The sequence below is a fragment of the Palaemon carinicauda genome, chromosome 17, assembly GCF_036898095.1.
Source record: "Palaemon carinicauda isolate YSFRI2023 chromosome 17, ASM3689809v2, whole genome shotgun sequence".
Taxonomy (NCBI): Eukaryota; Metazoa; Arthropoda; class Malacostraca; order Decapoda; family Palaemonidae; genus Palaemon; species Palaemon carinicauda.
Window position 1 is genome coordinate 51,178,330 of NC_090741.1, and position 136,593 is coordinate 51,314,922.

Below are 136,593 nucleotides of genomic sequence, written 5' to 3' on the forward strand. Positions count from 1 at the left end.
ATAATAATAATAATAATAAAGGTGAATGGTGGTCTAAATTGCCTTTAGCCATTCCAAAGTTCTGCCTGAGAGATTTCTTAGTGATGAAGTGTCCTGAAAAGTAAATTCACCTGTCATAGAAACTTATCTTAAATGTTTTGGATCGTCTGGTGATTTTTTTTTCTTTCTTTTTTTTTGACAACCACGGCCTTATCATACATCCAAAAGTATAGTATTGGGTTGCAAACTCAAAATAGATTCTCTATTTGACGGAATGAATAAGAGTGAGGTTGTTATCACAGTTTAATCTGTGAATTGTTGGATCGGGATCAAAATGAAGTAGTTTAATTTTGTTTCGAGGACTTGATATATCTACTTTAAGATTATAATACTTATTTCGATAAAATCTATTTTATCATGGTAGAGATTCTATTATTCTTACCTTATCATAATTTACTAACACTATGTATCACCTAGGTCCGCATATGTAACATATTCTTGGGCAATTTGAAATATAGCAGTTTATTTCTATTGGTTTAGTATCCCCTTTATTTTGTTCCGTTTTCTCTATATCATCTATACGTTTTCTTTATTAGTTGGATTAGTAACTATGGCAAATCCCTGCGCCCAACACCTGAACTTGAACTTCACACACGGTTGTTTCAGACTTTTAGGTATTAATTTTTGTACATTTGAAAGTTTAAAATAATAGATAAAAAAGATTGGTCAAAATAACCTGTTTATTAAAAAAAATCTTTTTAACGCTTTTTGAATTATCGACATTGGTTTGAAATGAAAGAAGTGTTTCATCTTTGAAGTTACCCTTAAAATGTTTTAATGGGGAGGTCTGCTTAAATATGCAGCTTCACAATTTTTTACGGGCTGCTTTAACGCAAGAGCCCGTGCCCTGTACCTTCAGTGCAGGACGTTCTAATGACTGACTGCCTGCCTTACAACTAACCAAGTAGGTAGGCTCATGTTTTTTCCAAATAAGGAGTCTTTCAATCCTTTAGCAAGTCAAGAATAGTGGTGCAGAAGGAAATATTTAAACGTATCCTACACAATTATGATTAAGAAAATAGCTGTCTTTAGAATCACTAAGGGCATTGGATGAAATGCTGCCCGCCATCTTGAAAATAATAATAATAATAATAATAATAATAATAATAATAATCTTTATTTCAGCAGAAGCCATATACAGAGTTACAATAAGGGTACAGCGATCTTACACTTTTGACATCGGTAAAAAAAAGATGAGATATGCAATAAAATCAGTGATATGTTATAAACATCAATTAGCAGGTTGACCACAGAGATCTAAGGTCTGGGTAACAAAGTCACAATAGAATTAACGCTTAACAATGATGATACCATACATATTAGCAAAGAAAAAGAGAGGGAGAAAGAAAAAAAAAGAAAAAAAAATGGAAAGGACAATGATAAATATGTTGGAACAGAAATTGCTTAAATAATGAAAGAACACTGGGGAGGGAAAAAAATCTAGTCACCGAGCAGGTGGTGTGAAGGAAATACAGGACATAATTCATATTGACTTTATTATTTTAAATGGATATATTGCTAATCTAAGACACATGATTTTTATATATGTAGGCTTGTCTGTCTTTCTTTTACTATCTTAGATTATTAGAGGCGCCGTTGCAAAGACTATGCCTAAACCCTTGTTTTGTTTTTTACTTTTGTTTGTTTACTATTTATACGGTGATTGCAGAGTCCCTTATGTGATCCAGGTAAATTTGAAGCCATTACGGTGTTATTTTACTACCGTAAGTAATCACACCCTCCTGAATTATATTATGTTATAATGAAAGGACTTTTACACATTAAGTAGGCTGGTTTTGATCGTAGGTTACATTGCCCTGTAATACAGTACAATAATACCCAAAAAAAAACACGTTTTCATAGAGTATAATATTTATTTCCGTCGCAAATAGTTAGTTAATAAAATATATCCTAAAATATATGATACACGGAGAAAGCTTTACTTATTAATAAATGCCAGAAAATCTTCCTTTTCCTTCGAAAATATTTATTTACGTCGTTTGTAGTTAGTTAAAATGAAGGTCAAATTCTATTAAATCACGGTATTTACGACAGGAAAACATAATTTCTCCAATTTTTTTTAATCCATAGGCCTACAGTAGTTCGTAATTCTATATTAATATAGTTATTGTTGAAAGTTATCTTTTTATATATAAAATTGGACGAAAATAATGTGTAATTAGAGTTTTTTTCTCGTATATTGACAGTTTAGACCAAACTCCCCACAGTGGGAGAACTGGGTTGGGTTAGGCTAAACTTTCTCATTACGCATCCTTTCAGTTTCCTTTATGGGGAAAATTTTGTTAGTTTTAAGATATATGATTAATATTACCTTGCCTGGAGTGATACTCACTCTAGGGTAAACTGAGGATACGACAGTGTGAGGGCGGTAGGCGAGTATATTAAGATACGCCTCCTAGGTTATGTTAGGTGGTGTACTTGTGGGTTTTATTATAGTTATGGACGGGACAAGCACTGTGCTAACGTCAGTTGGGATTGTTAGGCCAAGCCCATACCGGTGTATCATTCGGAGACTCCTCGAGCCTTCGAGGCCCACAATGTGCTAAATGAGAAGCTTCCAGTAGGCTAATGCTAAAGCCTGGGTAACGAAATTCTTGTTTGTAGAGTTGGTATATCTCGGTTTCGTGCCGTCTGTCTGAAAATATTTGGAAGAGAAGCGCCTCCCTCAGAAATGTCTGCTGGTGTAGGACAAATCCCCTGCTCATCCTCCTGGCCTCGAGGAAGATATCCTTCTCAATTATTCCTTCATCAAGGTACTCTTTATCTTCTGCCTAACACCACTGTTCTCCTCCAGCCCATGGACCAGCAAGTGATTTTGAACTTTAAGAAAGTTTATACGAAATATCTCATCAGGAAATGTTTTGAAATCACCGACAGCACGAACCTCACCCTGCGTGAATTTTGGAAGAAGCGTTTCGACATTGTCACATGTCTCCGACTCATCGATCAAGCTTGGCAGGAGGTTTCGAGGCGCACCTTGAACTCTTCGTGGAAGAATTTGTTGCCTGATGCCGTCTCCGCACAAGTCTCCGAGGGATTCGACGTAGGCCTCGCTTAAGCCGAAGCCGAAAAAGTTGACGATGTTGAGCCTGTTCTGCAATATGAGGCTGAGGTCCACAGGGCTGGCCGTCAATGAGAACGACATTAATAAGCTTCTTGAGGAGCACCAAGAGGAGCTTACGATGGACAGCCTGAAGGAGTTGGAGGTCATGCAAGTGAACGTCGTTCAAGAACAGTTCTCTAGTGGCGATAAGAAGGAGGATCCTATGACAATTGCAGAAATTAAGGAGGCTCTATCTTGTTTTTATAAAAAGTTAGCTTTTGTAGAAAAGAGACACCCCTGAAAAGCTTAAATAGGTTGTGTTTTTGTGCAGTGAAATGATATTTGCCAGGTTCATTTCAGGAATATTTCCAAAGCAAGTGAAAACAAGCTTCTTGGATCGTTATTTTTCAAAGAGGCTTTTGGAAGCCAAGAGGAAGTTCAAAGTGGTCGGAATAAACAGAAAAGTGGAAGTGATGAAGAAATTGATGATATTTAGAAAGTACAAAACGTAAAGTAAAAAAAGAAAATTAGAAATTAGAAAAAGAAAAATAAAAGAAATTTAATTTCAAGTTTTTCGTAAAGTTGTGTTAGTGTTTTCTAACGTTTGTTAATGTTTCGTAAAGTTGAGTGTTCCTGTTTTCTGCCATTTGTCCTTAGCCACGACTTTTAGCTTTTGGGCATTGCCTCAATCGAGAGGTAAGATTCCGCATTTATGTTATTTTCCATTTATTATTACATTAGGTTGTAATAATTACAGTACTGTACTTCATTTACAGGTATTACCAGTTGGGTTAAAGTATTGAATGATTCAACAGTATTGGGGTTGTATTTCATTGTGGTTAGCACAGTTTATCTTTATTATAACATTCAATGTGGGTTTTTGTAGGAATGGAAACGTATTAGGTGATTTACATATAAAACGTGACTCATGATACGAAAGCTACTCCGTAACTAATTAATAATGTATTTAAAGGTATTATATATATATATATATATATATATATATATATATATATATATATATATATATATATATATATATATATATATATATATATATATACAGTATGTATATATATATATATATATATATATATATATATATATATATATATATATATATATATATATATACAATTATATATATATATATATATATATATATATATATATATATATATATATATATATATATATATATATATATATATATATATTTATATATATATAATTAATTAATTATTATTTGCTAAGCTACAACCCTAGTTGGAAAAGCAGGATGCAGTAAGCCCATGAATACAAACCCTTCACTCTTTTATTGTGAATACATGTTTTCGTCACAGCTGGAACTAGCCATAAACTTTTAATGCGAGGCATCAATGACCTTCCACTAATTAGGGGGTGCATAGACTAGCCACCCTACTCTCACACTTACTAAGTGTCTATGTCCCTTTTGGTTTCTGGCTCCCGTTAACCTTAATTCTTTCTGGGCCATAAACTAATCAGTTTTTCCTATCACCCATAAGTCTTGCCTGCTATAAGAAGTGAGGGATCTCATTGCTGGGTGAGCGTGTGGGCGTGTTGATCTGTGTACCACCCCCATTAAGTAGCGGAGGGTCGTTGACACCTATAGTCCATTTCTTTTATCGATGCAGATTTGCACCGACTCGCAGCGGTGCCCTTTTAGCTCGGAGAATTTTCCTGATCGCTGATTGGTTAGAATTATCGCGTCCAACCAATCAGCGATCAAGAAAATTTTCCGAGCTAAAAGGGCACCGCTGCGAGTCGGTGCAAATCTGCATCGCTAAAAGAAATTGATTATAGTGCAAAAACTTATGGCTAGATTTCAGCTGAAAACATATGCATGGTAAAAAACTCAGGTTTGTGTAATTAAGACAAATATGAATGACTTCCAAATTTGTTCTATTACTTTAGGATTTGTGAATTTGCTTTTTATTCTGAAGGAAAGGGAATCATGAATTGTTCCCGGTTTTTTCCGAGGATAAAATTCAGAAAGGTGAATGACAGTAATTGTGTGCGAGTCTTAGACTAATAATAATGATGATGAAGAAAATAAAAATAGTTCAGTAGTAGCATATTGATAATTTTGCTGATGAATTTTACATTTTTCTCCCGTCCAAGTGGTAGCAACATGGCAGAAGTTCAACAGGAGCTGGTTACTTTTGACAAAGAATTAGCTGAACTCTTAAGAAAATATGAGGAGGAAGAGTATGTCGCAAGATACAAGGTAAGTTTATGAGAGAGATTGTAAATTATCCCATAAATATACTGAAACCAGAAAAATCTTTTAAAACTTTTTGAATTTTATCCATCTCTCTGTTATCTCTTTTAGCAATGGTTATTTTTGGGCTCAGGCCATGTCGTCGTGATGGAAGTTCCTTCGATGGTAGCTTCCTAGGTATAAAAGCTACCATCGAAGGAACTTCCATCAGGACGACATGGCTACCTCACCCAAAAATAGATTTTTTGCTTCGCTCAAAATCCGTTTTATCGTCTGTAGTATTATTATTATTATTATTATTATTATTATTAGCCAAGTTATAACCCGAGTTGGAAAAGTAAAGCCTAAGGAATCCTTAGTAGCAGCAGGTAATTTTTCACATTTACAACATGTTTTTGTTTCCACATGGGTACAAACTATCGTCCTTTATCGGGAGTATGCCGTCGGTGGAGCTTCAACGGACGTTAAAAATTCAACGAGGTACAGCCCTCCATCATCGCTTTGATTAGGTAACAGAGACACCTGTGAAAAGTGAGGAACTGAGTAATATTGTTGCCCTAGGGTGAGCCAACTCATAACCTTCCCGCTTATGCACAGTCGACTAAACGATATCCTGGAGGGAAACCTTTAGGGTACTCGCACCAGAAGTTAGAATTCTGTGATACCCTTTAGTTTAATTCTCTGGGAATATCCACTGTAGTTAAATATACCCTAGGAAGCTACTGAAGGAACCTTCCATCAGGACGACATGGCTTTAGCCCAAAAACACAGTACCTTGATAGCTCACTGTGTTGTACTTCATAGTTTTCACATGGTTTCTATCACATTATTGTAGTCTTTTGGGCTCGATCCATGTCGTCCTGATGGAAGTTCCTCAATGCCAGTTTTTACTTGGGATGTTTCAGCGAGTGATATACCAGAGAATTTTACCTAAGAAGTATCACAGGGTTCTAACCCCTGGAGCGAATATCCCAAGAGATGTCGTGTATGAAACAGGGATGTGTTTAAAACAAGCCACGGCTATTCTTCCCCTGATAGAGTTAACCTTGTCTCAAAGGATATGGGATAGGATTGGAAACGTGGGCAAGAGAGCCGTTACAACTCCGATCCCAGTGTGCTGAAAACATGTTGGCTGGTTCGCCATTACTTGTAGGTCGTAGGTTGGCCAGGGAACCAGCCACCCATTGAGATACTACCGCTAGAGAGTTATTAGGTCTTTTGCCAGGCCAGACAGTATTACATGGGATCCTTCTCTCTAGTTACGGTTCACTTTCCCTTTGCCTACACATACACCGAATAGTCTGGCCTAATCTTTACAGATTCTCCTCTGTCCTCTTACACCTGACAACACTGAGATTACAAACAATTCTTCTTCACCCAAGGGGTTAACTACTGCACTGTAATTATTCAGTGGCTACTTTCCTCTTAGTAAAGGTAGAAGAGACTCTTTAGCTATGGTAAGCAGCTCGTCTAGGAGAAGGACACTCCAAAATCAAACCATGGTTCTCTAGTCTTGGGTAGTGCCATAGCCTCTGTACCATGGCCTTCCACTGTCTTGGTTAGAGTTCTCTTGCTTGAGGGTACACTCGGGCACACTATTCTATCATTTCTCTTTCTCTTGTTTTGTTAAAGTTTTCATAGTTTACATAGGAAATATTTAAATGTTACTGTTCTTAAAATATTTTATTTTTCCTTGTTTCCTCTCCTCACTGGGCTATTTTCCCTGTTGGGGCCCCTGGGCTTATAGCATCTTGCCTTTCCAACTGGGGTTGTAGCTTATCAAGTAATAATAATAATAATAAGGGTTGCCTTATCCAGATCCATTTCTCTGATATAAGGCTGTAGACGATTTCCTATTATGAATCTTAATTTTTTCATCACATTCTTCTTTTCTTCAATAGTTTCTTCCATCTTTTCCATAATTTTTTTTCTCTTTCTTTTTAAGGGTCCTTTTCCCCCAACTTCTTATTTCTTTAATTTCCATCCCATATTTACAACAGTTCTTCAATGCTGTTACTCCAACACTTTCTTCGACTGATCCTCAATTATCTCTCTTACTAGTCTTAGAATTTTTCGTCTTTGAAATTTGGGGTTGTGGTTGTCCCGTAAAGAAGAAGGAACAGTGATATACATTAGTCAGTATGGAAATAATTTTAATCTTAAAATTATATTTTTACAGTGTTAACCCTTTTACCCCCGAAGGATGTAATGGTACGTTTCACAAAACTCATCCTTTTACCCCCTCATGGACGTACCGGTACGTCCTTGCAAAAAACTGCTATTTAAATCTTTTTTTTGCATATTTTTGATAATTTTTTGAGAAACTTCAGGCATTTTCCAAGAGAATGAGACCAACCTGACCTCTCTATGTCGAAAATTAAGGCTGTTAGAGTAATTTAAAAAAAATATACTTCAAAATGTGCTTGAAAAAAAATAACCCCTGGTGGTTAAGGGTTGGAAATTTCCAAATAGCCGGGGGGTAAAAAGGGTTAATAACCATTGTAACTGATTTATATTTTGTATTTTTCAATATTAATCTTACCCGATAATCATGTAGCTGTCAACTCCGTTGCCCGACAGAATTCTACGGACGGGATACGCCAGCGATCGCTATACAAGAGGGGGGTGTACTCACCAGCGCCACCTGTGGCCAGGTACTGCAGTACTTCTTGTTGACACCACCTCAATTTTTCCTCTGTCGTGCTTCCGGCAAGACCTACATGGATACGCTTATAATTTTGGAGTCTTTGTTCACGGTTTTGGTGAAGTATTGCTCTGAGATTTCAGCTTTCGCTATACAGGAAGCTTTTCCCTTAGCTTAGATAGCTTTTGGATTAATTTTGATTTATGGTTTAATGATCTTTAGCTTTAATTTGGAATCCCCCTTGACTGTTCTCTGATTCAAGATGTCCGACCATTCTCAAGCTCCTCCCCAAAGACGATGTAGGACTTGTATTAGGCGGCTTCCGAAGGCCTCGGTTGATCCTCACACCGTTTGTTCCGACTGTAGGGGAAAATCCTGTCAGTTGGAAGATCGATGTGAGGAATGTGCCGGACTTTCGGAACTTGATTTTATTCGATTCCTCAAGTATACCACTAAGTTAGAGAGAGAGAGAGTTAGGAGGAGTTCGGCTCGCTCTTTACTTTATTCCTCCCCCCATGATCCTCAACCTTTTCCTCCCCCTGTAGTGGCTACCCCCGAACCTACTATTAGTGCTCAGCCTGATATGTCAGATGTTTTACGTGCCATTCAGGCTTTAGGTGATAAAGTGGAGTCGGTAGTGAGTGACCACAAGTTCCTTTTGGCAGACGTCAAGGAACTTAAAGTGAAAAGTGCAGTGGGAAGTGGTAGTGCCAGTGCTGTGCCTAGTGCTAGTGTCAGTGTCAGTGTTGCGCGTGAGGATACTTCTGTGCGTGCCAGTCGTCCTCCCAGTCCGGGACCTCTTGCAAGCTCCCAAGCCCAGGGGAGAAGCAATGTCGAAGGGCAAAAGGGTTCGGCAGGCCTTGATCGGCGCACAGTAGTATCCTCAGTGGTTGCGGGCGTATCTTATAGAGATCGTCACTTCCACTCTCAGACGATTGAGCCCTTAATATCCTTGTCTGCAGAAGATTTTTCGGGGAGAAAACGCTGGACTCAGGCCTCAAGACCTCTTAAGCGTAAAGTCCAGACCGCGCGAGTCCAACAGCCAGGGTGTAGCCATTGGGCTAGCTCGGACTCGCCGCAGTCATCAGGTGACTGCACGCCTCCTAAGAGAGGTAAGGCGCTGCCTCAACAGACCTCAACTTCTGTTAAAGCTATGCCTCAACAGACCTCAACTTCTGTTGATCCTAAGATGGCTATGCTGCAGACTATGCAGTCGCAGCTTGCGGTGTTGATGCGGGAGTTTCAGGCAGAGAAGGTTAATACACCTCCTCCTGCGAGCGCTCCTCCTCCTCTGCGCAGTACAATCTGCCAGACGTATGAGGTTGAGGTTCCTCAAGCTACCTCCATGCGTGAGCTGCCGCGTTGGGAGTTGCCAGATACCAGCGCTGTGCAGCAACCTCCACTTTCTTTGAGGCAGGAGCCTCTTACCACGCAGCAACCTCCTCAACAATGGGGGCAGGAGCCTTATGCTTTACAACCTCCTCTACCCTTGAGGCAGGAGTATCTTGCATTACAACCATCCTCGAGGCAGCAACCTCTTGAGGTACGACAACCTCAACCATCCTTGAGGCAGCCACCTCAACTCTCGCAGCAGCCACCTCCACTTTCCTCGAGGCGAGAACCTCAACTCTCGAGGCAAGCACCTCAAGAACCTCAACTCGTGAGACAAGAGCCTCTCTCTGCGCAGCCACCTCAACCCTTGAAGCAAGCGCAACTCTTGAGGCAGGAACCTCATGCTATGAGTCAGCCACCTCAACGCATGCATCTACCACTTTCTCCTCAGCTTGAGCCTCTTCCCATTCAACTTGAACCGCAGTCTATGCAGCATGAGCCTCATGCTTTACTACAGTCGCCTCTCACCACGCTTGCTCCTCAGACCTCCGCAGAACCTCCTTCATCCCAGCCTCAGGACTTTGTCATTACCAGCCCTCATCCTCTTCAACAGAGACTTGAGGATGAATCCGCAAGTGCGCATGCACCCGCTCTTCAGGATTCAGCCATTCAGCAGACCGCTTTAACTTTACCTCTCGCTTCTCAACCCTCAGGTGATGAGGTTTCTGAGGATGAAGCTGCTCACCTGGATGATCCTTCATCTGACGTGGAGGAACCCAAGTCATTGCCACCCTCCATCGACTTTCGCAAGGTTCTGGCTCTGTTCAGAGAACTTTACCCGGATCACTTTGTTTCTGCTACCCCTCGCTCTCCTCCATCCGAGTTCTCTCTAGGCATGCAACCTGTTAAGTCTGCCTACACTAAGCTCGTCTTCGCTAGATCTTCAAAGAGAGCTTTGAGAATGTTAGGGGATTGGTTGCAGTCCAAGCAGCAACTGGGAAAGACGTCTTTTATGTTTCCACCTCCTAAGCTGACGTCTAAGGCGGGCGTCTGGTATGCCACAGGAGAGGAACCAGGCTTGGGGGTCCCTGCCTCTGCCCAGGCTTACTTCTCAAGTTTGGTTGACTCTCCACGAAGGTCGGCTATGAGACGCTCTAAGGTCTGCTGGACCTTTTCTGACCTGGACCACTTCTTGAAGGGAGTCTTTCGCGCCTTTGAAATTTTTAATTTTCTCGACTGGTGCCTGGGGGCCTTGAGCAAGAAGACTGCCCCATCTGACAAAGACTCGGCCATGCTGATCATGTCCTGTATGGACAAAGCAATTCGCGATGGTTCCGGCGAACTTGCCTCTATGTTTGTATCGGGAGTCCTCAAGAAAAGGGAACAGCTTTGCTCCTTCCTTTCCACTGGTATCACCTCTTGCCAAAGGTCACAGTTACTTTTTGCTCCTCTTTCTAAGTTCCTGTTTCCTGAGGATCTTATCAAGGAATTGTCTGCGGCTCTCATTCAGAAGGACACGCATGATCTTGTGGCCTCTTCAGCACGGAAGGCTAAGGTTGCTCCTTCAGTTCCTAGAACTTACCGCACCCCAGTGGCTGATACTCCTGCTACTAGATTTATTCCGCCCTTTCGTGGCAGAGCCCTCAGCCGAGGAGGTACCCGCCCAGACGGTCACAGGGGCAGGTCCAAGAAAGGTATCAAGTCTTCGAAAGGCAAACACTGACTCTCCTCCTCTCCAGACAGCTGTAGGAGCCAGACTCAAGATCTTCTGGCAAGCTTGGGAAAGAAGAGGTGCAGACGCCCAGTCTGTCAAGTGGCTAAGGGAGGGTTACAAGATACCATTCTGCCGCAATCCCCCTCTGACCACTTCTCCCATCAACCTCTCTCCCAACTACAAGGAAAAGGACAAGAGGCTAGCGTTACATCAAGAGGTGTCGCTCCTGTTACAGAAGGAGGCAGTGGTGATAGTCCGGGATCATCAATCCCCGGGCTTCTACAACCGTCTCTTTCTGGTGGCCAAGAAGACAGGAGGTTGGAGACCGGTGCTGGACGTCAGTGCGCTCAATGCTTATGTCACCAAGCAGACGTTCACTATGGAGACGACGAAGTCGGTCCTAGCAGCGGTCAGGCAGGAGGACTGGATGGTCTCGTTGGATCTGAAAGACGCTTACTTTCACGTCCCCATTCATCCAGACTCCCAACCTTTTCTGAGATTCGTTTTTGGAAAGGTTGTGTACCAATTCCAAGCCCTGTGTTTTGGCCTAAGCACGGCACCTATGGTGTTTACGCGACTGATGAGGAATCTTGCGAAATTCCTCCACTTGGCGGACATCAGAGCCTCCCTTTATTTAGACGACTGGCTGTCAAGAGCCCCCACAAGTCGTCGCTGTCTGGAGAGTCTCAATTGGACTTTGGACTTGACCAAGGAACTGGGTCTTTTGGTCAACTTAGAAAAGTCCCAGCTTATTCCTTCCCAAACCATCGTTTACCTGGGAATGGAGATTCGGAGTCAAGCTTTTCGGGCTTTTCCGTCGGCCCCAAGAATCAACCAAGCCCTAGAGTGCATTCTGAGCATGCTGAAGAGGAACAGATGCTCGGTGAGACAGTGGATGAGTCTAACAGGGACCCTGTCATCGTTAGCCCTGTTCACCGAGTTAGGGAGACTCCACCTCCGCCCCCTTCAATTCCATCTAGCAGCTCACTGGGACAAGAATATGACGCTCGAAGCGGTCTCTATTCCTGTTACCAAAGAGATGAAGACTACTCTCATGTGGTGGAAGAGCAACATCCTTCTCAAGAAGGGTCTCTCGTTAGCTGTTCAGACCCCCAATCTTCATCTCTATTCGGACGCATCAGACTCGGGCTGGGGCGCGACCTTGGACGGACAGGAATGCTCGGGGACATGGAACAAGGAACAGGAAACGCTTCACATCAATTGCAAGGAGTTGTTGGCAGTACATCTGGCCTTAATGAACTTCAAGTCCCTCCTGCTAAACAAGGTGGTGGAGGTGAACTCCGACAACACCACAGCCTTGGCATACATCTCCAAGCAGGGAGGGACTCATTCGAGGAAGCTATACGAGATCGCAAGGGACCTCCTCATTTGGTCAAGAAGTCTAAACCTCAAGCTGGTAACGAGATTCATTCAGGGCAATATGAATGTCTCGGCAGATCGCCTCAGCAGGAAGGGTCAAGTCATCCCCACAGAATGGACCCTTCACAAGGACGTGTGCAACAGACTTTGGACCTTGTGGGGTCAGCCAACGATAGATCTGTTCGCCACCTCCATGACCAAGAGGCTCCCATTGTACTGTTCCCCAATTCCAGACCCGGCAGCAGTTCACGTGGATGCTTTTCTGCTGGATTGGTCCCATCTCGATCTTTATGCATTCCCGCCGTTCAAGATCATCAACAGAGTTATTCAGAAGTTCGTCTCCCACGAAGGGACACGGCTGACGTTGGTTGCTCCCCTTTGGCCTGCAAGAGAATGGTTCACAGAGGTACTGCAATGGCTGGTCGACGTTCCCAGGACTCTCCCTCTAAGAGTGGACCTTCTACGTCAACCTCACGTAAAGAAGGTACACCCAAGCCTCCACGCTCTTCGTCTGACTGCTTTCAGATTATCGAAAGACTCTCTAGAGCTAGAGGCTTTTCGAAGGAGGCAGCCAGAGCGATTGCCAGAGCAAGGAGGATTTCCACTCGTAGAGTCTATCAATCCAAGTGGGAAGTCTTCCGAAGCTGGTGCAGAGCCAATGCAGTTTCCTCTACCAATACCTCTGTAACCCAAGTTGCTGACTTCCTGTTACATCTTAGGAATGTTAGATCCCTTTCGGCTCCTACGATCAAAGGGTACAGAAGTATGTTGGCATCAGTTTTCCGCCACAGAGGCTTGGATCTTTCTTCCAACAAGGATCTACAGGACATCCTTAAGTCTTTCGAGACCTCTAAAGAACGTCGCTTGTCCACTCCAGGCTGGAATCTAGACGTAGTCTTAAGGTTCCTGATGTCTCCTAGATTTGAACCTCTCCAGTCAGCCTCTTTCAAAGACCTTACTCTCAAAACTCTTTTCCTCGTCTGCCTTGCAACAGCCAAAAGAGTTAGTGAGGTTCACGCCTTCAGCAGGAACATAGGATTCACATCCGAAACAGCAACATGTTCCTTACAGCTCGGGTTTTTGGCAAAAAATGAACTTCCTTCACGTCCTTGGCCTAGATCGTTCGAAATTCCTAGCCTCTCCAACATGGTGGGTAACGAGCTAGAGAGAGTTCTTTGCCCTGTCAGAGCTCTTAAGTATTATCTTAAAAGGTCAAAACCTATACGAGGACAATCAGAAGCCTTATGGTGTGCCATCAAGAAACCTTCGATGACTATGTCCAAAAACGCAGTTTCGTATTACATAAGGCTTCTGATTAGAGAAGCTCATTCTCACATGAAGGATGAAGACCTTGCTTTGCTGAAGGTAAGGACCCACGAAGTGAGAGCCGTAGCTACTTCGATGGCCTTCAAACAGAACCATTCTCTGCAGAGTATTATGGATGCAACCTATTGGAGGAGCAAGTCAGTGTTTGCATCATTTTATCTCAAAGATGTCCAGTCTCTTTACGAGAACTGCTACACCCTGGGACCATTCGTAGCAGCGAGTGCAGTAGTAGGTGAGGGCTCAGCCACTACATTCCCTTAATCCCATAACCTTTTTTAACCTTTCTCTTGAATGCTTTTATTGTTGTTTTTGGGTTGTTACGGTAGGCTAAGAAGCCTTCCGCATCCTAGTTGATTTGGCGGGTGGTCAATTCGTTCTTGAGAAGCGCCTAGGTTAGAGGTTGTGTAGAGGTCCTTTAGTATGGGTTGCAGCCCTTTATACTTCAGCACCTTAGAGTTGTTCAGCCTCCTAAGAGGAACGCTGCGCTCAGTAAGGAAGACGAACTTATTAAAGGCAGAGTAATGGTTCAAGTCGACTTCCTTACCAGGTACTTATAATTTCATTGTTATTTTGAATAACTGATAATATGAAATACGGGATACTTAGCTTCTTGATATTCATGTACACTGGTTTTCACCCACCTCCCTGGGTGTGAATCAGCTACATGATTATCGGGTAAGATTAATATTGAAAAATGTTATTTTCATTTGTAAAATAAATTTTTGAATATACTTACCCGATAATCATGATTTAATTGACCCACCCTTCCTCCCCATAGAGAACCAGTGGACCGAGGAAAAATTGAGGTGGTGTCAACAAGAAGTACTGCAGTACCTGGCCACAGGTGGCGCTGGTGAGTACACCCCCCTCTTGTATAGCGATCGCTGGCGTATCCCGTCCGTAGAATTCTGTCGGGCAACGGAGTTGACAGCTACATGATTATCGGGTAAGTATATTCAAAAATTTATTTTACTAATGAAAATAACATTTCCCTATGTCAATGTCTCACAGGATGTAGATACAGGAGAGGAGGTTCCTAGCCCCCTCGTCCCGTCCTTTTTAGTCGCCTCTTACGACACGCAGGGATAACGTTGGCGCTATTCTTGTTTTTATGCCCCCGCGGTTACCCCCCAAAATTGGGGGAAGTGCCTTGGTATATGTATGTATGTATTTCCCTATGTTATTACTTTTAAGATGGTTTGATTTGCAGGCTCGCAAAGAAGAAATAGAGTGTGATAGGCTATGCAATGAGATAGTCGAGAGAACTTTGAACCTTCACCAGAAGGTGAAGCTGAGCAACCCCACCGCTATTTTTGCAGAGAAGACACGAAATAAAGAACTTCTTCAGTTGGAGCTGCGGCAGAAGAGTCTTATGTGTGGTTAGTAGTTTCTTTTTTTTATATATAGGACTACTATGGTTTTAATATTTTGGCTCAGATGTAGAAATATACTACTTTAACCCTTTTACCCCCAGGCTATTTGGAAATTTCCAACCCTTAACCCTCAGGGGGTTATTTTTTCCCCAGCACATTTTGCAGTATATTTTTTTTTTAAATTGCTCTAAAAGTCTTAATTTTTGTCATAGAGAGGTCAGGTTGGTCTCATTCTCTTGGAAAATGCCTGAATTTTCTCAAAAAATTATCAAAAATATGAAAAAAAAAAATTTTATAGCATTTTTTTGCAAGGACGTACCGGTACGTCCATGGGGGTAAAGGGATGGCTTTTGTGAAACGTACCAGTACGTCCTTTTGGGGTAAAAGGGTTAATGACCAAACGAAAACAAAACAAAATTTATAGATACGTAGATTTTCTATATCTCAAATATTAGTAGAGAAAAAACTTTTGTGATTATGCAAGTAATTGTGATTATACTGGTTGGCGAAGGTAAGTTCACGAAGACCTTAAGGTACGTTTTGTTAATCGGGTTACTACTTTGCAGAAATCACGCTATTGAAAGAGAATAACAACTTGGAATATTTAGAAGCTGAAAAGCAGTTACTTCTTGAGGAGATTTCAGAATTAGAGTCAAGTAGGTCACAAATTGAGCCCATTCCAGAGGATTTCACATCAGCTGAAGACATCGAGAAGGAGATTAACTCGTAAGTTTCATTTTGCTTGAATTCTATTTATTAGAATCATGATTTTTGTTAGAGTTAAGTCAGCCTCTGTTATGTGAGAATTGGACGCCGGATGCAGTATGTTCCTATGCTATGTTTTTGGAGTTATCCTATTAACTCTTGGGACCTCATCTTAGCGAACTCGAAATTATTAGTACCCAGTACATAATATTGTTTGTCAATGGAAAGAAATTTTGATTAGCTGTGTGATAATGAAAGTTCTATCATATAAAGTTTTTGTGTTAAGACTAGTTAAGTAAAATATAAGAAAAGGGCTTCATTACCAAATTGTTTGGTTAGGGGTTGCTACTCAAAGATTAAAGGATAAAATATTTCCTCACACAAGAAAACTGAAAGAAATTGAAAGTTGATAAGGTACTGTAAAACTGTGACAGTCATCTCTTTGAGCCATTGTACCTACGTTTCAACCACCTTCCACCTCACAAAGCATTGGAAGATTTTAGATACTTTTCCTAGGGTTTGAATATCTTGGAAAAATATAAATTAATTCTAAAATTTATTTATGAAGAAAAAAGATATTAAAATTATTTTTTAAAAAGTTTTATTTTTTCTACTATTACACAGAAAGAAAGAACAACTTCAAAAAGCCAAGGATGACTTAATTACCTATCAAGGAAGTTTTATGTCCCTGAAGGAGAAAATAAGTAAAAGAAGAGAAGCTATGTGAGTACTTCATAGATTGTTTAAACATATTTGCTTGGCTCTTCAGTTGTGTTTGAACTTCTACATTTTATTTTTGCACAGTATTGTTCTATATCGCTAACTCCTTTACATCGCAGATTTTTGAGGGCTTAGGAATTTTATATTTGTTCCAGTGCAAAATACAAACCTTCACCTCTTTATACTATGGAATATTTATTTCGGCAAAGCTGAAACTAGACGATAAAGCTTTTCTCAATGTGTAACTACCCACCGCTAGTTAGCGGGGGTAGGAGCGGGTTAGGCTAACGCCTCGCTCACACCAGCACTAGCAACTAACCATCACTTTTTAATTCGGCTCGGTGGAGTGCAGACTTGTCTCACTCCTCCGTTAACCCTTTTACCCCCAGGCTCTTTGGAAATTTCCAACCCTTAAACCCCAGGGGTTATTTTTATTCAAGCACATTTTGAAATATAATTTATTCAAATTGCTCTAACAGCCTTAATTTTTGTCATAGAGAGATCAGGTTGGTCTTATTCTCTTGGAAATGCCTGAATTTTCTCGAAAAAATATCAAAAATATAAACGAAAAAAATTTTTATAGCATTTTTTTGCAAGGACGTACCGGTACGTCCATGGGGGTAAAGGGATGGCTTTTGTGAAATGTACCAGTACGTCCTTTGGGGGTAAAAGGGTTAACAAACCAAATAAAATTTCCCCAACTGGTTTAAAGCCAAAACTTTCTGTAACTTTTTCTCATACATATGTGAGTGCCCCCTGAGGATCCCAATCACGTGGGTTTGTCCAGCCACGGAAGGGCGATGTTCATGTCGGCGAAGGAAACCGATCCTCGCGGTCTCTGTCCTGCGTGCCGAGGTATATATTCTTCTGAGGGCTTTGTTCTGAAATTCACTAAATCTGTTGGAGATTGTTTCATTGTCATGCCACAACACATGTCCATACTTGTGATTACTGAATCATGGATGCATTTCTTGTACATTGCCACATTCACACATACATACATACATACATACATGCATACATACATACATACATTCATATAAGCCATATATTATACATCTCTTAATATCTGTTTTCTTTCTACCTTGGGATCAGAGACCCAAGAGGGAATCAACTTTAAGATAATAGCTTCCGGTCGGCCAGGGAATCGAACTTGGGCTATGTAATTATTAGGAACATGCATGTACCTAGATTTTTTTCCTTTCAGTTTCACTGATCTCACTAAACTAACATATAGCCGGATTTTCATATGTAATCTCAGGTGATTTGATTTCCAAATTTTACTTGAGCATGTCATTGTCTGATTTTTTTTTTTTTTTTCAATCTTCAGCTAAACTCCAATCCTAATGACCCTGTACTGTATGGATCATAGTTCCTAAATACTTGAATGATTCTACCTCATTAATCTTTTCTCCTTCCAATGATATTTTATCTTTCATTGCATATTCCATTCTCATCATCTCTGTCTTTCTTCTATCTATCTTGAGCCTACCCTGTGATATATCATTTATTCTGTGATGGTTCGCTAATAAGCATAGCATCATCAGCATACTCTAGGTCAGCTAATTTCCTATTACCAATCCATTCCAATCCTAATCCACCATCCTCAAAAGTTCTATGCATTACAAAATCCATGAGGAGGATAAACAACATAGGTGACAACACATTCCCTTGGGAATACTAAGCTTTTCACTGGAAATTAATTTGATAGGACACTCCTAAAATTAAACGTGCACTTGCTATGCTCAAGAACAGATTTAATCAAATTATATGAAAACAGTAGAATAATAAAAATAACTTACTTGATGCTGTGTTTAATAAGGTATTAAAGTAATAACAGATTGGCAGTGGCCGTTTTGGTCCTTCTCCTCACACCCAACTTTCAACCCACTCCCAAAATATAAACAATAATAAATTGGTTGTGATTTGCCCTAAAAGGGATTTTGACGTAGGAAAAACCTATTTTTGGGTGAGATAGCCATGTCGTCCTGATGGAAGTTTCTTCTGGCAACTTTCTGCAGTATAATATTTCTGCGATTGATATTACAAGAGAATTACCGTCAGGTATCACGGGGTTCCAACCCCCGGAAACGACTATCCGAAGATATCGTGTATAATCAGGAACGTATCCTAAGATAACCATAGATATCTGTACCCCCAAACAGACCTTACCCAGTCTAATCCTCTAAGGGGAAGGATAAGTAAGGATCCATTACATATCCTATCACCTTTCGGTGCTCCTATACGACTCCATCTCTTCATTCCTTTGTATGCAGCTGGTGGCTACAGTGCGATTGGTTTTTGTGGGCGCTCTTTCACCTTTTTTAGAAGATTTGCTTTGTGTTATGGCCTCCTCTTCTTCGTCAAAGTTGAGTACCTACCTCTCTTTGTCTTTTGCTTGTGCTAATATTGCTTTAGCTCCCTTCGGGGACTTATATTTTAGCATTTGTGTTAGAGGAAGCCTGAGCGCTTCGAGTCCAGCTAGCAATGGCGTTGGGTTTCGTTCCTGATTGTCCTTTTTTCGTGTTTACTAGTTTTTTGGTTAAGTTTCATGTTAGCTAGCAAATGTTTAGCATTACGATGCTTTGGACTCCATTTTAACTAGATTTACATAGTATTTTTTATTTTTTAAATCCTTTTGAGTTCGTATCAGTTTCGGGTAGCCTAGCCTAGAGTCGGTAAGTTTTTTGTTGGAGACGGACTCGCAGTTTTAGTTTTTGGTTTTGAGTTCCGGTTTCGTTGACATTGGTCACTTCCCTTGGGAAGGTTTTTACTCAGTCACACTAGTTTCTGAGTCTTTTGTCCCACTTGTTGGCATTTCTCGGTTCTCCGACCGTTTAGGCTCTTTGATCAGCAGCCTTTAAATCTTTAATTATCGCGTGCATCAGCAACAGTGATAAAACACCTCTAAATTTCGATGTGTTATTAAAATCAATGGCAAGTACAATATGAAAAGTATTTTTCAGGAAAAACTACACACTTTTATGTGGTAAATTACAAATTATAATTCAACTAATGATTGTCTCAATTAGCTAGAGAAAAAATTCATTCTGTAGTTTTCCATATTCCGCTGATTTGGAAAGTGTAGATGGTATTTTCAAAAAGCTTACAAACATAAGCAATGGAAAAGAGCTATTACTTTGCGGGCAAGTCCAAAACAGAAGGATGACCTAGAAGGCGTTCGTGTGGGTGACGGTGGCGTGGTCCAAGTGTAGTTTCTGGGGTCTTTGTTACGGCCCTTCCCTTTGATGAAGGAGTTATGTAATTGGAAGACAGCCTGTGAATAGTGGTTTTCACACGCCCCTGATGTATACACGACACTCACAAGGTGCTCGCGCCAGGGTAGTAACCTCTGCATCCCATGCTTTTATTATTCTCTGGTATATTTGGAAGATTTATATCAGAAAAAGTAGAAAGAAGGACTTTTTCACCAGGCGTCACAGGTCTCTCCCCAGAAATAGATTTTTCCTTCGTCAAAATCCCTTTTATTTTTCAAAAAACTACTTTTTCGCCCCTTTATATGGGCATGTAGTTCGCTCAACGGCGAGCAGTACATACATTACCGAGTGTTCAGATTTAGATATTTTCATTTAACCCTTTTATCCCCAAAGGACGTACTGGTACGTTTCACAAAACTCGTCCCTTTACCCCCATGGACGTACCGGTACGACTTTGCAAAAAACTGCTATTTAAATTTTTTTTGCATATTTTTTATAATTTTTTGAGAAACCTCAGGCATTTTCCAAGAGAATGAAACCAACCTGACCTCTCTATGATGAAAATTAAGGCTGTTGGACCAATTAAAAAAAATATACTGCAAAATGTGCTTGATAAAAAATAACCCCTTGGGGTTAAGGGTTGGAAAGTTCCAAATAGCCTGGGGGTAAAAGGGTTAACAGTATACAGTATGTAAGGATGCATCTACAGTAAAAAATAAGTTTTGGCTTAAAACGATTTTTAAGTGTATAACCGTTTTATAAAAGCTTAATTTTCAATATTAAACTTAGCCGGTGATCATATAAGCTGCAACTCTGTTGCTCGACAGAAAAATCTACGGTCAAAATACGCCAGCGATCGCTATGCAGGTGGGGGTGTACATCAACAGCGCCATCTGTCGAGCAGGTACTTAGTACTCCAAGTAAACAAAGAACCAATTTTCTCTCTGTCGGGCTACCGGCAAGACCTACTAATACGCTGTTACTAACTGGATTTGTTTTCACAACTATTTGGTGAAGTACACTACAGGTATTCTAGTTTTGAGCTTTCGCTAGCAGGTGTTTTTATCTTCATCTCAAAACTTGAACTCGTTTTGGATAGATTTAATTATGGTGACAAAGAGAGTATGGACTCTCTTTCACTTTTAAATGGCCGACCCTTCCCTTAGACGGAAGTGTGTTTAGGTTTTTAGTAATTTTGCTTAACACGTTATAGATCTATATGTTTTATATCTCTCCGCCTTTATTAGGCCTCTTCGATTAACTTTCCATTTATTATAAACATATAAAAATAAATTTTTATGTTTTGTTTATATGCGACCTTTCCTGATAGTAGGCGGTCCTAACTTGGAACCGAAGTTAATCAACGTTGAGCCCTTTATATCGTATTTAGCCTTTAAAGAATTTAAAACTTTTTAGATTTAATGTTTTATGAAAGAATTTCTTTGAAAGTCTTCGTACTATTTTCAAAGATGAACTAACGTTTAGTTTTTTAGACTACGCAGTTGTTGACGTTCAGGACGTTCAACGTGCGCTCTATCGTTACGATAGAGAGAGAGTGTATCACGGTTTCACTTTGCAGTAAGAGTAAATCGATTCTGACATTTCGTTCATTCTTTCTTAGCTTAAATGTTTTAAATTCTAAATTAAAGGAACTTTTTATTTGGAAAACCTTTCAGTTTTTTCCTTTAGTCAAATAACATGTTTTTTTGACGATATATAATTGGGCTCTTCTCTTAGGTGCGAAATCAAGAGAGAAAGAAAGAGAGAGATAGAGACGGAGGGAGAGAGAGGAGAGAAAACGTTCCGTTCAAGCGGGTAACGTTGTTCTCGTGTTAATCTCCTCCCTAGTCGCTGTACGGGGAAGAATTTAAAACGTTTCTAGGGTTTTATTCTTGTCCCCAGGCTATGTGCGGTGAGAGATTGTAAACGTAGTTTATTTGAACTAGTGTTTAGTCTCTTTCCCAGCCACTGAATTTTTTATCTTTATATATGTTTTCTGTTTTTTGCTAGTATTAATGAGCTGCATTATACGACTGATTTCGCAATTACTACCTTTTAATGAAGGGTAGAATTGCGTGTTTCAGGTAGAAATCAATAAAAGTTTCGATTTCAGTGAAATAAGTGCAAAACAGAAAATCGAAGTGATAAAGTGATATGCGCAAAGTGTTACAGTGTTGCGTCCGAGGGTTCGTCTGTTCGTGCCTGTCGTTCACCTAGTCCGTGACCTCTTGCAAGCTCCCAAGCCCAGGGGAGAAGTAATGTCGAACGACTTATGGGTTCGTCAGGCCTTGATCAACGAACAGACGTTTCCCTCCGTGGTTTCGGGCGTATCTACCCAAGATCGCCCCACCCACACAAAGACGAGAGAGCCCATTTATTTCTCGTGTGCGGAAGAGGTTTCTCGTAAGAAACCATGGACCAAGGTCTCGCAGCTTATTAAGCGCAAGTCGGTCCCTTCCGCGCAAGTCCAACGGCCCAGTTGTAGCCACTGGGTCAGTTCGGACTCGCTGCAGTCTTCCGACGACTGCTCACCTCCTAAGAGAGGCAAAGCGGTACCGCAGCAGGCAGTCACACCGTCTGTTGCCGCACCTGCTCCTGTAGACCCTAAGTGGTCTTTGCTGCAGACCATGCAGTCTCAGTTAACGTCATTGATGCGGGACTTTCGTGCGGAGAAGGTTGACACTGCACCAACCTCTAGCCTACAACCAACCACGGTTGTGCGTCCTCTGGACGCTGGGGCAACCTTCTGCCGCACTCCAGCTGAGAGAGTCCCGCCACCCATGCGTTCCAGTGTACCCTGCCAACCGCATGTTGACGTTCAGTAACGCACGGAACCTTCCGTTGACGTTCGCGAGGTACAACAACAGTCTAAGTTGTGTTGTTTTGACGCGGTGCGTCAACCTCCGCATTCTAGAGTTGTTTTGACTGCTCAGTATAGACAGTCAAAGCAGTCTCGAGTGAACACTGTATGTCCTCACGCACCTGTTGTGGTTGACAGTTCAGTTGTTGACAGTTCACAGACTGTCAAGCAGTTACATGACGTTGCCTTCTGGTCTGCTACTAATGCACCAGTGCTGTATGTCCTCACGCACCTGTTGTGGTTGACAGTTCAGTTGTTGACAGTTCACAGACTGTCAAGCAGTTACATGACGTTGCCTTCTGGTCTGCTACTAATGCACCAGTGAGAGACTCACTGAGATAACCTAGCTTTTATCGGACAAGGTTCCTGTAGATGAGAAAGTGCTTTTCTCCCTCCTACTGATATTCCCTTGAGGACTCTGTCATTTGGAGAGGAGCCTTAAGCTGCTTAGTCTCCTATGGACTTTAATTAAATCATGATGATTTTTTAAGGATCTTCGTCCGGATCTTGTAACTACTGCTCCTCGTTCGCCTAAACGTCAGAACTTACACTAGGCCTAGCTACTTCGAAGCCGTTGTTTTTAAGCTAGTGCTCTCTCGCTCTCCTAGAGAGCGTTACGTTGGCTAGGCGACTGGTTTTTGCACCAGGAGGAGTTTTAGGGATACAGCCTTTGATTTCCCTTCTTTTAAACTGGCTTATAGAGCGAGAGTCTGATAGGACACGAGAGAAGTTCTCGGCTTGGGAGTTCATGCCTCTGCCCAGATAGACTTCTCAATTCTGGGAGACTCGCCCTGGCGCCTAGCCAGGAGACGCTCCAAGTTGTTTACAGGTCAACTTCTCAACTTTTGTCGAGCCTTTGAAGTTTTGCTGTACTATTATGTCACACATAACAAGGCTTTCAGGGATGGTAAATGGTTCCGCCTCAGTCGCTAACCCAGTCTGTTGCCACACCTGCTCCCGTAGACCCTAATGGGCTTTGCTGCAAGACTTGCAGTCCAAGCTTGCGTCCTTGATAGAGGACTTAAATGCGGAGAAGAACCTTCTGGCCAACAACCTTCCAACCGGTTGGTTGTGCGCCCTGTTGACGCAGAGGTAACCTACTCGCGTCTGCCAGTTGAGGTGGTTCCTCCTTCTGGCCAACAACCTTCCAACCGGTTGTGCGCCCTGTTGACGCTGAGGTAACCTACTCGCGTCTCCCAGTTGAGGTGGTTCCTCCACCGATGCGACCCAGTGTGGGTTGCCAGTCGCACGTTGACGTTAAGCGACGCTCGGAGGTGGTTGTTGACGTTCAGGACGTTCAACAACCAGCAGAGGTGACTTGTTGTGACGCAGTGCGTCAACCTCAGCAACCCGGTAGGGTGTTGACTGCACAACCCAGACAGTCTAGACAGTTTCGGGTTGACGCTGTACTTCCTCGCGCACCCATGGTTGTTGACAGTTCACAGACTGTGCAGCAGTGCCATGATATTGCGTCCGGCTCCGTCACGCATCCACCAGTGCGACCGGATTCAGCGAGTCAGACGTTGCCGTTTCCTCATCAGTTTCAGATGAGGAACCCTCTGATGAGGACGTTGCTGAACAAGACGATCAGCCCCCAGCCCTGCTATCCATTCAGAAGATGCTGAAGAAGGAACGCTGCCCAGTCAGGCTGTGGATGAGTCTGGTAGGGACACTGTCATCCGTGGATCAATTTGTGTCACTAGGAAGACTACACCTCCGTCCTCTTCTATACCATCTAGCTTTTCACTGGAAAAAGGACAAGACGCTAGAAGCGGTCTCGATCCCGGTTTCCGGAAAGATAAAGTCTTGTCTGACTTGGTGAAAGGACTATATCAACCTTAGAGAGGGTCTTCCCCTGACTGTTCAGACTCCCAACCACGTTCTCTTCTCGAACGCATCGGACGTAGGCTGGGGTGCGACATTAGACGGTAGGGAATGCTCGGGATTATGGAACTCGAGTCAAAGGACAATGCATTTCAACTGCAAGGAGCTACTGGCAGTACGTCTGACCTGGAAAAGCTTCAGGTCTCTCCTTCAAGGCATAGTGGTGGAGGTGAACTCGGACAACACCACGGCTTTGGCGTACATCTCCAAGCAAGGAGGGACCTACTCTCTGACATTGTACGAGATCGCAAGGGACCTCCTCACCTGGTCAAAAGGTCTAGACATATCACTAGTAAACGAGGTTCATCCAAGGCAACTTGAATGTCATGGCAGATTGTCTCAGTCGGAAGGGACAAATAATTCCAACAGAATGGACCCTCCACAAGGATGTATGCAAGAGACTTTGGGCCACCTGGGGCCAGCCAACCATAGATCTCTTCGCAACCTCGATGACCAAGAGGCTCCCAATATTTTGCTCACCAATCCCGGACCCAGCACCAGTTCATATAGATGCCTTTCTACTAGATTGGTCACATCTAGATCTATATGCATTCCCTCCGTTCAAGATTGTCAACAAGGTACTGCAGAAGTTCGCCTCTCACGAAGGGACAAGGTTGACGCTAGTTGCTTCCCTCTGGCCCGCGAGAGAATGGCTCACCGAGTTACTTCGATGGCTAGTAGACGTTCCCAGAACACTTCCCCTAAGGGTGGACCTTCTACGTCAGCCACGCGTAAAGAAGGTACACCAAGGCCTCCACGCTCTTCGTCTGACTGCCTTCAGACTATCGAAAGACCCTCGAGAGCTAGAGGCTTTTCGAAGGAGGCAGCCAGAGCGATTGCTAGAGCAAGGAGAACATCCACCCTTAGAGTCTACCAATCGAAGTGGGAAATCTTCCGAAACTGGTACAAGTCAGTATTCGTATCCTCGACCAGTACCTCTGTAACTCAAATAGCTGACTTTCTCTTATATCTGAGGAAAGAACGATCTCTTTCAGCTCCCACTATCAAGGGTTACAGAAGCATGTTGGCATCAGTCTTCCGTCACAGAGGCTTAGATCTTTCCAACAATAAAGATCTACAGGACCTCCTTAAGTCTTTTGAGACCACGAAGGAGCGTCGTTTGGTTACACCTGGTTGGAATTTAGACGTGGTACTAAGAATCCTTATGTCAGACAGGTTCGAACCGCTACAATCAGCCTCCCTGAAAGATCTCACCTTAAAGACTTTTTTCCTGATATGCTTAGCCACAGCTAAAAGAGTCAGTGAGATTCATGCCTTCAGCAAGAACATCGGATTTTCATCCGAAACGGCTACATGTTCTACAACTTGGTTTTCTAGCCAAACACGAGCTGCCTTCTCGGCCTTGACCAATATCGTTCGATATTCCAAACTTATCGTATGGTTGGAAATGAACTAGAAAGAGTCTTATGTCCTGTAAGAGCTCTTAAGTTCTATTTAAAAACCTTTACGAGGCCCGTCTGAAGCTTTATGGTGTTCAGTTAAGAATCCATCTTTGCTTATGTCAAAGAATGCTTTACCCTATTTTATCAGACTGTTAATACGAGAAGCTCATTCCCTTCTGAATGAGGAAGACCAAGCTTTGCTGAAAGTAAGGACACACGAAGTTAGAGCTGTCACAACTTCCGTGGCCTTTAAACAAAATAGATCTCTGCAAAGTATAATCGACGCAACCTATTGGAAAAGCAAATCAGTGTTCGCGTCTTTTTATCTTAAAAATGTCCAGTCTCTTTACGAGAACTGCTACACTCTGGGACCATTCGTAGCAACGAGTGCAGTAGTGGGTGAGGGCTCAACCACTACAATTCCCTAATTCCATAACCTTTTTAATCTTTCTCTTGAAATGTTTTATTATTGTTTTTGGGTTGTCCGGAAGGCTAAGAAGCCTTTCGCATCCTACTTGATTTGGCGGGTGGTCAAAGTCATTTCTTGAGAAGCGCCTAGATTAGAGGTTTTGATGAGGTCCTGTTGTATGGGTTGCAACCCTTGATAGGGGTCGCTCAGCATCCTAAGAGGATCGCGAGGCTCCGTAAGGAAGACGTACTTAAAAAGGCAGAGTAATTGTTCAAGTCGACTTCCTTACCAGGTACTTATTTATTTTATGTTTGTTATTTTGAATAACTGCTAAAATGAAATAGAAAATACTTAGGTCACGATAATGTAAACATGTAATGCTGGTCTCTACCCACCCCCCTGGGTGTGAATCAGCTTATATGATCACCGGCTAAGTTTAATATTGAAAAATGTTATTTTTATTAATAAAATAAATTTTTGAATATACTTACCCGGTGATCATATATTAAAGGACCCTCCCTTCCTCCCCAATAGAGACCCAGTGGACCGAGGAGAAAATTGGTTCTTTGTTTACTTGGAGTACTAAGTACCTGCTCGACAGATGGCGCTGTTGATGTACACCCCCACCTGCATAGCGATCGCTGGCGTATTTTGACCGTAGGTTTTTCTGTCGAGCAACAGAGTTGCAGCTTATATGATCACCGGGTAAGTATATTCAAAAATTTATTTTATTAATAAAAATAACATTTATACATAAATACATATACCAAGGCACTTCCCCCAATTTTGGGGGGTATCCGACATCAAACAAATAAAAAAATGGACCTTTCCTCTCTACGTACCGCTCAGCTTGAAGAGGGACTCATCCGAGTTTGGCTGGTACTGCTAGGGTGCCACAGCACACCCTCTCCTGTTATCTACGACAGATGAAGCTTCATAACGTTGAATCCCCTACTGCTGCTACCTCCGCGGTCATCCAAGGCGACCGGAGGAAACAGCACAGCCTACTGGAACTGCGTCACAATCGCTCGCCATTCGTTCCTATTTCTAGCAAGCTCTCTAGCCTCTCTAGAAATAGGAATGAATAATTAAAATAATATAGTTCTGTAGTTTTCTCTACAGTATCTACTTCATGGTTTTTCAGCTATTACAGGGTAACCTGTAATGGAAGACCGCAATAGCCGAACGATTACTGTACTGAAATATGTTGTTATTACAGTACAGATTGCAGCCTACTAAGTTCCTCGTCCCTGGTCTTCACTTAATTCCTTGTACATTTTAAATTGTACCATCCAGTATATAATACTATAATAGTTTTTGTTTTTATTTTCAACAATCTTGCCTTCTGCGTCAGAAGGCTGAATACAGAGTACTACCTACATAATGTTCTGGAAGTTTTATTCGTGCTGTGATCAGATTGTGGAATGATCTTTCCAATCTGGTAGTTGAATCGATGGAACTTCAGAAGTTCAAACTTGCTGCAAATGCTTTTCCATTAAACGGGTTAACATAAGTCTCGTTTCAAAATTTGTAAATAGCTTATGAACTGGATTTAACATTGTTACTAATTTTTATATAGTTTATTTTGTTTTCTCTCATTTACAAGCTGTTAGTTACTAATCTATAGTATTTCCTTTCTACACAAGCCTTCTTTTCTTATTGGGGCCCTTGGGCTTATAGCAGTCTGTTTCCTAATTGTGGTTGTTTCTTAGCTATGATTACTATAGTCCATTTCTTTTAGCGAGGCAAATTTGCACCGACTCGCAATGGCACCCTTTTAGCTCGGAAAAGTTTCCTGATCTCTGATTGGTTAGAATTATCTTGTCCAACCAATCAACGATCAGGAAACTTTTCCGAGCTAAAAGGGCACCAATGCGAGTCAGTGCAAATATGCCTTGCTAAAAGAAATGGACTATAGTAATAATGATAATAGGATTGAGGTCAAGTTCAGTTGTATTTGTGCTTTTCCTAGAAATATTAACTTTCAGCATTGAAATGACTCGTGCTTCTTTGTTAAGTTTTCAGTACTGTAACTCAATTTTCCACATTTTATTATGATTCATAATTTCCTTCACTATTCAAATCCATAATGAAGAGCTAAAACATTCAGTTTTACAACTTAAACCTTTTACCCCCGGGATATTTGGAAATTTCCAACCCTTGACCCCCAGGGGTTATTTTTTTTTCCAGCACACTTTGCAGTATATTTTTTGTTTTAAATTGCTCTAACAGCCTTAATTTTTGTCATAGAGAGGTCAGGTTGGTCTCATTCTCTTGGAAAATGCCTGAATTTTCTCAAAAAAAATATCAAAAATATGCAAAAAAAAATTTTAAATTGCAATTTTTTGCAAGGACGTACTGGTACGTCCATGGGGGTAAAGGGGTGAGTTTTGTGAAACATACCTGTACGTCATTTTGGTGGTAAAAGGCTTAATAATCATGGAAAATATTTTTAATGTGTCAAATTTTTTTTAGGAGCAAAGCAGGGGTCCAGTCAAGCCAGAACAGGACTTACAGTCAGTTTCAGCCACCCTCATTTGAAAGGGTACATGCTTCAGGGAATCTTAAGCAGGTGCTTCAACATTGGAAGACATTTCCCACACCAGCAAAGGTATTTGAAGCAGAACAAAGATTTGCCAAAAAGCCAGAGGAGGAGGAGGAAAGGAGAGGCTTTACGAGGGTAGATAATCGTAGGCCCTATGCCTCAGGTGGAGGAGGTCTCTCCACTCCCCGTACTTTTAAGAGAAATCCAGCCCCTCCAACACCTAAGGAGGTGAGTGTCAAAACTTTTATTTGTTTCTTTGTTAAAAGTTTTATTTGTTTCTGTGTTAAAATTTTTATATGTTTCTTAATCCTGTCACGTTTAAATTTGTCTTATCAATATCGCTAAGGTTAAAAAAACAACTTTTTTTTAAAGAAATTTCATATTAGTGTTACGACTTATACTATGCCTTGTGTAGGAATGTAAATTTTATTTAAAATTTTGCAGTTTCCTTTTGATCCAAATATATTGATTTTTGACCATTTACTTTGTATATGTTTCTTACGGTGGCGGGAGATTTGCATCCCAGATATTTGCGTCCCGTTCATTTGGATCCCGGACAATTACGTCCCTGGACATTTGCGCCCATAAACTCAGTCACCATCCTCCCGTGCTCCCATTGGTTATCTTCTTACTCAGATTCTAGTTACTGCTATAAGATCCTCCTCTCCTATTGGTGAGAATCTACTCTACTGTATCCCATCAGGCATCTACGCGTTAGCGTTTATTTTCCATTTAGTTTCGACAGCGATATTTTATGCATTATCTTTGTGTTTGTTATTTCGCTTACATGACTACTATATCGCGTTGCGATATTTCTTAATTTATCAACCATGGGTCCCAAGAAAGTTGCTAATATACAGGGAAAGAAGAAGAGGATGCTTCCTATGGAGACAAAGATGGAAATTCTGTAATCAAGAAATATGAGGCTGGTATTCCGTTAAGTGTGATCGCCGAGGAATATGGCTGAAATTGGTCTACAATAGGAACGATCCTAAAACAGCAAGAGGAGCCACATCCATGATGAGATGGAGAGAGACTGCTGCTTGTTTGGATTAAGGACAACAAAATCGCCGGAGACATGATCGCCGAAACGATGATCTGCCAGGAGGTCAGCGCCATTTTTAGTGATCTCATGCTAGAAGAATGTTTGGAAGATTGAAAGACGTGCACGTGTTTAGGGGTATGGCTAACGGTATGTCTGATCATTTTTTGGTGGAAGGAAAATTAGTTGTAGCAAAAGAGTGGGGGAATAGAGTAGGTGGATGTAAAAGGGAGGTAGTGAGGATTGAAGAGCTAATAAAACCGGGGGTAAAAAGTAAATATCAGGAAAGGTTGAAAACGGCATATGATGAGGTGAGAGTAAGAGAAACTGGTAATTTAGAGGAGGAATGGAAGTTAGTAAAAGAAAATTTTGTCGGGATTGCAAGTGATGTATGTGGCAAGAAGGTTGTTGGAGGCAGCATGAGGAAGGGCAGTGAATGGTGGAATGAAGGAGTGAAGGTGAAAGTGGAAGAGAAGAAGAGGGCTTTTGAAGAATGGCTGCAGAGTAATAGTATAGAGAAGTATGAAAAATATAGAGAGAAAAAGGTGGAAGTAAAGCGCAAGGTACGTGAGGCAAAGAGGGCAGCTGACCTGAGGTGGGGTCAGGGATTGGGTCAGTCATATGAAGAGAATAAGAAGAAGTTTTGGAAAGAAGTGAAGAGAGTAAGGAAGGCTGGCGCAAGAATTGAAGAGACAGTGAAAGATGGAAATGGAAGGTTGTTAAAAGGAGAGGAGGCAAGGAAAAGGTGGGCGGAATATTTTGAAAGTTTGCTGAATGTTGAGGATAATAGGGAGGCAAATATAACTGCTGTTCCAGGTGTTGAGGTGCCAGTGATGGGAGATGAGAATGAGAGAGAGATAACAATAGAGGAAGTGAGGAGAGCACTAGATGAAACGAGAGTAGGAAAAGCATCTGGTATGGACGGTGTGAAAGCTGAGATGTTGAAGGAAGGGGGTGTGACTGTACTTGAATGGTTGGTGAGATTGTTTAATATGTGTTTTGTGTTGTCAATGGTACCAGTAGATTGGGTTTGTGCATGTATTGTACCACTATATAAGGGTAAGGGAGATGTGCATGAGTGTTGTAATTCAAGAGGTATTAGTTTGTTGAGTGTAGTTGGAAAAGTGTATGGTAGAGTACTGATTAATAGGATTAAGGATAAAACAGAGAATGCAATCTTGGAAGTACAGGGTGGTTTTAGAAGAGGTAGGGGTTGTATGAATCAGATTTTTACAGTTAGGCAGATATGCGAGAAATATTTAGCAAAAGGTAAGGAGGTGTATGTTGCGTTTATGGATCTGGAGAAAGCATATGATAGAGTTGATAGGGAAGCAATGTGGGATGTGATGAGGTTATATGGAGTTGGTGGAAGGTTGTTGCAAGCAGTGAAAAGTTTATACAAAGGTAGTAAAGCATGTGTTAGAATAGGAAATGAAGTGAGTGATTGGTTTCCGGTGAGAGTGGGGCTGAGACAGGGATGTGTGATGTCGCCGTGGTTGTTTAACTTGTATGTTGATGGAGTGGTGAGAGAGGTGAATGCTCGAGTGCTTGGACGAGGATTAAAACTGGTAGGCGAGAATGACCATGAATGGGAGGTAAATCAGTTGCTGTTTGCGGATGATACTGTACTGGTAGCAGACACAGAAGAGAAGCTTGACCGACTAGTGACAGAATTTGGAAGGGTGTGTGAGAGAAGGAAGTTGAGAGTTAATGTGGGTAAGAGTAAGGTTATGAGATGTACGAGAAGGGAAGGTGGTGCAAGGTTGAATGTCATGTTGAATGGAGAGTTACTTGAGGAGGTGGATCAGTTTAAGTACTTGGGGTCTATTGTTGCAGCAAATGGTGGAGTGGAAGCAGATGTACGTCAGAGAGTGAATGAAGGTTGCAAAGTTTTGGGGGCAGTTAAGGGAGTAGTAAAAAATAGAGGGTTGGGCATGAATGTAAAGAGAGTTCTATATGAGAAAGTGATTGTACCAACTGTGATGTATGGATCGGAGTCGTGGGGAATGAAAGTGATGGAGAGACAGAAATTGAATGTGTTTGAGATGAAGTGTCTGAGAAGTATGGCTGGTGTATCTCGAGTAGATAGGGTTAGGAACGAAGTGGTGAGAGAGAGAACGGGTGTAAGAAATGAGTTAGCGGCTAGAGTGGATATGAATGTGTTGAGGTGGTTTGGCCATGTTGAGAGAATGGAAAATGGTTGTCTGCTAAAGAAGGTGATGAATGCAAGAGTTGAGGGGAGAAGTACAAGAGGAAGGCCGAGGTTTGGGTGGATGGATGGTGTGAAGAAAGCTCTGGGTGATAGGAGGATAGATGTGAGAGAGGCAAGAGAGCGTGCTAGAAATAGGAATGAATGGCGAGCGATTGTGACGCAGTTCCAGTAGGCCCTGCTGCTTCCTCCGGGGCCTTAGATGACCGCGGAGGTAGCAGCAGTAGGGGAGTCAGCATTATGAAGCTTCATCTGTGGTGGAAATGTGGGAGGTTGGGCTGTGGCACCCTAGCAGTACCAGCTGAACTCGGTTGAGTCCCTGATTAGGCTGAAGGAACATAGAGAGTAGAGGTCCCCTTTTTGTTTTGTTTCATTGTTGGTGTCGGCTACCCCCCAAAATTGGGGGAAGTGCTTTGGTATATAGATAGATATAGATAGATGCGCGCTCAGGCTGAAATCGACGCAGAAGAGACATCGAAGCAGGCACCCTTAGAGTTCAAGGTTTCTCTGGGCCAGTTTGAAAAATTAAGAGACAGTCTGGCGTTCGTTCGGTGGTGCATCATGAAAAGGCTGCAAACTCTGACACGAAAGCGGCCGAAGCCTTTGTTGAGATGTTCGACGAGTTGACTGTCCATGAAGGCTACAGTCTCCACCAAGTCTTCAACTGGGACAAAACTGAAGAAAATGCCTCGTTGGGCATACATCACTGCATGAGAAAAGAAGCTACCCGGGCATAAGCCTATGAAAGACAGGCTTACCCTTACACTCTGTGCAAACGCAAGTGGAGATTGTAAGGTGAAACCCCTGCTGGTGTATCATTCAGAGGCTCCTCAAACCTTCAAGTCCCACAAAGTGATTAAGGAAAAGCCTTCGTTGATGTGGAGGTCTAACGCCAAAGCCTGGGTAACAAGAACCTTGTTCACTGAGTGGGTAAATCTTTTCATTCATCAAGGTTCTCTATCATCTGCCTAACACCCACACCTCCAGCGCATGGACCAGCAAGTGATTTCAAACTTTGAGAAACAACACAAAATATCTCTTCAAGAGATTTTTCGAAATCATAGAACACAAACCTCAGCCTTCATGAATCTTGGAAGGAGCATTTCGATGTTGTGATATGCCTCTGAACCGTCGATACAACTTGGTGGGAGGTTTCGAGGGGCACCCTGAACTCTGCGTGGAGGAAAGTGTGGCCTGATACCGTCTCCGCATGAGACTTTGAGGGCTTCCACATAGGCCAAGCTGAAGCTGAAGCCGATGCCAATGCCGAAAAGGTTGACGATCCTGAACCTGATGTTCAATCTGAGGTTGCCGCAATCGTTACACTCGGGGCGTCAATGGGTCTGGAAGTCGATGAGGACGACAATAAGGAGCTCATCGAGGAGTACCAAGAGGAACAGTTCTCATGTGGCGAGGAGGAGGAGGGAACCAACTGACAATGGCAGAAATTAAGGAGGATCTAGCTGGCTACCATAAAATGGTGGCTCTTGTAGAAAAGAGACACCAAGAAAAAGTTTTCACAGGTTGTCTTCTTAACCAGGCTAATGACATTTGTCAGAGTCATTTTAGGAACATTTTAAGAAGCAAGCAAAAACAAACTTCCTTTGGATTCTTTTCTTTTTTTTTTTTTTTTTTTTTTTTTTTTTTTTTTTTTTTTTTTTTTTTTTTTTAAGAGGCTTTCTATTCTAGTAGGCCCAGATGAAGCTGAAAGTGATCCAAAATGAAAGAAAAGTTCCAGTGACGAAAAAAATACATTATTAAATTTAGAAAGTACAAAATGTAAAGTAAAAAAAAAATTACAAAATTGATAAAAGGTCAAAACAAAAATAATTTCAAGTTTATTGTAAAGTTCGCTCACAAGGATGGTGAGGTTGCAGTCACTACAAGAAACTCTCAAGCTTGAGTGTTTCTCGAACCCCCATCAAACAGATACCCACTTTGAAGGAATAGCAATGAATATCGGAAAAATCTTGAAATAATATGATCCGGATAGCAAGGTTGGTAGCGTCACGGATTTCTACTGCAGAGGTCCCGAGTTTGGTTCCCGCCAGGGACGCGAATACCGTGAGACCTTCTACCGGGGGGTACTCCCAGGGTGGCGCCTGGGGGTGAGGTTAGAGGGGACTAGTGATAACTGCTGGCTAATGGTCGCCCGAGGAGAACGATGTAAATCGTCTCAGTGGAGACCTAAAACCCGCAACTTTAACTTTTTTTTTTAACTTTTAGTATATATATACCGGATTATTACAAGTGAAATTTTCCTTTCAGGTTATAGATTCTGGAATTCCCTTACATAAGTTGGGTGGCTTCATAGGTATGAATCGGAATGAATCCAGTGATGACAGTGATAGTGATTCAGTCACGGCAATGGAAGAAGCAGAAGAAGAGGTCACTCGTGAACACTCGTCTGGTAGAGGTCCTTCAAGAGTAATGCATTCCTTTAGTGCAACCCAGCATAATGCTAGCTCAAGATCAGTAGATTGCAATAGAGAAAGGTCAACCAACCAGTTTATGGGACGTCATCACAGCTCTTTAGCAAAGGAAATTACTGTATTGAAACGTACTCTTGTTGTTTGCAAAGAGACTGAGGTATCGCCTAGTAAATTGCCTAAAGTCGATAGAAATGCAGAATGCTACTATTGAATATGAATGTTTTTTTTATTTTGTTATATAAGGAAATGTTTTTTATAAGTGTTTTTTTTCTGTTATATGGAATATTTCATGAATAACTATCTTTTTATTTCAGTACTACATAGTGGTATCCATTTCTTATTGCATGAAAAATTTTATTTTCCTTTTATTTTGCCTTTGGAAAGATTAAAGGAAATGACATGTATTTTAGGTATGGAGCATTTTGAATGTGCTTGATAGCCATTCAGGCCTTGATTTTATTTTCCTTGTATTTTGCCTTAGAAAGATTAAAGGAAATGACATGTATTTTAGGTATGGAGCATTTTGAATGTGTTTGATAGCCATTCAAGCCTTGATTTTATTTTCCTTGTATTTTGCCTTTAGAAAGATTAAAGGAAATGACATGTATTTTAGGTATGGAGCATTTTGAATGTGTTTGATAGCCACTCAAGCATTGATTTTATTTTTTTAAGTATACCGCAGTTACTGCGGTACTCAAACGCATGCTCCTGAAGTATTTTTCTATTGCTTTCGATAATTGGTTTCTGTGTTTTGATCATATTACAACCACCTTCTGATGTATGTATGTTGATACAGTACTTTTTCTTTTCAAATCCTAAGAAATTATTATCTAATGTTATTAGATGATGATCATTAAAACCTGACACCTAAAGTAATTTCTAGAAGTGGAACTTTACGTCTCATCTTTGTAAATTTTATTTTGTATATTTCAAGAGGTATCTTTAAGGTTTTTAAGTTTTTTTTATTTTTAGAAAGATCTTTTAAGTTAATTTGGTATGTGTCATGGAAAGATCTGTAGTGTTCAAATTTTATTTTATTACTTTTTATTAATGGGATTTTTTTATAATTAGTTTATAAGAGATTTAAAGTTAGGTTGTTATTATTATTATTATTATTATTATTATTTCTGGGTCGACCTGTGACGGCCGGCGAAAAAGTCCTTCTTTGTACTTTTTCTGATATAAATCTTCCAAATATACCAGAGAAAATTAAAAGCATGGAATGCAGAGGTTACAACCCTCGCGCGAGCACCTTGTTGGTGTCGTATATCTAACAAGGGCGTTTGTAAAACACTATTCACAGGCTGTCTTCCATTTAGATAATCCCTTCATCAAAGGGGGAGGGCCGTGACAGGCCCTAGAGAATACAGTTGGGTTACCCTACCGACACCTACCACTCGCGCTCACCAGGTCATCCTTCTGTTTTGGACTTGCCCGCTAAGTTGATAAGTGTTTTGCCCAGTGTTTTTCGAAGTGATTGTCGTTAATTCAACATGACTGACGTTGATACTTCACCCTTACCAATGTTAAGTACCATAGTTTGTTTTGGCAGCTTTTGTCAGTACCGGGCATTTGTTCTGTTTCCAATATGGTGGTTTTTAGTTTTGGAAGCGATTGTCCTGCCGAGATATCGGCAGCCATTTTGGGTTATGTTCGCTTCGGTAAATATTCTAGTTAATTTTGCCCATCTGGTACTCTGTCATCTAGGTTATATCACTTACGTTTTATGGCCTTTTAGTGTTATCATTAATTTTTACTATGGTATTTATTTGCTTGCAAGTCCAATTTGGACCTACGAAGAATAGCGATTTAAAGAATAGCGAATTAAAGTTTAGCGATTTAGTCTGTTAGTTTGTACTCGCCTCAGAGGCTTCGATTTAGACTATATCCTCTCTTATTTGTTACGTTGTCGTTTTTCTTCGTTCTTGGTTATTACAATTACTAAGAAAAGCAATCAATTTTATTAATGTTCTTGTTTTATTGTGTGATGTTAGTTTTTTATTATGTAACCTTGAGAGCGAAACAGAGACTGCTCGTTCCCTGTTCTACAGATATGAGTTATCCCTTCTCTCGTTTTCTTTGTTAGCTCGAGTAAGAGAGGTGAATTTCCCGTTCTCCGTTTTTATACGATCACGAGTTATTCAGGCCTCCTCTTAGTATCAGAGTTGATGATAGTACGTTTAATATTATAAACGTTTTTATTGATGTGGTTACTGTTAATATAGCTAACACTATTAATAGGTACGTTAGTGTATGAGTCATTAATTGGGGTCGTTTTATACCGACACCCTTAGCTCTGCCTTGAGTTATGCTTAGCTCCGCCTTGAGTTATGCTCCGCTATATGGATACTCATTGGGTGAGAACTAGTTAACGTTCAAGAGCAGATTTTTGGAGTGCAACGGTGAAATCCGGCACTCGGACTCCGGCTGAAGCCTTTTACACACGAACCTTTGTCATGTTTGATCATAATTACACCGTTACGGCCGGCTTCACGGGAGATAACACAATCATTCATTGAGGTTAATGTTATCGTACCGGGAACGGTCACGATATCACGGTGACGGGCCTTTGCTACCGGATCTCCGGTACAAACAGAGATCAAGCAGATGACCAGAACCGGAGTTAACAATGTGATACCGATGAAGACTTCACAGTTTCATTATTACGGTCCCTTTTTCATCGAATCTCCGGCTTCACTGGAGATAACACAAACATTCAGTATTAGAGAATGTTATCGTACCGATGAGGATCACGTTTTCACGGTGACGGACCTTTGTCACTAGTTCTCCGTTACAAACAGAGATCAATCAGACGATCAGAATCAGGGTATGAACCCTTTTTCATAAATAATCACAATATCGTTATTACGATCCTTTTCATCGAATCTCCGGCTTAACCGGATATCGTACAGGCGATCAGCATTGAGGTTAACATTAGTTTTCCTCTGGTGTTCACGTTGTCACTATGACGGACCTTTGTACCGGGGATTGTTACCGGAGCTCCGGTACAGACAGAGATCTCTCAGACCACGGGTGGCCAATCTCTTGTTTTTGCTGTAAAGGAAAGGATTTAACATGAATACAAAGTAAACTGTACTTACTTTAATGACACTTTGAATTTGCGTTGGTAATATTCATTAGTTATTCTTGAAAGTCCAAATAAAAATATATGAACATAACTATGCCTATATTTATGCAGATATTTAATTCTAACTATGTATAAATATGGATAAATATCCATACAACATCGTGTTCAAATAGAAATAAATTGATTATGCCTATATTTATGCATTTTCAATTCTAACTATGCCTAAATATGAATAAATATCCATACAACATAGTGTTCAAATAGAAATAAATTGATTGTGCCTATATTTGTGCATATTCAATTCTAACTATGCCTAAATATGAATAAATATCCATACAACATAGTGTTCAAATAGAAATAAATTGATTATGCCTATATTTATGCATATTCAATTCTAACTATGCCTAAATATGAATAAATATCCATACAACATAGTGTTCAAATAGAAATAAATTGATTGTGCCTATATTTATGCATATTCAATTCTAACTATGCCTAAATATGAATAAATATCCATACAACATAGTGTTCAAATAGAAATAAGTTTCCACTCAGTACTGGGAACCAAACGTTGGCCCCTTCTAATGAAGGGCCGGGTCGAGACTAACCATGCCATGAGAGGCTATCTACTGTTCCTTGAAACTCTGGTCAGTGAACAGATGAATCAATAGAATACTAATAGCCAGTAAATAATGTTAGACCCGGTTCTGAACGTCTGAGTCAGGGGTGGCCAACCTGTGGCGGATGCGCCAACAGTGTCACATTTCATGAATACAAGTGTCGAACTATACCCCAAAAGATAGTACATTAAATGATTTTTCTTTAAAATTGATTTTTATGAGTTATACAGCTGATCCCAGCCTGTGAATAGGATCACTAACCAAAGTTCAAGGAACATCCAGACTTATGTCCCCTTTCTTTTACAGAAGGTTCGCCTACATGGTTCCCGTCAGGATGATGATGAATCTCTCTGGCCTGCAAGAGAGGCTCTCCGCCCTTGGTTATCAAGGTTGGGAAGAAATGCTCCATCTGAGGTCCCTATCTCCTCAGAGTGTCCTCTCTAAGGTTGGACGACGACCCCATGGACGGGCAGGTAGGTGGGGATGAATTTTGAGCCTTCAGCTTTGCAATTACCTACGTCACCGACCTAGGACCCTTAATGGATCCTGATGTTCATGTTACCCTGCATAAACCGTGACTGCTAAAAGCAACACATTCTAGGGAAAACCAAGGGGCTATGACGGAGCTCAAAAGTATGGTAGTGAGTTGGATCTGTTCAGGAACTCAGAAGTTTCCCCCTACAGCCCCAGGCATATCGAAGTATCCTCCTTCGATAAAAACAACACATAGAGATTTGCCTTACATGTTCCATATATACAGTGAACCCTCGTTTATCGCGGTAGATAGGTTCCAGACGCGGGCGCGATAGGTGAAAATCCGCGAAGTAGTGACAGCATATTTACCTATTTATTTAACATGTATATTCGGACTTTTAAAACCTTCCCTTATACGTAGTACTGTTAACAAACCACCCTTTAATGTACAGAACACTTAATGCATGTACTACAGCACCCTAAACTAAAACAGGCACAAATATTAAAGGCGATTTTATATCATGTGTTTCCTAAACACCTAAAAAGCACGATAAAAAATGGCAACCAATGTTTTGTTTACGTTCATCTCTGATCATAATGAAGAAACAAACTCATTTAGTGTACACATATATGTATAGGTTAGTTTTTGCATCGATTATATTGATTATACAGTACTGTATGTTGATTTTTTTATTACCAATGTTTTAGTTTACGTATTTTTCTTAGGACTTCCAAATGAAATCTTTTTCTTTATGACGCCGCCTGAAACGACGGCGTGTACGCTCAGTAAACAACCACGCTCAGAACAAACAAGGCATTTAACGCGCATGATGATAGTGATAAATAATGATACAGTACATACAGTATTTACAGTAAAAGCATTTACAAAATATGTTACCTATAAATTATACAGTACTTGTACGTAGCAAAGCAGGAAAACAATTTGAGAGAGAGAGAGAGAGAGAGAGAGAGAGAGAGAGAGAGAGAGAGAGAGAGAGAGAGAGAGAGAGAGAGAGAGAGAGAGAGAGAGAGAGAGAGAGAGAGAGAGAGAGAGAGAGATGAGAGAGATTGTTTTACGTACGAATGTAAATTTTAAACAAAAAAAATATGATAGGTTACAACATGTAGACTTTTAAAACCTTCCCTTTAACTTAATGCATACAGTACGTACATTACTAAACTATAAAACAGGTTAAAGTAAAAAATAAAGATTGTTACTGTACTCACCACGAAAGAAGTTCAAGAAAAACTTGAATGACGATGGCGATGAATTTGCTGCACAGTAGAAATGATGATGATGAAGCTGATGATGTGTTCTACTGTGCAGTCAATGATAGTATTTTACGTCTCTTCAGACGGAGGTGCCTTTTCCTGGGACACCTCTTCAACTTCTTCAATTTCTTCCGAAGGCGTACTAGCAGGAGGAACTGGCTCTTTTTTGCGAGGCTGGAAGAACATTGTGATCGGAAGTTGTTGCCGCTGCTTCTTTTTTCGATCCAAGAGCATCCTGTAGGGAGTCATGATGTCATCGACCTTATTTGAGAATTGCATCGCGCGAACCATATCCTCGTCCCACTCTTGTAACATTTCTTTCGCCTCCTTCATATGGTTGCAGAACTTGGCAAGCCGTTCTAATGTTAAACCCGTTTCTTCGACATCTTGGGTCTCTTCCTGGGCACCCTCACTCTCTTCCTCACTTGCCGATTTCGTCAGGTCTTCGAGGTCTGCGTCAGTTAGGGGCTGGGAATGGCAGTCCAACAACTCGTCGACGTCTTCAGTCGTCATGTCGCCAAACCCGTCACCCCCAATTATGGCAGCCAACTGCACAGATTTCCGTATTGCAGAGTGTTGGATTTCCGACGGAGTAAATCCCTTGTCGTCGTAAACAATATCGGGCCACAGCTTCTTCCAGCTCGCATTTACGGTTGCAGGTTTCATCTCTTGAAGTGCCTTTTGAATATTCTGCAGGCACGTGGCTATGGTGTACTGCTGCCAGTACGCCTTCAAGTTGAAGTCTTCATCCTCGTCATCTTGGGCAGCATCCACACACGCAACGAGGTCCGCCAAGGTATTCTTCGTGTAGAGGGCCTTGAACGCCCTGATAACCCCCTGGTCCATTGGTTGAATTAATGACGTGGTGTTGGGTGGCAGGAACTCAACCTGAACGCCGTCACGCGACAGGTCAGTTGCGTGTCCACCAGCGTTATCCATAAGGAGAAGGATCTTGAATGGCAAGCCCTTCTCTAAGAGATATTCATGGACTTGCGGGATGAAACACTGGTGGAACCAGTTGGAGGTCAGCATCTTCGTAATCCATGCTTTTTGATTATGCATCCAGTACACGGGAAGGAGATTCTTATTTTTATTTTTCAAAGCGCGAGGATTTTTCGACTTATAAATAAGCCCCGGCTTTAACAAAAATCCAGCAGCATTGCCACACATCACGAGGGTAACGCGATCCTTGAATGCCTTAAAGCCAGAGGCTTTGGCTTCCTCTTTGAACAGGAAAGTTCGCGACGGCATTCTCTTCCAAAACAAGCCGGTTTCATCCATATTAAACACTTGTTCCGGCTTGTATCCACCTTCAGCGATAATGTTCTTGAAAGTCTGGTTCACGTAAGTTTCAGCAGCGGCAGTGTCAGCGGAAGCAGACTCCCCATGCAGGGAAACGCTTTTCAGGGCGAAGCGTTTCTGAAACTTCGCGAACCATCCTTTGCTGGCGGAAAAACGTTGTTTCTGACGCTGGGAATCAGTGGAGGTCCCTGGTTGAGGATCATCTACATCATCATCTTCTTCAGCATGGTCGCCATCGTCGTCATGAGGTTCCTTTGCCGCAAAATTCTCATACAAGCTCAAAGCCTTTGTTCGGATGGTGTTCGTATCCAACGCTATGTTCTTCTTCCGACAGTCGGCAATCCACACAGCTAAAGCACCTTCCATGCGTACGATCGTTTTATTACGCGTTGTAACGACTCGCTTCGCTGATCTGCTAAAGGTGATTGCAGCAGTCTTTCTAATGTTCGCCTCGTCCTTCTTGATGTAGCGAACGGTGGATTCGTTGATGCCAAAATGGCGGCCGGCGGCCGCGTAACTTCTACCATCTTTTAACATGTCGAGAAGCGTAACCTTCTCAGCTATCGTCATCATCCTTCGGTGGCGTTTAGGCTCACTACCAGCCTTACTAGAAGCAGAACGCTTGGGAGGCATTGTAACAGAAAGTTCAACAAAAAGTTCAACTTAAAACAGTCGCACACAGCACAGATTAAACTTCACAAACTTAAGAACGTCTACTCAGCAATACGCGGAAAGAGAAAGTGAACGATGCAGCCCCGCGAGAACTTTGATGCTGCGGGTAGAAGATGCGGGCAAAACACCAATCACAGGCTAGATAACAAAACTTGAGTTTTGATTCGTCATCTATCAGCGCTTGAACCAATCACAACCCGTCTTATACAGTACTATGGTGCGTTGGTTACTCATAGAAGATGTCCCGCGCACACTGAACGTACGTAGATTAAGTACAATACCGTAATAATAATAAATAATGATAATAATACTGTACAGTACATTAATAATAATAATAATGATTAATAATAATAACAATAATAATTTTATTAACAACAACAACAATAATAATAATAATAACAATAATAATAATATACGTACGCTATTTTACGCCTCTCTCTCTCTCTCTCTCTCTCTCTCTCTCTCTCTCTCTCTCTCTCTCGTACGCTTATTCGAAATGTGATTTTTGCAACAAAGAATACTATTGGATGCAGTACTGTACTACGTACGTATACATACAAAAGATTCACGGAAAAGAAGCACATCCATTACAGTACACACCATTCTAATATGGTATGACTGCATCTGATTTGCGTTTCATGTTCGATTTAATTTTACTACGTACTGAATTATCGTATGATCACATTCTCTTTTCGTGTTTTATTTCTTTCTGTGCTGAATTATATATCATATGTAATGCAATGAACAATCAGTAAGAGCAGATATTACTAATTTAATGGAATTACAGGTAACAAAATATCGTATTTGGTTGTCTTCAGATTTCGCGGTATTTTCGAATTTTCCGGAAAATCCGCGATATGTATATATATATGGGTTATGGGAAAACCCCGCGAAGTGGTGAATCCGCGATGGTCGAACCGCGAAGTAGCGAGGGTTCACTGTAGATGGTACCATAAATCTGGATGGCATAGACTTCCTCCCTCTGGGGGACCTAGAATTTACTCCCAGGTACTAGAATTCCCGTTCAACGGATTCGTTCGATTGAAAGAGATTGCCTTGGTTAGGTTAAACAAGGTACCGAATGTAACAGTATATTTCCTAAAGGGCAGGCCCGATCTGTCTGGACCAGGATGTTGTCAGTCTGGGGGGTACGATAATTCCAAGATCTGCCCTTCCAATTCGACCTACACGTTTGATGGTCTGATCGGGTTAGTTGTGGGAAATACGTTCTGTCTGAGGCCTCTATCAGACAGGAATCGATAGTCGGTTACCCACTCGTCATCACAGCCTCCCTCTGATTCGACGTCTATGCATCCAAATCCCCCTCATCAGGTGGTCTACCTCACTGATTCTCCAGGTACACAGCCCAACCCCGTTGGGATGTTTTACCTGCATACAGCCCTAGATCCGAACCCTCAGGCTCCTCTCGTGGACACCAGAGAGGAAGCTACAGGAGTAGAAGACAGTCTCGCCATCGAGACGGACCTAGAAAAAAGGGGGCTCGGAGAAGGAAAGTACCTAGATTCACCCCCTCACAACACGGTGGTCCCGGTAGGGGGTAGACTTTACCACTTTTGAGACCATTGGACCTTCGGTCTGTGGGCTCATAGCATAATCTCTAAAGGTTTGAGGTGAAAATGGCCACAAGGTCCTCCTCCTCCACCAGTGACCTTCTCCCAGAAATCCACTCCCATCCTGGAAGAGTACACCACAGGGTTACTCAAGAAGAAGCAATCAAACGGGATCGATCACTGAAGTTCCAAAGCCACCTGTTCACAATTCCGAAGAAAGGCTTGACGGCATTGAGAGTGGACCTGGACTTGTCAAGCTAAACTCTTACATTCTCTGCGACAAGTTCCGGATGTTGACTATCTCTCAGGTACGGACCTTACTTCCCCGTAGGACCGTCACCACCTCTGTCGATCTTACCGACGACTATTATCTTGCGCCTTTAGCTCGAAACTTCTCTTCTTATCTGGGTTTCCGCCTAAGCAGGAAAGCCTTTGTGTTCAAGACATGCCCTTTGGCCTCAACATTGATCCCAGGATATTCACGAAACTGGGAGAGAGAGTGTTAGAACAACTCAGGAACCAAGAGATACAGATCATTGCTTATCTGGCCGGTTGGCTCATTTGGGCCCGGCCGGTCATAGAAGGCAACAGAGCTACGAAGGAATTATTTCAATTTCTCGACAACCTGTGATTTCGAAAGGTCCCACTGCGAAGCACACGTTGTCTCTTCCTTCCAAAAGGTAAGAGGAATAGTTTCCAAGATCAAAAAATTTTCTCAAACACAAACAGGTGTCCGAAGAGCCTTAGAAAGTATCCTCGGACTTTTCCAATTCACTTCAGTAACAGATCTAATAAAAGCCAAACTCAAAGACATAAATCGAGTTTGGAGAAAGAGAGCTACAGTACCTATAAGAGACATGGTCTCGAAGATCCCCTCTGTCTTGAAAATGAGACTACGCCCATGGTCCGAACCGAAGGACCTCTCCAAATCGGTTCCTCTACAATTCTCACCTCCACAAGTGACATTCCATACAGCCGCGTCTCTAAGTGGATGGGGGGGATTACTCCGAACATCAGATGTTTCAGGTTCTTGGTCACTCTCCATGAAACAGTCCCATATCATTGTTCTCAAAGCCATGGCAGTGTTCTTGACCCTGAAGAGAGACTCTCCTCCGAGGTCGACCCACATCAGAGTAGTGTCAGACAGCACAGACGCAGTACACTACGTCAACAGGGGAGGATCCAAGTCACCCAACCTGAATCAGATCCTGGTCACTATCTTCGCCTGGGCAACAGAAGAGAACTGGTTCCTGTCAGCACCTCACCTAGCGGGAGGCCAGAATGTGAGAGCGGACTCACTATCCAGGACGGATCCACTGGAGTCAGAATGGTCTCTAGACATAATTTCATTCCGATGGATACTCAGGCTCGTTCCAGGCCTCCAGGTAGATCTATTCGCAACTCAGATGAATCACTAACTTCCTTGTTATGTGACCCCAACCCTGGACCCTCGGGCTTATGCCATGGACGCATTACCCCGGGATTGGAACCATTAGAAGAAGATTTCCCTATCTCCCCCAGGGAATCTTCTAAAAACTTTTACACAAACTACGCTCCTTCCGGGACGCAGTGGCTTTAGTACCACCTCACTGGCCAAGAACAGTTGGTTTCCTCTCCTCCTCGAGTTGAAACTCAGTCCCATCCGGATCCCGTTCCTCAAACTGACCCGAGTATCCAAACTCACTGTGTCAGATTACTCAAGGATAGCCAAAACTCTAACTTTGTGGACTACAGGAAGTTGGCAGCTCGTAGAGATGCGAACATTGAACCGGAAACGATCTCTTCATCGAATGGGACAAAAAGGTACTCGACAATTCGCCAATATGATTTGGCCGTTAACAACTAGTAGGTCCCCTAAGAGTGCAGACCATACTCGTATGTCCCCGCATTTAGCCATCTCTTTCTTGAGGTTCCTATTTGACAAAGGCCTAACAGTTAGCACTTTAACCACCATCAAGTCAGCTTTGAAGAAGATCTACCTTGTTGGGTTCAGCATTAACCTAGCTGATTCCTATTTCTCATCAACCCCAAAAACATGTGCTAGGCTTCGACCTTCGGTTCGGCCACAAAAGGACTCTTGGTCTCTGAACGGTGTTCTCAAACTTGCGATGGACACGGACAATGAATCCTGCTCTTATATCACTCTTCTTAGGAAGACTTTATTTCTAACGGCTATGGCCTCAGGTGATGGAACATCAGAACTAGCAGCTCTCACGAAACCCGGAAAACATAGATTTCCTCCCTTCAGCCGAAGTACTCCTTTTCCAGACAAAGCTTCCCTAGCTAAAAAATGAGGATCCGCAAAATAGGTGCTCCTCTCGGAAGATTATTCTTCATCCCCAGGATTTTTCTCCGTGTACAGTCACACTCTCAAGCCCCTTTTTAGCTAGAACTGCCACCCGCTCGTCTGGCCCCTTGGTTATCAGGGAACAAGGAGGTACTATTTCCATTCACGGTATCAGGCAACAAATCCTCTACTTCATTAAACATACTAATCCGGAATCATTTCCCCAGGCTCATGATATACGGACAGTAGATGCCTCCAACAATGACTTCCAGAACAGGGACTTTGATGATTTAAAAAAAAAAATATACGGGTTGGAAATCTCCTATGGTTGTCAAACGCCAATATCTAAAGATCTTACAGGCCCTTAAATACCCGACGATGGCAGAGGGGAGCCTTATCTCTCCCCATTAATCGCCTCTTCTTCCTTTCTTCCATCTCTTCTCTTCTCCCTCCTACCCGCCACTCACACCACGTCGCCGCTCTCCTTGGTAGTTCGTTAGCCCTATGATATTTGCCATGTTTAATTCCTATGGTTTAACTGTTATTGTAGTTACCGTTCCTTTAATGTTTAGATATACTTAGACATGTAAGGTTTGATGCCTTTTGCGATTCGACACTCAGTTGGTTCCTTGTCGTCATTTTTATTTAACCTTACGTTCCCTATGTCATTTGGCTGGTTGGTAATTGGATGATTACTTTATTATATCATAGTATTGTCATACATGGTGATTGTATTCTCCTCATTATGTTATTAATTTATTGGGCTTGGAAGGCATTCTCTGGTACTTTTTCGCCGGCCGTCACAGGTCGACCCAGAAAAGGGATTTTGACGAAGGAAAAATCTATTTCTGGGGAGAGACCTGTGACGCCCGGCGAAACCCTTCCCGATTATTTTTGTACGGACCCACCCTTTTCCTTGCCAAGCCATATGTTCTTGCAGAAGGATGACCTGGTGAGCGCGAGTGGTAGGTGTCGGTAGGGTAACCCAACTGTATTCTCTAGGGCCTGTCACGGCCCTCCCCCTTTGATGAAGGGATTATCTAAATGGAAGACAGCCTGTGAATAGTGTTTTACAAACGCCCTTGTTAGATATACGACACCAACAAGGTGCTCGCGCGAGGGTTGTAACCTCTGCATTCCATGCTTTTAATTTTCTCTGGTATATTTGGAAGATTTATATCAGAAAAAGTACAAAGAAGGACTTTTTCGCCGGGCGTCACAGGTCTCTCCCCAGAAATAGATTTTTCCTTCGTCAAAATCCCTTTATTATTATTATTATTACTACTTTCTAAGATATATCCCTAGGTAGAAAAGCAGGATGCTTATATGTATAATTTGAATAAAGGAAGGATTTAGACTTTGTTTTGTTACCCACAGTTGCATTTTTAAACATATACTCTTGACGAATGACAGGTGCCTGGGTCCGTTGCAGTAAAAAAAAGTCGGCCATATCTTCCAAACCTATCACCAATATTGCAAGGTGGCTTGTGGCTTGCTCCTACGCATGAATTTTTATCAGCTAAAAAAATATATTTTCTAATGAATGTAAACTATACTTCACCAGTGTACTACTACTTTTATGATGAAAAATGCTGTAATCAACCATTGAATTGCTCTGGAAGTTGATGTTACCAATGATGACCTTAACAGATGAGGGATCCATAGGAGAGAAAGAGTTAGAGAGTTCAAATGTTAATGGGGTTAAGATAGTCTAACAGAAATATAGAAGTAATGAGACTAACTAGTAGTACCAGAAAGGGTACCGATGCAGACCTGTACCAGATGAGAAACCAAGCAGAGGAGAAGTGCCGAGAGAACTCATCAATAGAGCACTTTGGTCTGATGCAAACTCGCTATTTTGAAGCTTCATCTGTGGTGGATAATGTGGGAGGGTGGGCTCTGGCACCTTAGCAGTACCAGCTGAACTCGGTTGAGTCCCTTGTTAGGCTGGAGGAACGTAGAGAGTAGAGGTCCCCTTTTTTGTTTTGTTTCATTTGTTGATGTCGGCTACCCCCCAAAATGGGGGGAAGTGCCTTGGTATATGTATGTATGTATGTATGTACCCCCATTTAGATGCGAGGAGGAAACACTCTAGGTAACATCTCTTTCATTCACTCTGGAAATAGATGCAGTAGTATCTTCAAGTGCTTTAGAGCTGCGACTCTTCCTTTCGAGACGAGGCAATTCGGGCTATCGGGGAAGAAGAGATTTATTGCTCCAGACGCATGGCTGTAAGCAAACGACTGGTCGATGCTGTCTTCCTGGCCTAGGAATAGAAACCAGGCAATGCAATTAGAAGTTACTATCTTTTCATTCCTTTAGGATCACCTCAAGAAAGGAAACAGTAATTACTTTCAGCTTGACAGAAGTAACTTCTCTTTTTTTATCCTACTTTTCCCATATCTTTAATACAACCTTGCAGATGTACATACATACATACATATACCAAAGGCACTTCCCCCAATTTTGGGGGGTAGCCGACATCAACAATGAAACAAAACAAAAAAAGGGGACCTCTACTCTCTACGTTCCTCCAGCCTAACCAGGGATTCAGCCGAGTTCAGCTGGTACTGCTAGGGTGCCACAGCCCAACCTCCCACATTATCCACCTCAGATGAAGCTTCATACTGCTGAATCCCCTACTGCTGCTACCTCCGCGGTCATCTAAGGCACCGGAGGAAGCAGCAGGGCCTACCGGAACTGCGTCACAATCGCTCGCCATTCATTCCTATTTCTAGCACGCTCTCTTGCAGATGTAACATATCAAAATCTTTATATGCAGTAAAACCAAACACTAATAAGCACTGCATAACCATATGTATGTTTGTCCTTCCATGTAAGTATTAAAGCAGGTTGCTTAATTTGTATTTAGATGATCTGCAGTTAACATTCCTTTGATGCCTCCACTTTGGAACCTTCTTATCCCTCTTAAATATTTCCTTTGAATGTTCCAATCTTAGTTTTCTCAAATAAATTTTCCTCTTGTTTTCTTATTTCATATTACTGCCCTTTTTTACAGTGAAAAATTTATCATCTCCGTTTTCTTAGGTATTTATGTTCATATCGGTCTCTGCTAAGATGAATGTCAGACATTCTCTTAGTTCTCTACCTGTCATTTTGATCATGCCATTGGATATCTCTCAACTACTCGCCTCACAAAATGTGTTTGTGAACATGTTTCAAACCAAGTAATTTGAGCTTCCTGATAAAGTGCTGTGTGGTCTCTAAGCACTTTCCTGTGTAAGGCTAGAACACGGAATCCAATACAACATAAATACTTGTACCAAGAAATATTGTCTCCCCTGTTCTATGGCCAGTGTATCAAGGTGTAAAGTATAACATTGGTGTGTATAAGTGAGGCCCTAGAGTTCAGGCCCATTAGAACTTTATACATCCCTTCAATAACTGATATTTATTTGTTACTAGTGACTTTACTACGTCATCTGCATCATGGAAAGGAACCAACCTCTCAGTTGACTGCCAGATGACCAGTTTCTCACCTAAAGGTGGGTTTGCACGGTCGAACGCTTCGTTGAACGCAGTTCAACAGACTTGAAGTGTTTGAAGTGATGTTCAAACGTGTGAACGGGGTATTTGGTTGTTGAACACGTTTCTCGAATGGTTCGAAGAAAGTCTGTTCTCGCCTGACTTTTGTGGGCGGAGCTTCATTGTCCATAAACCTTAGCATTTGTGGCTGACTCCCCCTCTTCGAACCGTTTGTTAAGCAAGTTCGACAACCGGGTTAAACAAACCGTTTCACCGTGTGAACCCCGCTTCACCAGCCCCCATTTGCTCTTCTTCAGCTTCATGTCTTCTACTAGTTCTCATAATTTAGTGAACCAAGGAGACCAACTCCTAAGTTAAGGAATCAATTTCAATTTTCTTTTTCTTCTTATATATTCCTTTATGTTCAGACACTGGTTTCTCAAATGAGGCATTCATTTGAGCTCTGTTACCCTTTTGATATCTCCATTTTTTTCGCTTATCCTCTTCTTTGCATGCTATGGTTAACTATCCTGACTTTTCTGGTTTTGTACTATACAGTACTAAAAATGAAATTTTCGCACAATGCCAGTTGGCTATTGCCGTTTCAACTCCATCTTTACTACTGCTGGTAAACCATGATGTTATCTCCATTTCTACGTCGTTTATGATATTTTTTCTTGTTTATTCACCTTATCTGTTACTGTAGAACACAATTAGGATCAAAATTATACCTTGATGTACTTTCCCTGCAATCAAACTTGAGCTTTTTCTGCAGGTGTGCCTACTACTACTTTACCCTTTTGCTTCATTTCATACATTAATGATGCCTTTATCCATCCAACCATTTGTTATCAATGTGGTTGAATAGTTACTGTCCACAAACATACGTGGAATAATAATAGTTTATTAATGTTCTATTTGACAATCCCAGTATCTTCGCCAACTCGTCTCGGTTTGATGAATTATAGGCTTGTGGTATTTAATTATATTTAATTTAGTTCAGGCTAACATCTCTGATCCATTCTTACTGGCTTGTGACTCTCGAGTGAGAATGTGTAAACAAAACTTGTACACAAACAATATAAAAATAACAAAAGGCTATCATTCTTGAAAGACTGGATCCTACTGCAATACAAAAGTAAGAAGAATCACATTCTTACTTTGAGGCAGTTAATAAATGATCAAATCCTTCATAACATACGCTTCTACACTTATAAACTATGCTGAAATATGTTCTATCAATGCAATACTGTGCAACATTACTCTTAATACCCGTAGCGCATATGATATTACAGTACATAGCAACAATCCGAGATGGAAAAACAGGATGTTCCAGATGTCTACATCAAGGAAAATAGCCCAGCGAGGAAAGGAAATAAGAAAACTACAAGAGAAGTAATCAACAATAAATGAGATAGAATAGTGTGCCCGAGTGTACCCTCAAGCAAGATAACTCTAACCCAAGACAGTGGACGACCATGGTACAGAGGCTATGGCACTATCCAATACTGGTGAACAATGGTTTGATTTTGGAGTGCCCTTTTAGATGAGCTGCTTACCATAGCTAAAGTCTCTCTTCTACTCTTACCAAGAGGAAAGTAGCCTCTGAACAATTACATTACAACAGTTAACCCCTTGAGCGAGGAAAAATTGATTGGTAAGCTCAGTGTTGTCAGGTGTATGAGGACAGAGGAGAATATGTATAGAGTATGCCAGACTATTCTGTGTATGTGTAGGCAAAAGGAAAATGAGCAGGAACCAGAAAGAAGTATCCTATGCAGTACTGTCTGGCCAGTCAAAGGACCCACTAACTCTCTAGCAGTAGTATCTCAACGGGTAGTTAGTGCCCTGGCCAACCCACACTTCTCTTCTGTACTCATACGCCTAACAATACTAAGATTACCAAGCAACTCTTCTTCCTCAAGGGATTATCTACTGCAATGTATTTGTTCACTGGCTTCTTTCCTCTTAGTAAGGGTAGAAGAGACTCCAAGGACACTCCAAAATCAAGCCATTGTTCTCTTGTCTTGGGTAATGCCATAGCCTCTGTACCATGGTCTTCCTCTGTCATGGGATAAAGTTCTCTAGCTTGAAGGTACACTCCGGCATTCTATTCTATCTTATTTCTCTTCCTCTTGTTTTTTTTTAAGTTTTTATAGTTTATAAATGAAAATCTAATATAATGTTTCTGTTTTAATACGATTTATTTAAATTGTTCATTACTTCTCTTGTAGTTTATTTCCTCTCCTCACAGGGCTATTTTTCCCTGTTGAAGCCCTTGGGCTTATAGTATCCTGCTTTTCCAACTAGGGTTCCAGCTTAGCTTGTAATGATAATAATGAAAACAAATCATAAGCATTGGCATGTTGCAAAATCCTAGCAGGGATCTGGTATATAATAAGTAGAACAATGCATATAAAATAACCGTGTCCAAAGTGAGTATGATAAGTTGACAAAACTAGCGATAGCAAGGTGTTATCCCAACTGATTTAAAGGTAGAATGGTTTAAAAGTAAAGATTAAGATTTAAATTAATAATGTTTATAGTAAAGAATGAGATAAAAGTAAAGATTAAGATTTGAATTAATAATGTTTGTAGTATAGAAAGGGATAAAAGTAAAGATTAAGATTTAAATTAATAATGTTTATAGTAGGCTATAGAATAGGATAAAAGTAAAAATTAAGATTTAAATGAATAATGTTTATAGTAAGGAATAGGATAAAAGTAAAGATTAAGATTTAAATTAATTTTTATAGTATAGAATGCATATGTTAAGATTAAGATTTAAAGTAATAATGTTTATAGTATAGAATGGGATAAAAGTAAAGATTAAGATTTAAACTAATAATGTTTATAGTATAGAATGGGATAAAAGTAAAGATTAAGATTTGAATTAATAATGTTTGTTGTATAGAATAGGATCAAGTAAAGATTAAGATTTAAATTAATAATTTTAGGCTATACTATAGAATGGGAAAAAACTAACGATAAAGATTTAAATTAATAATTTTATAGCAGCCTATATAATGGGATAAAATTAAAGATTAAGATTTAAATTAATAATGTTTATAGTACAGAAATCGATATAAGTAAAGATTAAGATGTAGATTAATAATGTTTATAGTAACAGTAAAAAAATAAAACTTTATTACAGTTATAAGTATTTGCTTAGAAGCTTTTTCCCTATTTATTACGTGACATCTTCCCCGTAAACTTATTTTCCTGACTGAGAAATTAGGAAACAAGGTAGTGGGAAAGACAGGATGTTATAAGCCTAAATCCAAGGGCCTCAGCATGCATTTTAGTGCAATCTGAACGAAAGAACGAGGAAAGGAAATAATGAAATAAACTATTATAAGTTCATATCAATTGTCCATTCCATGTCCCCTGTAAAATCCATTTACACAATAATGATCCTAATTTACTTTAAAACAACTAGAACTTTTATGTCTGATATATCTCGACTTTTAAATACTATTTTTCCCTTTTCAATATCTTGACTTTTTTTTAAATGTTTGTCCTTCTGTTTTGATAAACGTTTAATCTTACTTTGTCTGGCAATATGAAAAATGTTAAAATATTTTATCTAGATTTAAATTTTTATATCGTAAAAATATAGTTTTTAAATCTGTATATGTTTAAGTATAGGATTTATTAATGGAAGAAACTATATTCACATATGTTAATTATATGGTATGAGTTCTCGGACTTTATTTGGACTTTAAATAAGGAAATATTATATAAGGAAATATAAATGCTTTAAGAATTTAATTTTATACAAACTTCCTATTAAAAAGTAAATATAAATTGTAAATTTTGCACCATGAAATAAGTTAAAAAAAGAATATATTAATAATAAACGCTTTCACTTTCATGTTAATTATATGGTATGAGTTTTCGAACTGTATTTAAACTTTAAATAAATAAATGTTATCTATGGGAATATATATTCTTTAAAGATTAAAATTCATACGAACTTTCTATAAAAAGCAAATATATTTTGTAAACTTTACACTTTGAAATAAGTTGGATAAAATATGTTAATAATAAACGCTTCCACTTTCATGTTAATTATATGGTATGTTTTCCGACTGTATTTAAACTTTAGATAAATAAATGCTATATAGGGAAATATAAACTCTTTAAAGATTAAAATTTATACGAAATTTCTATAAAAAGCAAATATAATTTGTAAACTTTACACCATGAAATGAGTTGAATAAAATATGATTTATTGTTAATTTGTTCTCTTCAGTTATTTATTTCCTTATTTCCTTTCCTCACTGGGCTATTTTTCCCTATTGGAGCCCCTGGGCTTGTAGCATCTTGCTTTTCCAATTGGGGTTGTAGCTTGGATAGTAATAATAATAATAAACGCTTCCACTTTCATGTTAATTATATGGTTTGAGTTTTCCGACTGTATTTAAACTTAAGATAGATAAATGTAAAGGTCAAAATTTATACGAACTTTCTATAATAAATAAATATAATTTGTAAAAGTTTCACCATGAAATAAGTTAAAAAAAGAATATATTAATAATAAACGCTTTCACTTTCATGTTAATTATATGGCATGAATTTTCGAACTGTATTTAAACTTTATATAAATAAATGTTATCTAGGGGAATATATATTCTTTAAAGATTAAAATTTATACGAAATTTCTATAAAAATCAAATATAAATTGTAAACTTTACACCATGAAATGAGTTGAAATAAAATATGTTAATAATAAACGCTTCCGCTTTCATGTTAATTATATGGACTGTATTTGAACTTTAGATAAATAAATGCTGTATATAGGAATATAGATTTTTTAAAAATTGAAATTTATACAAACTCCATAAAAAGCAAATATAAATTGTAAACTTTAAACCATGAAATGAGTTGAAATAAAATATGTTAATAATAAACGCTTCCGCTTTCATGTTAATTATATTGACTGTATTTGAACTTTAGATAAATAAATGCTGTATATAGGAATATAGATTCTTTAAAAATTGTAATTTATACAAACTCCATAAAAAGGAAATATAATTTGTAAACTTTAAACCATGAAATAAGTAAAAAATATATGTTGATAATAAACGCTTCCACTTTCGTGTTAATTATATTAGATAAATAAATGTTATCTAGGGGAATAAAGCCTCTTTAAAGAATAAAATTTATACGAAATTTTTATAAAAAGCAAATATAATTTGTAAAGTTTACACCATTAAATGAGTTGAAAAAATATGTTGATAATAAACGCTTTCACTTTCGTGTTAATTATATGGCATGAGTTTTCGAACTGTATTTAAACTTTAGATAAATAAATGTTATCTATGGGAATATATATTATTTAAATATTAAAATTTATACGAACTTTCTATAAAAAGCAAATATAATTTGTAAACTTTACACCATGAAATGAGTTGAATAATATATGTTAATAATAAACGCTTTCACTTTCATGTTAATTATATGGCATGAGTTTTCGAACTGTATTTAAACTTTAGATAAATAAATGTTATCTAGGGGAATATATATTCTTTAAATATTAAAATTTATACGAACTTTCTATAAAAAGGAAATATAATTTGTAAACTTTACACCATGAAATGAGTTGAAAAAAAAAATTATATTATTAATAAACACTTCCACTTTCATGTTAATTATATGGTATGAATTTTCGGACTTTATTTAAATTTTAGATAAATAGATTTTATATAGGGGAATATATATTCTTTAAAGATTAAAATTTATACGAATTTTCTATAAAAAGCAAATATAATTTGTAAAAGTTACACCATGAAATAAGTTAAAAAAAGAATATATTAATAATAAACGCTTCCAGTTTCATGTTCATTATATGGTACGTTTTCCGACTGTATTTAAACTTTAGATAAATAAATATTATCTAGGGGAATATAGACTCTTTAAAGATTAAAATTTATACGAAATTTCTATTAAAAACAAATATAATTTGTAAACTTTACACCATGAAATAAGTTGAAATAAAATATGTTAATAATAAACGCTTCCACTTTCATGTTAATTATATGGTATGAGTTTTGGGACTGGATTTAAATTTTAGATAAATAAATGCTGTATATAGGAATATAGATTCTTTAAAAATTGTAATTTATACAAAATCCATAAAAAGGAAATATAATTTGTAAACTTTAAACCATGAAATAAGTTGAAAATATGTTAATAATAAACGCTTCCACTTTCGTGTTAATTATATTAGATAAATAAATGTTATCTATGGGAATATAGATTATTTAAAGACTAAAATTTATATGAAATTTCTATAAAAATCAAATATAATTTGTAAACTTTAAACCATGAAATGAGTTGAATAAGATATGTTAATAATAAACGCTTCCGCTTTCATGTTAATTATATGGTATGAGTTTTCGGACTGTATTTAAACTTAAGATAAATAAATGTTATATAGGGGAATATATATTCTTTAAATATTAAAATTTATACGAACTTTCTATAATAAATAAATATAAATTGTAAACTTTACACCATGAAATAAGTTGAAATAAAATATGTTAATAATAAACGCTTCCACTTTCGTGTTAATTATATGGACTGTATTTGAACTTTAGATAAATAAATGCTGTATATAGGAATATAGATTTTTTAAAGATTAAAATTTATACGAAATTATAAAAAGGAAATATAATCAGTAAACTTTACACCATGAAATGAGTTGGATAAAAAAATATGTAAATAATAAACGTAAGTGCACGTGAACATAAGTAAACACGCGAGCACAACTTTCGGGTTCATGACAGAACTTTGCTTTACTTTGTCTATGGTAGACAAAGACGTTTTATGGTAAGTTACTTATTGAAATATTGATATTGCATGATGATATGTAGTGTTTAATATGGTGTATTAAGAAAATTTATTATTTTAATAAGAAACTTTGGGAAATGTGAACCTTTCGTGGAATTATTTCTATTAATGAAGGACTGAAAAAAATCTTCTGTCGTCACTTTGAACAAAGAATTATATAGTTTTTGTTATTTTGTAATGATAAATTAAGTATTGTGAGTTTCATTATTTTAACAAGATGCTTTGGGATGTGTGAACCTTAAATGGAATTATTTCTATTAATGAAGGACTGAAAAGTCTTCATTCATGTCACTTGGAACAAAGAATTATATAGTTTATGTTATTTTGTAATTATAAATTAAGTATTGTGATTCACTCCGTGGATATATGGAAAGAATAGTTAAACTTCATACAATGGTCTTTAAATTTTAAATGTATCTTTGAGGATTTAGGTCTTTTTATTGTTCTTTCTGACAGGGGGTTAGGTTAATTTTGGCTTATGTCAACTTACATCATAGTCACAACGTCCACTTGTCATTATGTAGCTTGCATGGCTCAGAACTTATAGATAATATAGGAACGAAGCATTTTTTAATATATACAATGAAAATAACTAATTTGGAGCCTTTGTATATCAGCGGCCAGTTCCTCACGCGTTCATTAAAAATGGACATCAACTAACTTAAACTCCCCCCCCCCCACTAACCTAACCTACAAGTTGTGTCCTTACCTACTTGGGAAGTATAAGCCTTAAATGGAATTATTTCTATTAATTTAAGTCAGACTGAAAAAAGTTTAATGTCGTCACTTGGAACAAAGAATTATATGGTTTATGTTATTTTGTAATGATAAGGTAAATATTGTGATTCTGTACATGGATATATGGAAAGAATAGTGAAACTTCATATAATGGTCTTTTAATTTTAAACGTATCTTTGAGCATTTAGGTCTTTTTATTGTTCTCTCTGACAAGGGGCTAGGTTAACTTTGGCTTATGTCAACTTACATCATAGTCACAATGTCCACTTTTCACTATGTAGTTTGCGGGGCTCAGAACTTATAGATGATATAGGAACGAAGCATTTTTTAATATATATAATGAAAATAATTTGGAGCCTTTGTATATCAGCGGCCAGTTCCTCACGCGTTCTTTAAAAATGGACATCAACTAACTTAAACTCCCCCCCCCCCTAATCTAACCTACAAGCTGTGTCCTTACCTACTTAGGAATTATAAGCCTTAAGTGGATTAATGAAAGTCCGACTGAAAAGTCTTCTTTCATGTCACTTGGAACAAAGAATTATATAGTTTATGTTATTTTGTAATGATAAGGTAAGTATTTTGATTCTGTCCATGGATATATGGAAAGAATAGTGAAACTTCAGACAATGGTCTTTTAATTTTAAACGTATCTTTGAGCATTTTGGTCTTTTTATTGTTCTCTCTGACATGGGGTTAGGTTAATTTTGGCTTATGTCAACTTACATTATAGTGGCAACGTCCACTTGTCAATATGTAGCTTGCGGGTCTCAGAACTTATAGATAATATAGGAACGAAGCATTTTTTAATATATACAATGAAAATAACTAATTTGGAGCCTTTGTATATCAGCGGCCAGTTCCTCACGCGTTCATTAAAAAGGAACATCAACGAACTTAAACCCCCCCCCCCTAACCTAACCTACAAGCTGTGTCCTTACCTACTTGGGAAGTATAAGCCTTAAGTGGAATTATTTCGATTAATTTAAGTCAGACGGAAAAAAAGTTTTCTTTCATGTCACTTGGAACAAAGAATTAAATAGTTTGTTATTTTGTAGTGATAAATTAAGTATTGTGATTTTGTACATGGATATATGGAAAGAATAGTGAAACTTCGTACAATGGTCTTTCAATTTTAAACGTATCTTTGAGCATTTAGGTCTTTTTATTGTTCTTTCTGACAGGGGGTTAGGTTAACTTTGTCAACTTACATTATAGTCACAACGTCCACTTGTCAATATGTAGCTTGCGGGGCTCAGAACTTATAGATAATATAGGAACGAAGCATTTTTTAATATATATAAAATAAAAATAATTTGGAGCCTTTGTATATAAGCGGCCAGTTCCTCACGCGTTCATTAAAAATGGACATCAACTAACTTAAACTCCCCCCCCCTTAACCTAACCTACAAGCTGTGTCCTTACCTACTTGGGAAGTATAAGCCTTTAGTGGAATTATTTCTATTAATTTAAGTCAGACTAAAAAAAAAGTCTTCTGTCATGTCACTTGGAACAAAGAATTATATGGTTCATGTTATTTTGTAATGATAAATTAAGTATTGTGATTCTGTACATGGATATATGGAAATAATAGTGAAACTTCGTACAATGGTCTTTCAATTTTAAACGTATCTTTGAGCATTTAGGTCTTTTTATTGTTCTTTCTGACAAAGGGTTAGGTTAACTTTGTCAATTTACATTATAGTCATAATGTCCAATTGTTAGTATGTAGCTTGCGTGGCTAAGAACATATAGATAATATAGAAAAGGAACATTTTTAAATATAGATAATGAAAAGAATGTAGATAATGAAAAGAATGTATTTTTTCCTCTATAGAGTAATCTTATGTAATTGATACTAGCATTAGACCAAAATGTGATTTTATCCTGGAATAGATTATTGTACAGAATTCATGGGAGCCTTTGTAGTTTTTTGGGACAGGGTTAAGATCGCCAGAAAATAGAGTAAAAAACGTCAGAAATTGGCTGTTTTTTCAGATAGGCAAAGGCTAGGAGAAGGAAAACTCAAAATCAAACCAAACCAAACCAAACAAGACCCCAACGTCGGAGCTTCCCAGCGCCGGCAGAAGAGGGTAATGCCTATCGGGCAGGCAACAAGGCGGGCCTTGGCATAACAAGAACCCGGCAGCCCGATGCAACCAACATCGGAGAAGCCGCCTGTCTCATATGTCTTGAGCCGTGGTGAAAACGATGTGGGCCAAGTGTGTGTGCGTGGCCGTTGCAAAGCCACGACCACCCAAAACAATATACCCAGCTACTGGCATTCTGTCGTTTCCTCCACCCTTCTTCTGATAGGAGGCTGATGGCTAACGACAGAACCCAATACTCGGACACGAGTGGGCGCCGACGACGATAACGGAATGAAATACGAATGGGAGCCTTTGTAGTTAGTTGGGACGTACCTGGTCAGTTATTAATGTCTGGTTATATATTTACTATAACACTATTCCTAATGAAGAAAATAAGAAGATTTCCTGTTGTTTTAATAGGTGCTATGAACTGTTCAAATGCAAATAATTGTGAAAACTCATATTTTTAAAATTTAAGATGTTTTACCCTGGCTATAGAGTGGTAACGTATTTGCCTAGCATTCATATGGCAGCCGATCGATTCCAGTTCGGGATTGTGAATTTAAGCTATTTACTAGAGAGGCCACTGCTGTGGTTGGGCACCACAAGGGGGTGTTGGGCTTGCCTGGCTGACGTTCTGGTAAGCATCTAGTCTGTTGAAACAAGAAGTAAAACCAGACACCTTTAACCTTTAAAATAACAGTTTGAACTCCATTACCAAGTTGGACAGACAAGTGTAACTCAGATACCTACTTATGTAGAAATACTGTTAATTCTGCTTTTATTTTGGGTACCGTGATAGAAGAAGACAATGTGAACAGTTCATTAAGGTGGTTCTCCTGTCAAAATTTTGTTTACCCAATTTCTGTATTATTGGTTCTGGTACCCATTTGTAACCTTCACTCAAACTTTTTTTTCTGTCTCATGACCTTCTTTTGGCCAATCCCCTACCTCCAGTTCCTATACAAGCTCCACCCATTTATCACAAACTTCTCCCCCACTGCATCACATATTTGAAACTGTCCTTATTTTATTCATATTTAACAGCCTCCAAAACTAATGGCCATTTTTTTTTTAGAGGAAATAAGTGTTACTGCTGTGTTTAAAGATATTTAGAATTGTTTTGATGTTAGTTGCCAGAAATATGTATTTTTAAAGTTTTATGGATGAGTGCCTGAAAAATCCAGGGTTTTGGACCCGCCTTTTAAGCCTGCATCTCAGAACCCTCCGAGAACCTCCAGCGATCTTCGGTTCCAGCAGACGCACGGCAAGGGACCACGTCTGTCTCCCCTCTGAAGAGGAAAAGATGAGTTTCTGAGATCGACACTTCGTCAAGGGTAAAGCTGACTCCAGTTAGGCCGTCGAGGACAAGGTCAAACCTTTCCAGTTCTCCTTCTCCCTGCTCTTATGGCTTCTCGCCACCACTGCCAAGGGATTCACGTGAGGAGATCGTTCCAGTCTTCGCCCTACCACTTTTAGAGGAAGACTTGCCTCATGACAGTAGTGTCATGTTTTCAGAGGTTCCCAGGAAGTCCAGACCATCCAAACCTTTCTCGCTGGAAACCTATCTTCCTCCTCGTAAGGAGTCTAAGGACTCCAAGACGATGCCTAAGTCCTCTTTGAGGACCTTCGGACCCGTAGAGGTGGGCAGCAGGACAGCCAGCCACCCTAGAAACGACCACGACCCACCCCGAGATGTATTCATATGACATATACTTGTAAAGGATATAGTTTAATCAATGACTGTGTATCATTCTCTTGGTAGAAACCTAAGCCAATATATTCAACATCTCTATATTCATGCTATTATGAGATTGGTAGGAGTCTTCACCTTTGGCTCCTTTGTATTTTTCATAACAATGCAAACATCATGAGTCATTCAAGTTCCACATCCTGCCTCAACCTTCTCACAAATCCTAGGTTCAAGGTCAAATTTGCTGCTCTTTGCCAAGTTGGGTGGGTGAGGCTTGCCCGCCACCTGCCAACTACTATCACCATCTTGTTATAAAGTTTAACCTCATTTCCATTTTTGCTGAAGTCATACTACTATTAAAGGACACGTGTGTGTGTAGCTAGAAAAAATGCAAATTTCTTTTAACCCTTTTACCCCCAAAGGACGTACTGGTACGTTTCACAAAACACATCCCTTTACCCCCATGGACGTACCGGTACGTCCTTGCAAAAAAACTGCTATTTAGAAATTTTTTTTTATTTTTTTGATAATTTTTTGAGAAATTTCGGGCATTTTCCAAGAGAATGGGACCAACCTGACCCCTCTATGACAAAAATTAAGGCAGTTAGAGCAATTTGAAAAATATATACTGCAAAATGTGCTTGAATAAAAAATAACCCGTGGGGGTTAAGGGTTGGAAAGTTCCAAATGAGCAGGGGGGGTAAAAGGGTTAAAATTTGTGATATTTAGAAGAATATTTTTACATTGTTGATACTTTCATAGCAAGCTACATAACTGTAATAGGAGCTAAAAAACCTTGAGGAAGGTTGCGTGTTCCCACTAACTAGTATGCTGGCTTTTTGGTTGTTGATTTTGGTAATTAAACTGAAATTTTGGTTTATACTGTAAAGTACTCTAGTTGAGTTCTAAATTTGGTACTGTTTGAATAATGACTTTAAGCAGAAGGTAGATTTAAATAACATATATGTTGAAGGGAGAAAATAGGCTTGATATGAAATTATTTTTTTTATGCCTTTTAATTCTAACTTAGTCATTGTCGTAAATAGAATTTTCTTCAAGACCAGAATTAAATGATAACTTATCTGATGTTCTGAGACTACATAGCACCTCCCCAAAAATAAGTTTTTCCTTCATCAAAACTACTTTTTTTTTGTGAAGATAATGATACTATTTTATCTGGGAAATTATGGTCAAATCTCCTTTATGTGTTATTTTTGGCAGAGATAAAATGAATCTTCTGTTTGTGTATTTTAAGGTTGATTATTTTCATACTTATCTATGTATATTTTAGAGGTGCAACATTTATTTATGTGGCCTTTAATTATTTCTTGGAAGTGTGGTTGATTAGATTAGTCATATTCCTTATCAAAATTATCAGTGATAGCGCCGGTATTGCTAACTTCTTATCACATTAGAGTGCTTTATATTTTATGATATAGCTATAAGATAAGAGTACAGTGCAGTGTTGCATTATTCCCTTCATGGAGAGGTAGAAGAATTTACTTGTTAATAGAACTATAGAAGAATTACTGTTTCTCCTTTAGGTACTGTTGAGAAACCATGGTGCTGCTATTTTAGAATTTCAAATTATCCCAGTTGAGGGTGCTTGATATTGGCAGTAGATCTTGTAATGTTTTTGGGACTCTAGTTTGCTGAAATGGATTCACGCACGTATCAAGTGGAAGTAGAAGAAATTCCACTAAGTGACAGTAAGTATTGCAATAAGTAGACTTATTTTTTGTAATGTATGATATTTTAGTTTATTGTTATGTAGAAATGAGAATTATTTTCATTTTTCATGCTAGAAAAAAATTCTTTGTTCCGTAACCGAAATACAAACCACGCTATTTACATTGGGTTTACCTTTTAGCGTAGCTGAAATGACGAGCCAATAGTTTTTAACGAGGGTTAACTACCCCCGCGCTAGTTAGCGGAGGTAGGGGAAGGGATTTTTCATGCTAGAAAAAAATTCTTCATAACCACCGAAAAAATTATCTTCATTATACCATTCAGTTTTGATATTTCATGTCTTGATTTTATTCTTGAAAGATGTTTTGTGAAATTGAGTTACTTCCGACACAAATACAAACCCTTTTGATCTTTAACGATGGATCTATTTGTCCGGCTTGCTGAAAAATGAGCCATAAACTTTACGTTAGGTGTATGACCATGACCACTTACCTATAGTCAATTTCTTTTAGCGATGCAGATTTGCACCGACTCGCAGCGGTGCCCTTTTAGCTCGGAAAAGTTTCCTGATCGCTGATTGGTTGGACGAGATAATTCTAACCAATCAGCGATCAGGAAACTTTTCCGAGCTAAAAGGGCACCGCTGCGAGTCGGTGCAAATCTGCGTCGCTAAAAGAAATGGACTATAGTGTATTACATAGCTATGTCATTTACCTCAGTTTATTCATTACTTATTTCTGTATCTTTTATTACGTATATTTGTTTCTCTTGTGTACCAGGTGACTCATCAGTCATCCATTTGACTAAATAAAGAGTTATACAAGGAAGAGAGTGTCTTCTTTCTATGTATCACGTCATTTTTTGCTTTTGACTTGGCGGAAGAGGACGTGTCTTCTATTTCCTCCCGCTAATAATGAAACTGGCTATAAACAAAAGTATTCTCGAGCGTGCGTGTCGGTAGGCGACGGAAGAATAAGTCCGAAAGGGATTCGTATCCCTCGGGGTTTTCCCCGATGGTGAATTATTACCGGTACCGACTTATTTCTCCGGCGCTTTATTCCCTCCCCGTGGCCTCTCCTTATTCTATCTTCTTCGGAGGACAAACGAGCAAGAATGTCGATCATTGAGCCCTGGATAATCCTCAGTTTCAGAGGGCTCAGTTGCTTCACTTAGCAAAGCAGTGGTGCCCCTGATCACAAGGAAATCTTTCCCGTTTCTGCAAGCCGTTGCCACTTGTGACAACTCTTGCCCTCAGGTTTGTCAAAAAACCCAGGTCTAAAAAAAAAATAAAAACCTTGCTCAGGCAGTTTTTCTTTTCTTTTAAAAAACCCCGGTTTTATGGGGAAAATGCATGGTTTTTTTTTTTTTTTTTTTACAATGTACGGGTTTCATATATATTTTCTATTTCCTTATTTATTCTTCACCTTTACTATTTAAATTTAGTAATATTTCTATGCTCTTGGTTTCAATGGTATTTCAGCTCTCTACTTATAATCTTTGAAAAATTAAAAGAAAAATATATAAAGGAGTTGAACATCCATGCAACTCTCTTACTAAGTAAAAGATCCTTTTCAGAGGCCGATTTTGAGTCCAGTCTGTACCAGTGTTGCAAGCTCAACGATCACTGATCACAAGCTCAGTGATGATCACAATGCCGATCGCCGATTGTCTGCTCATGCTTTCGCCAACTGTCAATCTCCAGCTCCCTGATCACTGATCGCCAATAGAAATCTTGCTGATCGCCCTTTACCTTTGACCTCAGACTCTCCTCAGTCTCGTCACTTGCCAGCATTACATCTCTCGTCAGACCAATTTTCCTCACCACCTGGTCGTCAGTGAACTCCGGTTAATGCCTCTCCAGCTAGTTCCAGCCACCCAGTCCCTCATCCTTCACTGGCCCGTTGGCATGCAGCCGCTCGCTGACTTATCTATCAGTTCGCCGCTCAAATATGGTTCACCGTTCACTTTCGGCTCTTCGATCGCCAACTCGCTGATCGCCGAGTCAACCCGCTGATCGACGGCAGATCGCTGCTTGCTAACTGACCAAGCAGCCTACGACTGCTCGTCAGTCACCATCCGTTTGCCAGTTGTAAGCCATTCGCCACTCGCCAACGGTTAGCCATTCGCCACTCCCCTACGGTTTGCTGCTCATCTTTGGCTCACTGATTGCTGATTCGCCGACAGCTCACCCTACACTGGTATTGTAGTTTGCTGCTCGGCAACCCACCAGCAGCCTTCAACTACTCGCCAGTCACCCTCTGCCCATCGTTCCCCAGAGAGATCGGAAGGCAAACAACACCAGCTCTTCGCTGTTCCCCATCGCGCTGATCTTCTTAACGATCGGCAGGCAAACAACAGTCCCCATCAGCAGCTCGTCCACAGGTGACTACTCGCGAACACTCTCCAACTGCACAGCGGCCACGAAAACCTTCATCAACTTTCACCAGAACGGCGCCATTCTACGGAACAGTATCACCCACATCAGGGCATCCAATGTAAGGTCAAGTGTTGCCTTGCCCACTTCTCCTTGCCCTCCTGCTCCATACTTATCAGTTCAGACTGAGTTCTCTTACAGGGAAGAGTCCTTATCCAATTCTTTGCGGCCTTCGTTCATTGAAGAAATCCCGCGAGATCACAGAGTAGTCTCGAAACCCAGGGAGGATCCCATCCTTTCCCCTACGGGTGACCAACAGAGGGCTGTAACACCAAGACCTTCGATGCTAGAGGCCTTCTTCTCTCCGAGTAAAGAGTCTAAGGAGTCTTAAAAAGTCCTAATCGAGGAATACAAGACCGCAAAAGGGATCTGCAAAGGAGCTGGCCCTTCAGGCCGAAGTCCACGCCGTGTTGGAGAAGGTCAGACAAGCGGTAAGACCACAAGACTTCATGTGCATGCTGGACCTAAAGGACGCATACTTCCGGATCCCAATCCATCCGTCTTCAAGGAAGTATCTGAGATTCAGTCTAGACAACAAGAAATACCAGTTCAAGTGCTGTGCTTCGGTCTTTCCACGGTACCCCAGTTCTTCACGAGTGTTTGCCCTAGTGTCATCCTGGGGTCATAGAATCGGCATCCATCACAATCTCACTTCTTGCTACTCGTATAGTGGTCGGGACAGTCAAGTCAACAGGGCGCCTGTCACTTGCTTCCTCTCATTGCTTTAAGGCTTTGTAATGAAATTCCTCCATGCACTGAGAGCATCCTAGGCGCCAAAGCTGACCAGTGGGGGAACTGGGTCCTCTTCGCTAGACATATGCCCATTTCAAAAGACTCAGTTTTGTATGGCAAGGAAAAATATATTACTTAAAGAACATGTTTTTATGATTAAATAAAGGACTGATTTTTAAGACTGTACTGTATATCAAATCTTTACCTTAACATTGGCTCTAGTTTATGGCAATATTTTTAAGCACTTCTGTACAGTACTATGCGAGTTATGTGTATTTTACCTTTGCTATGTAAAAAAAAAATCCTATTTTTTTGGATGTTAAGGGTTTAATATATTTCAGTTAGACAAGAAGAACAGAGTATCTCAAGTGAGGATGAACACAGGCAAGTTAACTTGCGGAGAGCATGCACAGATGTCCACATGTCACCAAGAAATACAGATGTTGCTGCGAAATGCCATTCCTATAGCGGAAGAGAGCATCGACTGAAAAACACCATGCCATCACGTTCTGGAGGCAAGTAATTACTGAATTATCTTCTATGCATGAGGGAGGGGAAACAATGAAATTAGTTATATTTATTTTAATGTTGTTACTATTCTTAAAATATTTTATTTTTCCTTGTTTCTTTTTCTCACTGGGCTATTTTCCCTGTTGGGACCCCTGGGCTTGTAGCATCCTGCTTTTTCAACTATACTAAAATTTTTTTAATGAGCCGCTTTTGCACTGACTCGCAGCGGTGCCCTTTTAGCTCGGAAAAGTTTCCTGCTCTCTGATTGGTTAGAATTATCTTGCCCAACCAATCAACGATCAGGAAACTTTTCCAAGCTAAAAGGGCACCCCTGTGAGTCGGTGCAAATCTGCCTTACTAAAAAAAATTGATTATAGGATTGTAGCTTGGCAAGTAATAATAATGATAATAGAAGGTTCTGTGTAGACGCTTAAAAGTTTCCCTTGTCACTCTTCTTCCAGACCCAGATAAATTTTTTTATATATACTGTAGTAGTATTACTAATAATAATTAATACAGTAACATATTATCAACCAAATTCCAACTTTTGTAGGTTCATGATGCATTTCAGAGGGGGAAATTGCATAATGTAATTCCACTCAAACATGAGGCAGTGCTCAACAAAAACCTTCCCAAGTTATTACTTCTATGAAAATGCTGTTATGATACATTTGCTAACCAATTCAGGTGGTGTTTAACGAAAATCAGAAGTTTTGCATTTTATTCAGTTTGAACATTTTCTACTTACAATTTATGTTATACAGTATTGTAAGTGATGCACAGGCCTACACGAGTAATACTTCAGTATGGTTTAATTTTTTTTTAGTTTGGTATTATTTGTTTACTTTTCATTTCCTTTGTTCTTTATGGGCACTCAATGTACTCAATGTTTCTCTCATTCCTTTTATGCTGTTATTTTTTAGATTTATTCAAACTAATCTGGTTTTCGTAGGGATAAGATATTCCCGCTTTTACCCCATTACATAATCTCATTCACTTCTGACATTTGAAAGGAGGAAAAGACAGTTGTAATGTTTCAATTGTTTAAGAGAATGATAACACGGTTACCGTATTGGAAGAAATCTATCAGCAGTCACAGAAGCTCTTAGGATTATAAGTCACTGTTTTTTGAAACAACAAAACTACTACTATGTATTTTATTTGGCACTTGCATTATTTTGACTAAAAGAGTAAATAGAGAGAATCCGTGGCAAGTTTTTTTTTTATCTTGACAGGAAATCCTTAGACAGGAAATGTCTTCAGCATATTTACTCTCTGTCAGTAGCTGTGTTGATTCTGTTTTGAGCTAGTGTTAACAGTTCCAGCTTTTATTCAGATATTCATAGGTTTACTGTGAGATAGGATATAATGGCTCACGCTGTGACAGATAGTTTTGAAATGCTCTGTTTTAGTGAGGAATTGCCTCACAGAGTACGTTTCGCTGATTGTGAGAGTGATTCGTCTTCAAATAGTAGAAACAGAGGTATGGATTGGTTTTTCTTGATTGCAAACTACTTGGAGTAAGAAATATTAGTGGTCCTCAAATACAAAACTGGAGTAAATGGGTTAAGATAAAAGAGGTGAAAAATCTAGTTGAAGTTGGTGTAAATGGGTGAAGATAAAAGAGGTGAAAAATCCAGTTGAAGTTGGAGTAAATGGGTTAAGATAAAAGAGGTGAAAAATCCAGTTGAAGTTGGAGTAAATGGGTTAAGATAAAAGAGGTGAAAAATCCAGTTGAAGTTGGAGTAAATGGGTTAAGATAAAAGAGTTGAAAAATCCAGTTGAAGTGAATATGTAAGCTTTTTCACAGGTAGATTTTCTTTTTTCTTTTGAGACACTGGACCATGAAGCAGGAGTTAAGAGAGATGGTGTTATGGTGGAAATGGAAGAAGATTGCCAGACTATTGGTAATTGTTATGGCAATTAAAGAGAGATATGTCCAGATATTGAAAAAAATGGCTGAGAACTCAATTATTGAGATAGTCTGGACTTGTGATGAGAAGGAAAGAGTAAAGGTTGTTCAGAAAATCCTTAAATACTGTATAGTCTATAAGTGGAGTGGCCAGATAATAACCTGTATGAAGTCCCGGGAAATTGTGGAAATAGCTGATAGATGAAAGCCTTTATCTGAATGGATTATTGCAAAGGATAGAAGAGACATGAGAGACCTCTCATTGTTTAATCTTGTAAAAGGAGAGGCTGATATAGGAAAATTTATGATAAAGATTTTAATATGTAAGCAACTAATTAACTATTGACATTAGTCATATACTTTATACATATTGTTTCATAACACTTGCACTGTAGATTCCAGCTGACACTTGAATATTAGTGTCCTTGCCTTTATAATCATTTTGATTAATTTACTTGGAACTTTTTTTTCGTAATGGAAATTCAGACATGAAAGATTTATTAACCCTTTTACCCCCAAAGGACGTACTGGTACGTTTCACAAAAGCCATCCCTTTACCCCCATGGACGTACCGGTATGTTCCCCCCATGGACGTACCGGTATGTCCCCCCCATGGACATACCGGTATGTCCTTGCAAAAAAATGCTATAAATTTTTTTTTTTTTATATTTTTGATAATTTTTTGAGAAAATTCAGGCATTTACCAAGAGAATGAGACCAACCTGACCTCTCTATGACAAAAATTAAGGCTATTAGAGCAATTTAAAAATTATATATTGCAAAATGTGCTGGGAAAAAATAACCCCCTGGGGGTTAAGGGTTGGAAATTTCCAAATAGCCTGGGGGTAAAAGGGTTAATATGATAATAATTTTTTCTTTTCAGTTGATTTTTTGGGAAGCCATCTCCAACATTATGGAGCTGATCGACGCCCATCGGCGTGGTTCAACACGGTCATTGCTCGTCGTAGGAAGGGAGTTACCCCACAGACAGAGGAGGAAGCCTTGGATGAAATTACGGAAGCTATGGGGGGAGATGAGAAACTGATGTCGGATGATATAGATGGGAAATTTATGCGCAGGTATTTTAACCCTTTTTACCCCCATGGACGTACTGGTACGTCCTTGTAAAAAAATGCTGTAAAAATATTTTTTTTTTCATATTTTTGATAATTTTTTGAGAATATTCAGGCATTTTCCAAGAGAATGAGACCAACCTGACCTCTCTATGACAAAAATTAAGGCTGTTAGAGCAATTTAAAAAAAAATATACTGCAAAATGTGCTGGGAAAAAAATAACCGTTAAGGGTTGGAAATTTCCAAATAGCCCGGGGGTAAAAGGGTTAACGACAGTGTAAAGATGGATAACACGCTATTTTGAGAGGTTATGTGGTCATATTAGGAGTATCCTGAATTTTATATATGCATGATTTGTTATGTCTACAGTTTGCATGATGAAGAATCTGATTTCTTAAAATAAGAATAATTTGGATCTCAACATCAAGGTTGAATGTTACTATTTGATGAATCTGTTTGAATATAAGTAACTAAACAGCCCAACATTCCTAGGAAATGATTATATTTACAAGTAAATTATGCTGACATACATTGCTTGACTTTTGATAAATAGATTGCAGTAGAGTAGATAAATCTTCTTCATAACTTCAGCACTGTGGAAAAAGAGCTGAAACTATTGCTTTTTTTTTTTCCCCTAACAGGGAAGCTTTGAGAGAACTATGCAAACCTCTGAAAGTTAAAAAGGAAATCAGACGCCGGCTTACAGCTCGCCAGACGTCTTCTAGAACTGCCACTCGCACAATATCTGGGTGGAAGTCCTTTAAATATACAATGAGCATGCACTGGTACAAGGTACGTTATTTCGCAAAGTCTGTGTTGCACTAGTGGAGAGTTATTCTTTTTGCCTTTCATGGTCAGTTGCTGTAATTTCAATACAATATAGTAATGATAATTTAAATACCAGTAAATTTTATGTAGCAATTTTCACTCTTATTCTTTCTTTGCTTACGAGAGTAATATCCTGTATGTTATTCCTTTCATATTATTTTTTAAATGAATCCTTAGTTGCCTCTTCATACTTCAAAGTTGAACAAGTAGGGTAATACATATCACTTTTAGTTCCTAAAACATATCTCTTTACAAAATAAAAAAAAGAAAACTATTGAAATAATTTTTATATGCTTTTATCTCTAGATGATTCAGTCAGTTCGAGACACATTCCACGACTACAGTCTGTGGCATAAAGATCTAAAAGAAATAGAAGGGACTTTTGGGACGGGCGTCGGATCTTACTTTAGATTCCTACGTTATCTTTTCATCCTGAATCTTGTTATTTCGCTTCTTGTGTAAGTAGTAGCGCCAGAACTTGAGCATTTTATTTTGCAAGTTATCCTACCTATATTTTCTTTGCTTTTAAATTATCTTTTGTTTATTTTATGAAGGTATTTTGTTCAAAGTCAGTTGACTGGGTATTACTTTTTATTATCTTGTCCTGTCATTAATTTAATAGATATAGTGTGTGATGTACCATTATGTTTGAATGAAGAGCTTCAAAAATGGTCAAGGTTACCTTAGGATGAGGTAAAATCCTGTTAAATTCTACTACCTTTTCAAAGATGCAAATGGTATGAGTGTGGTAACAAGTCACACCTGCATGCATTAGAGATTATGTAGTATTTCAGGCATTATCTTTGAAGATTTAATCCCCAGTTAACCCTTTTACCCCCAAAGGACGTACTGGTACGTTTCACAAAAGCCATCCCTTTACCCCCATGGACGTACCGGTACGTCCTTGCAAAAAAATGCTATAAAATTTTTTTTTTTCATATTTTTGATAATTTTTTGAGAAAATTCAGGCATTTTCCAAGAGAATGAGACCAACCTGACCTCTCTATGACAAAAATTAAGGCTGTTAGAGCAATTTTAAAAAAATATACTGCAAAATGTGCTGGGAAAAAAATAACCCCCTGGGGGTTAAGGGTTGGAAATTTCCAAAGATCCTGGGGGTAAAAGGGTTAACACTCAGCAGAGATGTTGACATATCCTTATAATGCTAAAACAAAACATGAAGGTTATGTATAAAGTGCAGATGTGCTTTTATTATGTAGTCAGAAGTCTGGGCAATTTGTGTGGATGTTATTGATGGAGCAATTTGTGTGGATGTTATTGATGGAGCAATTTGTGTGGATGTTATTGATGGAGCAATTTGTGTGGATGTTACTGATGGAGAAATTTGTGTGGATGTTATTGATGGAGCAATTTGTGTGGATGTTATTGATGAAGCAATTTGTGTGGATGTTATTGATGGAGCAATTTGTCAAGTAAACTTTAGATAAGATTTTCTGAAGTGATCTTACCCTGTATTCAAAATGTTATATTCTTTGGAACATGAGTTTCCGCAATAGACCTTTAAAAAAACACTATTATTAGAGTGGGTCTATGAGTAGCTCTAAAGATAGGTATTGAGAAGTTCCTCTACTCCAGGTTGACTCCAGTACCCAGATGTTAAGGCATATCCTATGTCACCTCGGTTTAGTCCCACTTGACAGGGAGACTTTGATTTTCAAGTACAGTATAACTACATTTAAAACTGACTGGGGAAAAATAGCAGTGTCTTGAATTTGAATAGGTTTCGTGCTATTAGCAACTGAAGTGTCTTCAACTCTTGATGTTTTGCTTTTACAGAAGAGGATAATCTGGGAACTGGGACACTATGAACCAGAATTGAACATGCTTCTACTTGTGTTCTTCTCTATTCAACTGTCTACTGTACATACACATATATACAATTGCATTATTCTCATATAGTATTTCAGTTTTACCTTCAGATTATAAAAAAAAACACAACTTCATCATCTTCTTTGTCTGCATCTTTTCCCACTTTTATGTGGGGTCGATGTTTCTGACCAGCTTTCTCTATCTATCTCTGTCCCGCACTTCATCGCCGGTTAATCCCTTTGATCGAAGGTCTTCGTTGATACAGTCCATCCACCTTCGCTTTGGTCTCCCTCCCCTTCTCGTTCCCTGTACCTCCATTTCCATCACCCTCCTCCCAATACACAACATATATCTACCTAAATCAATGAAGCTGTATGATGTCACTTATCGTCACTCTTTTCGACGTAACATTAAATGTAATGATTACCTATAAGCAAACACGAATACCATAAACCAAAACAGTTATTGTATTATAATCCCACAATGTTTTTTTTTTAAACGAATCCACATTACAGTGGTTATTATGACTCCATCTCTTTGTTGCTGTCTCACAGGATTTTTTATACAGGAGAGGGGGTTCCCAGCCCCCTCGTCCCGTCCCTTTCAGTCGCCTCTTACGACACGCAGGGATAACGCTGGCACTATTCTAATTGTTTTTATGCCCCCGCGGCCACAGGGGGAACGTAGAGAGTAGAGGTCCCCTTTTTTGTTTTGTTTCTTTGTTGATGTCGGCTACCCCCCAAAATTGGGGGAAGTACCTTGGTATATGGATGGATTATGACTCCATATATAGAGAAATAACGTCAAAATGGTCACCACACTAGTGGAGGTCTGTACAGGTTTTAAATTTATTACTTCTGTATATCCCTCTCTACATGCTGCAACACCCAGCAGAAGTGCTGCACACTGCAGTTATATGGTTACTATTGAAAAGGAATCATATATTGTACCAATTTTCATTCTACTTTCTTTCTTCCGACTGATATAAGCAAGTGAAACTTTTAGTTTTTTCTCTCAATAATGAAAATTCCACAGTCTACCATTTTATTCTTTTTAGTTTTCACTATTTATTTTCATTTTCTTTTTACCGATTGACACAAGCTTGTGAAACTTTCTGGTTTGTTCTGGCCTCATTGTATTTTCTTTCTTCCGACTGATACAAGCATGTGAAACTTTTTGTTTTTGTGGCCTTTATGAAAATTCAAGCATACCATTATATTCTTTTTATTTGTTTCACTATTTATTTTCACTTTCTTTCTACCAATTGACACAAGCATGTGAAACTTTCTGTTTGTTTTTCTGTGACCATTATGAAAATTCAAGCATACCATTTTATTCTTTTTATTTGTTTCACTATTTATTTTCACTTTCTTTCTACCAATTGACACAAGCATGTGAAACTATCTGTTTGTTCTGGTCGTAACAAAAGTTCTACAGTCTACCACTTCTTCCATCTCGTGCGTAAATTTCCTGACAAGCAGCTGAAGCTATCGTGTTACTATCCTGTTCACATCAATCAGTATTAATTTCACAAAAACAAGGAATTTGGAATGAAGTCACCCTCAACAATGAATCATCTGAATCATCTCAAAAATCCTGAAAAAAAAGACAATTGTGAAAAACTGCGAACAAAATGAAAATAAGATTCAAAACATTGTCCAGAGTTCTTAAAAAATGGCTTTTTCAATTTTTTTTTTATTTTGCCAAGGTTACTAAACTGTTTATAACAAACTTTTGTTATTGTGAAATTTTGTAAACTTATCAAACACTTGGTAAAACATTCGCTAATCCTGCATATTTTGATTTTGTATATACAGTATATATACTTTTTCTTTTTTAAATCTTTTAACTATTTTGTAAGACGCCTACACACGGAAAGAAGGAAGGAAGGAATGCCTCAATAAAAATATATGTATGCGGATTTGATTAAGGAAGCAAAAATTCTTTAACCCTTTTACCCCCAAAGGACGTACTGGTACGTTTCACAAAAGCCATCCCTTTACCCCCATGGACGTACCGGTAGGTCCTTGCAAAAAAATGCATTTTCCAAGAGAATGAGACCAACCTGACCTCTCTATGACAAAAATTAAGGCTGTTAGAGCAATTTAAAAATAATATATACTGCAAAATGTACTGGGAAAAAAATAACCCCCTGGGGGTTAAGGGTTGGAAATTTCCAAATAGCCTGGGGGTTAAAGGGTTAATAACCCTTATGTATCATATTAAAGGGTAAGATTGACTTTTACACGTCAGACGGATAGTTTTCCGTAGAGTTCTGTGCGGTAATTGAATTGACGAAGCGTTGCATGACTGACAGTTCTGTTTTTCAGGTCTGGATTTCTTTTGACACCACAGCTGCTAGTTCGTTTGAGTCGTGACTCTGAGGAGCCTACGGATAACAACACAGCCAGTCTTACTTTAACCGATGGCATTGGTAAGTAGTTCTTTGTCAGGCAGTTCTTTTTTAATGAGGGTTTAGACTTAAGCTTTGTAGGAGAATACTGTATTGATATTAATTAGGAAAGTGGTTAAGTGCGTATATAAATGTGAAAAGCCTTCGTCGATTGAATATTTCAGATTTTATTGGTTTTCCAGTTAATTTTGTCTTCCCCTCAACCCTTTCGCCCCCAAAGGACGTACCGGTACGTTCTTGCAAAACACTGTTATTTACATGTTTTTGCATGTTTTTGATAACTTAATGAAAAACTTCAGGCATTTTCCAAAAGAATGAGACCAACCTGACCTCTCTACGACAAAAATTAAGGCTGTTAGAGCAATTTGAAAAAAATATATAGCAAAATGTGCTCAAAATTTAACCTTATGGCGGGGGTAAAAGGATTAGTTTATTCCTTCAAGTGAAAAACATATTTTTGATTTGGGAATTTGCAAGAAATTGCAATCTAGTTCTTCCCTAGTAAATACCCTGGGTATAATTTGATGTTGTACATCTTCCCATATTTATACTAGCAACAAGAAGTGTCTTCAGTCAGGAAATTGACACAGGTAGTCCTCGACTTACGACCTATGCTACTTACGACTGTTCGACTTCATGACCACTTTTTTCACTGTAATGACGTAACAAGTAAATAGTACACTAATAGGAACAATTTTCAATTTTCCTTGGAAATAATCTATTTTATTGTATAAAAATGAACTGATTTATCTTGGTAAGTTAGCATTTTCTTTTATTGATAATGTACAGTATCCAATATCAGTAAAAAATACATTAATCCTTTTACCCCCAACGCTATTTGGAACTTTCCAACACTTAACCCCCAGGCGTTTTTTTTTTTTAAGCACATTTTGGAATATTATTTTTTTAAATTGTGCTAACAGCCTTAATTTTCATCATAGAGAGGTCAGGTTGATCTCATTATTTTGGAAAATGCCTGAAGTTTCTCATAAAGTTATCAAAAATATGCCAAAAAATGTAAAAAACATTTTTTTGCAAGGACGTACCGGTACGTCCATGGGGGTAAAGGGATGAGTTTTGTGAAACGTATCAGTACGTCCATTGGGGGTAAAAGGGTTAAGAAAAGTTTGTTCCCATACTAACAAACCTTACGTTATTTATGCGGGTTATCTTTTGGCGAAGCTGGAAGGTAGCCATTCATCTTCTGTGGTTATAACCGATCCATTGTGAAATTCTCGATGGCAGTTTATTGGGAAGTGAACCTAAAATAGAATTTGTTAGGTTTTGCAAGCAGGGTGTGTGATTAATGAATATATCTTCCAGGAATAAAAGCAGACTTTTTGATCGTGAGTGATAGCATGATAGCCAACAGAGACCCTGCACCCTCTCAGGGAGAAGAGTTGCTAGTTTCTGAAGGACCACATCCATTGAGGAAGCAAGCTGGTGAACCGACGAAATTTGGTCCTGTCGATTGGCTGACAGGTTCTGTGAGTAATTTTGTTTTATTATTCGATGGAAACGTTTCCAACTCTTATGTATGTCATCTTTGCTTTACTTTAACCCTTTTACCCCCAGCCTATTTGGAACTTTCCAACCCTTAACCCCCAGGGGTTATTTTTTATTCAAGCACATTTTGCAGTATATATTTTTTAAACTGCTCTAACATCCTTAATTTTCATCATAGAGATGTCAGGTTGGTCTCATTCCCTTGGAAAATGCCTGAAATTTCTCAAAAAATTATCAAAAAAAAAAAATGCAAATAGCATTTTTTTGCAAGGACGTACCGATACGTCCATGGGGGTAAAGGGATGTGTTTCGTGAAACGTACCAGTACGTCCTTTGGGGGTAAAAGGGTTAAGATAATTTCTCTTGAGTAAGTTGATCAGCTGATGAAAATAAATCTTTGTCGTAGAAAAGATTTTAGGAAAATTATCAGTAAACAAAACTTTTTGATTCAGTGTTTATGAAAGAAAAATTGATGGCTAGTTACTATTGCCTCCTTTATGGTTTGTTCTTCTTTTCCATCATTCTTTTCCAGATAATGTGTGATTCACACTAGTGTTACTCGTCCATTGACATTTATTCTATGGTGAAAAACTTGTTTTCTAAATTATCTTGATATCAAGGGAAAAGAATTTGCTCCATCTCCCAATATGAAATATGATACAGTACAGTAGTTAATAATTTTTTTTAACTGAATTCTTAGTACAAGTATTATTGATATTATTAAGATTATTTGTCTTTGAGAAGGACTGTATAGTTTATGTGTAACATATAATTGTTCTGAAACTAATATAAACCCTCCGCTATTTATTAGGGTACACTTACGGCAAAGCTGAAAGATGAGCCATTAAAATTTTAGCTTGGGATAACCACCCCAACCGCTAGTTAGTGGGTGGGGGGTGTGGTTAACTGGCTACCCCGCTTACTCCCATACCTGGGGCTGAGCAACCACTTTGCCTTCTGAGTTGGTAGAGGATGGTCTTACTGCCTCTCTCTCCCATTTTGAGGCTTACAATTTAATAATACCTTTCCTTTTTCTTTGTAGTTGAGTGCATGGTTTGTTGATTGTAATCCCATGCGTACCTGTCCAGGTCCCTAAGGCCGCTATTACGGTACCTTCATGTCCGCCGTGGAGATGGACCCTACCAGCAGTGTCCTGCTTCCTGGGGCCGCCGATGTTCTCGGGATGACACCTGTAACAAGTGTAGAGTGATCTACCTCCCAGTGGGAAAGGTTCGAGCAACGGAAGAAGAAGAAGTCTAACTGTAATTCTTCACCTTCAAGGTCTTCCTTGAAGTTGAAGAAATCACAGGCTTCTTCTACCCCTAATCTCCACCCAAAGCTGCTCCTCCGCCTGTCCTCTCTGGGGGAACGGTCAACTAGCAGCGCAGCCCAGGTTACTCTAGGTCAACCTTGTGGGTCAGAGGATGGTACTGACTTCCCTAGCGAGTTGGTCCTGCCCCTGTCCTTTTTGCCATCAGTGGGTGTTGATATCCCCCCTTTTAAGGACGTTCATTTAGGATTCCTTCAGTTAGGGGCTGAGTGAAGGCTGTCGTCTTCCTCTTCGTAGGGTGATCCTCCCGTTGTGGGCGCAGGCGATGCAAGCCCGTCGGTCAGATTTCTGGTCCCCCGTGATTGACTCTGAGGACATTGCTAATCCACCAGGGGTGGTGGAGGAGCAGAGTTCAAGGCAAGTTTCCCCGGACACCTCTCTAGTTTGCGAGAGAAAACCGCTTTTGGGCAGAGGTCTCCTTACACTTACGCTTTTCCCCCTAAGGCAGGGGCAGGGCGTTGTTCAAAGCGATGTTTTCGTTTGGGAAAACAAATCTCTCCCTCGGGAGAGGAAGTTTCTGAGCTTGAACAGTCTTCCCCTTGGGTAGTTTCGGCTAGATGTTCCGCTTCGGAGGTTCTTCAGGTGGAGGAGTTCATGATCCCTCATCACCCTGGGCGTGCTCCTCCCCCAGCAGTTAGGAGACGCCTCTTTAAACCCTCTGGTTCAAGTCACGATATCCCTTCGTGGGCTCTTGACGGTCATACATTGGGCTTGTGTGACCTTGGGCCTTTGGGATCCCATTGCGTTGAGCCTTTGGGCTCTTGCAACCCAGGACTTTTGGGTCCTGGTCTCGTAAGGTCTTGGGCTTGTAGGAACCTGAGCCTTTGGGCTCTGGTTACATTGAGCCTTTGGGTTCTCACAACCTAGGACCTCCCGGTCCTTGTTACGTTGAGCCTTTGGGCTCTCGTGACACCGAGCCTTCAGGTTCACGTTACGGTGAACCTTCGGGCTCTCGTAGCACTGGACCTTCGAGAAGGCTTACCCTAGCGACGTCAACCTAGTTTGTCGGGATTTGCTTCGTTCTCCGAAGACTTAAGTACGACGGACTGATCCTAAAAGACTAGGTGGCTGACCTTCGTTACCACCGAGACTTCACCCCGAGTTTACCGAGATTGGAGGATTGAAGTAAATCTCGAGAGATACCCCAGCTTCCTTATCAGAGACAAGTATCCTTGGATACGTCCATTGTCATCGTGCAGAAGTTTTTTTCTATAGATCGACATGATCCAAGGAGGAGGAAAAGAGTCTAACCTCTACGAGAGGCACTTTCAGCCAGCAGTAGGTATGTCTCTAAAGTCACCGTTTCACTCATGTTCATTAAGCCTGCATTGGATTCTTTTGAATCCAACCTCTTTGGGGGCATGAATAGGAGCAGGAGTAAGATCCCTCCTATTTTGCAGGTCTCTATGAGATCCTGGCCGGAGACGGACCCGAGAAGACGGTTTACATATCAAATCTTCACCGTGGAGTCGACCTCCTTGGCCCTTCCCCAGATTGAACTCTCCCTCCAGATGAATCAAAGAAAGGGGGGCAGGCCATGCTGTACCACTCGGCCTCCGGGCTCTGGTCAGAGTCCGGACGGTGCCATCTCTTAAACCTCCCAGAGATAGGGCAACCTTCTTATGGACATGGGTTACCACCTCTCTTCGAGGAGAACTCAGATTTTAGCTCTGGCTCTTTTCTCAGACAACCTCCAATGTTGACCTTCTACTTGAGCTAGAACTTGTGGGAAGAATTGCCGACTACGGCAGCAGATGTTGATCATTTCTTTCCCGTCCATGGAAAAGTCTTCCTTCACCCTTTTGTCTCCCCTTTGGAGGATTCTTCCAGCGAAGAGAGAGATTCATCCACTCCCCTGCTGAGGGAAGAGAGAGATTCATCTACTCCCCTGCTGAGGGAAGAGAGAGATTCATCCACTCCCCTGCCGAGGAATTAGTTCCTGCTTTATCCACCATGCAGCAATCTTCTTGCTTGTTTGAAGGATCGCCGACAGCAGTAGCAATCGGTGGTCACCTTTCCTATCCGTGAGAGGATCTTCCTTTTCCTGTTTGGTCTCCCCTCTGGGATATTCCTCCCACGGGAATTGGGTTTGCCCATTCTCTGCCATTGTCCTTCAGAGTAGGCCTCGTTATCAGTAGTCTTGTCTCATTAGAAGAAGAATCTTACCTACTGACGTAGATCCTGAGAGATCCTATGGGAATTGGATTCATCCATCCCCCGCCCTTGATCTTCGGGAACAGGCCATCAGACTCGTCTTGCCAGCAAGATTTGTCTTGCCCAGCAAATTTGTCACGCCCAGCTGATTCTTCTGCAACTCCCAACGGAGATACTGAGAGAACCCCCTCAGCAACTCTTAACAGCCACATGTGAATATCTTTAACAAAGCAGTATCTTCGCTGCGACTTCCCTCCTGGAGGCCATCCACCTCCTCCTCTCTCAGAGAGTCTCTCATGCAACAGGTTGCAAAGAGGATGTCTGGATACCTATGTAGATCTTTGGCTTTGACCATCCAAGCTAAATAGACTGTAAGTTGGTATCCTGGAAGGGGTATCCCTTCCAGCATTAGGCGAGTTCCTCGGTTACCTTCGGGAGGAAAGCTTCTATCAGTCTCGGCAAAGAAAGGTCACTGCTAGTCTTTGAGCCTAGCCTTGAGATTGAAAGGAATTAACCTTTCCTCCATGTCGGCATCGCCCCTCCTCATACGGAGTTTCGGGCCTCCAGACCCTAAGTCGGAAAGGAGACCTCGATCCAGGACTCCAAGCAGTAGATGTTCACCTGACCTCGACGACAGGTCTCCCGCTCGTGTTTGTTTTGGCCAAGACAGTCGGTGAACCCCATGGGACGCCCTTAATGTCACTCATTCACGATGATGGGCCAGGTAATGCTCGACCTCGTTTCTGGCAGCTCAGATCTCCGAACCCTTTGGTCTGGTAGTCCTTCGCAGCATGACCAATGATCTATATCAACGGTTACTATGTCAAAGAGCCAAATCGAAACTGGAGGCCATTCCTCACGGAAACTACAAGAGTTTGGCCCTGAGTGTGAGCACTCTTCGTTAGCTCAGGGAAAGTCAAGAGAATGATCACCAAGAACACGTTCTCGTCTCGGATTCTCAAGGTCATGGACCAAGCATCGAATTCTTATCCCTCTAACTTGGACTATTTACAGTGTTAATATTATCAGAAGCACACATCTTGCGTAGGCCGCAAACCATGCATAGCACGGTTTTAGCGAGGTGTAGGGTTTCCACCAATTATGAGCAAAACACATGAAGGGGAAAACCCTGGGTCAAAGCCTAATAGCCAGTTGGCACGGACTTCCACCATCCTTAAGGGTAAGTCTTCCCCTATAAATAGTGTTGGTTTGTATTATTAATGAAACGAATGACAAATTTGGGAATAATTTGTATTTTTCTTAATGGCACAAACTTGTAGGCACCAGTTCCCCTTGATGTCCTACCCCAAGCAAAGTGGGATTCCTATCCCAGGTGTGAGTGAGTGGGGTAGCCACTACCCACCCCCTCGCTTAATAGTGGATGGGTGATTAACCCTCGCTAAAAGTCTAATAGCTCGTATTTCAACTTCGGCAAAAGTAATACCCCTTATATATAGTTACAGGTTCGTATCGTTGGAAAAAATACAAATTCCAAATTTGGCATTTTTCCTTCGTCAAAACCCCCTTAATTTGTACATCATTTTGAAGAAATAGTGCAGATGAATATTAATATTCAAAACCTGCATTAGTTTGATAACCATCACTAATTTGCTATGAAAAGACAACATATGAGATAACTATAGTCCATTTCTTTTAGCGATGCATATTTGCAACGACTCGCAGCGGTGCCCTTTTAGCTCGGAAAAGTTTCCTGATCGCTGATTGGTTAGAATTATCTTGTCCAACCAATCAGCGATCCGGAAACTTTTCCGAGCTAAAAGGGCACCGCTGCGATTCGGTGCAAATATGCATCGCTAAAAGAAATAGACTATAATTATCTAATACTACGGGCATAAAGTGTTTGATTTTTCTTATTCATGCTGCCAACATTAATAATGTTTTTCATCTAATTTTTACACAAAGTTTTGTACTTTTATTTGGTAGCATTACAAAATATGTGATCTCATTCTCAAGTTATTTTTTTTCTTTTATTTCAGGGTTGGTTTCAGAATACAGAGCTGTACTACGGGTCTTATCTAAATGGCACCTTCTCGCTAGTTTCTGGCCAGGAATACAATATAGCCGAAGCATATTTTTTTATCATCTTGCTGTCTTTGGTTTCGTACTTGGTAATGATCTTACACAGGTATGTTTTTCAAAGTGTCGTTGCTATAGATATTATCGCTTGTAAAATTCATATCGTAACGATTATTATTTATATGAATAGTTGTACATACATACATACATATACCTAGGCACTTTCCCCAATTTTGGGGGGTAGCCGACATCAACAAATGAAACAAAAACAAAAAGGGGATCTCTACTCTCTACGTTCCTCCCAGCCTGACAAGGGACTCAACCGAGATAGTTGTAAATGAGCAATTAGTATGACAAGGTCAAATATACCTGGTCATGCCAGTCATTTTTAATCATCTCTTAAAACTTATTAATCATTGTAAATGAAGCATCACCAGTAGGGGATACAGCAATGAAGTTATGCAAGTATTGAATTAATTTTAATATATAAGTTGTTTGAATTTTTAACCGAATCGTTTCACGTACAATGAAGTAACTGTGTACCTGCTGAAACCGTCTTTTGCTTCTACTAAGCAGAGAAAATATGTAAATAATATTTTAAGAGCAGAAAGTAAATTATTTTGATGGGAATTTTAACTCTGATCTCATTTTCTTTTTAGGGTAATAGTCTTATATAAAAACAACTACATTGACACTGTTCACGACATGTCGTCAACGTTCATCAAAAAGGTCTTCTCGTCTTGGGATTTCACCATCACCGAGAAGAAAGCTGCCTCCATCAAACACCGCAGTATTTATAATGAACTGACTGTAAGTGAAAATAATAAATCCTGAAAATATTATTAATTTAATTTCTTCTTTGTACATGGATTTTAATGGTTTCCACTTTCTTTAAGATATTTATTTGATAATTTGGGAAATATTATTTTAAGCAGCTGGGAAATATCTGAATTATACTCTACTTACATTGTTTTTAAATTAATGTTGCATTTTCTAAGTGAAAATAACAAATCCAGAAAATATTCATTTAATTTCTTCTTTGTACATGGATTTTAATGATTTCCACTTTCTTTTAAGATATTTATTTGATAATTTGGGAAATATTATTTTAAGCAGCTGGGAAATATCTGAATTATACTTTACTTACATTGTTTTTAAATTAATGTTGCATTTTCAAAGACATTCATGCAATTTGTTTTAAGAATGAATACATGAATATCATTTCCTTGTTTTATTTTTTTATTGTGTTATGAAACGATTAATTCAATAACTATTTCATCATTCTAAGGAATATGAGATTGAAATTATAACTAATTTTAATGTTTTATTTCAATGTATTGGGGCCCCTGGGCTTATAGCATCCTGCTTTTCCAATTAGGGTTGTAGCTTAGCAATTAATAATAATAATAATAATAATAATAATAGTAATAATAATTCTTTTTAGGAATTGCTCCAAGAATATCTAAACGAAGAAATCAGAGAATCTTTTGTCACTCGACTAATGGCGTTGTGTGTGAAGCTGGTTTTCTGGGCAATTGTCTGCGGTTTTCTCTCTGTTTTGGGCTGGGCTATGTACCTCCTGCTCTCCAGTAAAATCAGTGAGGATGTAGCCGAGAGCACAGTGAGTAGATATGTGTTATGATGATGATGCAAACTTATTCCTTATGGAACAATATTCCAATAGTTTATAGCCTTGAAGTATTGAGAGACATATTGGCATATTTTTTTGGAGAAAAAATTTCATATAGTGGAAGTTTCATTTTTGTGATAGGTCAGAGAGAAAATTTTGATGGCAATGTATTCCTCAACTGCATACATACATACATACATACATACATACATATACCAAGGCACTTCATCCAATTTTGGGGGGTAGCCGACATCAACAAATGAAACAAATCAAAAAAGGGGACCTCTACTCTCTACGTTCCTCTAGCCTAACAAGGGACTCAACCGAGTTCAGCTGGTACTGCTAGGGTGCCACAGCCCACCCTCCCATATTATCCACCACAGATGAAGCTTCATAATGCTGAGTCCCCTACTGCTGCTACCTCCGCGGTTATCTAAGGCATCGGAGTCAGCAGCAGTAAAGGAAAATTATAACTTTTTTGATGATTTTTTTAAAAGAAAATTTTTTAAATATATAGTACCATGTTATGTCGATCAGATTAGTGTAGACACCATACAGTTTTGAGGAATACTTTTCAAATTTGTATAAGCTAAGGAGTGACTGTATAGCATTTGCATATACTATGCGTACATCTAAGAAAGCAAAATCTTTTCGGTATCCATTAATGGTGTTATTGTCTTTTCAGAGCAGTGACTTGAGCTTGCTAATATATCCACTGATAGTAACCTTGATTATGATTATTGTTCCTGTGGCCTTTGAAGGTCTTGTTAACATAGAAGGCTACAGGTCGCCTCGCCACAAACTCTACGTCACCCTTATCCGGTATGTATTTCAGGAACTACTGTTATTGCATTAATTTTTGTTGCTATTTGTATAAGTTAATAGTAGTAGTTCACATTTCTAGCAGTGTGAATCTACAGTATATGAAGTACAGTACTTTGTATACATACATGATCTTTTTAATGAAAGAATATCATCTTAACCCTTTTACCCCCAGGCTCTTTGGAAATTTCCAACCCTTAAACCCCAGGGGGTTATTTTTTTCCCAGCACATTTTGCAGTATATTCTTTTTAAATTGCTCTAACAGCTTTAATTTTTGTCATAGAGATGTCAGGTTGGTCTCATTCTCTTAGAAAATGCCGGAATTATCTCAAAAAATTATCAAAAATATGAAAAAAAAATATTTTATAGCATTTTTTTGCAAGGACGTACCTGTATGTCCATGGGGGTAAAGGGATGGCTTTTGTGAAACGTACCAGTACGTCCTTTGGGGGTAAAAGGGTTAATGATCTTACCCAATATTTAGATTGCTTCATGGTTTGAAATGCAAACTTCTGTGATAAATATTTTAGAAAATGGTCTTGGTGAGTCTCTGACTATGTCTAAAGGCAGGTACGGAAGTAGCTGGCCCTTCTTCATTTTTCTGTCCCCCTCTCGAGGACAAAACAGTCAAAAGGTCTTACAAACTGGTCGGACCAGATGATGGCATGCTGCACTTCAGAACACCATTTTTTAAATCTAAAGAAGTATCTCTCCCCATCCTGTAACGAACGGGAGGATGGTGGATCTTTTACCGACCTATTGATCATCATATTTGGTATCCGAGTCCAACTGACGTCACCTTAGGGGAAAAAGGGTTCTCCAGTGTTGATCACATTCATGCGCTCATGTACAACCCAGGTCCTATCAGTCTTTCATCTATTCTATGTGATAGACGGATAAGGGGTGACAGTGGTCCTTGCTTTGCTTCCATACAGTTTGAGCGTTGGTCACTTCCAAGGAAGAAAATTGAACCTTCCAGTTTTGGTTCTAAGGGAGTTCCAGCTCACCACGCAGTGAGTTGGCCTGACTAAAGGACGAGGGTTTGTGTGGCTTTAAAGAGCAACTCAAACTCGCGATGAAGCAATATCTTTAATTAAAGGAATCAGATTTGTATGTCGGCCCGCTTTTGTCGTGGGTTCTTTCTTTGCGGTTTCGTTTTTTCGCGGCCAAGGACAATCCAATACCTATTCAATACATATTGCGATAAAACTCAAGCTGGGTGATGATTTCAAATAGCCTGCACTCCTTTTCACGGGGAGCGCTGCGCGCCGCTACCTATCTCTACACCCAGCTAGTCCTAGTTCATTCTGTACAGTGTACATCCATTTACTGTGGTAAAAAATTACAGCTGTATTTGAAATAAGCTTGATATTGATTAAACTGGTGTTTCACTTAACTGAATCCAATAATAATGCATGTAATGTTCACATTTTAGTTTTGTATTTATAATTAAAAACAGCGAATTATAATCTCATGCATTGTTTACATTCAAATCTGCTGATCAACCCTGGGAAGTCCGTCGTCAACCTCAATTTTCGGATCAAATAATTCCCTTATTATCAAGGTAAGCTACCGAAGGATATTTCATATTTACTAAAAGAAACAATTGGTATTTGATCTATCATTTTCCAATTAGCATACTAATTTCAATAGTTTTAAGTGAAATACTGCTCTCATATTTTATTTACTTATACTGCGAGTTGAATCACATAACGTTAACCGGAGTTTCATTCATGTTGCCGATGCACGATATTTTATAGGTTTTAGCTGTGTGGTACTATATATTATTATGTTTACCACACATATTATAATCTCTATTTATTACAATATCCTTACTAAAAGCTCTTAGTATCATTAGTTTTCTGTTTTAGGCGGCATTTTTATGAAAATCTTGGCATAAGGTTACTCTTAATTTCATTTATTTTGAATTTCTAAAGATAAAGTAAGTAAATCAACATTAATGATAACATTATTATGACATAACCAATACTTGGTAAGGTAGATGTTGCTGCAAAAGCCAACCTATATACAGAATTGTAAATGTGTTCGTTTGTTCGTTATGATCGGCGATGGAACGTAAACAAAGCAATGGTTTCGGTTTTAGGTGGCGTGTTTAGCAAAAGCATGATATAAAATCCTCTTTATTTAATTTATTTCGGCTTTCTAAGTATACAGCGAAATGCTTTCCACCGATTTAGATGGAACAGAGGACGTTGACAGTGCTAGTAGTGCAAACTTAAACTACTAAGATTCTGTCTAGTTGGGACAGGTAGCATCGTGTCAATTGTAATGTATTGGATGTAAACCTTGAAGAAAAGTAGACTGTATGGCCCCTCTTCTTTCCTTCCCCTTGCATATAGATTAATCATTCTCTCCGTGGCATACTGGATCAGACGTTGATGCTTGTAAGCTACCTTCTAAGCACCATTCTCATACTGGATCTGTAAGTAGCAGTTCTCCCCTATCCTTCCTTTATGAGGGGGAGGATTGTGAAATAAATACCCACCCAATGGCCATCATGTGTCGGGTATTCTATTCAGACTGCGTCTTCCCCTCGGGGGAGAAAGATTACTGTATTTCATCGACAAAGTACAGTACCAGGTACTAACCAACTACTATTCAGGCCCTATAATTCATCTCTATCATATGATAGTCAGATAGGTACCTGAAGTCATCTTCTTCGCTCCTTTATGAGAGTAGGGAGACTGATATTTTCCAAGGAAAAAAATATCAACATCAACCAGTTCATTTCTAGTAGGACTCCCTACCCACTAATAAGTGATTCTCCTATTTTAAAGGACGAGAGGCTTGTAAACACGTAGGCACAAATAAAAAAATTTAGAAATAATTTGTAGTTTTCTTAGTTAGGCAAACCTGAGTCCTTTTAAGTTAAACTTCCTATATGAATCTAAGCCAAATATCAAAAGTGAAGTCTTTGAGAAGGGAGTGGCCAGGGCTACTCGGACACACTCAGCCCCTGTTAACCCATTTACCCCCAGGCTCTTTGGAAATTTCCAACCCTTAACCCCCAAGGGGCTATTTTTTTCCCAGCGCATTTTGCAGTATATTTTTTTTCAAATTGCTCAAAAATCCTTAATTTTTGTCATAGAGAGGTCAGGTTGGTCTCATTCTCTTGGAAAATGCCTGAATTTTTTCAAATAATTATCAAAAATATGAAAAAAAAAAAATCTATAGCATTTTTTTGCAAGGACGTAACGGTACGTCCATGGGGGTAAAGGGATGAGTTTTGTGAAACGTACCAGTATGTCCTTTGGGAGTAAAAGGGTTAACTTCCTTGTTACTGATTTCAACAGCTGTTCCAACTCTATTCAAGACATTCCCTATAATAAACAATGCAGATTTGTAGTTACGAAAAATATAAATTACTTTTAAAACTTAGTCATTTTAGTGTCATTTTATCTTGAATATATTCCCTGAAATTGGTTGATAACTAATTGAATGATTGATTTTTATGCTTTTGAAGATGATTACTTATTACTTACTTTGCAGAACAATCTTATTAGAGTTAACAATATTGGGTGTACTTATTGGATTTTGGTATACGCCACATGAAAAGAATAATGCCGAATTATCTGAAAATGCAGAAGACACACTCACAATCAAGCAAGATAAAGCTCAGGTTAGTTTCTTTGTGGCAATTGGAGTTGAGTATCGCTCAGGATGGTTTTCTTTTGTACCATTTGCTTACCTACCAAGTCATTAGTCTAAGCATTATTTATGTATGGTTCATAATGGTTACCTATAGTCAGATTAAGTTAGCTATGTCCATTCAAGGGTATTTTGTAAGGGCTTCAATTTTTAAGGAAGATGAATTCTTAGAACATTAAACTACAGTATTTTCATCTCCACCAGTCATAATTAGCCTTCATTCAACACCAAAAAACTAGTATTTATTATAGTTGGTTGGTTATTAAAAACCTTGGTCTTAAGAATCATTAAAAGAGGAAACATCAACAATTATATATGTCAAAATATATTTAGATTTGTGTTATTGATATGTCTTGTTTTGTCTTTACTTTGAAATATTTTCAACTCATAAAGTTATGAATATGCTCATCCTTTGTAGTTATAGTATTTACTAGCAGAAACCACAATTTGAAAGAAGACAATTACAGTTTATTAACAGCATCAACTGAGGCGTTCACAATACCAAGGATATCGTTAAGTTAACATAACTTACACGAGATATATAAAAAAACGGTGTAATAGTGGCGCAAGGCATAATTTTTCCTACAATATTTCACTATCAATTCCCAAGTACAGTCAAGACCTGCCTATACTATGACCTCCTTTAACTAAGTAATTCACCAAAATGCGTCAATTTTTCTACCACTCCGATCCTTTTACTACCAAGATTTTCCAGAACCTGTTTTTTTAGTAGACTCAGCGTTCACAATACCAAGGATCTCCAAAGCTCAGTTCTATTTTTTTTATTGCTTCAGTGTCTTCTAAAAACATTCTCATTAAAAAGGGTAAATAGACTCCAAAACTTTTTAAAATTTGTTCATAAATCACAGGGATATCAGTGTTTAAAAACTGCCAATTTTCAAACACGTTATTCTTGTGATTATTATTTTCGCTCTCAGCCCCTGGAGATCCTTTGTATAGGGTATACCCAAGATTCATGATTTTAAGGGTTGATTGGATTTGTTTCTTTTACAGGAGGATGACTGCTGGGAAACATCCTTAGGAGAAGAAATATATCGTCTCTTGATTATCGACTTCCTCATCGGCCTCTTGATGAATGCAGCAGTAGTCTTCTTTTCTTTTGCAACAAAGAATAAATCTTTGTAAGTTGTGATGAGAGTTTTTTTGTATCAAGTATGTGAAAGAAATTATATTATTACTAGCTTAAGCTACACCCCTAGTTAGAAAAAAAAGATGCTGTAATCCCAAGGGCTCCAACAAGGAAAAATAGCCTATTGAGGAAAGGAAATAAAGAAATAATACCACACGAGAAGTAATGAATGATTAATATAAAACATTTTAAGATTAGTATATAAACTATGATGAGAGACTTGTGTCAGCCTGTTCAACATAAAAACTTTCACTGTAAGTTTGAACTTCCGATGTTCCGCCGATTCAACTGCCTTCATTAAGAAGGTAATGTTGCTGTCTGTCTTTAAAGCTCTTTTCTGGGCTCTACCTGTGCCGCTCCAAGAAATGCTCCTTTAGGTGAGCGAGCTGGGTTCAACCCTGGCATTCCTATGCAACTTTTTTCTCTGGTAATACATAGCAGTTATATACCTTAGAAAGGATGCTAAAGGAGCATTTCACTGGGCGGCACAGGTCTCTTGCCCAGAAATAGATTTTTCCTTCGTCAAAATCCCTTATTTAAATGTCCTCTCATTAGCATTGTCAAAATCACATTATAAGGCTGAGTTAATCAATAGGACTCAGTCTGTTAGCAGTTGTCTGTTTAAGATACCCTTAAGTTATCCCATTTGTAGGATGATGATTGTGTTTTCTGAGCTGGACCCTTGGAAAGAATCAAGGTCACAATCTCTAGCATTGTTAACCCTTTTACCCCCAGGCTCTTTGGAAATTTCCAACCCTTAACCCCCAAGGGGTTATTTTTTCCCCAGCACATTTTGCAGTATATATTTTTTAAATTGCTCTAACAGCCTTAATTTTTGTCATAGAGAGGTCAGGTTGGTCTCATTCTCTTGGAAAATGCCTGAATTTTCTAAAAAAAATATTAAAAATATGAAATAAAAAATTTTATAGCATTTTTTTGCAAGGACGTACCGGTCCGTCCATGGGGGTGAAGGGATGTGTTTTGTGAAACGTACCAGTACGTCCTTTGGGGGTAAAAGGGTTAAAGGAAATTGTCTTTCTTTGTTGTTCGTTTATCATATAAAGGAATTGTAAAAGGGTTTGAGATACAAATATTTTAGGTTAAGGATGCTAAAACTATAATTTGCTCATGTTAATCTGCCGTAGATGTATATAACTCAAGGTAGCCTAAATAAACAGAATTTTAACTGTTTAGTAGTAATAATTATTAGTACCATAAAAGTTTTTTTTTTCCATTTTTGGTCACAGTTGATATTCAATGACTCCTTTCGTGACTTCAGAATGTTTTTAAACTGAGTGTATTACTTGATGTATAATGTTACTTTTGTTCTAAGGAAATGAAGCTTGCATTATTGATAATTGTCCTTCGACTGCCGACTAACGGTACATTTATTGCAGGGGAAGACCACAGCAGTACTTGCTCGAATTCAACATTAGCCGCAACACGCTTCATCTCATCTACAATCAGACGCTTCTTTGGGCTGGCCTCTTCTTCTGTCCTCTTACACCACTTATTGTGCTTCTAAAAATGGTCATCACATTCTATATACAAAAGGTATATTTGAATAATTAACTACTGCATTATGTATAGAGTATATGAAATTTTTTTTTTTGTTCTCAAAATATTCGTAATATGAATGCTGTGTTGCATAATTATACACTGCACTCTGTAATAGTATAGGTCAGTGGCATTTGAGATGAAATTTCTTTATATTTATATGTAGTAGACTATAGTAGTCTTCTACTTATAACTTTATGTAATCTTTTCAGTTTATCATCCTGTCTTTTATGAGAGCCGACGAAAGACCGTGGAGAGCAGCTCAAACCGAGACAGTCTTTTTTGCCCTCACACTGGTGTCTCTTATCCTTAACTTCTTGGCTTATGGCTTCATTGTGATCAGGTAATGTAATCCTTCATTTCAGTTTTAAGAATTTTGGTTGTCTGTATATGGCCAAGAACAGGCTAAATTGGTTAAGTTGTGCAAGGATATTTATTGTATATGTACTCATGAAATTAGGGATTTCTGGGCTCCACCTGTGCCGCTCCGTGAAATGCTCCTTTAGCATCATTTTTAAGATATATTTCTGCTATATATTACCAGAGAAAAAGTTGCATTGGAATGCTAGGGATAAACCCAGCTCGCTCACCTATATAAGGTGTCGGTATAGTAACTGGGGCGTGAAAACCACTGTCAGAGGTCTCGTGCCATTTAGATCTCTCCTCTTCAAATTCCCCCGTTATACCTACTTGGAATTAATAAATTTTGGAAATGAGATCCTAATAGCCTGTGATCTGGTCAAAAGGTTGGCACAAAAAATTCAAATGTTATATATTCAGTAAAATTTTAGAATATATGTATTTTTTCCCCTACCTACCGATGATCAACGCAGCAACTGGGGTCTTGCATTACTGTTGAGAAAATGAAAATTAGAGCAATCAGAAGCTCAACTAGAAAATAAATGCCACTGAGGCAGCTGTAATCTTCAATGAAGCCTGCTTGAAAGAGAGCATCTAGTTCCAAGACATCTTGTCTATGGTAACATATACAGTACAGTATATGTAAGTTCGTAATGAAGGATTGTAGTATGACTGGCTCTTCCCCTTCACTCTTTCTGTCCTTCTCTTGGTGTATTGAAACATTACTCACTGTATCTGACTCGCTGCTGGTAAGCTACAGTCTCCCCCATCCTCCCTAGATGAGGGGGAGAATGGTGGAACGTATACCAACCCGTTGATCGTCATACGCAAGGTATATTTATTCCCGACTTCTATCCCCTTCAGGAGGAAGGGATCCCTCCTTTGACCACATACCAATCTTCTTGGAGAGGCCAGGCCCTATCAGCCTATTCATCCTTATGATAGACAGGTAGTAGATTGCTGGATTTATCTTTGCCCCCGGTGTCAGGCAGTTTGACACTTCTGGGGAAGAAAACTAACCAGTTGTGGTTCTAGAGGACTTATGTCCCACCAATCGTGAGTCTCCCTATTTCAAAAGCAGGATGTTATAAGGCCAAGGGCTCCAACAAGGAAAAAATAGCCCAGTGAGGAAAGAAAATAAATAATTATAAGTAATGAATAATTAAAGTAACCTATTTTAAGAACAGTAACATCAAAACAGCTTTCATATATAAACTATGAAAATACATATCAGCCTGTTCAACATAAAAGCATTTGCTTCAAGTTTGAACTTTTGAAATTCCACCAATTCAGGAACAAATAAATTTTAAAAGTAATTTGTATATTTCATGGCTATAAAAACGCAAGTCATTTAGGTTAAACTTCTCTCCTCGGCCACCGCTCTCAGTCCCGTGCCAAAAGGTCATAAGTGAAGAAAATTTGACAAGTAAGTGGATGGAGCACTTTGTTAATTACATTGTTAACGAATTTAACAGCCGATCCAGCTCCGTTGAAACTATATTCCTTATTTTAACCCTTTTACCCCCAGGCTATTTGGAAATTTCCAACCCTTAACCCCCATGGGGTTATTTTTTTTCAAGCACATTTTGCAGTATATTTTTTAAAATTGCTCTAACAGCCTTAATTTTTGTCATAGAGAGGTCAGGCTGGTCTCATTCTCTTGGAAAATACCTGAAGGTTCTCAAATAATTATCAAAAATATGCAAAAAAAAATTTAAATAGCATTTTTTTGCAAGGACGTACCGGTACGTCCATGGGGTAAAGGGATGAGTTTTGTGAAACGTACCAGTACGTCCTTTGGGGGTAAAAGGGTTAAAGGACTCGGGTTTGTTTAGCTAGGAAAAATACAAATAAATTAGACTTACAATCAGTGGCTGAAGTATAGTACCTCATCCATGTATTATAAAAATCCTTTGCAATTTACTTTTCTTCTCCCCAAAATATTTAGAGATCATAATGGTTACTTACTTCATTGCCTAATTTATCAATACAGTAGCTTGATTTTATGGTATAAGTTTTGGAAGTACGTAAGGTCTATAGTCAATTTCTTTTAGCGATGCAGATTCGCACCGACTCGCAGCGGTGCCCTTTTAGCTCGGAAAAGTTTCCTGATCGCTAATTGGTTGGACGAGACAGTTCTAACCAATCAGCGATCAGGAAACATTTCCGAGCTAAAAGGGCACCGCTGCGGGTAGGTGCAAATCTGCCTCGATAAAAGAAATTGACTATAGTTAATTGTCGGATAGGTGTTGATTTGAATTATAGAAAGCCTATCATAATTTTCTTTTTAAATTTAGTAGTATTTTTATACAAATGTGATCTCTAATCCAATAATTTGGTGTTTTGAAGTAAATGGTATTTTAATACATACTGGGGAAGATCTTATTTTTTCAACAGTTAACAAATACTGTACTTTAAGATTCTTTTCTTTCAAACTCATTTTAGATTTTAAAACTTGAGATAGTTGTTTTAGTTCTTCAACTGACAAGCTTTTATTTTTTTTTTTCAGAGGTTATTGCTCTTCTAGTTGTGGTCCTTTCCAAGGTTACCCACACTACGTCGACTTTGTGTGGACACTGACGCAAGATCAAGGAACCATCCTTAGTGTAATTAGCTGGATTTTACAACCAGGCGTCGTGGCAGGGATACTTGGCCTTCTCTTGTACGTACCATATAGAATATTTCTTTTTGTAAATGTATGCAAATATTATACAACTGCAATACTATAGTCCATTTCTTTTAGCGAGTCATATTTGCACCGACTTACAACGGTGCCCTTTTAGCTCGGAAAAGTTTCCTGGTCGCTGATTGGTTAGAATTATCTTGTCCAACCAATCAGCGATCAGGAAACTTTTCTGAGCTAAAAGGGCACCGCTGCGAGTCGGTGCAAATATGTCTCGCTAAAAGAAATGGACTATAGGATACTACACTTATTCTTGATAAGATAACATTAGAGTTTGAGTCAAATATTCTGTGCTAAATACAAGGTAATCTAAGGAGAATATGATAGTACATTTGTTTAGTTGAATGATAATTCAGTACTTGATATATAAGGTTATGTAATTAATTTCAAATGTTTATGATTGGATATTTTTTTTCTAGTATGATGTTAGTTTCAGTATTATGCTGGAACTTACAGTCATACTCTCAATGATTCCCACAATTTTTAGGTGTTCATACATACATACATACATACATATACCAAGGCACTTCCCCCAATTTTGGGGGGTAGCCGACATCAACAAATGAAACAAAAACAAAAAAGGGGACTTCTACTCTCTACGTTCCTCCAGCCTAACAAGGGACTCAACCGAGTTCAGCTGGTACTGCTAGGGTGCCACAGCCCACCCTCCCCCGTTATCCACCACAGATGAAGCTTCATAATGCTGAATCCCCAACTGCTGCTACCTCCGCGGTCATCTAAGGCATCGGAGGAAGCCGCAGGTGTTCATGCTTGCCCAAAAAATTAATTGCATATTGAGCTTGTCTTGTGTCCAAAATATTTCTGAAATTTGATTTAATTATATAAGATATAGTCTGCAAATACCATGTCCACTTGTTATGAGAATTTGTTGTGAAAATAACAATAAAGTAATAATAGGGATAACAATGCTAATAATGTCCATATAGTCTGGTGAGTGTCACTGATTGGATTGAGAGAAAGATATCACCCATGTAGTAAATGATGAAACTCAGATGTATATTTACTGTATGCATAATTGAGGCATTCACAATACTAAGGCTCTCCGGGAGCAGAGCGGGAAAATTCAAAATCACAAAAAAAAAGAGTTTGAAAATTGGCAATTGTTCCGACGCGATATACAAACCTCGTAATCATTTAATATAGGAATTCGCTTCGGCTCAGCTGAAGCGAATTCCTATATTAAATGATTACGGGTTTGTACATACATACATATACCAAGGCACTTCCCCCAATTTTGGGGGATAGCCGACATCAACAAATGAAACAAAACAAAAAAGGGGACCTCTACTCTCTACGTTCCTCCCAGCCTAACAAGGGACTCAACCGAGTTCAGCTGGTAATGCTAGGGTGCCACAGCCCACCCTCCCACATTATCCACCACAGATGAAGCTTCATAATGCTGAATCCCCTACTGCTGCTACCTCCGCGGTCATCTAAGGCATCGGGGGAAGCAGCCGGAAAAATACAATTGAGGACAAATTGCCATTTTTCAAACTCATACCTTGGTGATTTATGAATGAATTTCAAAAAGTTCCAGAGCCTGTATATCCAAGTACCCTTTTTAATGTGAAAAGAAGAATCCTTTTAGAAGACATTGAAACAATAAAAAAAGTAGCAGTTTGAACTCTGGAGACCATTGATTTTGTGAATACTTCAATTCTTAATACCTAACAATGTTTAAACTCAAATTTTAAGTTATCATCCATGCACTGCAAACAGATCTAACTTAAAATTGTTACTCTTAAAATACATTAAAGTCTGGGATTTACAGGATTTTGGTATATTGTGCCAAGAGTATGGCTGATGGGCGTGCCGAAATGATTCAGGTCTTGCGTCAACAGTTGGAGCTTGAAGTCAAGGATAGAGCTTTCCTGCTCCAGTTGACAGACCGAGTACGAAGAGGTAGGACTGCTTTGGTAAAACCATTAACAATAGTTTAGTTAGAATTCATTTGCTATTAGTTTGTATTAAGCACATTTGAAATGAAGAAATAACTTTGTCATCATGCTATTTATTGGCGATATTTTTAGGGAAGAAGAAATGCATTATGAATAGAAGGCAGTTCGGTTGTGTTGGAAAACTCTTGTATTATTTAAAGATGGTTTTTTTTTATTGAGTAGCCAGGGTTTGTTTAATTGTATATTATCCCAGTATTTTATCCAAAATTGTTTGTTTTTGGTTGAATTTTCTACTGGTTGAGCAGGTGATAACTGAGGCAAGACCACTTTAGCTATGTGATAAAGTTGATGAAGAGAAATGTCAAAAATAATGTTTTGCTTTCTAAGGGGAATACAAGCCAAGCAGCCCCAAGTACATGCAGTCAGACTCTTTACGGGGTTCGCCATTCACGGGACATCATCCTCTCACACAACGAGGGTCTTTCATCTTCTCCGACAGCAAAGGTAAACATTTCTGATGCTCTGTAATTCATTTTCAAAATTAATTTTTTTTGTGATTGTAACTATTATTTTAATGATCTTACCCAATATTCAAATTACCACCTGCTTGAACAACAAGTTTCAGCGACAAACTATTAACCATTTTACCCCCAGGCTATTTGGAACTTTCCAACCCTTAACCCCCAGAGTTTTTTTTTTTCAAGCACATTTTGCAGTATATATTTTTAAATTGCTCTAACAGCCTTAATTTTTGTCATAGAAAGATCAGGTTGGGCTCATTCTCTTGGAAAATGTCTGAAGTTTCTCAGTAAATTATCAGAAATATGCAAAAAAAATTGTAAATAGCAGATTTTTGCAAGGCCGTACCAGTACGTCCATGGGGGTAAAGGGATGTGTTTTGTGAAACGTACCAGTACGTCCTTTGGGGGTAAAAGGGTTAATGAAATAAAGCGGTGATCTTAGCGGGTCTTTAATTACAGTAGTTCTAAAGCATTACTACAATTCATCTCTGGTACCCAGGTTTTGAGGTATCCCTTACATCATGTCTGTTTTGTGGAACGTGTAACTAGTTTTCCAATTGAGGTGGAAACTCCTGACCAGATTATTCTGGGTTCAGTGACGGTGAAAGTGGCATTTTCTATGGATATTGAGGAGGGGGACCTAGTGAGAATCCCTTGGTAATCTGGCCCATGATGTGCATTTTGGCCTGATTTAAATGCATTTCATTGCAGGGTTTCAATTTTCCCTTCGATGGTGTGGAATCCGAAGATTCAGGTATGTTTCATCAGTCATGTAGGCGAATTAAGGAACCATCCCATTGGACATTCCCCATTTTATCACTGAAGAGATTCTCTTGATAACATAAGTCTGCCCTTAACAGCTTTGTAGAGGCAGTCTCAGAGGGTTGGGGAGTATGTCCTTGATCACAGTTGGCTTGATGCTTCAGTGGTTGGAATGACAGTGGCCAGGCCAGGAAACACCCTCCTTGGTCAAAATGATCTAGATGGGATTAGAATCAATGAAAGACATTTTGGTGAAAGGAGACTAAATCCTGCCCAAAGAATGAATCCATTTTTAGGGGTTTATCTTAAGAAGTTTGGAGGATTCGTGGAACTTAAGGCTTTCGTGAAGTCTTTCTCCCTAGTAGGAAATGGGAAATGGGAAGGTTAGGTGGTTATTAATCAGGTGGGTGATGGTTTTCCTTGTTCCAGATTCTCTTAAAACAGCAGGATTTGGTATTTGACGGACTGTTGAGTTGGGTGCCTCTTACATCCTATCTGGAAGTGGGTGCTGCAAGGGGATCACAGATGAACAACTCAGCAATGGCAAAATTATGTAAGCATTCTTATGAGGCTTTTCAGAATTTTTTCATAGCCAAGTTTGAAGCAAGGTTCCATGTTATGCCTGCTTAGGTAGTAGGTTGGCCAGGGCACCACCCACCCGTTGAGATACTACCGCTAGAGTGTTATGGGGTCCTTTGACCAGCCAGACAGTACTTCATTGGAGCCTTCTCTCTGGTTACGGTTCATTTTCCAATTGCCTACACATACACCGAATAGTCTGGCCTATTCTATACATATTCTCCTCTGTCCTCATATACCAGACAACACTGAGATTACTAAACAATTCTTGTTCTCTCAAGGAGTTAACTACTGCGTTGTAATTGTTCAAAGGCCACTATCCCCTTGGTAAGGATAGAAGAGACTCTTTAGCTATGGTAAGTACTGTAGCTCTTCTAGGGGAAGGACACTCCAAAATTAAACCATTGTTTTCTAGTCTTGGGTAGTGCCATAGTCTCTGTACCATGTTCTTCCACTGTCTTGGGTTAGAGTTCTCTTGTTTGAGTTTATACTCATTGCACACTTTTCTATCTTATATCTGGCCATAAACTTTTAACGCCGTCAACTCCCCAGCCTACCAGATAGAGAGTTCGTTAGGTGACATGGTGCCTCTCTCACACTCGAACAAGCTAAGATGCACCCTGGTCAAGTCCCCAGCTGGTAAGGTTTTGGACTTCCACCCTCCTAAGGTGAGTCTCCATATTAAAGAGCAAATGGTAATTTGTATTTAACCTAACTACAAACCTGGGCTCCTTACTCATACTTGGCCTGCCATCATCTGTCCCCCTAGAAGTCCTGCCTGCAACCAGAAGTGACGAAATGCACTGGGTGAGTGTGTGAGCTGGGTGGCCAGTCTATTCCCGCTAACTAGCGGAGTGTTGTTAACACCTCGCGTTAAAATTTATGACTAGGTTCCAGGTATGTCGAAATTAATAACCATAATAAAGAGGCGAGGTTTGTATAGTTAGGAAAATACAAATTACTTACAAATTTGTCATGTTACTACTAACTTTTTTTTTTAATTTTTAGTACTTTAGCTAATCACATGATAGGGCTAACCTTTTATAAGAATTTTCATCATTCAAATCTATGTTCAGTGGGAGCATAGGCCTATGTTATTTTTCCATTATTCTTGGGGAGTTAAGGTTCACAAAATAAGGGGAATAACCATTATGCCAAACTGTATTAAAGATTGTTTTTTTCTTGAGATGGTCACTGTTGCAGTAGACTGATGTTTTAGTTATTATGGTAATGCATAATACCTGCTGGAATGTAATTTGTATGCGTTAAGTAGGGATTGATAGGGACAGTCTTGACTCCAATGGAAAATGGACTAGTGTGCTTGGGTCATTTTAGCTGTCATTTTTTAACAGATATTTGTTATGAATAGAAACCATAGCAACTTTCTCAAAAGTTGCTTTGGATAGATTGTTATTTTAGACTTTATTCATTCCTCAAGGCAACATAACAACTGAATTTTAGGGGGATATTTTAAATTAAGGTTTATAAGCAATTACAGCCAAAACAAAAAGCAAAGAGAGCTAGGTACTCAACTTTGACGAAGAAGAGGAAACCATCATACGAAGAAAATCTTCGAAAAAAGTTGAAAAGTGCGCGCACACAAAAATATAGGACAGTAGCGTGAAGCTGCGATCAGAGAGAATGGAGCGGCAGGGTCGTATGGGATATGTAACGGCTCCTCACTTATCCTTCCCCTTAGTGGATTAGACTGGGAAAGGTCTATTCGGGGTGTAGATATCTATGGTTATCTTGGGATACGTCCCTGATTATACACGATATCTTCGGATAGTCGTTCCGGGGGCTAGAACCCCTTGATACCTGACAGTAATTCTCTTATAATATCAATCGCAGAAATTTTATACAGTAGGAGGCAGCTGGAGGGAACTTCCATAAGGACGGCATGGCTATCTCACCCAAAAATAGATTTTTCCTATGTCAAAATCCCTTTTTCAATATTAAACTTACCCGATAATCATGTAGCTGTCAACTCCGTTGCCCGACAGAATTCTATGGAGGGATACGCCAGCTATCACAATACTAGAAGGGGGTGTACTTACCAGCGCCACCTGTGGCCAGGTACTCAATCATTTGTTGTTGACACCTCCTCAATTATTCCTCTGTCGTGCTTCCGGCTAGACGTTCTGGGATACGCTCATGGTCTTCGAGTTTATTCATGGATATTTGGTGAAGTATTCTCTTAGATTAACGGCTGTCGCATACTGGAATCCTTTTTATATTAGCTAGTTAGCTTTTATATAAATACTGATTAACGGTTAATGAATTTTGCTTGTTTTTGGATCACCCTTTGACTTACTCTTGAAACAAGATGTCTGACGTTTCGCAAGCTCCCTCCCATAGACGATGTAGGTCTTGCAATAGGCGTATTCCGAAGGTCTCGGTAGATCCTCACACCGCTTGTTCTGACTGTAGGGACAGGCCCTGTCTATTAGAAAATCGGTGTGAGGAGTGCGCCGGACTTTCGGAATTGGATTTTGTACGTCTTTTAAAATATTCATCCAAGTTAGAGAGCACTAGAGTTAGGAGAAGTTCTTCTCACTCTTCTATGTTTTCCTCACCTCATGATCCCCTACCTTTTCCTACCCCTGTAGTGGCTACCCCCGAACCTACTGTGTGCCCTCCGCCTGATATGTCAACTGTTTTGCGTGCTATTCAGGCTTTAGGAGATAAAGTAGAATCAGTGGTAAGTGACCATAAGTCTCTGATGGCCGAGGTTAAAGAACTGAAGGTCAAGAGTGCAGTGGGTGGAAATAGTGCCAGTGCTGTGACGAGTGCTAGTGTCTGTGCAGTGCCAAGTGCTAGTGGTGCCAGTGTGGTGCGTGAGGATTTTTCTGTGCGAGCCAGTCGTCCTCCCAGTCCGGGACCTCTTGCAAGCTCCCATGCCCAGGGGAGAAGCAATGTCGAAGGGCTTAAGGGTTCGACAGGCCTTGTTAGGCGCACAGAATTATCCTCGGTGGTTGCGGGCGTGTCTTCCTTAGACCGTCACTCCCACCTGCAGACGATTGAGCCCGTCTTCTCGTCCGCTGATCTTCATGCAGGGAAGAAACGTTGGTCTCAGGTCTCGAGACCGCTTAAACGTAGAGTTCAGTCAGCGAGTGCTCAGCCAGGTTGTAGTCATTGGCTCAGCTCCGACTCGCCTCTGTCATCGGTCGACTGTACTCCGCCCAAGAGGAGTAAGGTTCTGCCTATACAGACCCCGACTGTGACTTTACCTCAGTCTGTTATCGTTTCTGCCGACCCCAAGTGGACCCTGCTTCAGTCCATGCAAGCGCAGCTTTCGGACTTGATGCGTGAGTGTCGGGCTGAGAGTGTTGCACCTCCTCCTCCGCCTACACTCCCTCCACCTGTTCTCGCTCCGCCTGTGCTCGCCCAGCCTGCACCTGCTCCGCCTGGTCGCAGCACCATCTGCCAGGCGTACGATGTTGAACCACTTTCGGAGTTTGCTGTTCACAGTGTTGTTCAGCCTCAGCCTTCTTTAAGGCAACCCTTGCTTTGGGATCAGGAGAGTTACACTCTTCCTCCTCCTCCCCTTGCTGCTCCACCAGTGGTGCAACTCTCGGTTGGGGTACAACAACCTCTCCCCTCCGTGAGTCTGTCTGCTCAACCAGCGCTGCACCGAGTTCAACCCTCATCTAGGCAAGCTCCTCTACACCATGGACTTGCGCCTCAGGAGCCTCAGCTTGCGAGAACTTTACCTTGTTCTGCGCAGCCTCAACCTTCTCATGCTCCACTCATCTCTCAGGAACAGGAACGGACTACTCCGCCTCCGTCCTCCGCTCAGCTTGTGCAAGCCTTGGGTGCAACTCTTGCTAGGAGTCAACCTCCTTCACCCATGCACCTGCCTTCTGCTCCGTCTGTTGTTCAGCCTATGCAGTCTGAACCTCAGGTTTTCCCTCAAGTTGAGGAAACCTCTGTTATTGTTCCTTCCCGTTCTGACTCTGCGGTTCAGCATTCTGGTCCTTTTGCTTCGCTACCTTCTGCTGATGAAGTGTCGGATGATGAGGAGGCACATCTTGATCCCTCATCAGACGTGGAGGAGTCTAAGCTTTCTCCATTGTCTGTTGATTTTAGAAAGGTCTTGGCTCTACTCAGGGAGCTTTACCCTGACCACTTCGTCTCTGCTGTTCCCCGCTCTCCTCCATCTGAGTTTTCGCTAGGCGTACAACAAGCTAAGTCGAACTATACTAAGCTTGTCCTAGCTAGATCCTCCAAGAGGGCTTTAAGGATCTTAGGGGAGTGGCTTCAGTCTAAACAACACCTGGGCAAGACTTCCTTCATGTTCCCTCCAACGAAGCTCGCTTCGAAAGGTTGCGTTTGGTATGCCACAGGGGAAGCACCAGGCTTGGGAGTACCTGCCTCTGCCCAGGCTGACTTCTCAAGTCTGGTGGACTCGCCTAGGAGGACTGCGATGAGACGCTCGAAGGTTTGTTGGACCTTCTCAGACCTGGATCATCTTCTGAAAGGGTTGTTCAGAGCTTTCGAAATGTTCAACTTTCTCGACTGGTGCCTGGGAGCCCTCAGCAAGAAAACATCTCCTGCGGACAAAGACTCTGCCATGCTAATTATGTCCTGCATGGATAAGGCTATCAGGGATGGATCGGGTGAGCTAGCGTCGTTATTTGTATCAGGGGTGTTGAAGAAAAGGGAACAACTGTGTACCTTCCTCTCAGCCAGCATTACACCGTGCCAGCGGTCTCAGCTCCTTTTTGCTCCACTCTCAAAGTTCCTCTTTCCCGAGGAGCTAGTTAAGGACTTGTCGGCTGCCCTGATACAGAAGGACACGCACGATCTTGTAGCCTCATCGGCTCGTAAGTCTAAGGTTACCACCTCTGTCCCCAAGACTTATCGCTCCCCAGTGGCTGATACCCCGGCCACTAGGTTCATACCGCCCTTTCGTGGTAGAGCCCCCAGCCGAGGAAGCTCCCGTCCAGACTCTCACAGGGGCAAGTCTAGGAAAGGACCCAGGACATCTAAGGGAAAGCACTGACTCTCAGATTCTCCAGACAACAGTAGGAGCCAGACTCAAGATCTTCTGGCAAGCCTGGGAGAAGAGAGGTGCAGACGCACAGTCTGTCAGTTGGCTGAGGTACGGTTACAGGATTCCATTCTGCCTCAAACCGCCTCTGACCACATCGCCCATCAACCTCTCTCCCAACTACAAAGAAGAGGACAAGAGGCTAGCATTGCAACAGGAGGTGTCGCTACTTGTGCAGAAGAAGGCAGTGGTTATAGTCCGGGACCATCAATCCCCGGGCTTCTACAACCGTCTCTTTCTTGTAGCCAAAAAGACAGGAGGTTGGAGACCGGTGCTGGACGTCAGCTCTCTCAACGAGTATGTCACCAAGCAGACGTTCACAATGGAGACGACCAAGTCGGTCTTAGCAGCGGTCAGACAGGAGGACTGGATGGTCTCGTTGGACTTGAAAGATGCATACTTTCACGTTCCCATTCATCCAGACTCCCAACCTTTCCTGAGATTCGTTTTCGGAAAGGTTGTCTATCAGTTCCAAGCCCTGTGTTTTGGCCTAAGCACAGCTCCTATGGTCTTTACTCATCTGATGAGGAATGTAGCGAAATTCCTGCACTTATCGAACATCAGAGCCTCCCTCTACCTAGACGACTGGCTGTTGAGAGCCTCCACGAGTCGTCGTTGTCTGGAGAACCTCTCTTGGACTTTAGATCTAATCAGAGACCTAGGTCTATTAGTCAATATAGAGAAATCTCAACTCATTCCCTCCCAATCCATTGTGTACCTGGGAATGGAGATTCAGAGTCGGGATTTTCGGGCTTTTCCATCGGCCCCCAGGATAAACCAAGCCCTAGAGTGCATCATGAGCATGCTGAAGAGGAGCAATTGCTCAGTGAGACAGTGGATGAGTCTCACAGGGACCCTCTCATCTCTGGCCCTGTTTGTCGAGCTAGGGAGACTCCACCTCCGCCCTCTTCAATTCCATCTTGCAGCTCATTGGGACAAGGGTTCGACTCTAGAAGCAGTCTCTATCCCTATCAACCAAGAGATGAAGACCACTCTCCGGTGGTGGAAGCACAATCTTCTTCTCAAGGAGGGTCTATCATTGGCCATCCAGACCCCCCATCTTCATCTCTTCTCGGATGCATCGGACTCGGGCTGGGGTGCGACCTTGGACGGACGGGAATGCTCAGGAGTATGGAACAAGGAACAAGGATTACTCCACATCAACTGCAAGGAACTGTTAGCAGTTCATCTTGCCCTGTTGAACTTCAAGTCCCTCCTGCTAGGCAAAGTGGTGGAGGTGAATTCAGACAACACCACAGCCTTGGCTTACATCTCCAAGCAAGGAGGGACCCATTCGAGGAGCCTTTACGAGATCGCAAGGGACCTCCTCATTTGGTCAAGAGGTCTAAACCTCACACTGGTCACGAGGTTCATCCAGGGCGATATGAATGTTTCAGCGGATCGCCTCAGCAGAAGGAATCAGGTCATTCCCACGGAATGGACCCTCCACAAGAGTGTGTGCAACAGACTTTGGACCTTGTGGGGTCAACCTACCATAGATCTGTTTGCCACCTCCATCACCAAGAGACTTCCGCTTTATTGTTCCCCTGTTCCAGACCCTGCAGCGGTTCATGTAGATGCTTTTCTTCTGAACTGGTCCCATCTCGACCTGTACGCATTCCCTCCATTCAAGATTATAAACAAAGTTCTGCAGAAATTCGTCTCGCACGAAGGGACACGGCTGACGCTGGTTGCTCCCCTTTGGCCTGCAAGAGAATGGTACACAGAGGTACTTCAATGGCTAGTCGACTTCCCCAGGACTCTACCTCTAAGAGTGGACCTTCTACGTCAACCACACGTAGACAGGTTGCACCCAAACCTCCACGCTCTTCGACTGACTGCCTTCAGACTGTCGAAAGATTCGCTAGAGCTAGAGGCTTTTCGAAGGAGGCAGCCAGTGCGATTGCCAGAGCTAGAAGAATTTCCACTCATAGAGTCTACCAGTCTAAGTGGGAGGTCTTCCGAAGCTGGTGTAGAGCCAATTCAATATCCTCTACCAATACCTCTGTGATCCAAATAGCTGACTTCCTTCTTCATCTTAGGAATGAGAGATCCCTTTCAACATCTACGATTAAAGGGTATAGGAGCATGTTGGCCTCAGTCCTCCGCCACAGGGGTTTGGACCTGTCTTCCAACAAGGACCTTCAAGACATTCTCAAGTCTTTTGAGACGTCTAAAGAACGTCGTCTTTCCACTCCAGGCTGGAATCTAGACGTAGTCTTAAGGTTCCTTATGACATCTAGGTTCGAACCTCTCCAGTCAGCTTCCTTCAAGGATCTTACCCTCAAGACTGCTTTTCTCGTTTGCCTTGCAACAGCTAAGAGAGTCAGTGAGGTTCATGCCTTCAGCAAGAACATTGGTTTCACAACCGAATCAGCTACATGTTCTTTTCAGCTTGGATTCCTAGCAAAGAACGAGCTTCCTTTACGTCCTTGGCCTAGATCGTTCGAAATACCTAGCCTCTCCAACATGGTAGGTAATGAACTAGAGAGAGTTCTTTGCCCTGTCAGAGCTCTCAAATATTATCTGAAGAGGTCTAAACCTATTCGAGGACAGTCAGAAGCCTTATGGTGTGCCATCAAGAAACCCTCGAGACCCATGTCCAAGAATGGGCTTTCGTTCTATATAAGGCTTCTGATCAGAGAAGCACATTCTCACTTAAAGGAGGAAGACCTTGCATTGCTGAAGGTAAGGACCCACGAAGTAAGAGCTGTAGCTACTTCGTTGGCCTTTAATAAAAACCGTTCTCTGCAGAGCATTATGGATGCAACCTATTGGAGGAGCAAGTCAGTGTTTGCATCATTTTATCTGAAAGATGTCCAGTCTCTTTACGAGAACTGCTACACCCTGGGACCATTCGTAGCAGCGAGTGCAGTAGTAGGTGAGGGCTCAGCCACTACATTCCCTTAATCCCATAACCTTTTTAACCTTTCTCTTGAATACTTTTATTGTTGTTTTTATGGTTGTTACGGTAGGCTAAGAAGCCTTCCGCATCCTTGGATTTGGCGGGTGGTCTATTCATTCTTGAGAAGCGCCTGGGTTAAAGGTTTGGTAGAGGTCCTTTAGTAGGGTTGCAACCCCTTGTACTTTGGCACCTTTGGGTTGATTCAGCCTCCAAGAGGAACGCTGCGCTCAGTAAGGAAGACGAACTTTAAATAAAAGGCAGAGTAACGGTTCTATTCGACTTCCTTACCAGGTACTTATTATTTCATTGTTATTTGAGATAACTGTTATATGAAATTTGGGATACTTAGCTATCCTTTAATCATGTACACTGGTTTTCACCCACCTCCCTGGGTGTGAATCAGCTACATGATTATCGGGTAAGTTTAATATTGAAAAATGTTATTTTTATTAATAAAATAAATTTTTGAATATACTTACCCGATAATCATGATTTAATCGACCCTCCCTTTCCTCCCCATAGAGAACCAGTGGACCGAGGAATAATTGAGGAGGTGTCAACAACAAATGATTGAGTACCTGGCCACAGGTGGCGCTGGTAAGTACACCCCCTTCTAGTATTGTGATAGCTGGCGTATCCCTCCATAGAATTCTGTCGGGCAACGGAGTTGACAGCTACATGATTATCGGGTAAGTATATTCAAAAATTTATTTTATTAATAAAAATAACATTTTATTCATCTTTATAACATACAGTATGTATGGTTTAGTTTGTTCATGATCACATTCTCACCTAAGGAATGGAGTAATTGAGAATGTGACTTACAGGTGTAAAAAAAAAAACAAGGAAACTATTTAAAAGAATACATTTTATAATTTCGATACTTGCCTACATGTAAGTCGTGTTACAGCGCTATTTCCTTCTCCGCTTTATGTGGTTTTATGTATCTAGTTAGAGTTCTACAAGGACTTTTAATGGTATAAAAAAAAAGGACTTTTAATAGTATAAAATCACATACTGCAAAGCGGGACTTCTGAAAATCCAGATGCACACCAGAGCTTGTCCCGCAGAGGAAAGTAGGAGTTGAGAGGAAACAGAAATTTTCAGTATAGTATGAGGTCAACAAGTTCATCCTTCAAAGACATTAGCAGTGTGATTTACAGGTATAAAAAAAAAGGTCTAAATTATTAAAATTCCTATGCGGGGATGCTCCATCACGCACTAACACAACACCGCAAGACACAGAAACACAATGGAAAGGATAAAAGGATAAGGATCACACGTGGAAACACAAGGGAAGGCACAAGGTTATCAAGCGATACCGCGAGAACACAAGGGAGAGCACAGCGATACACGTGGGAAACATGCGGGACACAAGAGTCGGGGACACAAAGAGTCGCACTGAGATAAGGAGAGCGTCGAGATATCACGACGCGACCAGAGAACTAACTGAGGGTCGAGACCCAAGCTAGCACGCGGCCTGACTCGGGATTAGCCTCAGGGCACGTATCCTTCCGCCTGAGGTAGTCCTCACAGAAAACGGAAGTAGGGTAAACTACACAAAACTCTGGTCGGATAAGAGGAGATTCCAGGTACTCCTAAGAAAGTAGTTCTCGGTAAGTATGTTAGGAAAAATACAAATTACTTAGAATTTGTGATATTATTTTGAAGAATCTTTGATAAACTTTGCTCATACTAAGATTATATGCTTCGTTGTTTCCCCCACAAGCTGCTTATTACTTTGGAGATTCAGAATCGGGGGATACCGTGTGGTTATATAATGCTACATTAAGGTTAGTTATGTATTTGTAGAATTCTGCACATGGTCACCAAAATTAAGTTATTAATTTATCCTTACAAGTTACAAACCCATTATTTAGTTACATATGCAATTATGTATAATTTTTCTGTGTAATATTCATTCGTTTTTTTTTCACTATATTTTCTTTTTTTTTACTTATGGATAGTCTGTTCTGAGTGAGAGACATGTCTGTAGACTGCAAAAACTTTTATGAATGTGCTGTACTCTTATATAAAGCTTTAACCCTTTTACCCCCAAGCTATTTGGAACTTTCCAACCCTTAACCCCCTGGTGTTTTCTTTTTCAAGCTTATTTTGCAATATATTTTTTAAAAATTGCTCTAGCAGCCTTAATTTTTGTCATAGAGAGGTCAGGTTGGTCTCGTTTTTTTGGAAAATTCCTGAAGTTTCTCATAAAATTATCAAAAATATCCAAATGAAATGTAAATAGCAGTTTTTTGCAAGGACGTACCGGTGCGTCCATAGGGGTAAAGAGATGAGTTTTTTGAAACGTACCAGTACGTCCATTGGAGGTAAAAGGGTTAAGAGTTAAGGATGTTTTTTTCTCATAAGATATGAAATGTTAATTAGTGAAGCTGAATTTGCCCAGTATCTGTATCTGTAAGTATATGGTGATTTCTGGAATAAAAAAGTTTATTCTTATTAGTGCCATGCATGTAGGCAGTTTTATTGTGCTTTTTAGAAAAGCATGGTTGAAATTTACATATTTCAGTTGTTAGAGAAGCTTTGTAGCAAATTAAAGAGCAATCACCAAACTCATAAACTATGTTTCTTTATATGAAATCTCTTTAAGCTTATCCAAAATGCTGAGGTCGTAACATGCAATTATTATCTTCCAGTACATCCAGCTGACGAAGGGATGGGTCAGAGATTCTTTGGAAATGGTGGAGGTAAGTTAGTACTATATTTAATTCATTTTTTTAGCTCAACATGGGAGAATAGTGGTTAAGAGTCCTTGCTTCATTCTAGAAATTATTTACAGTTAATTTTAGGAAAAAGTCATTTGGTCCATCAGTCAATCAGTCTCTCAGGAATATCTTTAGTCATCCAAAATAGCACGAGAGAACAGGAAAAACACTGGTCAAGCGAAGCTACGATAGAAAGAATGACGGTGACACCTCACGGTGGTGGATTACCGCACTATTTGCAGAGCAGTAGGGAGCGTCGAGAGCAATGTCTCTGTAACGACTCTCCTTATTCTTGCCTCTCTTTCCCCTCGAAGTGAAAGCTCTATTGGGGGCGTAGATAGCCATGAGACGTGTCAAGAATACGTCCTCTGATATTACGCGATATCCCTGCGTAAAATTTTAAGGGATATTCGCTCCAGGAGTTAGAATTCTGGATACCTTTGGTAAATTCTCTGGGATATATCACTGTAGGTCAAATATACCTAGGAAGCTACCTTCGAAGGAACTTCCATCACGACGACATGGCCTAAGCCCAAAAATTATACATTACTTTCTGGGCTCGAACCTGTGCCGCCCAGTGAATAAGCTCCATTTAGCACTTATTCTTAGGTAATTTACTGCTAAATATACCAGAGAAAAAATGTAAAGGAGTGCTAGGTTAACTAGCTCGCTCACCTATTGGTGTCGGTATAAAATTGGGCGTATAATCCAGAGGTCCCGCACTATTTAGATTTATCCACGACAAATACCCCAATAGAGGAGAGCCGTTCAACCTCACTCGGCACCACCAACTCTGCATCCGCTCAGAACCCAACTCCTTTTAGCACGCCTTGTGTGGTAACCCGCTTTTTTGTTGTGCTCTCGTTTTTTATTATTTTCCATTGGATTATGGCTTCTTCGTCGGTTTCCCAGGAGACACCGTCTAAGTTAAGTACCAAGCTTGGTTTTACTGTGTTTTGAGCAACCTAGATCGTTTAATATTTAAATTATAGGAGTTTATTCTCTTCGTTCATATCGATCTTGCTTGATTCCACTACAGTTGGTACTCCTGTTTTTGAGAGCTTTTAGTTTCACTCGCGGTGTTACTATGTGTATTATTTTTATTATTAAATTTTATTTGTTATTGTGGATATTCATTATTTAGCGTTTAGAACCCTCGTGGTTCAATTTTAGGGCCGATATCATTTACGTATCGTTATGGCTGCCGACCTTCGTTGCTAGGCGGCAATGTTATTTTTAAGCCATCAGGTGTGTCTTTTGTGATTTAATTATTATGTTGCATGCCTTGCCCAAAAATTTCTATGTGTTTATTTATATAATTTTCAACGCTATCACTATTATAATGAATATTTGTGCTATTACTCCGTTTGATCTGTCTGGTTGGGGATCGTCAGTTGGTAGCCCTGCTGCCTCGTATCACGTGATCCTCCCCCACGCTCCCCCTCTCGCTAGGTGGGCGGCTAGGCTTCTCCCCCCCCCTCCACTAGGGGACCGTTGCCTTCCCTCCTTTTAGAGGGGGTAGTTCAGTGTTTATGGACTTTGTCCTCCGGGTGTCCCGGCGGGTTCGTCTCTGTCTAGTCTGGTTGGCCACCGGTCAACAGAGTTGGATCCCGGTGCACCCTATTTTATATTCATTTATCACACTGGCTTATGTTATACGAAACCCTCTGGGTTCGGTTGGCGGTTCTTAGCTACAGTTCCGCCCCCCTATTATTTTATACAGTTCCTATGATTATATATGATGATTATATATGACAGATCACTACCCCGGAGTCCCTATACGAATTGGTTTTGGATATACTTTTATTTCCCGGCCCGGGGCTTATCCCCGCCCCGGGAAATCAGACACCATGTGTCTTAATTCCTTGTTGTTGCATCCTTTTTTATGCTCACGGCTCGACCGGAATGGATTGCTATACTTTAGTCTTAAGTTAGACTTATGTTTAGGCCCGGGTCCTCCGGACCCGCCCCTACTTAAGAATATTACAGTTAAGCTCTAATTTTGTGTTAGACCTATGTTAGGCCCGGGTCCTCCGGATCCGCCCCTACTTAAGAATATTACAGTTAAGCTCTAATCTTGTGTTAGACCTATGTTAGGCCCGGGTCCTCCGGACCCGCCCCTACTTAAGGGAATTACAGTTTCTCATATACTATTCTTTTTATAGATGGTGCATTGTCAGACGCCGGCCTGTGCAGCTGTTCTGCATCAGCCTTGTGGCCACTCCGTTTGCCGATCTCACGCCCTCTGTGGTGTTCAACTGGAAGACGTTGTGGTATGGCACCCGGATAACTGTGTGGTTTGTTTCGACCTTATCACTACCCTTGGATCTGACTCGGTGAGTCCCGTTGGCTATGTTGCCTTCTTATTTATCTTACCTTTTTTGGGTATACATACACTATTAGTAAGATCTCTATGGTCTTGAAGGACCATTGGGAGTCTTCCCTTTTATAATTCCCACTATTATTTCAGGCATTCCCGGAGCAAAAGTCTGCGGCTCGGGCCACACTGAAAGTGTGGGTTGGTGGTGTTGCCCGGAATGTGAAGTCCAAGCGGCCCTACGTCCTATCTGAGGACTACTGCTCTATGATTTACCCCAACGCCAAGTCTTCAGCCGCTGTGGCTAGGCATGTGGCAGCTCCCATCATTGCCCACATTGATGCCACCATAACGGGTCTCATCGATCCAGAACAAGATCCGTCGGACGCCCCCGGAGATCTGGAGGACAATGTTGCCTCCATGAACCTGGACGTTGAACCAATGTTATTGGACGAGCCGGATACAGGTAGGGTGGTAAGTGAGGCAGGTGTTTCCGGCGCTGAGATTCCTATCCTCAGCCCCGCTCTTTCTTCTTCATCTGATCGCTCTTCCTTTCATGGTTTTTCTGGGGACCGTGATTCGTCTCAACGATCATACCCGGTTCCCCCTAAGGATAAGTCTACATCTAGAACCTTACCTAAAGCTCGTAAGCCTCACAAGACTTCCCATAGCTCTAAGCAAAATACAAACCTGTCATCAAAGGCTTCTGGTTCCTCCTCTAAGTCTCACGACCCGGGAGTTCATTCCGCCCCTCCTGCTGCTAGCCCGGGCCTTTCCGAATCAGCCATGCTTCGCATCGTGTCGGAGATGCAGGCTAAGTTGGTTTCAGAGATGCAGTCTAAGATGGACACGATGTTCTCTAACATCGGTCAGAGACTTGGGGCTTTAGAGCAAGGAGCTCCGGAGAGAGTCCAAAGCTTTCTCATCCCGGATGCCTCTAAGCTCCCGCCGTTTGCCAAGAATAACCCTTGGCGTATGGCTCTTCATTCCCCGTTCTCAGACGGAATGTTAACTTTGGAGGGCCTTGGCACTCGTCCTCTAGAGGACTTTGAATTCTTTCCTCCTGGTCTGGCATTTCCATTTCATGGTTATGCCAGGCTTACCGAGGAAGCTTTGGTTCGGTTGGACAAGGTCCCCAAAGAGACGGTCATCTTCCCTAAAGAGCAAGCCCAATCTGTTTGGGCCAGATTTCTGAACGACATCGGCTGCACCAACACCATGCTGACGCCTTATAAAAGCTCTTTTACAATGTTCTTAATGGACAAGAACACCTTGACTCCATGCGTCAATAAGGTAGCAGAGCTTGCCTTCCAATATGCTCTGGAGGAGAAGCCCTTGCCTCCCATCCGAGAGGTGGATCCAATCTCCCTCCTTCTTCCTTCAGGCATTGAGTGTTGGGACAACGTCCATACCACCTTTACCTCTGGCAAGCTAGCAGCAGACTGTGCCTCAGTAATGTTTAGTGAGAGGCTTCCCCGTCTCCCGGAATCCCTCATTAAACAGGAGTATGATTCCCGCCTACGTGTTGGCCGTACTCTGAACTTGGCCACATCCACGGAGTCGATAGCCTTGACTTACGATACTGAGAGTATTTTTAAGTCTCTCAACAAGGCTACGTTACAATCTTTATACTATGACCTGTATGACTTCGCTACTGCTAAACGCAGATGTCGCAAACATGTCCTGGCTGAGGCGACTATTAGGCATGAACCTAATAAGCTCATCCGGTCCTCCTGTTGGGGTTCAAATCTCTTCCCCGAGGATCTCGTAGAGGAAGTCTTGGCGGAGGCCACTAGAGTCAATCAGAGCCTTAAAGCCCGTTGGGGTTTGACTCCTAAACGCAAATATGACCCCGCAAATTATCAAGCTCGGGGTAGGAAGAAGCTTCGTCCATATACCTCCACCCAGTTCAGGCAACAGCAGAGTGGTTCGTCCAACTTCCGGCTGCCTCTTCCCCCATCTCCTGTTGCCCCTGCACAGCCTTCCACCTCTCAGGCTCCTTCGGACGACTGTCACCGTTCTGCTCCCTAAGAGCCAGCTTTCTGGTGCCTCCGCCACTTCTCCTGCCTTTAACCAGTCTTACGAGGCTCATAGCTCTTCCCAGAGTTATGGTAGAGGTAGAGGCTACCACCGTGGTTCTAACCAGAATAGAGGCAGGGGAAGATTCTTTCGCAGGGGAAAGAACTTCCGAGGCGGACGTGGAGGCAACTCCTCAAACCAATACTGAGGTGCAGCAGGTAGGGGGGAGGCTCTATGCCTTCCGCAACAAATGGAGGTTCAGTCCCTGGGCTTTCAGTATCATCTCCAAGGGACTGGGGTGGAGTTGGATTCAAGGGCCTCCTCCGAACAAATTCCATCAACATTCCACTCCGGACCTGGTCGAATTTGTCCAGGATCTTTTACAAAAGAACGCCATACAAGAAACGAAACACCTGAAGTTTCAGGGTCGGCTGTTCACTGTCCCGAAGAAGGATTCAGACAAGAGAAGAGTGATTCTAGACCTATCCCTTCTCAACTTGTCCATTCAATGCGACAAGTTTCGAATGCTTACCGTCTCGCAGGTGCGGACCTTACTTCCCGTGGGGCCGTCACCACCTCTATCGATCTTACAGACGCCTATTATCACGCCCCGATAGCGAGACACTTCCGTCCGTATCTAGGCTTCCGCTTAGGGGACAAAAGTTACTCCTTCAAGGTGATGCCTTTCGGGCTCAACATCGCCCCAAGGATCTTCACAAAGTTAGCAGAAGTCGCTGTTCAGGAACTCAGAAATCAGGGGATTCAAGTAGTAGCCTATCTGGACGACTGGCTCATTTGGTCAGACACCTCCCAAAATTGCCTAAAAGCCACTCACAAAGTCATCCAATATCTTCAATCTCTAGGCTTCCAGACCAACTTCAAGAAGTCCCGTCTTCTTCCAAAATCAAAGTTCCAATGGCTCGGCCTGCAATGGGATCTTATATCTCATACTCTGTGTCTTCCCAAACCCAAGAGGTTAGAGATTACAAGGAACACCAAACGCTTTCTCAAAGACAAAGTAAGTTCCAGACGACTCCAAGAGAGGATTCTGGGGTCCCTTCAGTTTGCCTCAGTGACGGATCTTCTTCTGAAGGCAAAATTGAAAGATATCAATCGTGTCTGGCGTTCGAGGGCGAACCGGAAGCTCCGGGACAGGAAAGTCCGCCTTCCTCCCATTCTACGGGAAAGACTTCTTCCTTGGACAAGAGCCAACAGTCTGTCAAAGTCAGTTCCCCTTCGATTTCCGCCTCTGAAGTTAATCATTCACACGGACGCATCCCTTTCAGGTTGGGGCGGCTATTCTCAACTCCAGAAAGTTCAAGGTCTTTGGTCTCCCTTGTTCTGCCAATTTCACATCAATGTGCTGGAAGCCATGGCAGTTCTTCTAACCCTGAAACGTCTCGCTCTACCCAAGAGACAACACCTTCGTCTGGTCCTCGACAGCGAAGTGGTGGTCCGCTGCCTCAACAGAGGCGGGTCAAAGTCAGGGCCTCTGAACCATGTTCTAGTAGCCATATTCTCCCTAGCAGCCTTGAACCGTTGGCATCTTTCAGCTGTCCACCTGGCGGGAGTCCGGAATGTAGTGGCAGACGCCCTGTCCCGGACCTCCCCTCTAGAATCGGAATGGTCACTCGATCCAAAGTCATTTCAGTGGATTCTCTCTCGGGTTCCCGGTCTCCAAGTGGACCTCTTCGCCACAGAGTCCAACCACAAATTGAGAGTATATGTGGCTCCCAATCTAGACCCTCAGGCTTACGCCACAGACGCCATGTCACAGAATTGGGACATCTGGGAAAAGATTTATCTTTTTCCCCCGGTGAATCTTTTACTGAAAGTTCTAGACAAACTGAGATCCTTCAAGGGACAAGTAGCCTTGGTCGCTCCCAACTGGCCCAAGAGCAACTGGTATCCTCTCCTGCGAGAGTTGAGACTATATCCTCACCCGATACCCAATCCGGTTCTGTCTCAGATAGTACAAACACGCGTTGTGTACGCTTTCTCAAACATTCAGAGCGCCCTAACTTTATGGACTTTATGAAGTTTGCGGCCATGCATGGTGCCAATATTGATCCTCAAAACACCCTGTTCCTAGAATCAGATAAACGGGATTCCACCATCCGCCAGTATGACTCTGCGGTTAAAAAGTTGGCAAAATTTTTGATAGACTCAGACGTGCTCTGTATGAATTTGAACCTTACAGTCACTTTCTTTAGATCTTTATTAGAATCAGGTCTGGCAGCCAATACTATCACCACTATTAAATCTGCTTTGAAAAAGATCTTCCTAGTGGGCTTTAACATAGACTTAACCGACTCTTTGTTAGCTTCAATTCCGAAAGCTTGTGCCAGACTGAAACCGGTTACTCGTCCTACCCCGGTGACCTGGTTCCTTAATGATGTACTCAAATTGGCTTCTGACACCATTAACAGTTCGTGTGATTACATTCCCCTTCTCAGGAAAACGCTTTTCCTGGTGAGCTTGGCTTCCGGGGCAAGAATTTCTGAACTGGCAGCCTTGTCGAGAGACCCGGGTCATATTGAGTTCCTTCCTTCGGGAGAGGTCCTTCTTTCACCTAACAAATTCTTTTTGGCTAAGAACGAAGACCCTCAGAACAGATGGTCCTCCTGGAAAATCGTCCCTCTCACACAAGATCCGTCTCTGTGCCCTGTTACTACTCTTAGGTCTTATTTATCCCGGACCTCCTCTATCTCCTCGGGGTCTCTATTCGTTAGAGAACAAGGTGGTACCATTACCATTAAAGGGATCAGGCAACAAATTTTGTATTTTATTAAACAAGCTAGCCCTGACTCTTTTCCTCTTGCACATGATATCAGAGCGGTTGCTACTTCGGTGAATTTTTTTCACCACATGAATTTTACGGACCTTTCCAGGTATACAGGGTGGAAATCACCATCAGTGTTCAAGAAACACTACCTTAAACATTTAGAAGCCTTAAAATTTTCTACAGTAGCTGCAGGGAGCGTAGTTACTCCCAGGTAACTCACAGGTTAATTCCTTGTCTCTTTATCTCTCCCTCTTACCTGCCTCATTTATACCCTATTTGTATTCGTTGGTCTCGCACCTGAATACTGTTATTATATTTGTAAATTTTTAACTCCTGAGTATCTGTATATGTTATCACTCACGGCATTATTATACCTTACCTTATTTTGTCAATTGTTCTACCAAGTGGATTTATGTTCATTTTAAGATACCCTTATATTTATTTTTGGCACTCATCTCTGATTAAAGCAACTTGTTTTTCCCTTACGCTTATGTCTTTTCCTTTATTTTGCAAGTTTGGTGACATTTCTCTTGTACATATTCACTGGGCGGCACAGGTTCGAGCCCAGAAAAGGGATTTTGACGTAGGAAAAATCTATTTCTGGGCGAGGGACCTGTGCCGCCCAGTGAACCCTCCCAGCTCCTCTCCCTTGGAGTCCCCAAACTTTGGGTGCTAAGGAGTTGGGTTCTGAGCGGATGCAGAGTTGGTGGTGCCGAGTGAGGTTGAACGGCTCTCCTCTATTGGGGTATTTGTCGTGGATAAATCTAAATAGTGCGGGACCTCTGGATTATACGCCCAATTTTATACCGACACCAATAGGTGAGCGAGCTAGTTAACCTAGCACTCCTTTACATTTTTTCTCTGGTATATTTAGCAGTAAATTACCTAAGAATAAGTGCTAAATGGAGCTTATTCACTGGGCGGCACAGGTCCCTCGCCCAGAAATAGATTTTTCCTACGTCAAAATCCCTTTTATAGAATACTTCTTGTGCCAAAGGAAACAAATGAGTATTTTCATTACATTTTCTGTATAATGCAAAGTCTATTATTACTGACGAGTAGTTTTATCTCTTTTGAGGGCTATTTATCGTTGAATTATTACGGAATAACACAGTTACTCCAATGAATGTATTTTTTTTTTTTTTTTTTTTTTTTTTTTTTTTTTTTTTTTTTTTTTTTAACAAAAAATCATCACACTGCTGGTTTGATATCTTCTGATGGCTATTTATTGTGCAGTTATTATGGAATAACAGTCATTCCAATGAATATAAACTTTTTATTTTGCACATAAAATCACAGGGCTTTACCGTTATTTAGAAAAAATTTATGAAAAATTATTCTATAATCACTTCACAATAATTGGAAAATATACTTTTGTTGTTTAGAGTGAAATACAATAGAACATCAAGCAAATTTTTGAAAAATTAATTTTGTAACCAGCAGTACATACATACATATACCAAGGCATTTCCCCCAGTTTTGGGGGGTAGCCGACATCAAACAAAAGTGCGGGGAGCAGTCACTCTCCCCCAGCTCCATCTCTTTGATGATGTCTCACAGGATTGTAAATACAGGAGAAGGGGTTCCCAGCCCCCTCGTCCCGTCCCTTTTAGTGGCCTCTTACGACATGCAGGGATACGTTGGCGCTATTCTAATTGTTTTTATGCCCCCGCGGCCACAGTAAAACAAATAATCATGGAAATGTAGGTTATTATAGAGTGAGTGATCATGTATATCCGATAGTGACAAATCTGGTAGAGCATATGGCTACCGAAGGTAGATCCGCTGGCTCGTAGTGAAGGGTTTTAAATCTTTTTATGGGAGAAAGATGTGTGAATATGTGATCCCACCTTTAGATACCAGCACAAATAAAAGATGAGAATAAAGAACATTGAATTGAGGACATATGTAATGATCTGGCCACGGGACAGTAGTGTTGTTATTCTCTAAGACCAGCCTATAAAATCCTCTACGTAACTATATTATTAATCTTAACCCTTTTACCCCCTGGCTATTTAGAACTTTCCAACTCTTAACCCCCAGGGGTTATTTTTTTTTTTCAAGCACATTTTGCAGTATATTTTTTTAAATTGCTCTAACAGCCTTAATTTTCGTCATAGAGAGGTCAGGTTGGTCTCATTCTCTTGGAAAATGCCTGAAGTCTCAAAAAATTATCAAAAATATGCAAAAAAAAAAAATGTAAATAGCAGTTTTTTGCAAGGACGTACCAGTACGTCCATGGGGGTAAAAGGATGAGTTTTCTGAAACGTACCAGTACGTCCTTTGGGGGCAAAAGGGTTAAAGTCGATTGATCGTTAGCCTTGAAGCTTATACTGTAGTACAATAGATGCTTGGTAAATATTAAAATAATAAATTTTATTATAAAAGTATTTACTGAACATGTCCCTGGTCCTCCCCGCAAAAATTTAATTTGATTGTTAACAGACTACAGTACTGTTGAAATATTGCTGACGACTTGTGGTAAGGATATTTTGGTCCAGTGTTCGCATAACTTCAACATATTTGTTATGATTCACAGTGAAATCATATGGACTGCTGTTAGTATTTAGAAACTATGCTTTTTTTATAATCAATAGTTCAACACTTCTAGATTACCTTTGTAGACTGATCATTTATATTTTGTGAGGGCCAGAGCCTATTCTAATGATTAAAATTTTTTTCATGTTTCATTTAACTTGCAGAATTTGGTCCAGGGCCTTCAAGCTACGAGTTCAGTCAGTGATCACAACTATTAATAGATTTGTAGGTAAGTAAGTGTTTTAACAATGTAAAAAGAAAGTAATTTGTATTTTTCCTAACTATACAAACCCAAGTTGAAACACTATAGTTAAAAATTAGAATGAGGTGTAATAACTGACAGGTAAATATTGATTAACAGTGGGGAGGCAATTGCCACCCCCCCTCCACCAGCTCACGGACAATTCACTTAGATTGAAGCATGGGACTTACCCGGGGGAGGGGGGGGGGGGGTTGAGTAAAGAACTCAAGCTTGTATGATTAGGAAAAATACAAATTACTTAAAAAAATTTGCCATTTTTTCATACACAAATACAAACCATTATTCTTTACTTTAGGAGACTCGTCCTTGGATGGGAAGAAGTCACCTTTTCCAACTGACTAAAAGCTTAATCTGGGGATCCAAAACTCGAGCATCTTAGATACCTAAAAAAGTAAGGGTTCCTTACATCTTGTGAACTGCAGGAGAACTTTGAAACTTGAAGACCATCTTATGATGAGATTGCTTGCCTACATCATGCTTCCCTTGTAAGGAGTGTGACGAAAAGACTCTTGTGCTTGCTTCCCTCATAAAGAGTGTGACGAAAAGACTCTTATGCTTGATCATGGAATAACTACAAGCAGTTGGGGGCTTACCTGACCGAGAGATCGAGTCCAGCTAGAGGTCTTACGATGCTAGGGGAAAATTGAAAGGAAAAGAAAAGGCTAGTCAGTCTTCACATTCATCACAGTCTTATAAGTAACTTCAGCCCTTGACTTGCAGTACTAGTCCTGTGAGAGGAGCCAAGGTATCTATAGCACCTGCTGAGCAGCTAAAACAGGTCTTAGAGTAAGAGTGTCTAGGGACCTTTTGGTCATATCCCGCAAGTAGTGGGTGGAGAAGGATGCTTGATGCTTCCACAGCCCTGCTTAGAGAATTTACTCCTGAATGCCAGAGAAGTGCTTATAACTCTCACGTCGTGAGCTCTAACTCATGATCCTTCCAGGGAGGATGAAGAGCATGTTTGAGAGATCACTTCCCTTAACCAAAACGTGATCATATTCCTGGAGGTCTTCTTGGTTCTTTCTGCACTTAGGTAAAAGTGCTCTAGTCGAGGTATTGTGGTCCTAGCTCTCCCAGGATGTAGTAGAAGCTGGTCAGGATCATTAGCTTTATCCCTAAGACTCATAGCGTTGAAAGCTATGAATCTGGAATCAGGCACGGAAGGGTTCTGAGTTTTCGTGACATAACCGGAATGAAGGAGAGGGAGACCGGCCTCCATCCCCTTGAATGTGTAATGTTGAAGGAAAGCCCATGTAGCTTGCTAACACATTTAGCCAACGCTAAGGCGAGCATAAAAGCTCTCTCCGCGGTTCTTAGGTGAGGTCCTTGTCTAAAGGTCGCTTCAATGGTTCATAGGTTAACCCCTTTAAGGAATGTAACACCATTATCATGTTTCAGGAATGAGGCTCACCTCAACTGGAGAACAGGTCTGCTCAAAACTACTAATAAGCATATAATTTTCCTCCAAATAAGAAATATCTATTCCCTTTAGTCTAAAGATTTGGCTAAATGCCGAGCGATAGCCTTCTACCACTGAAATGGAGCAGAGTTTCTCCTTTCGGAGGTATTACAAAATAAAAAGTCGGCAATCCATGGTATAGAGGCTCTGAGAGGAGAGAGTCCCTTCCCACAACACCAACCAAAGAAGATTGCCCACATGGCCTGGCAGACAGCTGCTGAGGATTTTTGGAGGTATCCAGGCATCTGCTATTCTGTCTCTTGAGAAAGACTTGAGAAATGTCTTTCTCAGATAGGAAATGCTGGATAACCCCCATGCGTGAACGCAAAGAGATTCCAGAGCATTGGAGAAAATCCGGGAGTGAGGCTGTCGTGGAAGGTTGGGAGTAGTTAGCAATTCTTTCAGTCTCTGTTAGGAGGTGCAAAAGGTACGAGGACCACTCCATGTGTAGCCACCCTGAAGCTGCTAATGTTAACAAAAGGTTGGGAGTGTCTCTTACTCGATTCAGAACTCTTTTTGAAATAAGCAGAACAGTGGAAAAGTAAGTATAGAAGCTGTACCATGGGGGCTGAAACGCATCCTGAATGCCACCTCTGGGTCTGGAACAGGACAGCAGTAGATCGGGAGCTTTTTATTCAGCAATGTCACCAAGAGATCTATCGTCGGGGAATCCCACAAGTCAGAATCTCTGTCGCTACTGGTTGTCACAAAGACCATTTTGAACCGATTACTTAGGTCTTCCTGCTCAACTAGTCTGTCTACTATCCCATTTCCTTTTTGGGGGGTAAAGATGGGCTTGAAATATTGATTGTGTTTTCTTCTTGCCACTCGAGTCCTCGCTACTAGATGGCAAAGCTAAAGAGACAGTACCTCATTGTATGTTGAGGTAGGACACCACGGAGGGGTTGAAGCTCAACACCACCCGGTGTCCTGCCAAAAGAAGGCAAAACTGGTGAGTCATCTCCTAAAAGACTGGAGAAAGTAGACTGTCAACAAGGTGGGTCTACAATCCGCCTCCAACGAGGATGGATGGTTAAGGTTGAGAAACAATTATGTGAGCATTCTTCGAAAAGCAGCACTCTGAAGGACCTCTTCTTTGACAGTAGTGAGGGTCAAGCACTCGCTCACTGGACCTCCCAGCTGGAGACTAAGCAGCTTTTTTTCCTTGTGGGAACTAGAGGCATAGAAGTTCCACGACAATTGGAGAAGCAGCAACTGAAGGGAGTCTCCCTCGGGAATGGTGCCCGAGAGAAGACTTTCCCTCGGAGCCTCCGAAGGAGGACTGGAACTCCATGGTTTGGAGTAGTCAGAAGAGCCATGACGGTTGGGAGAAGCAGAAACTGAAGAGTGCTTTTCAAGTGGGAAGAATGCCTGGGAGGAACTCCTCCTCTGAAGGAAGACTGGAGGCAACGCAGCTTCTCTGAAGATCCCAGTGGCGGCAGAAGGAGAGTCTGGAAGTTCCATGAAGATCCGGAGAAACAGAAACTGAAGGGGGACTTTTCTTGGGAAGGCGCTTAGAAGACTCCGAAGGTAGACTGGAGAAAACGCAGCTACTCCAAAGACGCTAGCTGTGTGAAGGTCAAGAAATTCGAAGACAAACTGTAGAGCGATACCAGAGGTGTCTGGGATCTCCTTCCTCAAAAGGAAGGATCTAACATGCTACGAAGCTAATGCTCTAGAGGAGACCTCTAGACTTTCATTAGGTTTTTCTTGAATTAAATACTATGTTTGTGTAGTAGTAATAACAGTAGTACTATATGTCCTTTAAATACCAGGTCTCTAAATCATTTTTCATGGGACATTGTAGGATAAACAAACTGGTGCCCTGTTTTTGTAGAGAATTTGTTTGCTCTCAAGTACATCAATTTAAGTTGGCAACTGAAAAAGAGTATTATAATCTTCCATAGCACTTGCATTAACCTTACATAAGTTTTATGACATGAAGTGATCTATGTTCTTGATATGTGTAGAAATAATACCACAATTGTATTTTACTTACAGAATTCTTAGTTTATGCTAAAGTTTAACTTGATAATTCAAAATTGCACGAGAACCAGATGCTTTTATCATCAGGGCTCAAAATAATAATTTTAGATACTTTCCTCATTCAACACAGTTATGACTTAATGGCACAATAAGTAAATACACCTAATTTCTTCTCATTACAGAATATCTAATTGGAACTTCAAGTGTCACAATCCCCGATTCATGCTATAACAAGCTTCCATTTATTACCAGATTGGTGCTACTGTAAAAATCGAGTATTTTTATACAGTTACCTTATTTTACCTATTTTAATCAAGGAGTATTCAATGTTACGATTGCAATATTGGCTAGTGACATAGTTTAAATTTTTATGAGTAACATCAAGGTACAAAGCTTTAAAGACATTATGTTCTTATTGGATGAGGCAATAAAATCAATATATATACAGTATATACACAAATTATTGATGCAATATAAAAGAACTTTAATGATTTTTGTTGTTGGACAATATAATTGCTTGTATTAACCCAACTATCTTCATAATTCTTCCATGTGATCCCTTACATGGATTTTAAAGAAGTTCCTGTAAAATTACCGTAAGCAATAATAAGAATTGGCGTAATGATGCTGTGATTAGATCATTAACTTATCATTTCCCTATAAACCATTCGCTTTCTGTGTGTGCATGCGATATCCTTTAAATAGAGCATATTACTGGGCTTGTGTAGATTAGCTTCCATAGAACAGCTTCTTCCTTTAATCTTATGTGAACACCCCTCCGTCCCTCAGGCTACAAAAGCTGTGACTCCCAATACCTCATTACCTATAAATAAGAAACTATTTTTCCTATCTGAAATTGATATTTGATAAATTTTATAACAAATGCATTGTAATCTTTTTAAATTTTAAGAAAATAGCCAAATGCTCTCTTGGATATGACAAAAATTCCACTGCAAATTAATGGACTTTTCTTCCTCTATAACTTTCAAACACAATGTAGATATTATCCTTAAGGCAATGTTAACACAGTGTGAATACCTTTAAGATAAACACATGCTAATTTATTCTCGAAATTCCCAAGATCTTTTGGGAACCTTAGCATGAAACATCCTAGGCGTATGCTCTATATTTAAATGGTATCATTGCATTAAGTTCCGATATAATGTTCATAGGGAATATCTTAGTTTTTTGTATATTTTATACACTAAAATCTTGAAGAAAAAAAAACATACCTAAAATTGGTTTGTAATATAAGAAACACAAAGTTTCTGTTGTACCGTAGTTGGCGTTTAGAATTGCAATTGTATTAATATGTTTGCTTCATTGAATGGTTGTTTGAATCTTTAGGTATTTTGTATGTAGTAGAAAGGTGACTGGTGTTATGTCATTTTTGGGCTCAGGCCATGTCGTCCTGATGGAAGGTTCCTTTAGTAGCTTCCTAAGGGTATATTTGACTTCAAATATACCCTTAGGAAGCTACTAAAGGAACCTTCCATCAGGACGACATGGCTATCTCACCCAAAATTTGTGCTTTTGTCAATTTTCTTTTATCAGAATAACAAAATTGTAGAATTATTTCACATTGTACTGCAATTATATTTGTTATACATTTGTATCTTGTGTATGGTATCCAAAATAATTGAATTCATTTGTATCTAGTGTACAATATATAAAAAATTTAATTTGCATCTTATGTATGGTATACTGTAAGAAAAAAATTAATTCAACATTTATATATTAAGCATTAATTTAAGGAATTGGTTTATTCCAAAGAAACCAAACAACAAGGTAAACAAAGGCCTTTCAAAACAGGTAAAATTATTCATAAAATAATTTATTATCGATTTAATACCTTTATAATAATGCTGATGTTAAATTCACAACTTTAATTATATTGCCCTTGTGCATTATATTTGTAATTTGAATGACTTCCAATGAAACCACTGTGACACTATAGTCCATTTCTTTTATTGAGGCAGATTTGCACCGACTCGCAGCGGTGCCCTTTTAGCTCGGAAAATTTTCCTGATCGCAGATTGGTTAGAATTATCTCGTCCAACCAATCAGCGGTCAGGAAACTTTTCCGAGCTAAAAGGGCACCGCTGCGGGTCGGTGCAAAATTGCATCGCTAAAAGAAATTGACTATAGTATAGATTATGATTATAACTGTTTATTGTCTCTGCGCAGGACTGATTTAGCTCACTCTTAGTGCTAGTCTTCTTATTATGATTGTAAGATAGTTTAATATTAAGACAAGTCACATTTGTTGACTCTGGTAAGCCTTGTGAGACGATTTCTTCTTTGTGAGATCGTTCTTTACAAGGCAGTTTTTCTTAAACATTTTACCCCCAAAGGACGTACTGGTACGTTTCACAAAACTTATCCCTTTACCCCCATGGATGTACCGGTACATCTTTGCAAAAAAATGCTATTCAAAATCTTTTTTTGCATATTTTTGATAATATTTAGAGAAAATTTAGGCATTTTCCAAGAGAATGAGACCAACCTGACCTCTCTATGACAAAAATTAAGGCTGTTAGAGCAATTTTAAAAAAATATACTGCAAAATGTGCATGAAAAAAAATAAACCCTGGGGATTAAGGGTTGGAAATTTCCAAATACCCTGGGGGTAAAAGGGTTAAGACAAGTCACATTTGTCGACTGGTAAGCCTTGTGAGAAGATTTCTTCTTTGTGAGGTCGTTCTTTACAAGGCATTTTTTCTTAAACATTTGTCAACTTGCTGTCATAAAGCTTGAGAAGAGATAGATTCTTTCCCCGAGGTAGTTTTAATATACCTGCGAGTCCAATTAACTTCCACGTTATATCCTTTCCTCATTCAGTCGAGCTTTTCTTTCATTGCTCACAATCTTACACACTTATTCCACTTAGTCCTTCGTTAGAGAAATGCATGTCTACAGGTCCCAGTACAGTAATAGGTTTCCCCCCTCTAGGTATGGTACATATACCAAAGGCACTTCCCCCAATTTTGGGGGGTAGCCGACATCAACAAATGAAACAAAACAAAAAAAGGGACCTCTACTCTCTACGTTCCTCCAGCCTAACCAGGGACTCAACCGAGTTCAGCTGGTACTGCTAGGGTGCCACAGCCCAACCTCCCACATTATCCACCACAGATGAAGCTTCATAATGCTGAATCCCCTACTGCTGCTACCTCCGCGGTCATCTAAGGCACCGTAGGAAGCAGCAGGGCCTACTGGAACTGCGTCACAATGGTGATACTTCATTAATCTGAGTAATGATCTTTGTTGATCTTTTCATTGGAAAATGCTTTTTTCCTAAACCTCTTTGGACATGACAGGTGGGTGATGGTATAGCAAAGGTGGCACACACACGCACACACTATATCCTATTTTGATTCTAAGGTAGTGAAGTTGGTACTATTAGAAAGTAGTTATGGAAATAGATTCGGGTTTAAAGATTGTGTTTCTGTCTAGTATGAAATCAAGTAAAAGTTCAGCATTTGCAATGTTTTCGAACAAAGATTCTTATCATCTTGGATTCCCGTGGCACACCTGTCATTTTCTATTAATCAATACCTCTGCTGGCAGTTAGTCTGAGAATCTGTTTTTATTTTAGATATAACATATCACTGAGCCATTTATGGATGCTTAAACTGAAGTAGTTTTCATTTATAGTTTCAGTATTTTTACATTATTATATTCAATATACAGGGTACTAAAGTAGTTCCTCATACTTTTACACAATTAACGTCTTTGCACTTCAAGTAAACTCGTGCAAGGTGTTAACCCTTTTACCCCCAAACGACGTACTGGTACGTTTCACAAAACTCATCCCTTTACCCCCGTGGACGTACCGGTACGTCCTTTCCAAAAAATGCCATTTTTATTTTATTTTTTGCATAATTTTGATAATTTTTTGAGAAACTTCAGGCATTTTCCAAGAGAATGAGAACAACCTGACCTCTCTATGACCAAAACTAAGGCTGTTAGAGCAATTTAAAAAAATATACTGCAAAATGTTCTTGAAAAAAAAATAACCCTTGGGGGTTAAGGGTTGGAAATTTCCAAATAGCCTGGGGGTAAAAGGGCTAACTTTGTCACTAATTGAGTTTATTAATTAGGTGTCACATACTGATTCGTTACCAATGATTTATTTTAAAGGTCGTACAAAGAGCTATTAGTGCTATTGCACAAAGTTTGGTACTATGTCTCTTTTTATTTATGTATTGGTGGTATTGTATATGGGAATCAGTGCTTAGAATTATTATGAAATGAAATTCTTAGTTTTTTATTGATTTATAGTTTTTTAACTTTATATATCCCACTCGAAATACTGTTTAAGGATCAGCCTTTTAGGGGTAGAGACTACAATTTCGTACAGTATTATTTAGTATATTTAGAGATTTTAGTACTTTACAGTTAATTTTTATACAGTATAACAGTTCACAGTGCTTATTTGTGAACTATGTCTATTCATTTATATACTAATTGGTTATTTTTAATCTGTAGTCAATTGTATGTTTTAACGTTAATTTTTTTATACTGTAGAATGTGGAATATCTATAACTGTATGATTAATTCAAACTTTGTGTTAGAAGGCAGTGCTTTAGGCTTTAGCCACTGTAATCTTAAGGATTTTTTTTTTCCATACAGTTTATCATACTTATGTAAACAAATCTGAACTAATGCAAAGGAAATTTGCAGCTATCAGGAAAGTCACTGTATAGATAATTATGTGTAGGACCTTAAGAGTGTATCCTTAATTTTGATATATCTGCAGCTAATTTAATAAATATAACCACACAAGCTGTTCCTATCCTTGTAGTTTCTAAGGTCAATTGATAAAGGCTTGCTGTCTAATACTGTATTTAAATCATCCTTTAATGCTTATAACATTTTAGAATATTAATTGAAGTGATTGTTTATTACATTTACTTGATAAGATTTTTTTTTATTTGAAATGCAAAAATGTTTGTTCGTACACACATGCAAACCTATTGTCCTTTAAAATATGAATGCAAATGTACGTTTGGTTTGTGGCTAAACCGGGAATAGATCCATTCTTGCTGCAGTTAGGGACACAATTGTTTGCAATTATTCTCTTTTACTAAGTGAAAATTATGAACTCCAGTTGAGAGGTATGCTTTGAGAATAAGTTTTCTCCAGCGCCATTCTTGGCAACGCCTGTGAGAATGCCAGAGAGATTGTTTAGCACTTTGCACTCCTCGTCAGTTTTCTGGCATCATGACATCTAAGCTCATTGATGCCAATATCATTTATTATAAATAAAGAATAACAAAATATTCAATTCAAACCATAAAAGCAAAGATGTCATTTTAAAAGTTAAATAGCTTTCAGAAGACCTGCTTCTGAAATAAAGCTAAAAATACCACTTGCATGGTAGGACACATCATGTCCAAGAATCTTGGCAAGGATGAACCTGGCATCCTCACCTTGAGCCTCAAACAGATATATATTTCTTTCGCTACTGTAAGTGGGGCATTCGGTCAACAAAGGCCTTACTGTCAAGGGTGCCAAACAGTCGTCACAATATGGCTGGTATTGGCCAGGAAGTAGAAATTCCTGTGTCAACCGAGTGTGACCAATGCAGAGACGACAAAGAATAGTCCCCCATTTTCGGGGCATCATGTTATTCTTCCAAGGGAATATAACATTTGCTATTTCTTGCATCTTATTTTCAACTAAACTTTTCCAATGCTGTTGCCATTGATTGGAAATCAAATTCTTAATGGGTAAAAAATCATCACAAAGAATGGGTTATCTTCTTGGTCGCAGCTCGGCTGTAGCTTTCTTTGCCAGTAAATCTGCCTTCTCGTTTCCGGACACACCTACGCGTGCCGGAACCCAACAAAATTAAATTGTTATACCTCTCAATCTAATAATAAAAAGCCATTCTAAATCTTTAAAACTAAAGGGTTACTGGAATTATAAACTTCTAAAGCTTGAAGGATACTCCTTACATCACTAAAAATGGTAAATTTAACACCCTTCTTCCAATGCTATTTTCTCAATAGCAGTTAGTATACCATATAGTTTGGCAGTAAATATGGAAGCTGTTAGAGGAAGTGCACCGCTACAATTAAAAGCATTACTATATGCTCCAAATCCAACGCCAGCATCGGATTTAGCGCCATCAGTATATAAAAGTTGATTCCCTATGTTCTGCAACCTGTTCCATAAAGATACCTGGCTCAAACAGTAAGCGAACGATACGCATTGCGAAGTGTTAAATGCTCCCGAATGAACATCATAAAACAACAGTGGAGGTCCAGTAGAGAGTAGGGTTCCCCTGCTGTACAGGACCAGATAAGCAGTCCTTAAAGTAAAGTAAGTAAGTAATAAAAATCTATGAGACAGTAGTAGTACCTACAATGTTTGAAAATATTGAGACATTGTGTGAAATAAAAGAAAAATAAATGAAAGAACCAGAGGGTATACAATACACAATTATGAAAGGAGTGTTTGAAGAGGTTGCTACCACACCTTATTGAAGGTTAATAGCAGAAACAGGAATATGACCAGTTGAAAATAGAATCGAGTGTAAAAAGATGATGCTTTTCCATAACAGATGATAAACGACTAGTTAGGGAGATACAGTAGTGGAAGATCAAATAAGGGAACCATATGAGAAATGTTGGGGAAAAGTATTAAGGAAAGGTGCAAAAAATATGATATTAAAATTGAAGAATTAAGAAAGTATAAAAAGCAAGGCCTCAAAAAAAAAAAAAAAGTTAGAAGTGAAGTACAGTGGCAAATGAAATTAAAAGAAAAATAGAAGAAAAGAAAGCAGAGATGTTCAAACAGGTTTGTGAATAGTAATGGCAGAAGAAATTATTTAGAACTTAACACTAAGGAAGCAGTAATAGTTATGAAAAACAAGTTAAATGTGATAGAATTAAAGGAAAATTATAGAACCAGGAATGATAAGGCTAGGCTATAAAATAGAGCACATGCTTAGCGGTAATGAATTAAGGAAATTTAGAAGTAATGACACAGAGTTAGGGAAATTAGAAACACCAACTACTGTATAGATGTTGCTTGATATATTAGACAGGCCCTTAAAGTTAGTAGTTTACGTAAGCAAGCTGTGCTGTTTGTGGAGGAGGTAACCAATCATACATACATATACCAAGGCACTTCCCCCAATTTGGGGGGTGGGTAGCCAGCATCAAACAAATGAAATAAAGGGGACCTTTCCTCTCTACGTTCCACCCAGCCTGACAAGGGACTCAACCGAGTTTGGCTGGTACTGCTAGGGTGCCACAACCCACCCTCCCCGTTATCCTCAACAGATGAAGCTTCATAAGTTGAATCCCCTACTGCTGCTACCTCTGCGGTCATCCAAGGCGACCGGAGGAAGCAGCAGGGCCTACCGGAACTGCATCACAATCGCTCGTCATTCACTCCTATTTCTAGGGCTCTTTTGCCTCTCTCACATCTATCCTCCTATCACCCAGAGCTTTATTCACTCCATATATTCACCCAAATCTTAGCCTTCCTCTTGTACTTCTCCCATCAACTCTTGCATTCATCCCCTCCTTTAACAGACAGCCATTTTTCATTCTCTCAACATGGCCAAACCACCTCAACACATTCATATGCAGTCTAGCTACTAACTCATTTCTTACACCCATTCTCACCCTCACTACTTCGTTCCTAACTAATGATAATGAATTTACTGCAGATTGCATGGGGTCTTTGACTGGACAGACAGTACTACATGGGTCACATCTCTGTGGTTACGGTTCATTTTCCCTTTGCCTACACACCCTGATTAGTCTGGCATATTCTTTACATATTCTCCTCTGTCCTCATACACCTAATAACACAGATTACCAAGCAATTCTTCAGTCAAGTGGGATACTGTACTGTATTTGTTGAGTGGCCACTTTCCTCTTGGTAAGGGAGAGACTCTTTAGCTATGGCAAGCAGCTCTTGTAGGAGAAGGACACTCCAAAAACAAACCAATGTTTTCTAGTCTTGGGTAGTGCCATAGCCTCTGTACCTTGGTCTTCCACTGTCTTGTGTTAGAGTTCTCTTGCTTGAGGGTACACTTGAGCACACTATTTTATCCTATTTCTCTCCCTCTTGTTTTGTTAAAGCTTTTATAATTCATATAGGAGATATTTAAATGTTATTCTTCTTAGAATATATTATTTTCCATTTTTCCTTTCCTCACTGGGATATTTTCCCTGTTGGAGCCCCTGGGCTTATAGCATCCTGCTTTTCCAACTAGGGTTGTAGCTTAGCAAGTAATAATAATAATAATAATAATGATAATAATAATAATAATAGTAATACTTTATTATTATTATTATCATTATTATTATTATCATTATTCATTATTATTACTTGCTGAGAGCAGGGAAAATAGCCCAGTGAAGAAAGGAAACAAGGAAATAAGAAAAGTAATTAACAATTGAAAAAAAAATATTTTCAGAACAGTAACAACATTTCCTATATAAACTATAAAATAATAATAATAATAATAATAATAATAATAATAATAATAATAATAATAATAATAATAATAATAATAATAATAATAATAATAATTGTAGTGTTTTGCACTTACTACTCTCCTTCTAGTAGTGTGCCCACAATCGCTCTGTTGTTGTGGAGAGAGCAACGAGGATGCGAGAGGGAAACGTTGAACGGTTGAATTGAACTCTTGACTCCGGAAACACTCCCGAATGAACTTGAGGAATATAAGAAAACAAGGAACGGAATTTCATAGTTACGCTCATTAAAGTAAGTAAATCTCATAGTTAACCGCCATGGAATATGAAAGAAACATAAATGAATAATGTGAGTTCATTGACCCCTGTATAAGGAATCTTATATTCTATGGTAACCCAAAAGAAAAATAGGTAAATTTACAGTTTCATCCATTATGGGGAAACTGGAAGAAAATTATATTTGTTGCATCAGAAATAGTGTAGTTCCAACGAATTTAACGTTTATTTTGACCGCAAACCATCCGATTTAGAGATTTACTATGTAACTGGAGTTAAAACAACAAGTTGTTCTAGAATACAGAAAGACCCTACTTCATCCCAACAATTATGGGGGACACCAGGTGGGAACCGGGGTTTTGGGTGGGGGGGGGTCAAATGATATTTGCAATTAATGAATACTTATCCTTCCACCACCCCTCCCCCTATACCCCTACCTAGCCCTACCGGGGGGGGGGGGGGGCGCTCCGCCCCCCCTGCGACCCCCCCTTCGACCCCCCTTAAGGCCACAGTGATTTTCAGGGGACTACTGAACCCAAGAAAACCCACCTAACCTAGCATAGGGGCCCTGTATCCCTACCTAGGCCTACCGGGGGGGGGGGGTCCACAGTGAATTTCGGGACACTACCAAACCTAATACAACCACCTAACCTAGGGCCCTGTACCCCTACCTAGGCCTAGCCCCTGCGAGCCCCTCCCCCCCTTACAGCCACTACCTAACACATCCATCAAACCAAATCCAAAGTGATGGTACTGCTGCATAAATCGTTATACTATCACCATTATAATATACTCTATAAATTAATGAAGCTTACCTTAAAATGTTGGTTCATCAAGATGTGTTGCTGCTTTGAGGAAAACGTGAAGCCGTTGGGAAGGTTCCTTGACATGCAGGCCAATTTTGATTTTGTAAAATTAAATTGTCTCTCTGGCACAAATCCACTAGGTTTTCAATAATCCCCGAATAACTTACAACAAATTCATTGCAAGTTAGGAAACAGTCAGGACAAGAAGATGGAATTTCAACTTCTTTTGCAACATGAGATGACGTGCTTTCTATGGTCTCCATGTCTAAGAACGAAATGAAATGCCTGGGAAGAAAATGTATTGTTGCGCAGTTGTATTGTCGCGCTGTGATTGGCCAAACATGTATGACGTCATAGTGGATAGGCGCTGTGATTGGCCAAACGTGTGAGACTTCATAGTGGACTAGTTTGTCAGCGGATTATAGTGGTTACAGGGATCAATTTAAGCAAATACAAGACACAGTCAACAATAACAACAGACTTAGAAAAAATCTGGGAGGAAGACATGAGTAGCGTGAGTTTGATCGTTGATATATAAAGAACTAGGCATTTGCGACAGGTAATATTTTACAGAATTAATACAAAAGACTTGCTTTACTAGGGAAATATATTATTATAATAGATTTCCCATATTGGATGAAACTGTAATAATACCCTTATTTTCTATGCTAACCCTAAAAAAAATAAACTTTTCTCCCTTCCCCATTTTATAAAAACGGCATCGTTGGCCAGGTAAGTTAGGGTAGGTTGGGTTAGGTGAGGTGGTGGTGGAGATTTACTGTAGTACACTAGTCTAAATGGAGGAAATAAGTAGGGTTCTTTAGTGTATTGGGGTGTATGTGCGATACGGCCACTTGTATGCGTGGTGACAGCTGACTAAGAATACGGCAGGTGTAGGGGGTCTCAGGGGATCGTAACCCACCCCCTTAGGTAAGTAGCTAAGGACACGGCTTGTAGGTTAGGTTAGGGGGGAAAGTTTAGGTTAGTTGTTGCCTATTTTTTATGCATGCGGGAGGAACTGGACGCTGATTTCAAACGCAAACAAACAGAACAACCAGTTCGACTAACTTCAAGTAGCCGAACTGGGTGTTGTTGTTGCCGTTGAAATGAAGGTGAAAACAAGTTAGGCCTAAGTCCCGTTATTTACTATAGGAAAACATATATTTTCTGTTAAAATGTTTAAATGTGATGGCTCTTGTTCTGGCACGGGCTCGCTTTGCTCGCCAAAACACAAAAACATCAAGCTTGTATGTACTGGCAAGCGCTAATGTTGAGCTGCGCACGCTAACATTGGCAACACTAAATATAATGGTTCTTGCTCCGCCACTGGCTCACTTCGCTTGCAGGAAAATAAAACATCAAGCTCGTATGTACTGGCCATTGGTAATATTGAGCTGCGCATGTTAAAAAAATAGTAAAACTAACACATTAAAATTAAAGAAATATATAAACCGTTTCCCCAGTATGTTTTCCCCAACCAAAACCCCAAGTTCCCACTTGGGGTCCCCCATTATCGGCGTATATAGATACTGTATATATATATTTCTGAAACTATTCATTCCACGGGAACGAATGTCATTTTCGAAGAGAATGGACCTTTTTCAATATAAAAGAGTAGGTTTTTCCCTAGGTTACATTACCCTGTAATAAACTACAATAAAACCTACAAAGGCTCTGGTGTATTTATTAGGTATTTTGAATGATAACAATTCCAGAGGAAATAATTGGATGAAACCCTGAGTTTTCAAGTTATTCTTAGTAAAATTCTAAAAGTTACGACTGAAGAAAATATTGTAAAATGGAATACGAACAAAGGCACTAGCTAACCTGAGGTTCCCAAACTATAGTAAAACATCCCCACCTAACCTAACCTAGGAGCCATATGCTTACCTACTTATGTACCAGTGATCCTCACTTTAGACTCCTTATCCTTAGCTTACTCTAAGACTAAGTTTCAATCTTGTATATTCCTGCTATCCAGTTTTGTTACTAAAACTGTTTTTATTTTCATGTGTATTTCACAGTTTAAACCCTCTTCAATATTTGAAAAATACGTTCGTTTCAACAGCTAATACAAATCCTTGAGGTCTTTACAGTGAATATATATTTCAGCTTTTGCTGAAATTAGCAAGGTATAACCACGTACCGTTAATTTTCAATATTAAACTTACCCGATAATCATGTAGCTGTCAACTCCGTTGCCCGACAGAATTCTACGGAAGGGATACGCCAGCGATTGCAATACAAGAGGGGGGTGTACTCACAAGCGCCACCTGTGGCCAGGTACTGCAGTACTTCTTGTTGACACCACCTCAATTTTTCCTCTGTCGTGCTTCCGGCAAGACGTTCATGGATACGCTTATAATTTTGGAGTCTTGTTCACGGTTTTTGGTGAAGTATTGCTCTAAGATTTCAGCTTTCGCTATTCAGGAAGTTTTATTATTAGCTTAGCTAGCTTTTGGAATTAATTTGATTAATTATGGTGACGAAGAGAGTATGAACTCTCTTTCACCTTTAAATGGCCGACCCTTCCCTTAGACGGAAGTGTTGGTGTCTAAGAGAGTATAGACTCTCTTTCTTAATTTTGCTTAACAAAAGTTATAGATTTATTTTTTTATCTCTCCGCCTTTTATAGGCCTCTTCGATTAACTTCCTTTTATTATAAACTTATTAAAATTAATTTTTATATTTGTTTATATTCGACCTTTACTAATAGTAGGCGGTCTTTTCTTGGTACCGAAGTTAATTAACATTGAGCCCGTCATTTCGGTTTTACCTGTTAACATTTTATGCTATTTTAATGTTTTTGAAAGAATTTCTTTGATAGTCTCGTACTGTTTTCAAAGTTGAACTAACGTTTTGTTTTGTCTCTGCAGTTGTTGACGTTCAGAACGTTCAACTTGCGCTCTATCGTTACGATAGAGAGAGAATTTTCACGGTGTCACGTTGCAGTAAGAGTAACCGTTTCTAGCGTTTTGTTCATTCTTTCTTAGCTTAATGGTTTTAATTCTAATAAAGGAACTTTTTATTTGGGAAATATTTCAGTTTTTTTCCTTTAACAATAATATGTTTTAACGATATATATGATTGGGCTCTTCTCTCAGGTTCTAAGTCAAGAGAGAGAGAGAGAGAGAGATATAGAGACGTAGGGAGAGAGAGCTGGATAAACGTTTCGTTCAAGCGAGTAACGTTGTTATCGTTTTTGCTCTTCTCCCTAGTCTCTTTAGGGGAAGAAGGTAAACGTTTCTAGAGTTTTATTCTTGTTCTCAAGCTTTATGCGGTGAGAGATTTTAAACGTAGTTTATTTGATCTAGTGTTTAGTCTCTTTCCAGCCACTGAATTATTTATCTTTCATTAGATTTTTCTGTTACATTGTAATTCTGTTTTCGCAATTACTAACTTTTAAGGAAGGATAGAATTGCGTGTTTCAGGTACAAACCACTTAAAGTTTCGAGTTCAGTGAAATAAGTGCAAACAGAAAATCAAAAGTGATAAGTGATTAGCGCAAAGTGTGTCAGTGTTGTGCGTGAGGGTACTTCTGTGCGTGCCAGTCGTCCTCCCAGTCCGGGACCTCTTGCAAGCTCCCAAGCCCAGGGGAGAAGCAATGTCGAAGGGCAAAAGGGTTCGGCAGGCCTTGATCGGCGCACAGAAGTATCCTCGGTGGTTGCGGGCGTGTCTTACAGAGACCGTCACTCCCACCCGCAGACGATTGAGCCCTTATTTTGCTCGTCTGCAGAAGAAATTTCGGGGAGAAAACGCTGGACTCAGGTCTCAAGACCTCTTAAACGTAAAGTCCAGACCTCTAGAGTTCAACAACCCGGATGCAGTCATTGGGTTAGCTCTGACTCTCCGCAGTCATCAGGTGACTGCACACCTCCTAAGAGAGGTAAGGCGATGCCTCAACAGACCTCATCTTCTGTTAAGGCTTTGCCTCAACAGACCTTATCGTCTGTTGATCCCAAGATGACTTTGCTGCAGTCCATGCAGTCGCAGCTTGCGGTCTTAATGCGTGAGTTTCAGGCTGAGAAGGTTACACCTCCTCCTGCGAGCGCTCCGCCTCACCGCAGTCCAGTCTGCCAGGCGTACGAAGTTGAGGTTCCTCAAGCTACCTTACCGCGTTCGGAGTTGCCAGTTACCAGCGTTGTGCAGCAACCTTAACCTTCCTTAAGGCAACCTCAACAATGGGAGCAGGAGTCTTATGCCTTGAGGCAAGATTTTCTTGCAGTTAGACCATCTTTGAGGCTACAACCTTTTGAGGTACGACAACCTCTACCATCCTTGAGGCAGCCACCTCAGCTCTCGCAGCTGCTACCTCAACTTTCCTCAAGGCGAGAGCCTCAACTCTTGAGGCTAGCTCCTCAGGAACCTCAACTCGTGAGACAGGAACTGCGTTCTGCGCAGCCGCTACCTCAACTCTCGCAGCTCACACCTCAAGAACCTCAACTCGTGAGTCAAGAGCCTCTCTCTGCGCAGCCACCTCAACCCTTGAGGCAAGCGCAACTCTTGAGGCAGGAACCTCATGCTATGAGTCAGCCACCTCAACGCATGCATCTGCCACTTTCTCCTCAACTTGAGCCTCTTCCCATTCAACTTTGAAATAACAAATGACAATAATAACACCTCATTACTTTCATAACTTGCATTTGTAATCATATACATGTATGCCTACACAAACATTATGATAATGGAGGTTATTCGTATTACTTAAATAAAAAAATATATATGTATTCCTTGCAATATATTTTTAACAAATCGCAAATATGGCAAAATATCTTCAAAACAAAAATGAATCATGAGTTATGAATGTAATGTAAATATTATGTTGATATTAAAACCCCATGCAAGCATGCATGAAGTAATGCAGTGTTGCCAACAGGGCGAGTTTCCCTGTCCTGAGGTGAAGTAGATTATAGATCGTATATTTAGTGCAGCTTAATTCTACGATTATCATGCCGGCTATCAAATTCATCAACAAAACAGTCTAAATCAATTCCCTCGGCACGTGCACTTTCAATGGACAGTAATGCGATATTACTCAATCTAGCACTGGTCATGGAATTTCTGAGAAATGTTACACGCCATGCAACATGCTCTGCTTCTCTTACAGCATGCTCTACATACAGCATGCTCTGCATACAGCATGCTCTACATACAGCATGCTCTGCATACCTTACCGCATGCTTCTCAGTCACACATCTTTGGTTGTTGCCAACTCACTAGACTGTCAAGCAGTTTCATAACGTTGCCTTCTAGTCTGCTGCTTTTGCACCAGTGAAACCCTCACTGAGAGAACTTAGCTTTTCTCGGATATGGTCCCTGTAGATGAGAAAGTGCTTTTCTCCCTCCTTCTGATATTCCCTTGAGGACTCTGTCATTTGGAGAGGAGCCTTTAGCTGCGTAGCCTCCTATGGACTTTTATTTAAGCATAACGTGCTTCCAGGGAAGGTAATGGTTCCACTTCAGTCGCTAACCCCGTCTGTTACCACACCTGCTCCCATAGACCTTGAGCTGTGTTGCAAGACATGCAGTCCAAGCTTAGTCCTTGTTAGAGGATTTTTTGTTTACGGAGTCAGTGTGTCACTGGGAAGACGTTCAACAACCAGCAGAAGTGACTTGTTGTGACGCAGTGCGGCAACCTCAGCAACCCGATAAGGAGTTGTCTATACGACCCAGACAGTCTAGACAGCTTCGGGTTGTCACTGTACTTCCTCGCTTCCCCATGGTTGACAGTTCACAGACTGTGCAGCAGTACCATGATCTTGTGTCCGGCTCCGTCAGACGACTGGCTTTTAAGAGCTCCCACAAGTCGTCGCTGTCTGGAGATTCTCAGATGGACTATGGATCTGACCAAGGAACTGGGCCTCCTGGTCAATTTTGAGGAGTCTCAGCTCGTCCCATCCCAGACCATTGTCTACCTGGGTATGGATCTTCAGAGTCGAGCTTTTCGGGCTTTTCCGTCGGCCCCAAGGATCTTCCAAGCCCTAGAATGCATCCAGAGCATGCTGAGAAGGAACCGATGCTCAGTCAGGTAGTGGATGAGTCTAACAGGGACACTTTCATCGCTGGCCCTGTTCATCGTGTTAGGGAGACTCCACCTCCCCCCCCTTCAGTATCATCTAGCTGCTCACTGGATAAAGGACATGACGCTAGAGACGGTCTCAGTTCCTGTTTCCGAAGAGAGGAGGTCTTCTCTCGCGTGGTGTAA

General features: G+C 40.1%; 2 protein-coding genes across 10 annotated transcripts in view; both read left to right on the forward strand.

Annotated features, from left to right (window-relative positions):
* Positions 1–35,651, forward strand: part of LOC137656743 (CAP-Gly domain-containing linker protein 1-like) — a 57,856-nt gene extending 22,205 nt beyond the window's left edge. For 2 of the 6 annotated variants that reach the window (XM_068390985.1, XM_068390986.1), the window contains exons 3-8: positions 5,246–5,351; positions 14,952–15,120; positions 15,681–15,840; positions 16,444–16,542; positions 28,789–29,086; positions 34,378–35,649. In XM_068390985.1, the coding sequence (XP_068247086.1) occupies positions 5,246–5,351; positions 14,952–15,120; positions 15,681–15,840; positions 16,444–16,542; positions 28,789–29,086; positions 34,378–34,752 (1,207 nt within the window). In that variant the 3' untranslated portion in view covers positions 34,753–35,649. Of the gene's footprint in view, positions 1–1,622; positions 1,764–5,245; positions 5,352–14,951; positions 15,121–15,680; positions 15,841–16,443; positions 16,543–28,788; positions 29,087–34,377 lie in introns of those variants that run through there. The other 4 variants (XR_011047013.1, XM_068390987.1, XM_068390988.1 and 1 more) reach the window with 4 other exon arrangements.
* A 20,409-nt stretch (positions 35,652–56,060) lies between these two features.
* LOC137656744 (transmembrane channel-like protein 7) lies at positions 56,061–121,448 on the forward strand. 4 transcript variants are annotated; one of them, XM_068390992.1, is made up of 22 exons: positions 56,061–56,147; positions 62,234–62,398; positions 65,886–66,059; positions 68,850–69,045; positions 69,682–69,832; positions 70,175–70,326; positions 74,029–74,132; positions 75,435–75,598; positions 81,099–81,247; positions 81,798–81,948; positions 82,583–82,759; positions 83,454–83,590; positions 87,102–87,231; positions 88,275–88,402; positions 89,808–89,964; positions 90,180–90,310; positions 92,837–92,989; positions 94,803–94,933; positions 95,317–95,433; positions 107,410–107,460; positions 117,302–117,366; positions 121,027–121,448. In XM_068390992.1, exons 2-21 carry the CDS (start codon positions 62,347–62,349, stop codon positions 117,340–117,342), a joined length of 2,646 nt encoding a protein of 881 aa, XP_068247093.1. In that variant the 5' UTR covers positions 56,061–56,147; positions 62,234–62,346; the 3' UTR covers positions 117,343–117,366; positions 121,027–121,448. The 4 variants fall into 4 exon arrangements, with proteins under 4 accessions (XP_068247093.1, XP_068247092.1, XP_068247094.1 ...); XM_068390991.1 differs by lacking the exon at positions 56,061–56,147 and having other exon boundaries at positions 62,139–62,398; XM_068390993.1 differs by lacking the exon at positions 56,061–56,147 and having other exon boundaries at positions 62,139–62,398; positions 87,102–87,214; positions 88,273–88,402.
* Positions 121,449–136,593: the final 15,145 nt, after the last annotated feature.

What these genes read in the sequence shown, in the direction of transcription:
- LOC137656744 (XM_068390992.1), top strand. Translation starts at nt 62,347, where the DNA reads ATGGATTCACGCACGTATCAAGTGGAAGTAGAAGAAATTCCACTAAGT. An exon ending in AGAAATTCCACTAAGTGACA is followed by an intron (nt 62,399 to 65,885) that starts GTAAGTATTGCA and finishes AATATATTTCAG; the next exon opens with TTAGACAAGAAGAACAGAGT. An exon ending in GACAGACCGAGTACGAAGAG is followed by an intron (nt 94,934 to 95,316) that starts GTAGGACTGCTT and finishes TTGCTTTCTAAG; the next exon opens with GGGAATACAAGCCAAGCAGC.